The sequence below is a fragment of the Vicugna pacos genome, chromosome 6, assembly GCF_048564905.1.
Source record: "Vicugna pacos chromosome 6, VicPac4, whole genome shotgun sequence".
NCBI lineage: Eukaryota > Metazoa > Chordata > Mammalia > Artiodactyla > Camelidae > Vicugna > Vicugna pacos.
The window spans coordinates 86,026,625-86,139,267 of NC_132992.1; the positions used below are offsets into that span (position 1 = coordinate 86,026,625).

At 50.5% G+C, this 112,643-nt stretch overlaps 1 protein-coding gene across 3 annotated transcripts; it reads right to left on the reverse strand.

Moving 5' to 3' along the window:
• Nucleotides 1–2,956: 2,956 nt before the first annotated feature.
• Nucleotides 2,957–62,394, reverse strand: PRIMA1 (proline rich membrane anchor 1). Of its 3 annotated transcripts, XM_072963628.1 has the most exons (5): nt 62,203–62,394; nt 61,262–61,385; nt 54,167–54,302; nt 18,454–18,583; nt 13,749–13,824 (listed from the first exon to the last, which is right to left on the reverse strand). In XM_072963628.1, exons 2-5 carry the CDS (start codon nt 61,352–61,354, stop codon nt 13,749–13,751), a joined length of 435 nt encoding a protein of 144 aa, XP_072819729.1. In that variant the 5' UTR covers nt 61,355–61,385; nt 62,203–62,394. The 3 variants fall into 3 exon arrangements, 1 of the variants encoding a protein (XP_072819729.1); XR_012073806.1 differs by lacking the exons at nt 13,749–13,824; nt 54,167–54,302; nt 61,262–61,385; nt 62,203–62,394 and adding exons at nt 2,957–6,088; nt 50,891–51,072; XR_012073807.1 differs by lacking the exons at nt 13,749–13,824; nt 54,167–54,302; nt 61,262–61,385; nt 62,203–62,394 and adding exons at nt 2,957–9,489; nt 50,891–51,072.
• Between the last annotated feature and the right edge of the window lie 50,249 nt (nt 62,395–112,643).

Consider the following 112,643-nt stretch of genomic DNA (forward strand, 5'->3'; position numbering starts at 1 on the left):
GTTGGATGTGCCGGATCAGGGCAGTTACAGTGATGCTGGGCTGGTGGCACTGATTGTGCCAGGGACGGAAAGAGGAGACAGAGCATCAAAACGATGTCAAGGACAAATGCTGGAGAGGCTGTGGAGAAAAGGGAACCCTCCTACACAGCTCGTGGGAATGCAGTTTGGTGCAGCCACTGTGGAAAACAGGATGGAGATTCCTCAAAAGACTAGGAATAGACTTCCTATGACCTAGGAATCCCACTCCTGGGCACATATCCGGAAGGAACCCTACTTCAGGATGACACCTGCACCCCAATGTTCATAGCAGCACTATTTACAATAGCCAAGACATGGAAACAGCCTAAATGTCCACCAACAGATGATTGGATAAAGAAGATGTGGTATATTTATACAATGGAATACTATTCAGCCATAAAAATGACAACATAACGCCGTTTGCAGCAACATGAATGTCCCTGGAGAATGTCATTCTAAGTGAAGTAAGCCAGAAAGAGAAAGAAAAATATATGAGATCGCTCATATGTGGAATCTAAGAAAAAACCAAAAACATAAATACAAAACAGAAACAGATTCATAGGCATAGAATACAAACTTGTGGTTGCCAAGGGGGCGGGAGGAGGGAAGGGACAGACTGGGAGTTCAAAATTTGTAGATACTGACAGGCATATGTAGAACAGATAAACAAGATTATACTGTATAGCACAGCGAAATATGTACAAGGTCTTGTGGTAGCTCATACTGAAAAAAAATGTGACAATGAATATATGTATGTTCATGTACAACTGAAAAATTGTGCTCTACACTGGAATTTGACACAACATTGTAAAATGACTATTACTCAATAAAAAATGTTTAAAAAAACAAAACAAAACAAAAGCGACATCAAGGAATTTGTCAGATGCTTTCCTGAGAGCTAACTTCGGAAGAGGGAGGAGGGAGCTTAAAGGCACTTCGTCCCTGGTCGGGGTGGGGTGGGCAGGGGAAGGTGCTGGAGAGGAAGTGGGTGTCCAGTAGGCTGGTCACTAGCCAGGCGGTGGGTGAGTGTGCTTACAGATGAAGCCACAGTGAGGCCACCACTTGGAATCAAGTGCCGCTGCTCACTCCACCTCCCAGGCCCACCTCCCGTGCTGCCCCGAAGTGGTGTCTCAGCACGGTGTTTCAGGGAAGGAAGGCGGGGGCGCCTCTCTGCCGCTGCCCACTGGTCGGGGCAGTAATCCCTGCACACCCGCGTCGCCCCTGTGGGTCCCCCTGTGTCTCACACCTGCGCGGTGGTAGCAGGACCCAGAGCCGGAGGTGGGAGGCTCACCGGGTGGGCACAAGGCAGGCAGGTGGCCGGAGCACACGCTGTTGTTTGCTGGCTTGGTCCCCAGAGCTCGAACAAGTGGCCAAAAGCCCCAGGGTGCCAGGTAGAGATGACAATGGCCCCGGGAGGGGTCTGCAGCTGTGTTGTCAGCTCCCCAGCACCTGTCCCCCCTCGACCCCCTTCCTCCCAGGACGGCCCTGGTTCCCGCCCCTGGGGCACCTGCAGGAGTCGCAGAGCCTCCCCCACATGCCTGGTGCTCCCTGCCTCATGCCCTGCTGGCCTTGGGGTTTGCTGCTGGGAGTGCGGCCAGCTCGGGGTGCACGGAGCAAGTACAAGGCCTGAGGTGACCGAGTCTCTCCAGCCTCCAAGGGAGGACCCGCATAGGCGGCCGACGGGTGGGGGAGCTCTCACTCTGGCCTGGATGGCAGCCTTTTATTAATGACAGCAATGACAATGACAGCACTGACGGCCACCACTCACGCTGTGCCTACTAGCTGGAACACGTGTCAAGTTCCAGCACATGGCAGCTCGTGGGATCCCAGGTGGTGGCAGGGGTGCTACTGAGATGAATGCCTCCTGGCTCTCAGGGAGGCTTGCACAGCTCCCCTCCGCTGCCCTGACGCCAGATGCCTGGTGCGGGCACGCAGAGCCCTCCCGATTGCCTCCACTGAGCTGACTCTGAAGCCGTGGGGAGCCCAGGTAGGGGTGACAGCCCAGCAGCACCCCAACCTTGGGGAGACAGCATGGGTTGGGGTCCTCCTCCATTGTGTCCAGTGGCTGCATGCTGAAGACACCCAAGTCTAGGTGCAAACCCCAGCCCCACCCGTTTCCTGATGTCTGTGTGACCTTGGCAGCCACACTTGTCTCCAAACCGTTTCCTCACTCCTCGGATAAAAACGATGGTGCTGCAGGAGCCACTGTTTCCTCTTTCTCCATCCCTCCCAGCCCATCAGTGGGAACCTCTTTCCTCCAAAAGCACTGGTAAGGAGGGTTGCTCCTGGTAGGACTGGAGCGGGCCGTGCTCTCTGGGACTCCTGTGCTCGGGGGCGCAGGACAGGCCACTCTGCCTGCTCTGAGCAGTGATGGAGGAGGCGCAGCCGACTGACACTGGGGGGCCGGGGTCTAGACCTGAGGGTGGACATAGTAGGAGCCCGTCACTGGCCACAGGCCTGACCTGTCCCCCCTGCAGTGTGGCCCGTTGATTCTGCCCCCTTGATTCCTACGAACACTTGTCAAATTAGGGTGACTGGCTTGTCCAGTCTGCCAGGTCTTTTCCGGTTTTAAGTCTGAATGTTCCACGTTTTAAGAAAACACCCTAGTCCCAGGCGAGCTAAGATGGTTGGCCACCTTCTTCTCAATTGAGTCAAGGATCAAGGCAGCCAGCTCGGGGATGAGGGAAAAGATTGGTACCTTAGAATCTTCACCCATGCTGGCCTCAGGGGTTTATTGCAAAAACATACAGAAACAAGGCACACCCAGGTACCTGGGTTTCTAGCAGGGCCTCAAGGAAGGACCCCCAGCCTACACCATCCCCCCAGCACACACTCAGTCTGCTCTCTCCTTCCCACCTGGCCCAGGCCAGGCCAGGCCCCGCCACAAAGGACAACTAACAGCCATCTTTATAAGTGTATTTTTATTGAAAATAAAAAAGGCATGGTGCTTTCTTCCCAGTAATTAGCATACAGCCCACCCCCAACGCTGCAGGTCCTGCCTCCTGTGCAACATGTCAGCACGAAGTCGACATCAGTGGCTTGTTGGTGGGCAAGACGGCACCGAAGTGTCTATTTGTCCGTTGAGATGGAGCTCCTGGGAGCATGAGCCACCTTCCCGTGTGCGCGCAGCACACTGTCAGGAAGGCAGGTCTCAGGATATTCACGTTCATTCATGCATTAGGTGCCTCACACTACCTGGGCTGCTTAAATCATACTTTGTACAGATTCAGAGAGTACAGTTCATGTATATATATAGGTATCTCTTTAAATATATATAACTATGTATAATATATATGTCTATATTTTTACAGCTATTAGTCTTTCTTTCAAAACTTGCTTTGGAAGCGTCTAAGGAACACCTGAAAACTGCGAGAGCCTATGCGCCATTCTAAAGTTGGTCTTGACTAGGAGACGGCTGAAAAATATCTATTTGAGGAAATGCAGAGAAGGAATGTGCATTTTGTTCTGGACCTGGGAGTTCAGACTAGTCTGAGGATTGGTACTCGTTCAGGGGCTGCAAATAGATACATTCCTTAAATAAGCTCTAAGCTCAGATACCAGGCTGGAGCAGCTTTATGGATGCTTCTGTGGCTTAAGCTGAAAATCCAGCAGGGCTCCTTCACTGCACCCGTGAGAACTGGCTTCTAACTGGATGGTTCTGGGTTCGTTCCCAAGTGAATCCTCTTCGCAAAGCTGGGCTCTTCGCTTGGTTTTCACTAACTGGGTGAGAAGAGATTTGACACACCCAATTCGGGGGAATTCACGAGCAAACGTTAGCTTTTCCCGGAGCCCTGGCTGTGTGTTTCCAGGGAAGGAGATACCGGCCCCAGCGTGTGAGGGATGGATGGTTCACTGGGGTGCCTCATGCGGAGCTTCGCCAGGGTTGGAGGATTAGGCTAATTGCAAAATCTGGGCCTCCTAGGTTTAAGCCTGGGTTGGAGAAGGTGGGACCAGTGGGTTTGCACAAAGCTGGGCTGTGCCCTGCCTCCATCAATGTCCCCCTAGCCTGGCTGCACAGCACTCCATGACCCCTTAGCCAGAATCCTTCCCTCTGGCCCAAGGTGCACTCTCATCACTTTTGAGCCCAGGATGGCTGTGCTTAGGGCGGGGTGTCTGCTCAGGGAACAGGTGGGGGACACAGCAGGTGACTGTGGGCACTGGGGGAAAGTGCACTGCAGTAGGAGGTGGGGGTCTGCCCTGTTAGGGACTCACAGCCTCTGGCCTGCTTGTCCCCCAGCCCTGCCTCCCTTGGGAAATGGAGGGCGTCAACCAAGAGTACTGTACAGTGCTCACTGGCGGCGGAGGGGGATGAAGGCCACAAGTGGCCCCATGCTAAGGTGCACAGGGACAGCAAAATGCAATCCAAAGCAAAACCAAGTCCTCACACAGGAGGGAAACTGAAAAGAATGAAAAACCTTTTCCGGAAGGGTCTGCCCTGGGCCTGCCCTCAGCCTGTACCCACCGACCTGGGGGCAGGACCTGGGTTAGGGTCACAGTGCACTCACCTTCTCCCCCTGCTCTCGGCACACAGACAAGTCCACGGGCACTAGGGCTCCGGGACGATGGATGATTCAAGGTTCAGCCAAATGGGGACTGGTTTTCTGTCTGTCGGTCTCACCTGTGGCCTAAACACCCTCTGGGGAACAACACTGGTGGTTTAAGAGGCAGATGGGGTCCACCTAGTCCCTACAAAGCCAGACAGTGGAACCGCTGGCTGTGTCTGGTTCCTTCTGAGCAAGTGTGTGGGTGGAGAGAGAACCACGGGGCTGGGAGTGCTCTCCCCATCCCCCAGGGGATGCGAGACAGGGCGGCCGCCTGGGAAACAGGCGGGTAGATGGGAGTTACCAGGCCTGAAGGGTCCCTCTCCTCCCATCTTCTTTCCTCCCCTTCATCCACCAACCACTCCAGAGGGTTCGGCACTTTTAGAACACAAGACCTCAGAAAGAGACATTCAAAGGGAGCCACACGAAGGACACTGCCTCCTTCTGGATAAAGGGAGTCCAGGGGGCTCTCAGGAGAGGGTCAGAGTACCTGGTCAGGCCTCAGGGGAGTGTCAGGGCGACCCAGCACCAGGCCGGGTGGGCCCAGCCCAGAGCGACTGTGGTGGGTTTGGCACAAGTGGTGGCCTCTGCCAGGGGAAGGCAGGGCCTGGCTCACAAGGAAATGTCGGTCCTTACAAGGGTCAGGTGAGAGAACGAGTCTGAGAACAGGTGTGGTGGCCCCTGTCCTTCCCAGGCCGTTGGCCTAGGATTCAGTGAGTGGTTCCACCCTGGAAGGCCAGACACGACCCCGGAGTGTGAATGGGCCCCCTAGCTCAGTCAGGAGGGGTCTCTGCAGGCTGGGCTTCACAGCCCACAGGGGCAGGGAGGCCAGAGCTGGGGCCCCAGGTGTCGGTGGGGACAGGAGGGAGAAGGCGGGCTCTGCAGACTGAAGACAATTGCAGACGGGGCAGTGGATAGATGTATGGGAAGCACCTTTGAAAGGGGACTTCTGATGGCTGTGCCCATGGCTTTGGTTGGAAACAGCATAGTCAAGGAAGAAGCAGGCGGGCTTCCTGGGGAAGAGGAGAAGTTTTCTGGACCACTTTTCTTTTCGTTAAAGGGGGATGCCTCCCTGCCCCAGCAGACAGGCTCCCTGCCTTCTCAGAGCGTGTGCTTTAGACAGCAGCCGGGAGACAGTCAGCAGACCAAACACAGGATGCGGATGAGACCTGGGGAGGCTCGGGCGTGGTGCTGCCCGGGTGCCGCGTGCAGGTGAGCCGGGCTCAGCCTGGAGTCCGCTGCCCCTGTCCACGGGCTGACCAGGGGCAAGGCTGGGAAGAGGATGGTTTCTCCTTCGGGAGGTTCGAGGCCTGCAAGGCAATGAGGTCCCGGACAAGCCCAGGGTCAGCTCGTGTCCACCTGCTCTCCCGCATCCACTAGTGCCACCAAGGTGCCCCTCTGGCCAGCGGGTCCTGGGCCTGCAGCCTCACACCACGGCGCTGTTCACGTCCACCCCTTTGCTGCTCTGTGAGGAAGTCATGGGATACTCAGCGACACCGGTGCCATTCTCCTCCTTTCTCAGGGGTTTCCTGGGAGCGGGTGGAGGGGCGGGGAAGGCAGGGGATGGGGAGGCAGGGACATCCATTAGTTTTCAATAACTGGCAGGGGAGTCTCATGTCCTCCCAGTTACCCCACCGGGCTTTGTTTTGGGTTAGCTTCCTTGGGGGTCCATCAGAAGCTGGACCACAGCCTTAACTAGGGTGACCATGTAATGTGTCAAGCAAACCAGGGCAGAGTTGAGTGAAAGAGGGAGCTATGAATAATGCAGCAGGGGCAACGGGCATGATTTGGAACTGTTCTGCACACACCAGGATGCACACTCCGCCCAGTATGATGTATGGTCAGGCTTTATCTCTTTGATGATGAGCAAAGAGACATGAAGATGAGTATTTAGGGTGCAGACAGTTAAAAGCAGAGGTGTTCATGGTTGGATTCTGCAGTCTTATCTGTGTGGTCAAAGGCGAGTGGAAAATGTGATGAAGTGGATGGTGGTCATGGCAGTGGAGGTGGTAATTGAGGTGATGACAGTAGTGCTGCCATGGATGGTACAGGAGGTGGTGATGGTGGGTGGAGGTGGTGGTAATAGTAATAGGGGTGGAAGTGGTGGTGGAGATGGTAATGGTGGTGGTGATGATGGTGATAGTGGTAATAGTGATGGTGGTGTAGGTAGTGATGGTGGTGTCGTTGATGGTAGGGCAATGATGATGGAGGCAGAAATGGTGGTATTGGTGGTGATGATGATGGTATATGTCCAAACTAGCTTAGTGCACACTAGTGGTTCTCAAATCCTTCATGCTGAGCCATTTGAAGCTCATTCCAGAGGCCCTTTAACCCCAAGAGCCATTCCTCCTATGCACACAGGGCATCAGGGGAGCTGGGAGGGAGGCTTTGAGAAGGCTCTTGCCCACTTGCTAAGACTCTGAATTCACAGTGCTATTTTCTGGCCTGGCTCAAAGCCCACTTTCTCTTTTGAGTGGTTGAGGAGGGCTTCCACCCCCAGCTCCAGACCTGAGCGGCCACAGCCTCCTGACAGGTCCGCGCCGCACATGCTGTGTAGCCCCATCCTGTGTCACAACACTGCTGTCTCTCGGGGGGATCTGAGGCCCCTGAGGTGGTTGCTCAGACACCTCCTGTATCCCCAGTAATGCTGGGGCTGAGCCTGAATTGGCCTTTATAGTGTGTTGTCTAACTTGAATATTTATGCGCATCGTTGAAAACCCAGGGACTGATTGCTTCTGCCTTCTCAAATGTCCCTGGAGCCTCCCCAAACCCAGCATAAGGACTGGTCCATGGTGACTAGTGTGATGCCTATGGAATCAAGCCCAATGTGATTAGTTTAGGGAAGGGAGGGTCTGGGAGGTGGTTATCAGTTATTTCATGAGTGTTCAGAGACAACACTATCATCAGCCACACGTTCTCTTTTCCCGCCGCACAATGGTCCCCTGAAGAATCTAGGCCTGAAGTTATGAGAGTCAGATCATGGGGAAACTGAGGCTTATAGAGCTGTGGCTTGCCCAAGGACCCCCAGCTAGTTTGTGCTGGGGCCTAGACCACCACCCACTACTACCATGCCCTGGCCCAGGTATCCTTCTGCTAAATCAGAATTCTGCCGCTGCCGGTGATAAAGCAGGCGTTCCCCACACCCCAAAATGGGCTCTGTGGGCCAGTCAGCTTGGGAGGGCCCTCCTCGCCCCTCCTTCTGGAGATTCCCCAAAGTTCTCAGAAGTCCTCCAAGAAGCCTGTTTCATTTTGCATTCACCCAGCACTTGCCATGTTCTAGGGTCCAAAACCCCCTTTATGCAGGTGCTCACAGACACCTCCCGGAACTCAGAAAGGGCTCAGGTGAGTTGCCTTGTTTGTGAAGAGCTCGTGGAAATGACAGACAGACTCTGGGCGGACCTCTGCCTTGGCCCCTTCTCCCTCTGTCTCCCTTACCCTTCCTCCTGTCCCACCCACCCCTTTCCAGGGGCTTCAAGCGGCTCTGACCTTGCTGAGCGGGCTTGATTTCTGATGCACTGAGGTTGCCTGGCCTGGAAAATTGGGGGTGGGGGTGCATCTTCTTACAGTGAGTTCCTATGTCGCCCCCAACATGAGGCCACCAATGGACTTAAGTGAGATTCCCAAATTTATCATCAGTATACAAGGGGGAGGGGGAGAATGGACATTGGAATCAGGATTCCAGAAAATTTTCAGAGGCAAAAATCTCTGGGCCCAAACCCACACTGCTTTTCTCCCTAAAAAATATTCAGTCTTGGGCTAGGTCTGAAAAATTAACTGCAGTGGGTCCAGGTCAGGGGAGATGAGTCTTAAGGCCTTCAAAAGTGGATAATGAAGAGATGGAAGGGGTCTGGAATTCACATGGAAGGGCAAAACCTGGAGGGCACAGAGTTCCTGCCCTTTTTAGGGAGAGGGGAGGAAATGAGAAGGATTCCTTCTGCCAGGAGAAGAGGTGAGATCTCTAAATCCAGGCCGCTGGCTGGAGACTCCTCTGCCTTCCCGGGGCCTGAGGGGAAGCGGTGGCTCAGAGGGGCTGGCTGGAGGGACATGGGGTCAGGGCAGGGAGACGGCTCCAGGGCCTTCGCCACAGCTCAGCCAGCTTCCCAGACAGGAAAGGGGCGTCTGGGCAGGGCCTCCACCCAGCAAAGAAGCAGCTTTTGGCTGGCACTGCACTGCCTCGGGAGCCTTCCAAGAGCCCGGGCATGGTGAGGGGAGACAGTGGCTGTCCCAGGGGCTCTCCTGAGAAGTAAACTTGGTCTGCCCCCATCTTCCCTGGAGCTGAGCCCCCAACCATCCTGCTCCCTGGGCTACTCCCCCAGCCCACTCCCAAAACCCTTCTGGGGATCACTGGAGCCCAGTGGAAGCCCATCTCTACAGCAAGAGATGGTCTGCCTTGAACCCCTTCTCCATCCTTCCTCTATGCCCGGCTCTTGAGGGTGAGGCTGCGAATGTGCCAGGAGGCAGATGTCAAACTCAGTAATCCCCGGCTGCACCACTTTCCGGCTGTGTGACTTTGGGCAAGCCAGTTAACCTCGCTATGCCTCAGTTTCCTGGTCTATAAAATGGGCGCAATAATGCTGTCCATTTCATAAGTTTGTTGGGAGGATTAAATATGTTAATTTGTGTTAAGCCCCTAGATGAGCATCTGGCATACAGTAAGTGCTCTATAAGTGTTCGTTAGCTCTCAGTACAGCTGCTGGAAAGGTGTCAGTGGGGAGCTGCTCCTGTCAGCAGCAGCCAGTGTTCTCAGTCCGCACAGACTTCCCACCTAATGTGCACCACGCAGGGCTCCAGAAATACTAGGGAGGTTTGAGGGGACCCAGCCTGGCCCCGCTCTGAGCCAGCCAGCGAGGTTCTGCTAAATCAAAGAAAGGCCTTTCCACCCTGGCGCAGGAGGAGATGGGCACAAACGGCTGCCTACATGGCCTGGTTCCTAAAACCAAGAGAAAGGGAAGTGAGCTTTTCCTTGGCCATGTGCCCGCCTGTCGGAGGGCAGGCTCTCCCACCCCGAGACACCCCCCAGCCCACCCCACCCCTGGCCCGGGCCTGGTGTGCAGCAGGCACCCACGTTCTCTGCTTGGAGTGAGGGGCTGACAGCTCGCTGACAGCTGGTCCGGCCTGGGCAGGGAGGGCCAGGACCCAGGCGTCCCTCTTGGTTCCTGCCAGCAACGATGTGACAGGTCCCACCCTCAGCCCGCTGCTCTGCTGGGCAAGCTGGAGGCAGAGCCGCTCTGCGGCCTGAGGAGGGGGGCTGCGGGCCCGCTTCTCATCTCACACACCCCGTGAGGGTCTGTTCTCAGTGAAGTGAGGTTAAAGGCCTTAGACTCCCTCTTCCAAAGGCATCCATCCCTCCCACTGCCCACCCCTGATACACACACAAACACAACACACACAACACACACACACACACACACACACACACACAGACACACAAACAACACACACGAGTTCCACAATGAGACGTCTCTGTAGATGGCAGACTTCTCCGAACCTGGGCCAAGAAGCCAAAAAAGCCTTTCTGGGCCATGGAGGGTGTGCCCGACGGCGAGAAGCGGCGGCCCCACTTGCACCCATCGCCTCTCCCATCACCCGGGGAGGGCGGGTCCGGCACGCAGCTGATGAAAGCCTCATGCTCCAGCTGGGACCCTGTTCTGACTGGCTCCCTGGCGCGTCCTCGCTCAGCCACCTCTGCCGAGCAAGTCGAAGGATGGCGCCTGGGCGGCTGGGGCTCGCGTCCTCCCCAGGGCCCGGCTGGCAGGACAAGGCATCTGGGTCTCACTCTGAGAGCAGTGGGAGCCATCTGAGGACCCCTTGTATCAGGTGTTCCTGTCTTCCCCTCTTCCTGCCCCAAGACCTTGACCCAGCACGTCTGGAGAGATGAGTTCAGAGAGGATGGAGCTTCTTGGTGAGAAAACAAAGGCCCAAGAAGCAGGGACCCATCCGGTCTCCCATCTGCCGGCACGGGCTCCACAGCTCCACTGCACCGAGGCCACTGGGCAGACAGAACAATCCGTCCCTGTCACCTGCCTCCTACTGCCAGGACGGGATGTCATCATCCACCACAGCATATGGGCCCCTTGGAGGGGAAGGAACTCAAATAAACCCCAATAAATATCTCAGCCCAAGGCAGGTCCGGACACCCCATGCCCCAGCCCCTTCTAAGCCCAGTCTCTTCTTGGAGGGAGGAGTGTGTCATGATGAAAATAATGAAAGATACTGTGGCATCTGGGACTCAGAAGACACCTGTGTGTTGATTCCACCACTGGGCTAAACCAAACCCTAGACAGCCGGGAGGATGGCAGTGTGGCCCAGCCAAAAGAGCGCTGGCCCAGGAGGTAGAAGACTGAGTTTGGATCTGGAACAAAGTACAGAAACCAGCTTCCTGAATCCAGCCAGGTACTGAAGGAAGTATGAGGGTCTCTGAGCAGCCAAGACCATGTATCTGTGCTCCAAAAGGGTGCCTCCTCAGAGCATACTAACTCTGAGTTAATTCGCAGTACAGCCAGATATGGTCTTGATTTCCAGCTAGAGAGGTTGAATTTGGGGGCCTGTCGGGGCTGACATTGCTATACAAGTGATGTATGGGAAAGGCTGGGTCTCCAGCATTCAATCACTGCATTAGGCCCCCACCTGGCCCAAGAGGTGTTGGCACATAAAATAACCCCAGTCTCAAGATCCAGGGATCCAAGATGCATCCAAGGTGAATTTCTTGCTCCTGGAAGTTCATGGTGAGCTGAGGCTGGATGAAGAGGCTCCACTCCTGTCCTGAATCCCTGGACCCAGCCCAGCTGTCTTCTTCCTGCCCCTGCCCTGACCCTGACTGTGACTCACCGGCCCAGCAGAGGCCAGGGGGAGAGAAGGCTGGGCTGTTGGGTATGTCCTGTTGAGAGGAAGGGGAGCCAGCAGATCGTGGGGGCCCACCTCCGAAGAAGTCACAGCCTGGGAGTGTGTCACACATGGGTGGGACGGGGTCGGGCCACTCGGGCCTGGAGAGGGGGCTGCTGAGTCAGAGTACATGCACTGGAACTTGTGTATCAGGAAGAGGCTGAAGAAGAGGGGCTTGGAGGGAGGGGTACAGAGATGGCAGAGGGTCAGGAAACCCACACTGGTGAAGGGGTGGGGCCAGGCATTAAAATGGTGTGCACATTATTTACTCTAAATGCAGAATCTAATTCACCCACCCAAAGGGAGAGGAAAAAAACAACTGAATTTACTGCAATCCTAAATGGAGTCTGTTAATATTAAATGTTGAATCTGGCAAGTCTACGCAAACAAGCCTCCACTGAAGCCACAGAAAGTCATGGAAGAATTACTAGATGCCAGGAGCTGTGGGAGAGAGATGAGTAAGACGAGATGACTGCTCCCTCCCCTCTAGTGTGCATGTGTGTGCGTGTGTGGACAGCCACTCATACACTCGGGCACAAGCGCGTGTAAACACCAACGCTAATCGGCCTAGAGCAGAAAGCAGAAACATAAATCCAGGGAGAGCTACAACTCTGCACTTGGCGGGGAAGAAAACTCTACACCCGCCCAGGACACTAGGTCAGAGGAGTGTTGAGCTGGGTCTTGAGTGAGCGGTAAGGACTCGGCTGGAAGAAGGGACAGCAGGTCCCTGAGTGTTCAAAGAATGTGAGAGGAGGGCTGGAAATCTCTGTGAACTCAGTTTCCCCCTCGGACCACAGAGGCATGTTCCGGCTCAGACAGCACAGGAATCTCATTTGCCTCCTCCATGGCATCCCAGCTCCCCGGGACCCGGTCTTGTGGACTTGCTACCCACTCAGTAAGAGCTAACCCTATTCTGGGTCACCCCAAAGCTCCAAAAAGAATGTCAATTCTAAAAAAAAACTAACTTCACTGATTTGCCATTGAGTCTAGGATTCACGAAAGATCTTGGAAAAATTCCATGATAGAGTCAAGTTAAAGAAATAAAAGACTGGAGTGGGAGAAGAGAGGGAGAGAGCTGAGTGCAGCAAGTTCCCAGGAGGAGCTTGGAAGGCTGTTAGAGAAGACAGTCATAGTCCGATGGCGGTGCTTCATGCTCAGAGAGCTACCATCCACCTGGAGAGGACAGAGTCTCCAAGACAACATGGAACTGACAGATTGATCACTGGAGGTATACGACCGTACTGAGCAGAGGCATTGCTAAGTCCAGGAAAGGAAACAAATCATGGTACACTACGTGACTCAGCTGTGAACAATATTTACGTTATCATACTGAGGTGGACACGGGCTAGTCATTGATCCCCTCCTAGGAGATACCTACAGGAAGTGGATGGGAAGAGGGGAAGTATTTTGTACATATGTGGGTAGTGTTAGGGTCCTGAACCTCGTATCTTCTATAGTAAAAAGTCAACTGACAATATTTAAAGTTAAAAGAAAATATAGAGTACCCACAACACTTAGAACGTGGAGGAGCAACCAGAAGAAACCGCTAACACTCAAAGGTGGCTGCCTCTCATGAATGAGATCTGGAGAGAAAGAGGGCCAGAGGGCTGCTGGTTGTAATAGGCTGTGACTCATTTGACATTTTGAAACTACATTTTAAACTACCTTGTTATGGTCATGTAAATATTGTTCACAGCTGAGTCACGTAGTGCAATGGGCATGTATTGCTTTAATAAAAATAAAAATTAACATATAAGGTGGCAATGAATGTTCAAAGTCCTAATCATATTTTCTCACCATAAAGCCCCCACCAAAGGGATGCACAGCACTCCTGACTCTCTGGGTGGTGGATGCAACCCCTCTCCCGCCCCCTTCTCTTCCTCTCCCTCATTAGGCTGAGGTTCTCTTTTTCCCTCTTCACAGCTCTCATAGTCTTTCAAAGCACCTCATCTAGGAATTTGCTGGTGTGTGTATGTTTGATCGGCTTCCCCCACTAGAAGGGGGCGAGAAGGGCCTCAGTCTTGTTTATCTCTACATCCTGGAAGCCTAGTCTAGTCCCCAGCACACAGTAGGTGCTCAATAAATACATACGGACCAGCACTGACTCACTGAGAAGCTTGTGCCAGCCAATGGTTTGTTTCTAAGGCCCATCAAGGAGACTTGGGAGCGCAAAAGTGCCTGTTCAGCTGGAAGCAACTCAACCAAGAAAAGCTGATGCACACGGGAGCCCAGCAGTAATGCGCGTGCCCAGGCACACTCAGGCACGTGGCGCACACCACAGCTGCTCCCAGGGAGCAGCATGCATGCTTACTGTCTGCAATTAGTGGTCTGCAGGATCAGCCAAACTGTTCTGCAGCCTTTTGTCGGTCTTTCAGCCAATACTCTGTAAATTAGAAGGAAATGGCTGTCAAGGGGCTTAATGGCAAATCAATGGCAGAGGGAGAAGGGCTATGCCACGTGCAGCCGAAGGAGGCGGGACGCTCTTCCTGTGCCGGGGAGTGGGCGTGGCTCAAGGGCGAGGCGTGGTGGGGTGGCTCTCTGCCACACAGGCCTCTTTCTGCAAAAAGGGTGTGGTTGTTAGAGAACCTGCAAACCCACCTATTAGACGGGCCTCACTTTTGAGGGTCCACAGACCTGCGGGGTGCCCCCTGGACCGCCCCCCTGGTGCTGGGCACCCTACACCTTGGAGCTTGATCTCCATGCCTCTCACTGACTCTGGCTTGTTTGAGGTCCTTATCTGCCCTAGATTAAGAGGTTCTGTCCCTGCTCACAGAGTATCTTCCCTTCAGATACTCCTCTCCCATTGTAATACCTGGTCCGCAGTGAGGCTGTCTAATTAAAGCCCGCTTCTCCCCACAGCGGGTGTGGACAGTGAGGGCCGGGCTGTGCCGGAACCACCCATCACCAAAGCGGCCCAGCCAAGCACAGCCCCAGCACCCGGCCCGGTATTTACAGGTCTGGGAGGTGGTAGTAGTCCTCCTGCCATCCCAGGGCAGGGAAACAAAGGCTCAGGGAGCTGGACAGAGGCTTGGGAACCCTCACTTTACAGATGAGGGTAGTGATACCCACTAAGCTGGGCTGGGGCTAGGAAGGGAATGTGGGGGTCTTGACTGGGTTCTTTTAACAGCTCCAGGCTGTCCTGCTGTCTGATGACAGATGCCCACCAGGCCTGAATGGAGCGTGAGGTCCAGAATACCCAAGGGCTCTGGGGCCTGACCATCCTGGGCCTGTGGATAAGGAAGATACTCACAGCCAGCTCAGGGCAATGAGCCGCTGAAATGCAAGCTGCGTGGGCTCCCCACGGCTGGGAACCTCCCAGAATTTGGGTTATCGACAGGGGACTGGGGGCCACTGTACATGTTAGTCCCACTGACTGACCCCTGGTTAATGCCTATCCCTTTCCAAGAAACCTCTCAGGGCCCCAGGTCTGGGTGAGGTCCCCTCATCTGAGTTCCCCCAACCTGGATGCCTCCTGAGCACCTTATCACCCAGCACAAAGTTAGGACCTTGGGAACATTTGTTGAGTCACAGGATGAAGTTTCATTCACTGAGTCTGTGTGTAGAAAGTGCTGGTTAGAGCCCACCTCCCATCAAGGTCAAAGTGAGGGCACTGCAGGGTGCTCCTTCCACATCTGCTCCCCAGTCTCCTCCCGTCCCCGTGGTTGCACCCCACATGCCAAGCCAAGCTGGCATCCCCAGAATCACCTCCTTCCCGCCCCAGCTGATTCTAAAACCATCTTCTCAACAATCTGGCTCCGAACAGGCTGTGTTGTGGCCATTCATAAAGATCTCTGGGAAATCCTCCCCTAGGACTCCAGGCTGTGAGAGGGTTTTTTTTTGTTGTTGCTGTGTTTGTTTGTTTTGTTTCAAAGCAGGGTTTATCATTGAATTTTCCTTTTGATGATTTTACAGCGACATGCAGTGCTTTTGTTTCCTGAGAGAAAAGGCATGTTTCAGATGAATTATTAACCAAGAAGAATTGACTGTGAGCAAGGCATTCTCCATTCACTCTGGAGAGAAACGCAGACAGACAGCTGCTTGCTCCAGACTATCTCTTACAGCCCCCGGCGGAGGTTAGCCCGGGGAGCCGCGAGGGGGCATTGCTCTGCTGCTCCGGGTGTAACCTCCGCTACCTCCTTCCCCTCAAAGCCTGCAAGGGGTTGATCAACCTTCCCTTCCAGGAGGGTTCTGGGAGAGCTGGCCTCTATTTCTGCCTCCACTTGGCCCTGAGCAGCACCCACTCCTGTCCTTGATTATCGGTCCTCGTGCACCGGAGACGCCCTCTCCGGATTGTGAGGCTCTGGACACAGAGGGCTGGGTCTCAGCCCTGAGGAGGATGAAGATCACAGCGCTGGGGCAGAAAAGGGGCTGTGCTCCATTTCCTGCGTGGGCCCCAGAGGCCGACGCCTATGCCCGTATCTCCTGGGCTCCCCTGTTTCTTGGGATTGGCCAATGGGAGGCCCCTTCAGGAGATCTGGAGCGTGAAGAGAGGTTGGGGAGCCTTCACCTCCAACTTGCTGTTTCGGAGCTGCATCTCCAGCAGTTCCAACCACAGCTCCTGCTGACTGGACCCTCTTTTGAGTCTCTGGGCTCTCCGGGTTTCCCTGGCAGTATTTCCCCGGCACTATTTCCCCTGTCCTAGGGGAGCTAACAACTCCCATGGCCTTTAGTCAGCCTTTAGTCCAGAAGTGCTTCACCAATCTTATTGCTCCGGACCTGCCCCACCCACACCTCTGGAGGGAGCCCTGCCCATGCCCCTGGAGGGAGCCCCCTCCACACTCCTGGAAAGGAGTCCCATTCACACCAAGCAAGGGGTCCACTGAGCCATCTGAGGTGAGTTCTCTGTCCTTCCAGACCCAGGAACCAAGAGCCCAGAGACCACATAAGGAGACAAAGGAGGCCTCTCTGGTTGGTCTGAGGGGCGATGAGGGTGGTGCCTCTACACCCTTTCTGGGAGCCCCCAGCCCCGCTGAAACAAAGCCCACACACCACGCCTGGCCCACACGCCACGCCTGGCCCACACGCCACAGCGCAGAGATATGAAGGCGAGCTTGTCCTCTGCTAAGTCCAGTCCACCGCGCCCCGCTGCTGTTGGAGCAGGCAGCCCATTTCTTTGGGAGATGTTGGGCAGGGAGGGAGGCAGAAGTGACTCTGCAACTTTTGGAAGAGCCTGAGCTTATTAAAAAGATGATGCAGCCTGTCTCTGAGGGGAAGGGGGTCCTTGAGGGGACTAGGCCCCACTCTCTGGCAGAGCCCCAGGTGGACTTTGCACATTGAAAGTCTTCTTCAAAAACCTTCACTAGCTCCCTGTGCCTCCTGAGTCATGGGGAAGCTGCCCAGCCTCAGTCAGAGGCCTCCTGGGGCAGGTGCAGGGCTCCCTCCAGCCTCACCTCCCACGTCACTGGGGCTTCCTGGTGCCGGCTGCTTTTGCTCACACAGGTGCCGTGGCCTGGAACGCCTCCCCTGCTCTGCTTCTGAAAGTCCTCCTCCTGCTGCAGCAGGATCTCAGCATCAACGCTGTGTCATCCCCATCAGAGCTAACAGGACTCCTGCCTCTTCCGCTGGGTCCCCAGGACACTCCCAGGTTGTTGGCCTGACCTGGTCCTTCACCCTCTGTGCCTGACCGGGCACACGTTTTAAGACTTCTAACTTGATATTTTACTCTTTCTGCTTTTGAATTATCAAAGTGAAATCATATAGAACAACTGATTAGAAGGGTAAAGTTAGATAATTTTGGTATTATAATTGCTCAATATCGAGCCTCTGATTTTGGGCCTTACGGAATTTTTAAAAACGTTCTTAAAAATGTACTAACAATCCCCATTATCCTCTGGTGTTTTGCAGCATTATTGTTTGTCATTTGATTCTGTCTTCCCCCAGTGTCCCCCAAGGCTAGTGGGGGCCACTTTTTGGAGGAGGCTAAGAATTGGAAATCAAAGGACCTAGCCAGAACTGCTGTGTTGTAACTTCAGGGCATGTCACATTGTGACTACTCTGCCATATTTAGGGACACACCTCAAACCTCCTCAAGTTCCAAAGTAACCACACTGAGCCACAGACCCCAACTCAACAAGGGGATGGTGCCCGATAACTTTTTTTGAAAGGCAAAGTGAGATGGTAGTTAATAGAAATGACAGCGAGTGTTATTGAAAGATAATTTGATGTTTGGATCATTTATGACCCTGCTGGAAAACTCCAATTCATCCTTCAAAACCCAGCTTAGGTGGCACATTCACAGAGAACCTTCTGTGAAGCAACTCTACCTCTCCTTCTCCCAAGAGAACATCGCTCCCTCCTCTGGCAGCCTTCTTCCTCTGTCTTTGACTGTTGAAATACTGAAAGCTGGTGCAGTACCTGGTGAGCATGCACTGTACGTCAGGCTCTGCAGAGTTTACATACTGTGCATATCTTTCACAGGAGGCATCTCACCACTCCCCCGAGTGAGACGTACTCTTTACCCCCATTTTTCCAATGGGGAAACTGAGGGCCAGAGAGGTGATCTCCTCCTGATCACACAGCTTGAATTGGAGTCTGAATTTAGCTCTGACTCCAAACCCCAGTTCCTTTTCCAAACTGGCATGATGCCTCCCTCCAGCGGCTCCATCACCCACCCTGCAAGGATTATTTCTGTACTCTCAGGCCTGGAGTGAGCCCCCGACAGTGGCGCCTGTGACTTACAGGAGAGCTTTATACTGCATTGAGCCTGACTTATAGTTGGTGCTCCTCAAATGCTTGTTGAACCCCCGAAAATGACCAGGGCATAGAGATCAACTTTACAATATTTCAGCAAAGAAAAAGATACAAGGGAAAGGAAAGAGATGGAGTAAATATTAGCTAAATCTTGGTAACTGTTGAATCAGGGTGAAGGTAGATGGGCATTCATTGTACATTCTTTCTGCTTATTAGATGCTCAATAATTTTTATAATTAAAAGAAACCAGAATGGGGGTGGGCAGAGGAGCCCTGAGCCCAGCTGGGGTGCTCTCTGGGCTCAGAGCTGGATGAGCACTCACCTTTTTATGGCTTTGTAGCAAATGATGACAAGCACAGTGAGGAACACGAGGGAGGCACAACATACCGCGATGATGATCACCAGCCCTGACCACCAGCTTTCCTCAGTGGGACACGAGGTAGCATTGGGAGCTGAAAGAGACAGGAGCAGCCTGAGTGTCCCCTGGATGTGTGGGTCCCGGTTGGCGTCAAAAGTGAACTGTTGTGGGTGACACCAAGGCTGGCCTCACTGCCATCTGTCACCCAGATGAAGGCTCTCCAATCTGTCCTGCTGTACCCACCCCACCCCCACCCAGTGGCTGGTGACATCATGGCTGGCCCCCAGCCAGATGACGTGCTCCTCACAAGGGTTCAGCGCCCCACCCTGGGCTATCCATCCTCCCTTGGCATGAGCTAACTGACAGCAGGGTCAGGTTTAATTTCCCATGAAAAATAACAGAGCATCTCATCTCTCAGTTGCGGCATTAAATCCGCTTCCTCTGAAGGTGGGGGTGGGAAGCAGGGCTCACAGGGCACACTGGAGGCGGGCGGGGGGAGGAGAGAAAAGGAGGCCTGTCAGCCTCAGTTTCTTAAGCTAATTTCTGGCAAGAGGCAAGCTTTCTCCCACCCTGGATTTGGCCCATGCGGTGGGAACCCGCAGCGGTCTCAGCATGTGCCAGGTGGCCACAATTTGGAAAAGTCACTGATGAAGCATCTGACGTGGGTGCAGCAGGGTCCCCTTGTCATTACTCAGTCCATGGGGTCCTTGGGGTGAATCCGTCCTCCCCCTTGGCCCAGGCTGCGTGGGTGGACCCGAAGCACAGGTGTAGACAAGGCTCAAAGCAAAGCTGGTTCGCTCTGCTCTGAGAATAGCAGAAAGGCCTTATCCCAGAGACTCTAGAAGACCCAGACCCAACTGCAAAGAATCGCCTGGACTTGCAAAAGGAACGGGAGTGACAGAAAGAGAGAGAAAAAGGGAGCGGGGAGGGATGGAGGGAAAGAGACGAGGGGTGATGAGGGAGCAGGGAAGGGACGGACGGATGGGCAGACACTGACATTACTCGTTTTGAGCAGCTCTTTGAGACTTCTGAAAGAATCAAAACTACGCCCCAGACATAACAGTAGGCACCCTGAGGGGTGCAACAGTACCTGGGGAGAAGCGAATGACTTCCCCCAGGACACCACGGGCGGCCTCATTACTGTATTACTATTACTGATGGTGCTGTTGCTATAGCCATCAAGGTGTAATGTCCATGTAATGAAATGCACCCATCTGAAGTGTACCGTCGGATCAGCTGTGACACTAGGGTAAGCCACACCGTTACCATGACAGAATATTTCCACCACCCCAGAAGCCTTCCCTGTGCCTTCTTCTAGTCATTCTCCACCCTGGAGGCAACCACTATTCTGCTTTCTAAAGTCACAGATTGGAGTTTTTTGGTTTTTGAAATTCACATAAATGGAATCATGCAGTGTGGATTTTTTTTTTGCTTCTTTTATTTAGCAGTGTTTTTGAGATTCACCCACATTGCTGTATATTTCAGTAGTTCCTTCCTTTTTATAAGAGTAGTATTCGTTGAATGTGTATACCACAGTTTGTTGATCCTGTTCACCTGTTGATGGACACCTAGGCTGTTTCCAGGTTTTGACTTTTGTGAACAAACTGCTGTAAACATTTGTGAACATGGTATAGGCATGCTGTCTTGGTATAGACATTCCGTCATCTTTCTGTCAGATAAACAGTAGGAGTGGGACCGCTGGGTCCTATGGTGTGTGTATGATTAACTTTATAAGCAGTTGCCATACTGTTTTCCCCAAGGGCTTGTACTCCTGTTCGGAACAAGGAGAGATGGAGAGAAGGGAGTTACCCGTTACTGAACTGTTGTCAGATTGTGGCATTGTAGCAGCTGGATCAGGAGAGCCAGGAAGCCTTCATGTGCTTCCCAGGGAAGAGGTACTAAAGCCCCCTTCACAGGTGCAAGGTCCCCAGAGGTGGAGCTCAGATCCTCACAGAGACCAAGCAGATTAGAATGCTCCCTTAGAAATGGTTGGGACAAGGATGTCACCGAGCCACATGGCTGTTCTCAGCCAGGATGAGAAGAGGCCTTTAGAAATGCCAACACTGAAAAGAGAGAATACAGAATTCAGAAGAAGAATATACTCTAAAATAAGGGAAAGGCCATTCGAAAGGATTCTCATTTTCCCCACGATGAACTTAGGTGCTTTTTCTATGAAATATCAAACACAAGATCCTTCCCCCAGGTTGTCCATCTTGGTATGTCCCTGGCTCGGCTGAGTCTCCCCAGCGTGACTTAGGCACACGTCTTACCTGCAGCAGTGGTCACTGTGGAAGAGTCAGGAGGGCAACCAGACACACAGGACCCTGACAAAATTTTGCATTTTCACTGCAAAGGGAAGTGATTTTGGTTTTTGTCACTTCTCCCTTGGGCTGTCACACCTGTGGGCAAGTCTCCAGGGCCAAGCCTGTAGCCCCTGGGGACCCTCACACCAGTGGCCCACGGGTTATCTGAAGACTCCGATGGCCATGGCCGGGGCACTCATGTGCCAGTGTGTGGTCTCGGCCAGGGCCTGCACATCTCCAGGGGGCACTTGGAAATCTGTCTTTGCCACAAGCTATGAATGTTAACAACAACCACCTGGATATTCCCACACAAGGTAGAACTGTCCCTCTAAAATGCCACCAGGGCCCCTGTTGAGAAATTCCATCAACCTGAAACCGCAGGCTCCATGGTAAACCTCACTCAGAATTTGACGCTAAATTTCAGAGCCTCCCTTGATGGTCTTTACTTTACAATCGCTGTAATGAGGTGGGGATTTCCTTCTTGCTGACTTTTTTTTTTTTTTTTCCAAACACAACTGATCCTGAAAGCAGGGATATCAGTTTGAGAGGGTCCTTCTGCAGGGGGTCCCCTCTGATATTCGGCCGCGTACTGCTCCCCACGTGCCTGTGAGGAAACCACCCCAGGCAGAAAAACGCTACCACATATGAAAAGAAGGAGGCATTTTTGTGAAACAGCCCGAGGCATAAATCTCAGAGTTTGCCAAGAAAATGGCTATTGTGTTTGAAGAATGCAGCCTTATGTATCCTTGCCTGATTCATTCTTTTTACATTAGAAAAGATCAGGCGATGTTGGAGCTGGAGGAAGCCAGGGAGGTGTCAGGTCAGGAAAGAGAATAAATACTGAGGCTCAGGAACAAGAAGCAGCTTCGCCAGATCCCGGGGTCAGGACCCTGATTCGGGGGCTGCAGGCCAGGCCTGCCTCTGCCTGAACTTCCTTCCCGCTGGGCGTGGCCAGTACTGCTTTCCAGATGTGATAAGACCGTTTTCCACGTGGGCAGACTGGTGGTTCATATTTGAGAAGAGAGAATCGTGAAGGTTCTCATTCTCTCACTCACTCACTCATCCACCAAACATTTACTAAGCACCTCTGGGCCTGTCATTATGCCGGGAGCTGGGAGGACACAGACGAATCAGATGTAAACTGCGCCCTTCCTGGGTCTGGTGCCAGCTGCCCAAGATGTGATCACCTCGCCCAAGGAGCCAGCAGGCTCCAAGAGGAGAAGAGACACACCAACTGCTCATGTGCAAGGTGAAGGTCATTTGTGGCCAAGGAAAGGCAGCCACTCGGCGCCAAGTTTCGAGAGGGAGGGTGATGCCTTGTGAGAGGCAGCGATCAGACGGAGGAGACAGAGGCTACCAGAGTGTTAAGTCCAGGACCTGAGCTTATCGGAGAGCTGTCTCCTCTGTCACCCCGCCCCCCTGCTCTTAGCCACGATTCTGCAAACACAACAAAGGCAGGAGCTGTCATGATATCTCAGGGGTCACAACACCCTCTCTCCTAGGACTCAATGAGGCTTTGTCTGTTCTATTCAACAAACACTCCTGATGCTTGTAAAGAGAATGGGACTGGCAACCAGAGAGCAATTTAGAACGACATGGGCTCTGTTTTGCTTTATCAAAGGAGCTGCTGTGTGGTGGCAGAATCCGTTTGAGGTTCCTAGACCCTCTGGATGAAGGAGAACCTGGAGGCGGGGAGGAGGGGTTGGGCAGACCTGGGCCCCAGGTCCCCCAGCCCCGTTTTCTGTGCTTCCCTCAAGGACCGCGAAGGGCGTGGGTTCTCAGAAGTTCCTTCATGGGCTGATGGCCCTTCCCCTTCACTGCCTCAGTGTCCCCAACTTCACCTCTGTTGGGATGCTTGATACAGACCCCAAGTCCACCAAGGAGGAAGGGGCTGGGGGCTGGGCCATGGCCCCTCCCTCTCACACCCTGCCCCCACACAGAGCCCATTGTCTCCAGAACACAAGGGACCATCTCAGGCTGCTCTCCATTCATGGGCTCCGGGCATCCACGGGGAGGCCTGTGCCAGGGGCGTCCACCCTCCCGCGTGGGCCAGCTCGGGGATGGGGCGCGCAAGCATCTCCCGCCCGAAGATGCCGGAGTGTGTGGCCGGACTTTAAACCACAAATACAAGATCCGACCTTGGCCATTTACACAAAGCTCTGAAATCAGTCCTCATTTCTAGAGAGAAAGGAGAAGTCTCCTTTGAGTTGTGGGGAAGCAGTGCTGTGCCTGGTCGTCTCTCGCCCAGCACCTCTCCCACCGTCCTACTGCGGGTCTCCACTGCCTCCCCAACCCGGCCACGAAGCCCCCTCCTGCTCCTGCCGGCCGGGCTACAGTGGGCTCTGCAGCTGAGGATTCCCAACTTCCATCCACTGTGGACAGACTATCGGTCTGTGGAAGCACGGGAGGGCTCGGCCAGCCTCCGGAGAGGGGTCCTGCCTGAGGACAGACCTCCGTGTGCCCCCAGGACTCCAGAGGGGCTGGAACCACAAGGGCTGGCCAGGCTGGACACCTCGCTGGGCTTCACAGGGAGGGCTGCCCAGGGCCCCTGGTCCTGCCCCCACTGCTGTACCGGTGGCCTCCCCCAAACATCCTCTCTGACTTCGGCTTCTTCTCAACCACTGCCACGTGGGTACAGCCCCTCCCAAATCCCCACCTTCTGTGTTGGGAGCGTCCATCAGTGAGTGACCCCCTCCCTGCCCTGCCTTCCTCGCAGGAGCAGTGCCCTCCTCCCAGGCTCAGGTCCCAGCCTGGGGATCAGCACGCCCTCTGCTCCACAGCCAGGCCGTCAGCTGCCCGTGTAGCTGCACCCTCTGACCTCCTCTCCACCTGCCTTTCCCTGACTCCAGGGAAGTCTTGCCTGGTTATCACCGTCACCTGTCCCCTCTTCCTGGGGGGACCTTCCCCAGTTCAGCACAGTGGCTATCTGCATTGGCTTTTCAAAGGGCCTGGGAGGATTTGGGGTTAAATTCCAGATTCTGACCCTGGGAAAATCATTACATCTTTTAGATTTAATCTCAGTTTCTCCAGCTAAAACTTGAGGGGAAGCAACAGCACCTCCTGGTGCGAGGATTAATGAGAGACGCGATCAGAGTTGGCAGCAGAGACCCCAGGTTGCCCACCGCATCCTTCCCCTTCTCCCTAGCAGAACCCCAGTTCTCCTCCTGAGTCCCCACCCACACAGGGCCCAGGCTTTGGGGAAGCGGGTCCAGCCCAGGAGGAGGGTTTTCGGTGGTCTCAGCCAGGCCTGGTTGTTCCAGCCCTTCTGCCTCCCATTGGGTCAGAGGTGGGCACGTCATGCCGCTCTGGCCAATGACAGGAGGCGACTGTCCGCTGGGCACTTCCTGGCTGTTAAAGGAGAGGCATGGAAACAGGCAGGCCGCTCTTCCTCGTGGACATTCCAGGTCCTTCTCCCTACCCCCCTACAGAGCAGCTTTGGCAGGTGCTAAGGGTGCCGGGGCACAGGATGGGTGGATAGCAATGTGAAGTGGGGCAGCCAGGGTCAGCTCCCAGGCCCTGAGTTCAGGGCAGGCCTGGCGTGCCCGAGAAGGAGCAAGCAGGCCAATGTGGCCAGTATGATGTGGCCAAGGGGCGGATAAAACGAGAGGAGGATTCTAAGATGGGAGATGGCTGTGTGCTGGTGGAGAGGGGGCGGCTCGGGCACAGGTGGGGAGAGCTGCGCTGTCAGGTTGGGGGAGGGGGGAAGGCGGGGAAGGGATGTGGGCGGGCGACAGGTGGGAGTCAGTGGAAGCTGCCTTCAGATGGTGTCAAGTGTTTCAGCGAAGAGGAAGCCAGGTCAGCAGGTGAGAGTGGCGAGGGGCATTCGAGAGGAGCAGAAAAGGTGTGCGCTGCTTTTCTAGGAGGGCAGGTGAGTGACTGGACTGGGAAAGGGAGGAATTTGAAGGGCTAGTGAAGTGGAATCAAGTCTAGTTCAAGGCTGGCCATTCTGCCCAGCCGCCTTCAGCCGCCATGGGGCAGCTGACTTTGCTCAGCGGGTGTGGTGAGGGGAGGGCAGGGTGAGGGGGCTGGGGCGCACCTGGGAGTGAAGACAGTGCTGGACCAGAGGCAGAGACTGAGGCACACGGACGTCATGTGAAGGCGCCCAAAATCACTTGGGTGGGCTGTGGAGCTGGGATTTGAACCTGGATATCTGGCTCCAGGGCCACCTGTAACCCCTACATAGACCAAAAACAAGTGAGCAAGCAAATCCAGAGTGAAAAATGCCACGTACGGGAAGGGGAAATCGGTGTCACCTTGGGCTTTGGGGAAGCCTCTCTGAGGAGGTGACATTCTGGCTGAGCCCTGCAGGGTGGGGGAAAGGAGACAGCCCTATGGGACTCTCATATCTGGGCCGGCCTAGGCTAGCAAGGGAAGGAATGGGGAATGGGCGGCTGGCGCCTCAAGCCTCTGCTTCTCCCGCTGGTGCTGGGACCTCCCTGCTAACGCCCTGGTGAGGGGCTCCAGGCCCTTCCATCTGTGAGTCCCAGCCGGGTGCCTGAGCTCCACGGAACACTCACTCCTCTGATTTATTTATTTCTGCCCGATGTCCCGGGCATGGAGCCCAACGTGGTGGCAGTGTGGCTGTGTATCACAAAGGACACAGTTCTCAGCCTCGGCTCCTGAGGGGGTAGCTTTAAAAAGCCCAATACATTATTAATAATTGTCTCCAGCATTCCCATGCCTAATTAGGAAAGGAAAATCATGAATTGGGTTTGAGTCTGTATGGTGGGGGCAGCCGAAGCTCTTCCCGATGCCAGGGAGAGGTCTGGGTGGAGGCCGGGGCGGGAGCCGAGAACAGCAGGCCGCTGCCTGGTGCAATTAATTATGCTTCTGGTGGCGACTGCAGAACACGTCCCCCTTGTTCTTCGTCCAAACAGTCCTCTCTGTGAGGCTCCTCAAGGCCAGGACTTGTGCTCAGCAGCACTGCTCTTTTAGGAGCTGCAGGCCACCCTTTCTCTGTGCCCTGCCCTGGGGACCTCCCCCTACCCCCAGATCTGCTTTCAGTTCTCAGCCAGGACTGCAGATGTGCAGCTGCCCAGAAGGGCTGCGTTCACCGGCTTGAGAACGGCGCAGCGCTGTCCAGAGGGGAGGAGACGCTGCCGCAGGAGGGAAGTGCTGGGGGCTCCTTGAGCCCAGCTCCTTGCCTTGGCTCCTCAGCCTTTGAGCGCAGATCCACTCACCCGCTCAACACCTATCTGCTAAGAGTCTCCTACGGCCCTGCAGTGTGCTCGGTGCTGGGAACATGAAGGTGGGTTAAAACAGACAGGGACCCTGCCCTTGTGACAGTCTGCTGGAGAACGGACCCTAATTCGGTAATCACCAGCTAAAGGCATACTGTGATTCCTGCCTCCCCGAGGTACTTAACTATGTGTGTGCCTTACGTACAAACATCAGGAGACTACAGAACAAAATATAAGAATTCCCTGAACACAAAGAGCCAACATAGGTTGACTGAGAACAATGAGTTCATCTCTGTGAGAAGCTCATGGCTTTGGGACAGGAAAATGCTGACGGTTTATGTTAACTGTGTGGCAGAGCCCCAGTACCTCGCTGACACTCAGTACCTGCTGGTTCACTTATTCCCCTTCCAGAGGGCACTCAGACGATGGGGTCTCATGACTCCATCAGGCAGACTCTGCTCTGTCTAAACAGCTGCAATCATTGTGAAGAGGGGTTCAGGATCAACTCAGACCAGTGGTTGACAAACCCTGGCCCCCAAGGCCAAATCCGGCCCACCTCCTGTTTTTGTAAATAAAGCTTTATTGAAACACACACACACCTATTTGTTTACATCTTTTCATGGCTGCTTTCTTGCTGCGTCAGCAGAGTTGAGTAGCTGCAACAGGGACTGCATGGCCTGCAAAGCCTACGCTACTGATTCTCTGGCTCTTTACAGAAAAAGTGGGTCTACCCTCCCTGACTTCGAGGGGTCTCCACCTGAGATTCTTACACAAGCTTAGAAAACTGATCTGAGAGTCCCCTGAAATTACACCCTAAATTTGCATTTTACCAGTAAACATTCCACTCCTTCCATTTTAGTTTTTAGAAGAGCCCTTTGCTCCAAATGTCACACCAATGTCCTGGTGGGAGGTGTCTAGACAGGTGACATGGGGGCAGTGTTCTGTCTGGGAGTTTTAACAGGGGCAGTCTTGGCTTGGCTACACCACACCTGCTAAGGGACCAGCTGCTGGGGTGTCGACGTTCCCTGGAAGCTTGGTGGGGAGGATAGATGGTAACTTGCCAAGTATCTTCCAGGGCCCTGCTGCAGAGGCAAAAAAAGGAGGGGAGGCAGGGCAACTACCATAACATGTTTGGTGGTTCTCCAAAAGCAGGTCTAGGGCTTGTGAGCTGAGGGATTGGGGCAGGTTTGGCACTGACATCTCCAGGAGCTGCCTACACTAACTGTGCTTTAGTGGCACAGGCTGGTGCCTAAGGCTGGGACAGCTTACCACGTTGGTGTCAGGCTCCTTCTGGCTCCCAATCTGATGAAAGGCTGAGCCTCGGCTTTGCAGTGGCACAGGCAGCTCTGTTCCATTTCTCATCTGATGGCTTTAAGCACACATGAGAGCCGCTGGCCCCTCCTCCCTCCCACTGGCCACTCTGGGCACTCTTGGGGTCTTTTTGTTTGCTGGGCATGCAGACGTCAGCTGCTGCAGCCGCCCGGCCCAGTCTTGGCCCTGAAGACTTTTACTAGCCGTATTATAAGTGCTTCAGTGTGATACAAGGCAGAAGCTGCTTCTCACCTGCGCGGGGGTGCAGGGGACAAGCAGCTACACTGACTTCCCTTGGCACCTATAGCCCTTCCTTGGAAGACTGCCCTAGGGCTGCTGGAGTGCTGAACACAGTCGGAGAGCCCGGGAATTTACTCTCCCATAGCCCAGATTCCTCAACCAGGGACAGGTGTCGAGTGGGACAGTCCACCCCTGCCACCAGCTGGGGATGTAATAGAAAAGCACAAATCTGACTCCATATTAGATCTGTTTCTGTGCTTTGTTTCTGGGGCTGGCTCTGCACCTTTTGTAAAAGAATGTTGCCTAGAGTCTGAAATAGACGGAAGAGCCTATTCTCAAGGCTCTGACCTCTACGGGTATTAACACTTTCCCATTCATATGAAAAGAAAACGTTGCAGAATAGAAAAGAACATTTGTCTTGTTGGAGGTTTACAGGGACACCATGACCTGACCCACGAGGACAGCTGCAAGAACCAAGGATTCAGACACCAAAAAGTTTGCAACAACCAACCAGACCCCCTCCCCTTCTTAGTATAAAAGGAGCCTGAATTCTGACTGGGGGAAGATGGTTCTCCAGGACATTAGTCTTCCATCTTCTCAGTCTGCCAGCTTTCTGAATAAAGTTGCTATTCCTTGCACCAACACTTCATTTCCCAATTTAATGGCCTGTTGTGCGGCGAGCAGAATGAATTTGGACCTCGTAACGGACAATGGGAAAGCATCATAACCCTGCAGAGCCCCCTGCGGGATCAGGCTCAGGCCTCTGGACTCTTGCTTGGCTTTCTCCCCCTCTCCCATCTCCTCTGGTACCTTCCTGTCTCCCCCGGGAACCCCTCCCTTAAGAACCCTTGTCTCCAGCCCTGAGGGCAGGGGCCACATCAGGAACCTCCGACATGAGGTCTCCGAGGTGCTGAAAGATCCTGGCCTGCCTTCCACAGCTTCCAATAGATGAAATTACATCCCAGCGAGATTCATGTGCGCTCACTCTGTTCTAGATGATTCCTCCCCAGAAGGGAGAAAGTTCTAGTTCTCTGGACTAAGCCTAAGTCCTGTTAAAAGGTCCTCGTCGGGTTAAGCTAAGATTGGTTTTTGTCTGGGTTGTGACTACAAAGAGACACAGCTGAGAAAGATCAATGCTGCTCAGCTGGTCTTTGCTGAAAAAGGAAGAAACCTGCAATGTCTGTGACTCTGGAACAAAAACAGAGTATTAAGGAGAAGGGAAACTCATACTGATGGCCCGTGGCTGTGCTCTGATACAGTAGCCACTAGCCACATGTGACTACCTAAATTTAATATAATTAAACTAAATTTAAAATCCAGTTCCTCACCTGTGCTAGCCATATTTTAAGTGCTTAACAGCCACACGCTAATGGCTAATGGCTGCCAGATTAGACAGCGCAGATACAGATCATTTACATCATCTCAAAAAGTTTATTGGGTGACTCTGGTCCAGGGTGATGAGAGGTGAGGTGCTCTCGTTTGCTTTCCGAAAAGGCAGCCAAGAGTAGTTTTCATACCTCATGGAAAGCAAAATAAGATAGCCACATATATACTGACAGTGCTATTTTCAAAACACCTTTTTCTTTAGATTCTTTTATTTTATTCTCATGTCCCCTCCCATACAAATAGGCCAAGGCAGGAATTATGAGCAGCATTTCATAGGTCAGGCAACTAATGATTCCTAAGGACCAAAGAGGTGAAGCCACAGAGCTCCTGGTAAAGCGACAAGAGTCGGAGCTTCTGAGCTATAACGCTTCTGTAGCCGCTGCTGGGACGTTCCAGGACAAGGAGGGCAGGGGAGGCCCCACAATCCAGTTCTCTGGTGAGCCATAACTGTGCCGGGCATATCCCACCACCACACCTGACAGGCACACTCTTCACAGCCCCGTGGCCCCGTGAGTGGAACACTTGTCACCTAAATAGTGGCCACTAAGTTTTTGAGATACTAAAGCAGAAGGCTGCGCAGTGGCTCCGTTCTCCGTGATGAGCAACTGTGCAGTGTTTCACTGCAGAGAAAAGGGGCCGGGCCCAAGGCCCGAGAGAACCCCACCACCACACTATCTGTGCACTACTTCTGTGACGCTGGTCTGTCTGAAGGATGGGGCATGCTGACATTGGGTGGAAGGTCTCATCTTGGCAACCGGCTCCTGCCTGCAAACTCTGTTCTCTTTCTGGACCAGCAACTCATTTAAAATTTCAAGGCCACACAACCTGGTGGCGTTGCCTAGAAACCCCTGGAACTTTTGAAAGTCGTGATCAGTCTGGACTTCACACTTCCCATCTGCCAGACTGGAGTGGTGACCTTGGCCTAGAGCAGGGTCCCTCCACCTCAACACTGCTGACCTGCTGGGCCGGCTCCTTCTTTGCTCTGGGGCTGTCCTGTGTTCTGGGCACCCTGGATGCTGGCCTCTAGCCACTAGATGCCAGTAGCACCCCTCTCCCAGCTGTGACGGCCACATGTTCCCTGCGGAACACAATCTCCGGGTTGAAAACCAGGGGACTGGAAGGCCTCCAGCACTCTTCCCTGGCTCCCACACCCGGCGCAGAGACCCATGCCTCCGGCGCGGGAACGGCCGACAGCGCGGCCCTGACTCGCCTCCCAGAGCGCAGCCCCAGCCGGCGGAAGGAGTTAGGCCTGACGGCCTTCCAGCTGGAACCTAAGATTCCGAGCCAGTCGCCTCCACGATGACCCCCAGCCACTGAGAGGCTGCGCAGCGGAACTGCCCGTAACAGTGTCCAAGAAGAGGCGAAGGCATTCTTTTCCAAAGCATCCATAATTCTCTCTGCCAAGGCAGGAGACAATGCGCCTTTGCCACCCACAGTCCAGTTCATTCTAAATCTGAGAACAAGGAGCCCATTCACTCTCTGGAGGGGCAGGGGGCAGGCCGACGTCTCTTCCAGGAAGCAGTGGCCTTTGGCCTTCTCTGATTGCTGGCAAGGGTGACACAGAAACGGGAGCTGGGAGTAGGCACTGCTCATATTGTCTTGTGTTTCTTTGGTGGAGGAAGGAGACAGAAACTAATGGACATTCCTCCCTGACCCACCAGGCAGGACATCGTCATCTTTCCCAGAGGGGCAGGGAGGGGGGAGGCCCAACAATAGCCGTTTTTCTCAAAAGCTACTGGAGACCGTCCCTTGCCTAACTGGAAAGATAGTGCAGCCCTCTTTTCAAACAGGACTCCCTTGATGAGTGGAAGGCGTGGTGGGCAGGGCTTCTCTGTCCCGTCCCAGGCAGAGCAGCTCAGAGTCGAGTGCGGGAGGCCAAAGCCCAGGAAGCATTAAATCCCACAAGGTGACTAGGGACAACTTGCCCATCGTACAAAGGTGCTATGATCACCATGTACACAAAGTCATGGCCATGATCACCTACGTCCACACACAATGTCAGACCTCTAGGCTGTGCCTGCTAGGCTGTGTCTGAGCCTTCACCGGTGTTTCCTATTTGTCATCTGCTGGCAGATGAACAAATGTCCAAGGTTTCAGAAAATGTTATGGAAGAATACTTTTATATCTTAAAAATACTTCAAGGAGCTTAATAAAACATAATAATAATAGCAGCCTTCTCCCAAACCCACTAAGTACTTGTTAAGCCATACTGTGTGCATGCTTATCATCTGATTGAGGTCCCCTGATCCAGCAGGAGACGTGAGTGTCACGGTCCCCAATTACAGAAGCTCTGTGAGGAGAGGTCAACGGAGAAGCCAGGATTTCAGGACAATCTGATGTCAAGGTCCATCTTTTTTCTACCACATCCTGTTGCCAATCAGGCAAAGACCACTGTTACTGGGTTTTATCGGCAGGGCACCTTGGGCCGGCTGGAGGAACGGACTGAACACTGCCTGGGGAGGCCTCCACCCGAGACGAGGGGTTTCTGTGAGGAGTGTCGCTGGCCACGCTCCTGGCCTTCTCCAGCCCTTTACTTACTCCTCTTAAGGGTGAAAGGCAGGACTTACTCAACTGGAATCTGCAAAGTGCACCAGAACTGGAAACACAGTTTGCTTCCTGTCCACCCTGGACTCCAGGGGTGATGGAAAAAAGAAAGAAAATTCTCAGCACGGGAGAGATCAGAGAGTAACTCTCTTTAATCCCTTACTGCCACAAGCTCCCTGGACACACTGTTTCAAAATCCAACGGACATTGAGCATCTCAAGAACCCAGCCACGGCCACCTGTTCTTTAATTTTTGTGACAGCTCGCCACACAGGTCACCATATCCACTGTCCCTTCATCTGCCCTTGACAGGGACATTAATGGGGCCTCAAGGTGAGGACTGCCTCATACAGACAGGGTGACACTTCAGGAATCAGCTGCATTCGCCTGCTTTGCAAAACCAAAGTTATCACAAACAAACGCCATGGCAGCCAAGGCCCTGGGCAGACGCCCGCTCTGCCTGGGAATGAGGTGGTATCTCTAAAGCTCTCCCGAAGCAGACATTCCCCAATTCTAGGGAACCTCTTGAAATGTAAAATATGATCAGTAACCCTGAAGGTTCCCGAGACATCCAGACGCTGGTCAGTGAAAGGAGATGGAGGCCTGCGGATTAGCCCCGGTATCCAGTTCCCCCCACCCCCAATTTCTTACGTACCCCTTGAGACAGCAGGTCTGTCGTATTTATATCGATTCTAAGTGAGAGCACTCTTTATGGACAGCATGTTTGCGTGTCTCCCAAATTCACAGTGGGATCCTAACCCCCAAGGTGCTGGTGTTAGGAGGTGCGGTCTCTGAGAGGTGATTAGGTCATGAGGGTGGAGCCCTCACGAGTGGGATTAGTGCCCTTAGAAAAGAACTCCTACAGGGATCTCTCATGCCTTCTGCCGTGTGAGGACAGAGGAAGAGGGCACCTTTGAAGAACCAGGAAAGGGGCTCTCACCAAACACCAAATCTACCACAACTTGATCTTGGACTTCCAGCCCCCGGAACTGTGAGAATTAAATGCCTGTTGTTTATAAACCACCAGTCTTCGATGGACCATGATTTATTCAACCAGTTCAAGAGAGGCTGCTTTTCAAATGCAGGACCTCAACTCCTTGTCATTTGTTGCCGAAACTAATTTAGTAGCAAAACCTGAGCTGCAGGGAACTGGGTTTCATTATGGTCATGATTCATCTCAGTGTGAATACTCACCTTTCACTGCAGAAACGTCCTGGCTGCTGGGCGCCCCGGGGGTGTTACTTAACCCACAGTCTGCTTTCCTAAAATCCAAAGCGTTCTAATTTCCCACCCAGCCTCAAGTTTCAGATAAGGGATGTGGAGCCTTTCCAGCACTTCTGTTAGATGGAGGCCTGGTAAACCAGAAGCGATGGGCTCCTGTGGCCTTGACTCCTGTCCCAAGTCCACCCTGAGGCCAACTCAGCATCTCTCCTACCCATGCCTCCCTCCTCGAGCCAATCCCCAGGCAGCAATGAGGAACAAGCACTTACTGAAGATTTCCTAGAGAGGCAGGAAGGCCTCACCAAGCTTGCCAGAGAACAGAGGCTCACTCCCGTCCCTCCAGGCCACCCTGAACCCGACCCCAAGGTCCCTCCTGCCACGTGCAGCTACTTCCTCTCTCTTTTCCTCCCCTCCTGACCCTGCACTGCCTCAAACTTCCCTTGTCACCCCAAGGACTCCACTCTGGGCCTGGGTCACGCCTCCCAAAATGCTGATTTTTAAGAGGATACAGAAATCAGGATTTTTTAAATGTGGAGTATATTTGATTGTTACATCTTGTTTCCTTCTTTCTCTTTTTAAACAGTGAGTATGGCCTGTGAGGCCCATTAGTGTGGCATCTGAAGGTGGCATATTAAGGTCATCCCCGTCCTTTTGGGGCTGGTGACCCGGGCAATGGTCTCAGTGATAGATCAGCTTTAATCTATGTCTGGGAGTAAAGGAGGGAAAGGAAGCTGTCATTTTGAAAAATGGACAGAAAAGTGACTACAGCGTTCTCCAGTCCTGGGCTGGGCCGGCCTCTTCCTGGCCAGCCGGGGCTTCTTACCCAGTCTGTCTGCACTCCCTCCCCAGCAAACCTCTCCAGCCTCAGGGTTCAGACACCAGCCACATGCCAGCAATTCTTACATTTACACTTTAGCCCCAGCATCTTCTGCAAGCTCCTGACTCAGTATCTCCACTTGGATGGTCCACAGGCCAGTGCACACTGTCCACGTCCCAAACTGAACTCGTCATTTTCACCCCTCGACCTCTTCCTCCCCTAATCGTCCATTCACCCAGCTGCTTAATTCAGACACGTGGGGCTCTTTCCTGAACCCCCCACCCCATGCCTTCCATTCAACCCAACAGCAAGTCTCATCAGTTGTTCCTTCGAGTTTGGCCTCTGTCCCTTCCACCCTCACCTGCCCTCTTTATAGGAGCCTCCTAATGGTCTCTCCCTTCCCCCATCCATTCTCCACACTGAGGCCAGAACTGTCCTTGTAAGATGTAAATCACACCCTATTACTCTTCTGTTCAATGCCCTTCTAAGGTTTCCTACCCAATGCAGAATAAGAACCCATTTTTTATCACCATCTTTGCTAAATTTTGCTCCCCATTTTGGCCACACAGGTTCAAACCCTTGTAGGGAAGAATCAAGAAACTTTCCGGGCAGTGACAGAACCGCCAGGGCCAGCACATAGTGGGATAACTTCCAAGGTGGGGAGGATGGATAAGTTGTGGGATGTGCATTAAAAAAAAAAAACAAGCAAGCGAGAAAGGAATTAGCCGTATTACTTAATGGCTGCACCTCAGAGACAGCAGCACTTAACCGTCAGCGGCCGCCACCATCTCCCGCTCACACTTCTGTGGCCTCTCTTGGAACCAGGAGCCGTTTGGTGGAAACGGCAGAGCCCATAATCCCACAAGGCTTTAAGGGGCCCGCAGAAAGCATCTTAGAGTTGAATAAGGAGATAAACTGCTCTGCTGGCTATAAGGCCCAGAATGTTCTCAGAGATGAGACAAAAATCCTTTGTGTATTTCTGACTGTGAAGGAAGGCAGGGTTCTGGCCGGGGGGCGGGCCTGATGGACTGGGGCCCTGTGGTTTAGGGCTGATCCCCGCCGCGTGTGCAAGCCCCACAGGCCCCCCAAGTCTTCGACGTGAGCTGGGTGCTTCAGGGAGCTGGGCTCCATCTTGATGGGAACAGAAGACCAGTGAAAATGGGGGACAAAGGGAATGAAAGGAGCAAAAGTGGGGAGATGCTGAGGGAAATATTTAAAAATCTCAAAGGTAGTAAGCCAAAATTGGGTAAGTCTTTATAGAAATGGATTCTGCCAGATTTGGGCCAAGAAACTGGGGGCACATTGTGCGGTACCTGGCTTGATGAAGATGCTCCTGGCTTCTAAAGAGGACTGGAGGGGATGCTGTTGGGCTCCCCTACAGATCACTGGAGCAGTTGGTGGTCAATGACTCACTGATTTGGAGGTAGAAAAGGCTGCCCTCCACCTCGCCCACTTCACAGCTTCCTTGCGGGAGCGGTTCACATCCCGAGCTCTCAGCGGGTTCCCCTGAAAGCATGCCCTGGATCGGCTCCCTCCCTTTCTGGTCCTGCTTCCCTCTGTTCCGTCCTACTTCCTCCTGAGCATCTCCTTCAATGATAACACACCCTGGAATCCCGCTGGAGCTCTGTCTCTAGGGTATCTGATGTAAGACAAGAAGATCAACGAAAGTCAAGAAAAACATGATGCCCATAAAGACAGCCTAGTACAAGCACTTGGCCACATAAGTCCAAGTCAAAGTTCAGGTTTATATATCAGCACTGATGATGCAGAGGAGAACGAGAGCCCCAGAGGTGGACACAGAGAGCCCTGTCCTCCCGCCAACCAGAATGTCCCCAGCCACAACCAGCGTCCCGGGGCCAGTCCAACATGCATAGAGCCGCTGAGTGTCTGTGACAGGGCGCTGTGTAGCGGGCTCTGTGGGGCAGACACAGGGGTGAAGGGGACCCATCCGCTGTCTTCCGGGGGACTGTGAGTTGGTGGGGTCACCAAAGAGCACTAGAGTCACTCAGCAATGTTCTTGCCTGTCCCGCGTCTCTCCGTTGTGGGCAAGGTGTTTTGGAAATGGCTGATAAATGTGGACTAGCCTCGAGCTATCATACAAAGTGGAACAGAATCTTCGAAAGAGACAGTAACTGCCTTCCACCCTAGCAGTGCGGGTCACTGAGTTTTCCAAAAATGGAAAGAATTAACTCTCCTCAGGACACCGGGTTAGGGCTTGCAATCTGGCTGCTTCAAAACAAGGCTTGGTGGCCAAGCACTTTCTCAGCAGGGTCCCTATTAGTATTATGGGGAGGGGCTTTGTTGTGTAAATTGTCCCCAGCAAGACATTTATCATTCCTGGCCCCTGACCATCAAATGCCAGTAAGCACTCACCCCACCCCAAGTCACTGTGGCAACCGAAACTTGAAGACCTCCATGTCCTCTAAATGGACTCTAGGGGGCTGATTTTACCACCTCCACCCTCCCATTGAGAATCAGAGGTAAGATCAAAGTTAGCTCTAGGTGACAGAGGAAAAGCACTGCCTCTGAGTGAGTGAGTGTGTGTGTGTGTGTGTGTGTGTTTGTGTGTGTGTGTGTGTGTTGGGTGAAGGAGATTCATCTGAACTTGAAAAAGTATGAACTTGGAATATGAGGGAAAGGGTTTGAAAGGGAGGGGAGGGGAAAGAGAAGAAGTGCCTGTTACAAAGAATCAAAATACTCTGAGTATTCAAGGTAATTTTGCATTTCCAGCATAATCTGAGTTTAGTATCTCTTAAGTCCAGCAATTCTCCTGGCAGAGTGAGAAAGGAAAAACAGCTCTGCCCTCGGCAGCCCAACAAGCCAGCTGGAGCAACCCATCTGTAATCCCAACTTCCAGACCTGGAGGACAGGAGGCCTTCCTGGAAGAGGAGTGACCAAGAAAAAGGACTTGTCACCACCAGCTCTGGGTGTTAGCAGAAGCCCCAGTGTAAACATCACGGTCTGGAGGTTTCCCAGACAGGCTGGTCCAAGACACCTTGAACCGATGCTGGGTTCCTTTCCCAGGGGCCAAAGGGCAGCACAGAGGCCGACCAAGGCTGGTTCCCAGCCAGTCTCGACAAACTGAAGGAAGGCTCGCTGCAGGACTAACAGACACCATCCCCATTTGCAACCTAACCATATTTAGAGAGAGGAATGGTATGGAGAGGCAGCATAAATCAAGTCCCCATAAACTGGGCTGTGAAGGGGAACAAAACAAAGCCAACATCTTGGCACAATCTTAGAAAGAGACGATTGTCACGGCCAGGAACCGAATGCAGACACACAAATGTGCAGTGGACTTGGCCTCCGTCCTTCTCTGTGAGATTAATAGTCTTCCAGCACCACCAGATTAGTTTAATATAGCTACTCAAAAGCTTTAGCTCTTCCAGAATCACATCCAAACTCCTCAGCCTGACCATCCTGAGACAGCTCCCTCTCCCATCATCCTTCCCTGGTATCCAACACTCCCAAATGGGACCACACCCAGGCTCCCAAAAGGCCTTGGGACTCCTGATTCCCTACCTTTCTTATGCCATTTCTTTCACTTGGAGCCCCTCTTCCATCAACCCTCATACCCCTCCCCACGTCTGCTCTTCAAAATCCTAACTGCTTCCTGAGTCGCAGTTCAATGCCACCTCCTCCAAGCAGACACCCAAGGCTCAGAGCACCTGCCTCTGTGCTCTGCAGCACTCTAAATCCATTGCACTCTGTGTTGGATGATAGTTTCTCATTCCTCCTCCCACAGCCGGTGAGCTTGACCCAGCACCCAGAAAGTGCATAGGAGGTGTTCGGTACACATTAGCTGAGTGAATCAGCATCCTTACTCAGCAGATGATCCCAGGGCCACCAGACTCTTGGCAGATACTGGTTGGCATCAACTTCTTGGCTTTGAATCTCCTCCCTTAGACTCCTTCCTTTCCTTCCCCATGCTCTTTCACCCCATCCTGCTGGCTCTCTCTCCAAACTGCATCTGAGACCTATCTGTCCCCTTCTCCTTCCCCTTGGCTGCTGCCCCAGTCCAGGCCACCATCTTCCATCACCAGGACGACAGCCATAGCTTCCTGACTGGTCTTCCCTTGCCCCTCCAGCCCACTCTCCCCTTGGCTGCCAATGATTGTCTTCTAAAGTAAATCTATTATATAAAAAAAAGAGGACACAAATGAACTACTTATATTTTATAACTAAGATCACTGATTTCTTGACTATGCGTAAGCACATTTGTCCTTTATGATTGGATTATGGCATTCTGTTGATTTTTATTTTGTAGTTGGCTTTATTCCTTTGATAACTATGTATGTTTAAAAAGCTAAAGCTCTAATCTGTTCTTAGAAACAATGATCACTACATATATGTAAACTAGAAAAAATGTGCAGTATACTGTATATATGTATTTACATGCAATATAATGTGTATGTGCAGTTGAACTGTAATCATTCTACCTAATAAAACTGAAAAAGGAAAAAAAAAAAGTAAATCTGTTAGTGTCACCTCCATGGTCCAAACTTCTTTAATGGCTTCCCATAGCACTTTGGAAAAAAAAAATCCAACTCTGTAGTATGTAAACTATGGTTTATGAGGCCCTGTGTAATTTGGTACTAACTCCCTAATGTCATTTTAAACAACTCTCCCCCTTGGTCACCATGCCCAGCACAACCCCGACAGTTGTTCCCACCACAGGGCCTTTGTACATGCTGTTCCCTCTGCTTGAAATGTTTTCTGCTAGTCTTCACAAGGCTAGTTCCTTCTCCTTCACATATCAGACAGCTCGGAGAGACCTACCCTGGCCACTCTCATCAAGGTAGGCGGTTCTCCCTGTAGCCTCCATTTCTGCCCTGTAATCACCACTATATCCCCAGCTCCTGCCACAGTATCCAGCCCAGAGCAAGAGCTCGGCAGATGTTTGCTGAATGAGTGAGTGAACAGACCTCTTGAATATCTGCAATGATCTCCCACTGGGCATCTGGGTTTAGTTTTATTTGGTTTTGACTAATAAAGTTGGAAGAGTTTTGGGTTGTCAGGTTTTTTTGTTTGTTTTTTGTTTTTTTAGCACAAATCGAGAATGGCTTCTTGATGGTGGTTTCTCAAAAAACTATAAACAGAACTATCATTTGACCCAGCAATCCCACTCCTGGACATATATCTGAAAAAAACAAAGACATTAAATCAAAAAAGCTACATGCACCCCAATGTTCATAGCAGCATTGTTTACAATAGCCAAGATATGGAAACAACCCATGTCCATCAACAGATGATTGGACAAAGAAGATGTGTTATATATACAATGGACTACTACTCAGCCATAACACAGAACGAAATTTTGCCATTTGCAGCAACATGGATGAACTTGGCGGGCATTATGCTAAGTGAAATATGTCAGAGAAAGACAAATACTGTATATCACTTATATTTGGAATCGAAAAAATATAACAAACTAGTGAATATAACAAAAAAGCCGACTCACAGATATAGAGAACAAATGAGTGGTTGCCAGTGGGGAGAGGGAAGGGGGGAGAGGCAAGATAGGGGTCTGGGATTAAGAAGTACAAATTATTATATAAAATAAGCTACAAGGATCTATTGTGCAACACGGGGAATATAGCCAATATTTTATAGTAACTATAAATGGAGTACAACTTTTAAAAATTGTGAATCCCTATACTGTATGTAAATTATGTAATTTACATAATATTGTACATCAACTAGACTTCAGTTAAAAAAAAAGTGGCTTCTTGCTTCTGAGTATATTTAGCCTCTTTACTGTTATTTTTCATTTGTTGGCACTGAGTTCAACTCTCTTCCTGTATCCACAGAAAAGACCTCCCATGATGATTCTTCCACCATAGGCCTCTGCTCTGGGCCAGGCTGGGCTCCAGGACGGTGGCCCAAGAGGCAGCTCTGGGAATGCCAGTCCCAGGGCCCTGGGAGGATGCTGGTGGGGTGGACCCAGGATGCACAGCCAATCCCAGTGCTATGATAGTGATGAAGGACTCTGGCTTCACCCCTGGAAGATGCATAAATCATTTCCCCCTTTAAATTACACCAATATCGGCCCACTTTCAAAGCCCTTCATCTTAGCTTTGTTCAATTGGGAACCATCACTGAGGGGCTGGCTAGGACCTGAAACCAATGGCTCGTTCTGTCCTGATTCCAGAACAGCCCGGCCCCACCTTCTCTAGGGCTGTTTTGGGGCAGATCCCACTGGTGCAAGGGGCCCTCATCTTGGAGCAACTGCAGGGTCCAACTGCCCCTCTCTGCTTCCTGTCCGGGTCCCCTAGAACACTGGCTTAATAAGAAATGTCTCTTCTGGAATCTGACCATTTTCCTCATCCTGCTGGTGCCACCTGGTCCCAGTGGTCCTCACCTCCTGCCTAGATTACTGCAACAGCCTCCTAACTGCCTGCTTCCGCCCTGACCCCCATGGCCTGGTCTAATTTCAATACAGCAACCAGATTGATGCTATCAGCCGTGAGTCATCAGCCCTAAGTACTGCACAGGCCCCCCCTGGACAGCAAGTACAGGTGATGCCCTCAGAGGGTGTGTCATGCCCCCTGGGTCTGCCTCTCCCCATTCTCAGCCCCTACCGCCCACCCCCAACTCCGCTCCAGCCACACTGGCCCCTGGCTGCTCCTCAGCCACCCCAGGCCTCAGCCCGGCTGTCCTCTCGACCAGGGACAGTCTCCCCAGGTACCAGCCAGCCTCGCTCCCTCCCCGCCAAGTCTTTGCTCCAACGCCATCTTCCCTTCGCTGCCACGCGGCCCGACCCCAGCTCACTCCCGTTCACTTTCCCCCTCAGCACTCCCATTTCTAGCACACTCTACCGCTCACAGGTTTGTCAGGTGTAGCGTCTTCTGGTCTCCCTCCCCTGCCAGAATGTCAGCTCTGCATCTACTTTGTTCCAAGCCGTAGCCCAAGCTCCTGGAACATAGAAATACTCAGGAAATGTTTGAATGAATAAAGATCTCCTGGCCGTTCCATCGCTTCCCCTGGCCTCAGCTCCCAGCGTCCCTGGGACTCTGCCCCTGAACCCCCTTCAGTGCACAGGCCCATGACAACGCTGACCAGATCTTCCACTGGGGGCCCCTGGTTGCTCCCAGATATGCCCACACGAGCTCCCCTACCTTGCTTATGCCCTTTCCTACTCTGCAAGGCCAGCTAAACCTTCCTGAGGCCAATGGCACCTTCCAGGAGCTCACCTCCTCCCTGAAGCCTCCCCAGATTAGACTAGCTTTATCACCAACTGACTCCCAGTGGTCCCTAAGTGGGAGCCATGCATTTGTTTCAATTCTTAAGTTTCCTCCTCCTTCATTCTTCTCCAGTCTGGAGGGGCAGATAAATGGATACAGGAGAGTGGATGCCAGTGTCCGGTTACAAATCCTGTGAGCTCTCCCCAGCCCTCAGCTCCTCACCTCCTCCCAGTTCACCTCTCCTGGTTTTTCTCCTTCCCCTCTGGCTGCCCTTTTTCAGTCTCCTCTTCCTCCCAAACCCCAGGCTCATCCTCCCCACACTCTCCCTGGGTGACTGGTCTCCAGTGGCTTTGGCCCCACTGCCACTGATGCTCCCACCCCGTCCTTAGGGCCAGCTCAGGCCTCTGCCCTCAACTCCAAAACCTCCAGCTGACTGTCTCCCCCACTGTCCTGTGCCACCTCCAATGCCATGTGACAGAGCCTGGAGCTCCTGAGGCCATCCCTCTCCTGCCATGCCCTGTCTGCACAAGGGGGATCTGGTCAGACACCATCACAAGGAGTCCTCCTTTCCCCTCTTGCCCACAGCCATTGCCTGGCCCAGGCCACCACCTCCTCCCTGCCTGCTGCCTTCAGCCTCCCACTTTGCTCCCAGCCAGGGCTGTCTAAAGGCAGCTAAATAAAAACAGACATATGGATCAATGGAACAGAATAGAGAGCCCAGAAATAAACCCACAGACCTATGGTCAATTAATCTTCGACAAAGGAGGCAAGAATATACAATGGAGAAAAGACAGTCTCTTCAGCAAGTGGTGTTGGGAAAACTGGAGAGCAGCATGTAAATCGATGAAGTTAGAACACTCCCTCACACCATGCACAAAAATAAACTCAAAATGGCTTAAAGACTTAAATATAAGACAAGACACGACAAACTTCCTAGAACAAAACATAGGCAAAACATCCTCTGACATAAATCTTAGCAATGTTCTCCTGGGGCGGTCTACCCAAGCAATAGAAATAAAAGCAAAAATTAACAAATGGGACCTAGTTAAACTTATAAGCTTTTGCATAGCAAAGGAAACCATAAGCAAAACAAAACAACAACCTACAGAATGGGAGAAAATACTTGCAAATGTTGTGACTGACAAAAGCTTAATTTCGAGAATATATAAACAGCTCTTACAACTTAACAACAACAACAAAAAACCAAATAACCAAATCCAAAAATGGGCAGAAGACTTAAACAAGCAAATCTCCAATGAACACATACAAATGGCCAACAGGCACATGAAAAAATGCTCAATATCATTAATTATCAGAGAAATGCAAATCAAAACTACAATGAGGTATCACTTCACACCAGTCAGATGGCCACCATTCAAAAGTCCACAAACAATAAATGCTGGAGTGGATGTGGAGAAAAGGGAACCCTCCTACACTGTTGGTGGAATGTAGTTTGGTGCAGCCATTGTGGAAAATGGTATGGAGATTCCTCAAAAAACTAAAAAGAGACTTACCATATGATCCAGCAATCCCACTCCTGCATATATATCCAGAGGGAACTCTAATTCAAAAAGATACATGCACCCTAATGTTCATAGCAGCACTATATACAATAGCCAAGACATGGAAGCAACCTAAATGTCCATCAACAGATGACTGGATAAAGAAGTTGTGGTATATTTATACAATGAAATACTACTCAGCCATAAAAAAGAATAAAACAATGCCACTTGCAGGAACATGGATGGACCTAGAGATTGTCATTCTAAGTGAAGTAAGCCAGAAAAGTAAAAATAATTTATGATATCACTCATATGTGGAATCTAAAAAAAAAAAAAAGGACACTATGAATTCATCTACAAAATGGAAACAGACTCTCACACATGGTAAACAATCAAATGGTTACCAGGGAAACGGAGTAGGAAGGGATAAATTCAGGAATTTGAGATTTGCAAATGTTAGCCACTATATATAAAAATAGATTTAAAAAAAATAAATTTCTTCTGTTTAACACAAGGAACTATATTCAGTATCTTGTAATAACCTTTAATGAAAAAGAATATAAAGATGAATATATGCATGTATATGCATGACTGGGACATTGTGCTGTACACCAGAAATGTACACATTGTAACTGACTGTACTGCAATTAAATAAATAAATAAAGAAAGTAAGTAAGTAAGTAAGTAAGTAAGTAAGTAAATAAAGGCAGCTTAGGTGGTAACTCTCCACTTAGATCCTCCAGGGCTCCACACTGTCCGGAAGTGAGTCCAGGGTTCCCTGCACACTGTCAGGGTTTGCCACGCCCTCACTCCTCTCTCACCATGCCACCCATCACTTACAATCCTGGGTGGGACTGGATCTCTGTGGCCTCCTGTCCTTTGCCTCTGTGGTTCCCTCTGCACAGAGCACGCCCCCTTGCCCCACCTCCACTCCCAGCCCTCACCTGGAGAATCGTCCCTCTCTCAGCTCAGCCAGCGCCTCCTGCAGGACACCTGCTCTATGATAGACCCTCTCCTCTCAGCTGATGTCTGGGGACTCTTGCTGCTCTGTTTAGCCGACAATTCCTGTGTGTTCTGCCTCCCTTGGCTGTCCACAGGCATCCCAAACTCCATGTGAGAAAAAACAGAACCTGATCTTCCCCCACTGAACCTTCCCTGGGTTTGCCCTGTCTTATCCACTGCGTCATCCTCAGTCTGTGACCTCAGTGGAGAGCTCTCCACATATCTGTTGACTGAGTAAATGTCTATGAGTGAGGTACTGCTCTTTAAACATATAAATGAGGTATCCTTATGAATTGAGAACACTCGCTTGAACACTGATGTGCTTTCCTTAGTGGTAAAGAGAGGTCTGGACTCCTAGCTAGAAAGGCAAGATCCATCTGGGGGATCTGACCAGGGGCGTGGTCACTCAGGCAGTCACAGTGGAAGATGACCAGATGTGACTGGTGTCCTTCCTTGGCTCGCTGGCTGGGCTCCCAACTGCCAGGGCTACATCTCTGCCTTGGGGGGGCTGACCCCCAACCCCCCAGCATTGAGCCCCAAATAAGACATGGTCCCAGATGCTCCCTGGCAAATGGCAGACTCTTTAAAAATGTCAGTCCCCTCTGTACCCCCTTCTCCTGGACAGTTTATCTTCTGTCTTCATCATTAGTCATGCATGCATTACTATATCCAAATGTTCAATGTACACTTTCCATGTCAAGCTCTGAGCTATCTCTGGGGACAAAGACAAATCAACAGTCCCCAATCTCAGGGATTGGATCAGAAATTTAATGGGTCAGGCTGACTGCTTTGACCCGGACATAGGTGGGACATCCTAGGTGAATTCTGCAATAATTATGAAATCACTAACACTGACAGGGTGATCACCCTGGGCTGGCACTTTTTTAAGCACTGTCACCTTCAAACTCATGGGACCTCTCAACAGCCTTATGAGGAAGATAAGGTCCACACGAGGTCAGAGTTCCAGGGTGTCAGAACCAGCCCTCGATCCCAATGCAACAGGGGGGCCCTTTAGCCAGGATCATGCCCCCCACCTAGCAGGATCCCCTTCCATTATGGGGACCACAGCCACTGCCCTGTGTCAGATGGTGGACAGACCCTACCCATGGCCGCCTGAATCCCGCCTCACAATAACACTGAGGAAGGAGGCCACATCCCCACTGGGAAACGAGGAAACTGAGGTTCATAGTGCCCAGGTATACAGCCAATCCATAGAGATGGGAAGTAGATTAGCGGTTGCCAAGGACTGGGGGAGATGGCTGTACTGGGAGGTATGGGGTTTCTTTTTGCAGTGACAAAAATGCTCAGGAACTAGAGGGTGGTAATGGTTTAGTATATTGTGAATATACTAAAAACTAAAAACCACTTATACTTAAAAAAATACTTCAAAATGGTTAAAATGGTGAATTTTATGTCATGTGAATTTAGAGCATCAGGAGGCACAAGTCAGCACGGATGTGCGCTCTGGCCGAGATGTGTTTCCCTATTTCCACCTCAGGGTTGAATCCAGACTCCTCACGAGATTCTGAATTCCTGGAGGGTAGGAGCCAGTTGGCCCCAATTCTGGGATCATTCCAGAGCCCGTGGAGGTCACACACTATGTACATCTCACCAGCCTTTTCGCCCCAAGTTTCATCACAAACCTCACCTCTGCCTCTCTTTTGGCACAGATCCCTTCCTGTCTGGTGACTCTGGTGACAGCTGAGTGTCTCAACCTTGACTCAGGCAAGAACACCTCCCTTGAGGGTGGACCGGGGCATCAGTCGTTTCCAAAGCTCCCAGGTGATACCGACAGGCAGCCGAGCTCAGACATCCAGCCAGAGGCAGGCTCCCCGAGGGCAGGGCAGTGCACAGCTCATCTCTGCAGCCCCAGGACCTGCCACCGCACAGCCTTTGGCAAACGTTTGTTCCATAAATCAACAAATATAGGTTTGTTGAGTAAACTGAAGTCCACTTCAACTTGTAATCTTTTATTTGCTGGATACGAGCAAATAAATGAAAGACACACAATTCCATGTATGGGATTGGAGAAGGAAAACCCGGTACTTAAAAAAATAAAATCACTTTTGAAAAAGAGCCGGCAGTGATGAAAGCTGTCCTGGATATCAGACACTCAAGCCCGGGCACAGAAATCATGCTCACAAGTGCGTGGTGCTCAGTGTCCAGGGGAACACAGGCCAGAGCCAGCCCTTTCTATGGGTGGGGGCGGTGAGACTGGATAAGGAAGTTGCTCAAGCAAGGATTATATTGACAAGAGGGCCCATTTACTGGGAGTGGGAATGTAGTGGGTGCTGGATGAGGCCCACATATTATTCATACTCCTACAACCCCCTTGGGAGGACGGCATCATGATCCCCCTTCTGCAGATGTGGACATGGAAGCTCAGAGAGCTTGAGGCACCGGCACATGGCTGGAAAGAGCCAGCGTCGGGCCCAGCCTCCAGGTCCTCCTACTTGCAGACCATGCAAGTGGCTCAAAGATAACAGAACAGAAACCCTGCCTCCCGCCAAGGATGAATATCCAACACTCCAAGGTCCAAAACAGCTTGGCAGCAACACGGCTTATGAAACAAGAAACGTTTCAAGTGACACGGCCCATGTTTGATGCCCAGAGTCCCTCATCACATGCTCATCCCTTCCCGGCCCCGCACGAGTCTGCTTCGTTATCCCACTGGGGAGACTGACAAACAGATGAGAGGACCAAGAACAGGAGCACTGTGAGTGACGTCCTGAGGCTCCCTCCGCTCATTCATCTCTCAAAACCTAACAGCATCCTTGCCTCCCCTCCCTCCTGACAACCACAGCCATCGTGGAGTCTGATCACACCTGCCTCCAGGACCATCTTAAATCAGACCAGGGTTTGACACCACCGCCCCTGCCCTGGCCCGCATCCAGGCCACCACACCGGCTCCCCCACCACTATCTCTCACCTGGCCCCGAGTGACAGCCTCCTCACCGGGAGCTGGTGTCTGTAAAGTATAAATGCGGCCACACCACCCCCCTGCTCAAAATCCTCTAGAAGCTTCTGGTTACACTTAAGACAAAACCCCACCCCCTCCCCCAGCATCCAGGCCCTCCCTCTGGGCCTTGCCTCCTTCAGTCTTGCTTTGCCCAGCAGCCAGCAGCCAGCAGCCAGCAGCCAGCAGCCACGCCGGCCCTTCGCGCACCCGAGGCCTGTGAGGAGCTCGCACGCACGGCTGTTCCCTCTGCTGAGAATGCTCTTCCCCCGGATCTTCCTCACCCATGACTTCCCTTCAATTGGCTCTCAGCTGAAATGTCATCTCCTGTCCCCAGACCACGCAACCTAAGTGACCGCCCAGTTGCTCCCTATCAGACCTTGCGGTTTTAATTATCTTCTATTTTAATCATCATCTATTTTTCTGGTGATATTTTTGGCTTGTTTATTCTGTGTCCCAGCACCTCTGCCCTGTCCCACCTGCACATACACACAGGGACCCTTCTGTCCTGTTCACCACTGCATTCTCAGAACCTAGCACAGTGCCTGGCATAGAGTAGAGCATAAAAATCTTCACAAAAGAAATGAATTAGTAGCTACTGAGGACCTGTGATGTGCCAGTTATGTGCTAAGGAGCTGAGGCTACAAGTGGACATAGCAGACTGATGGCAATGATCTATACCCAGCAAAGCCTCAGGCATCAGTCAAGTAATGAATTAGACATTTAAAGGGTGGGGTGACAGCTATAAAGGAAAAAGAAAAGTTCAAAGAGTGTGTACGTGTATGTGTGTGGTTTTAAAATGTACCCAAGTTCTCTGACACTCCTCTACCATGAGGCAGAATTTCATTCCCTACTCCTCGACCGTGGGCAGCCTTTTCCACTTGATTCCGAGGAACGGAATGCAGCGAAAGCAATGCTATGTGACTTCCTCAGCTGCGTCAGCAAAAGGGGTACAGCTTCCACCTGCTTCTCACCACCTGCTTCTCAAGCCTGGAACCCAGCCGCCATGGCAAGAGGAAGCCCAGGTCATAAGGAAGCATCATATAGGTACCCCGGTGAGCAGGACCAGCTGAGGACCAATAGCCAGCACCAACCACCAGACATGAGCCAGGAAGCCTTCTAGATGGCTCTAGCCCGACAGCTGATTACAAACATGCGACAGACCCCAAGTGAGGCCCTCCTGGTGGAGCCCCAACCCCTCTCATAGCTGTGAGATGAAAGGACAGTACATTTGTGTTGTTTTTAAAACCACTAACTTTCAGGGTGACTGATTCCCTAGCCTCAGAGAGCCTTACAGGGAACAGGGTGACCTCTGTGGAAGTCGGGGAAGGCTCTCCTGGAGGACATTGGCGCTGAGATCTGCATGGGTTGAGGTGAAGTACTTTGAGGAGACGCCCGGCGGGCACAAGGACTAGTCTACACGAGAGGCTCCGAGACAGGAAGAAGCAAAGCCCATTCAAGGAAAGGAAGGGGGACCCTGAAGCTGACCCTCCGTGACGGACGGGGACAGTTAGGCAGCAGGTGCATTAATCAAATGGCCTGGAATTATTTCCCCTCCTTACCAGCCAGGGGACAAGGCACCCTCTCTGAGCCCCAGGCTCCTCATAGACATTGGGGCTGATACAACCTCCTACAAAGGAGTGTGTGAGGATTAAATGGGATGAGGAACAGACAGCTTCCACCTCAGCACCGGGAACAGAGTGTCGGTTTCCTCCTAGTGTTCTGAGTGAGTTAAAAAAAGCATTCTAGGACTTCCACAGTCCCCTTTGTTTCTCTCCGTTAAAACATGACCCCTGGCACATAGGAGGGGAGCCGGGCCACTCCATTCCCAGCTCCACCACTGCTGAGTGACCTTTGGGAGTCAACCTTTCCTCTGAGTTTTCTAAGAATAAAATAAATGCAAAAGAATCAAATCAATCTCAGTGCTCTGAGCGCCTTAAAGATCGGCACTATGTGAATGCAGGCTCACGCCTCTGTTCTGCCATAGCTATTTTTGGCCCCATCAGCCTAAGAAGCAGGTCTCGCAGAGGGGGTGTACGTGCTCTTCCTTGAGGGCTGGCACACGTCTCCTTCCATGGCCTCAGCCGTCTGAGTCACATGTGGGGACGAGTGGGCCATCGCTGACATTTACAAAGTCGGCCGGGTCCTGAACCCCGGCGGCTGCCGTGGGATTTTCGGCCAAGCCCTCGAGCACGCCTTTTCCTTTGCTTTGCCAGGGTTCAGTCCTGCCCACGCCTTCCAGAAATACCTTCCCCCGGGGACTCCGGCTGACGCTGGGATCACAAGCCTGGCGCGGGCTGCCCCTGATGGGGCGTGGGTGGAACTCTCGGGAAACCTTCTCTTTTCTGTTCAATAACTAGGGGTGTCTACACATCCTTAAAGCACCCAGTTCCTTCTCAAGTTTCCAATCGGTGCTCCTTTCTCAGCAGAGAGGTGCCAGAACCATGTTTAAGCAACTCCCAACCTGAAGGTTGGTGCCCTACTATTATTAATTATTATTATTACTACTATTATTATCATTAGTACTACTTATTAGCTGTCATTTATTGAATGTTTCTTGGATTCCAGGCTCTGCATTGTGTCAATTTTACAGCAAAAAATTCTCACAACTACCCATATGTGTGTGTGTGTGGGGGTAGTCATTTGTCCCATTTTACAGATGTGGAAACTGAGGCCCCAAGCAGTCAAGGATACATGACCCAAATCACTTAGCTCATGAACAAGGGTGGACCCAGGTCTTGAGGGCAGGAAAGCCAGGCTGTGAACCACTGTGCTGTAACACCACTTTTAAGCGTGTAGTTTCTGCCAAGTACAGGTTGTATAATTTCCAGTCTTCACTGCAATCTCTCCCCAGGTAAGAGTCATGAACTCCAGTTTACAGATGAGGAAACTAAAGCTGAGAGGGATGTGATGTGTCCGGGGTCCCAGAGCTAGGAATGGAAGAGCTGTATCTGACCCCAAAGTTCCCTGACCTGATTACCATTCTCTGGGATGTTGGCTCTCAAAGTGTGCGCCCTGGGCCGGCAGCATCAGCATCGCCTGAGAATGCATCAGAGACACAAATCCCCGGGCCCCACCCCAGGAATTCCACGGATGGGCTCCAACAATCTGTGTTTAAACAAGCGCTCTGGGGAACCCTGACCACACTCACATTTGAGAATCCCTGGTCTAGTGCTTCCCACAGTTTGCAGAAGTTTACAAAGTGCAGCTGCCCTAGGCTGTCACCACCTTCAGTTTGAAGCGTCACAGGCAGAGCTTGGGAAACGAAGGGCGATGGTGGAGACGCTGGGCTGGCCGGGGATCTTCCACATCACAAGATCCACATCCTTCCCATGCTCGTTCTCGACAGCAGGCAGGACTCAGGGCAGGGCTGCCTCAGTAGACTTCCCAGGGCTGCCAGGAGGGGTGACCCAGCTGGGACCTCATGGAGGAATGTGGCGCTGAGCTGTCCTCACGATTGGTAAGTTCTCAAAAGGGGTTGGGGGAGCCAGTACTCTTGAAAGTTTCATGGTAAAACAAAACAAAACAAGCACACCAAAAACAACAAAAAATAATAGAAAAACCATGCTGTCGCTGTCAAAAGCACAGCCTGGCAGTAGGTGACCAACCATCACGGTTTGCCCAGGACTAAACGGTTTCCTGTGAGGCAGGGCTTTCAAGACTAAAGCCAGGAGAGTCCCGGAGAACCTGGGACACGCTGGTCACCTGAGCAGCAGGGCAGCAGCAGGTGCTGTTTCGCTGAGGAGGGAGGCCTGCCTGGCCACGGGAGGACACCCAACAACTCCGGCAAACGTTTCTGGCCCTTCCTGCCACGGGAGACTTTACTGGTCTGCGTGAGTAGGTGCAGAGGTTTCCCTGTGTCCTTTCTCCCTCTACCCCACACACATGCACCAAAGCCCACACCCCTGCAGGAGGACATTCCTTCAGCAGGGTGCCTCCTGCCTGACCCTCGGGCTCCTAACTCTGGGCCATTGCTTCAGCCACTCCAGGGACTGTCCGGCCTCCCTCTGCTCCTGCCTACCCGAGGTCTACCTGGGAATTCTCCCACGTTGTCCCAGATCCTCTCTTCTTGCCCCTTTGGAATTAAGTATCCTTCCCCCAAGCACCTCTGAATTCCTCAAGCCCAACACTCAGGCTGCTCTTTATCAGAATGACTTTCGCAGAATGATTAGCAGCAACAGATAACTGCCCAGTTTTCAAAAGTACTTGCCACTTACGGGAATCCTCCTGTCAACCCGGTGGTGGAGGGGATATCCTCACACCTAAAACTCACAGTTAAGTTAACCAGGCCTCTTAAAACTGTGCAGAGGAGGTGGCAGGGCTAGCACGCCAGCCTAGACTCAGGGCCTCAGCCTCTTATGCTGTGTCAGTCTTTTCATTCCCCGAGCCCTGCCAGTGAGGACAAGTCCCTGTGCACCTCGGTGGGCCTCCAGTGTGGCCATCACAGGGCTGGACAGAGAGCAGATGCTCGGCGAACGTTCGCCAGGTGAAGGAGAGGCCCTTGTGAGCGGCAGGGATGCAGACACATCTGATGACCAAAGGAGCAAGGGCTGGCATGTGCCTGGAGCCAGCATACCCAGAAAGATGCCAGCACCTGGGGACCTTTGTGCACACCTGCTGAGTGACCACAGAGGCTTCACAGCACCGGAGCCCTGTGCTCTGTGGGAGAGGCTAATTCCTTGAGGATTACCGAACAGGCAGAAGTTGTGGAAGTGGCCACGGCCACACTCTGTCTGGCATACTGGGCACTACTCACGTGTGGGATTCTGGGCTGAGCTCAGTGAGGACCAAGAGAAGTACACAAGATATTCTCTGTCACTGGTCTAATCTGCCAGGCATGCCATGGCTGTGAGGTACTCTGCTGTCCTCTTGCCCAGAGTCCATGTCTGCATCCTCGGGTTGTAACCCCTCTACCTGGATTTTCCTCTGAGAAGCCACCACCCCTACTTAACCTCCATCCATACACCTCAACTGCCAAGGGTGGTCACATGGCCCAGTCCTGACCAATCAGCACATTCCATCCCATAGACCACCATGATTGGTCCAAAGATGGACATGTGACCCAAGCTGGTCCAGTGAAAGTCAGCCCCAGGACTTCAGTTGAATGATTGAGGAAGAGAAGTTCTCCTTGTAGGGAGATTACCAACTGTAAGGTGGATGGAATTCTGGACCCTGGAGCCACAGGGACCAGGCCAGCCTGAGAGAAAAGGCAACCAAGGAGAAACCAGAAGGGAGAGATGAAGGCAGAAATCCACTACCATCATCACATAAGACCTGCTGCTGGAATATCCTGATACTTGAGCCAAAAAACAAACATCTCTCTCTCTAGTTTTGGTATCACTTAAGCCACTTCAAGATGGGTTTCTGCCACTTGTAACTGAAAAAGTCCTGCCATATCAAACCACACCTGCTGTCCTCGCACCCAGAAGTGCCTTCAGGCCCCAAGCTCAACATGAGGCCTCTGTCCCCTCACACCAGGCAGCCCCCACCCACCTCCCCTTCTCTGCAGCCCTCACCCGCCTCCCCCTGGTCTGGCTTCAGCCCCTTGCGGGTGGTCTGGGCCTGAAGTATCTCAAAGGTCCTCACTTGACCCCAGTCTGGCAGCTTACCCCAGTCCACTCTCCACGGTGTCAGGAAAGCTGACCTTTCTGAAGCAGGCCATGCGGGGATTGTGTTCCTTCCCTGCCCAACACCTACATGGGCTCATCGCTGCCCAGAGCAGGGTTTCCTAAAGGATGGGGTGCCTGTCCCTGCAGTTAAGGGAGCTGGCTCTAGACGGCGCATGGACCTGGCCTCAGACCCACGGAAACAGAGAACAAGAAACTAAGCCCGCTTCTGATTCTCTCACAAACTTCCTAATTTCATTCCAGAGAAGAACCTCTGCACAGTGTTACCACAGCTCTGACGCCTCTCTGCCACCTGCTCTCTCCCTTTTTGCCAGAGAGAAGGCCTCCTGCTCAGAACCTTCCACGGCAGGCTAGAATGTTAAAACATTGGTTTGTTTTCATGGCATTTGTTTTTAGGGTCACCTTCTATTTATGCAAGTGATTCTCCTTTTTTATTAATAGCACTTATATAAAGTTTTCTTTGAAAATTAATTTGTATAAACTCAAAAGTGAGTCTATTTAAAGAAAAAAATAAGGCAAACGACAAGGAGGCATTTGGATATGGTGAATGTTTGGCAACAATGATTCACAGGTTGATATGTGATCTACTCAGCCAGGCACACAAGGCCCTTCTCACTTCGCCCCTCGACCAATCCTTCAAACCCACTGAGGCTCTTGCAACTCTCCAGATCAGTCTGTCAGAGTCAGAGCTCCAAGCCTTCACCCCGTCGTTCCTTCTGCCTGGATGCCCTTTTCCCACAACCCCTTTATCAACTGAGAACAATTCCATTTATTATTTAAGGGTCCCAGTCAGTGTTACTGCTGCCTGTGGTTGCAGTTTGGCCCAGCTACTCAAGGATTTCCAGCGCACCGGGAAACCAGTGTCTGAGCTCTCTCGGGCCACTTTTTGAGGGTTGCTGGCAGAAGGGCCTTCCTTGAGGCTGAGAGATCCCGGAGACCAGAATGAACTTTCAGGTCTGTGTCTGGCACAGATGCTCAGTGAACACAGGATGAATGGAACAGACTGTAACGAGAGCCTGTGGAGTCATCCGGTACAAGCGCACCTGGAGCCCAAATAGCGAAGGGAGAGGAATTCGAAAGGAAGGGAAGGGCGTGATCTCCAGGGTCAGGGGCCTAAGGTCAGACCCCACAGTACCGCCCGGGGATTCCTTCAGGAGAGAGGAGAAGGGTGAGCACCTGGCTTGGAAGGATGCTGCAGAGGCCTGGAGCAGAGGACCTGGCAGGCTGAGGTTCTTGATTTCGACTTGCATTTGAATCACCTCAGAACTTGCTTTGATGCCAGTTCCTAAGCCCCACCCTCAAGGCTCTGACTCGGTGTTTGAAGTGGGCCTGCGAACCTGCACTTTAAAATGAATGCTTTGGGGGGTGGGGAATGGCTCAGTGGTAAAGTGTGTGCTTAGCAAGCGTGAGGTCCTGGACTCAATCCCCAGTACCTCCATTTTTTAAAAAAAGTATCTATAAATTTAGAAAAAAATTTTCTTTTAAAAAAAGAATGCTTCAGGTGAGGCTGAAGGCCACACTCTGAGAAGAACTGGGCCACAGGAGTCAGATGAGAATGGAGACAGGTAGGGGCCTGGCAGACAAAACACAGAAATGCCCCCGAACTGCAAAAATTTCCCCAGAACACTGCATTCCCTGCCTGGACACTGAGAGTCTGAAATCACAGCTTCCCAGAGAACAAGCCTCGTCAAGGTTATTTAAAATATGCCCCAAATAACTCAGCAGAGATGTGTTTAATGAGGTAGATCCACATATAAGCTCGGGCATTCTCCAGGCCGCAATTTGAGTGATCAATCCCAGATACAGAATCTCTTGTTAGCGACCTTATCAACTAGCAATTGTAAGCAGGGAACTTGACCCCCATGGGTCAGAACTGAGGCTATTTCTGGCTAAAGAAACCCTCCTTTGTTTGCAATCAAATTGTTCACAGATGAAATCAAAGCCAACAAGTGAAGGGAGGGGGCTTTCGCAGAATTCGCTGCAATGGCTGAAAGGCATCTGTGTAACTTTGCTCCCAGAGCTGCCACTTCAGCTCTGTACTAATTGCTTCCTTACGTGTGAATGAAAAGCAAAAATGAAACCACTCTCAGGGGAGGGGTATTGAAGACCAGTGCCCAGGGCTGCCTCCCTGAGAGGTCTGGCCCGCCGAACAATCCAGGCCGAGTCACTTATCAAATGGAGATTGACTTTTATCTGATTAACCAATGGAGAAACATCCTTCTCCATCTCCCAGAAACCTTCTGTGGGAAAGGCGTTTTGCAGACTGCAGGGAAAAGTTGGGCCTTGGCTTCCCTCCTGCTCGGCCAGTGGAAAATTACAAAGGAAGCAAGGCTGCCCTCTGCTACACTCACAGGGCCCCAGAAAACACAGAGAGAAACCCAGGATTGGAGCCAGCCTTCACTTACCTGGGGCAGAGAGGAGTCTGGGGGGCGGCGGGGGTGGGGGTGGCGGGGGCAGCGGGGGAGGGGGCCGGCACTGGCAGATGTGTTGACAGCTGTCGGTCACCTTGGAGCAGGACTTCTGGGGCTCACCGTGTGTCACCTGCAGAAATGGGACAGGCGCCCAAGAGAAGACAGTTAGTCACCTGGGAGCTGAAATGGGACCCCCTCCCATCTGCCCCTCAGACCTAGGCAGGAAGAAGAGACAGAAGCCGGGTTGGCTCAAACGGAACAACGTCATGGGAGGCTGGCCTGGTAGGACCGGAGACCAAGTTTTATTTCCAGCTCTGCCAGGAGCCAGCTATGGGAACGTGGTAGTCGGCCTGGGCATTAGTAAGAGGCCGACGAGAACTTGAAGGTTAACTCCTACAATCTCCTCGTCGAACGCATGAGGAAAGTGAGGCCCAGGCCGGAGACGTGACTGCCCCAGGTTCTCACAGTCGGACGGTGACAGGATACTGATTTTACCTCCTCAGTAACCTGACCCAACCACTCCTCCAGTCTTCCCTGCGGCAGGGCAGGACCAAGCCCTTGCCTCCTCTCTGGTCACAGCTCCTGACAGCCTGCCTGTGCCCACTCTGGGCCAAGGTCCCCCCACCCTGGGGGAGCAACCTTACCCAGCTGGGCCTCTGCTCTGGTGGCCCATGAGGCCAAGGGGAGTAGAACAACCTCCCCAACATTATCCAAGAGGCCCCTGAGTGGTCCTGTGGGGAAAAAACCGCCCGCACCTGCCACGGCCCCCAGATGCCCGCTCACAGCTCGGGATCACGAGGCCACAGGGCCCCACTAGGAGGCCCCCAGCAATGCCTCCAGCCCCAGCTCCCTCATTCTCTCATCCTCTGCTCTGCCCTCGAGGCCTTCCTTCCAGTCCCTGACCCCTGGCCACGCTCTCTCCCTTTGAGAATGCTGCTCCAATGGCCTGGAATGTTCTCCCACACGTTTTCCCTGCTGCGATGCCAGTTACTCAGCTTGGCTGTCCCCTCCTCAGGGAAGCATCTCCAACCCACCCCTGACCAGGTCACATCTCCATTTTACAGGTTCTCTTGGGATCACGGGCAGCAAATCTCCACTGCGCTGTTTACCTGGTTCAACCCCCTATTTACCATTGGACTATAAAGTCCATAGGGCCAGGGGTCAGGCCTTTTATTTTTTTCTCTCTTGCCATCATAACACCTAAAGGCGTGCCTGGAATTCCCCAGAATCCATGCCTCCTGAATCCTGGTCTGGTGTTCTTTTGACATCAGTCCCAGTTTCCCCATCTGTAAACTAACAAGGGGAGCAAAGTGGGTTGTGCTCAACCAGCGGTTCCCAGCCCTGACTGCACATCAGAATCTCCCAGGCAGCTTTAAAAAATGCTCACGCTGAGCCTTTCCCACACCAGTTAAGTCAGAGTTTCTGCAGGTGGAGCTGGGCGTGTGTATGTTGTCTAAACACCCTAGGTTAAACTTCTAATGTACAGCCAGTGAGAAAATGGCTGGTTTAGACCAACTGCCAGCATCCCTCCCTATGACAGTGTGCCATAAATCCTTGCGTCTAGCATTTTCTGCCTGTCCCAGGGAACAGCTGGTTTAAAGGCAGAAAGGAAAGAGTTGGTGGTCACCCTCTACCTCAGTGATGCCTCGTCTCCAGTGAGGAGACACCTAACCCCAATTTCCCCGCAAACAGCCACGTGTGGCTGCCTTCAGAGGCTAATGTAGACCCTTTGCTGCATGCGTCCCAGCCCCGCAGAGAGAGCCGGCAGGGCTCGACTGCTCCCTCCCCACTTGGCAGATGTGAACAGGAGGGATCTAGCCACCCGGATGGCAGTAGGAGGTGGATTGATTTATAGCCCTGACTTCACATCTACGAGGCCAAGAAGCTCCGCCTCACCACCTTCTAGTGTTTTTAAAGGACCATGGACTGCATTTCAAACTCTGGAAGGCAATCTTATCTCCCACCGGGAAAAGCCTATCCTCAAGATAGTAAACTTTTCCTCAATTATTTTACAGAGAAGAGTAATTCCTTAGAGGTCATGGCTAATCCACTGCCTTCTCCTCCGGTGCAGTTGTCAGCCCTCCCATCCCCATCATCGAGACGGTCCTCTGGATTTCAGATCTTCTAAGACCATGGGGAATGCTCGAAAGCTCCCTTCTCCCAGCGGCTGGCCTCTGAGATCGCTTCTCCACCGAACTCTACCGAGTTTGTGCGAACTTCGAGCAATGCCATTGCCAAAGCAATTACTTTCCCACTCTCCAAAGTGCAATTTATGCGAGAGAGTTCAAGAGGAGCACATTTGCTTAACCTGGCCCAACACAATGACCTATTTTTGTGAGAGGATTTGAGGGCTCAGATGTATAAGAGCGCTCAATGTGATGAAATTACAGGCAGGGAAATCGGGCCAAGTTTCAAGGCTGAAGGGGTGGGGGGAGAAGGCGCACACTGCATTCTACAGATCTGTGGTCTCTCACGTAACAGTCTCACTGAAATGGGAGAGGGCACCACTGCTTAACCAACCATCACCACACAGGTACCCAGCCTGGGCTGGCTGTCCTTCTCCCCGAGGTGCGGGCCCCTCACCGGCGTTTGGTCCAGTGCAAGCCTATGGCCGCTGAGCCTCCCTTGACTGACAGTTGGTTACTCAGGCCCTTTATCCACTTGCCAACTTCTCTTCATCCTTTAAACCTAGCTCTTGCATAGTCTTCCCAGGCAAGCCATCCTGAACCCATCCCGTGGCCCCCCGCATTAGACCCACCTGCCCAGTGCTGCCTCTTCACCTTGTAAATCCTCCTTTTGGGGGCACTTTCCTCGCTGTTCCATAATGTCTGTCACCCCACACCAAGTTGTGAGCATCTTGGAGCAGAAAGGTAGGTGGGTTTGTGCTTTACAAATCCTGACCAAGTGTGACTCCCTGAGCCCTACTGTGTGTCAGTCATGGGAAACAGGTGCTCACTTCACTACGAGGATGATGGAGCGAGGTAGCTATTATTACACACGTACAGGCTGGGAGGGCCGGCTCGGCAAGGCTAAGTTACGCGCCAAAGTTGCACAGGGCCTGGCATTCAGTTGGTGCTCAGTGAAAACATTTCTTGGGGATGCCCAGCAGCAGAGAAACATGGGATCTGCCCCGTTCCCCAGCACTGTGTCCACTTTGAGGTTCTGCAGATCAGTGAGGTTGTGTTTAGACCAGCAGATAGGAAACCTCAGTACCATGAGCTGGTCCCAACACCTGGCTTGGTTGGCTTATATCCTGGGGAGTCTCACAAGGAGAAGAAACTTGCCCCTGAAGTCACCTGAGCTTGGCTGGACTTGACTATGGAGCAGAGGACCTGAAAGGTCAATGAACTGCCTAAAGCTGGTATCATGACTGCCTGTAACCACTTTTTATTACAGTCTGTCCGTCGCCTGCCTTCCTACCCCACTTTGTAGCATTCTCTGGGGGCCAGAATCCTGAGGCACAGGTAGGTCCTGAAGTGGCCTGGATTTGGTTCCAGTCACGATGGTCTGGGGGACATGGTGCTCCGTGGCAGCCAGTTCCCACTCCTGGCCAGTCGGTGCAGCTCTCTGGTCTGGTCTGGTCCTCCTAAATAGTCCTTGAATCCATCCCTTCCCACTACTACAGCCCTAAACCAGGACACCATCACAGCTCCCCTGTGTAGCCCTTGACCCTCACCGCGGGTTGCCAGATAAAATACGGGATACCCTGTAAAGTATCTTATCTGAAAATTTAACTGGACAGCCTGTATTTTTATTTGCTAAATCCGGCAACCCCACCTCACCCCACCAGCCTCCTTCCCTCTTGCCTCGCCTTCTCCCTGAATCCAAACCTTGAACTGGAGCTGGACTGAGATTTCTAAAATGCCAGTCTGAGATTGTATCACTCCTTTGTTAAAACCTTCCACCGTCCCCAGAGGCCTCAGGATGAAGTCCAAACTGCAAGACATGATGTTAGTGGCCTATCACAGAGGCCTCAAATGCAGCTGCCCTCCCCGGGGTTCCTCCAGTGCTCTGTCCTCTCCTCCGGCCTTGGGGCTGTTCCCTTTGCCCGGACTCTTAACTCACACTTGCATCCTGACTCCTGACTTCTCCTTGTTTGTGTCTCAGCTGAAGCACTACATCTGCGAGGCTTCTAAGGCTCTTGTACCAGGTCTCATCCCCAACTATTCGCTCCTGCTGAGCACTCTTGCCTATAGTGACGTGTTCAGCGATCTCTCCCATGCTAGACTGTCAATGCCACGAGAGCAGAGATCCCCCAGGTCCCTTGCACTTAACATAGGGCCTGGCAAACAGCAGATGTCCAAAAAGTGCTGCTGACTAAATCCACAAAGCTGTGATGACCGACCACGGGGCAGGGGTCAGCACTGCTGGGATCTGGGACGGCTCCTCACCAGCACACAGAGACCCACAGGCCTGGATCAGAGCCTGCCTCTGGGACGAATGCTTCAGGAGGGCATCCACAAGGATGATGGCTTCTGGTGTCTTTTATGGAGACAGGCCAGCACCACAGTAACTTGATGAGATACACTCCTGTCACACCTAATAAATTCGCCAGCCTGTCATCCTCTTCACTTGCAAAAAAAAAAAAAAAAATCATCTGGAAGTGAACTTGGAAGAATCCTAAATCACAAAACCTCAAAATCACAATTCCAGACACATTAAGGAAAAAAGGAAAGAGGCTAAGGAGTGCCCCCACCAACCTTGTGGCTGTTTAACATCATCTGACTTTAATAATTAAGTTTCTTATCATCTAGGCAGCAGCTGGAGGCTTGGGGCTGATCTCAAGGTTGGGACCTGGGACTTTGAGGGACCACAAATCTCTTGCTTCACCAATTATCCTATTAATTACAGGACTTTATGTCAGTTTCACCCTCCCAAATGTTTACGACTTAGGGGGATTCTTCTGGCAAAAAGCTCATGAAAGCACAGATAGATTTCTCTATATTCAAGAAACTCCTATGACGTGACAAATTATATATACAATCTCTCTACTTAAAGGAAAACACAAGCTTTGAGCACTTGGACTTTTCCTCTTCCCCTCTTCTCTTCTGGATTCAGCTCTTTTGCTCAAAAACCAGGTCCATTCATTTCAAAGCCCCCTTTTTCTTGGCTTCTCAGTCCTTGTCATTTGTAGGTTAATTTTTCCAGCACCTTCAGCCAAGATTTTACCCATCCTACTTGTCTGGAGCATTTCTTTTCTCATTGATTTTCACAAAAATTGATTTGTATTGAGTAGCAGCACCTGAACTACACAAACACACACTCACAAACACACAAATCTGCTTGTTAAATACTGCCTGGCTGAAGGATGCTGTTAAAAAAAAAAAAAAAGAAAACACACACAAAACAGAGCTACTTCACCCAGTTACTTCTTTTGGCAGGGGTAGGGGGGTGGTCTGCTGTCCCTATCCTGCTAGTTCCCACAGCAGATCTAGTTCCTGGAGACTGACAACATCACCATGTTGCTCTCTGTAATAGCTGAGAAAGTCTCAGAGAAGAGGGAAGACTGTAAACAAATGAATAGAAAAACGAAGTGAGCTGAACATCTGAGGTTCAGCTCAAAGTTGAACAAGAAAATCTGGTCCCAAACCGCCCACGTGTTTAGAAGTGACAAAATTCTGAATCGCAAGGAGGCACAGCTGAGTTTAATAACTGCTGTTTCACACTCTAGACAAAGCTGTCAATTCCGAACAGAAAACAATTGTGAGTGAGACTGAGGCAAGCCGGAGAAAAGAGCAGAAGACAGCCTGATGCTGGGGGTGGAGGGTGTACCCCTCCCCTACTCTAGCAGACCCATCCACTCAAGCTCCCCACCCAGCTGGCTGGTTCTGGCATGAGAGCCCCGGGTTCTCTGATCACCCAGGCTACCATCCAAGTGGGGCTGACCTAGTTGGTTCCAGCAGGACCCCATCACTTGGGACAGTTCATGAACCTCAGCATCCCTTCTTCAGGCTGCACCTCCTACTCAGGGCAACTATCTGAATAATCCCCAATCCCCAAAATGCCACCAGGAGAACATGAAGTGACACCTACCCCAGAGTAGGTATTTCAATGACTGAAATGGAAAAATGTCCTTCAGAGCCTGCCAAACAATTAGCAACTCAAAAATGTTGATCAGACTATGTAGTGATCAACAGGGTACCTGACTAGACAGATAGAAGAGTGACATTACTATTACTAATATCAACGGTGGCAGCAGCAGCTACCATTTACTGTTTACTATGGTCCAGGCACTGTGCTAAGTAATCTTTATCTCATCAAGTACTTACAATAGCACAATGAGGAAGAAGAAAGCAGGGATCAGAGAGGTTAAGTGCATTGCCTAAAGTTCCCCAGCCTGTAAGGGGCAGAGCTGGGGCTCAAAATTCAGAGCTGGCTTCAAAGCTCACCTCTCTACCATTCCACTCACCATACCCCTGACTGTGTATGTTTTGGGAGGGACTAGGGACTATCCCATCTAACCATCTCTCTCACCCAAACAAAGGTCACTTGAGTTGGTGACTACCTGGCCCCTGCCTGGGGGCTGGGGGGCTCAGGGTGAGGACTCCATCACCAGGTAATCCTCACAGATGGACAGCTCCTTCTTACGTACCCCCACTAGTGGCCACCGCACAAAATCTGTCCACATCCCCAATTCCACTACCTACAAGAAGTACAACCCCTTCTTGTGTCGAAGTCCAATTTAAGAAGGCTCATATGAAGTTTACTAGCGGCTCTGGTGGGAAATAAAGAATGGATAGTCTTGGGATCATTTTTAAGTTTGTCAAGCTCTAGGGTTTCTTTGTCTGCATTTCTGCAATAGAACAGCATCATGAAGAAAGCATCCCCTAAGCCCTTTCTGTTCCAAGGACCTGTCCTGCAGGCCTCAGCAGGCCAGGACTGACGCCTCCTTCAGGAGTTTCTTATATTTTCAGGGCCAGAGTATGGGGAGCCCTAGCGTCTTTTCTTTTCCTAAACTCTTCCCTGGACCAATCAAAGGGGCGACTGCAAGAAGTCAGGATCGTGGGAGTGAAGTGACAACTACCCCTACCCCGTACCCGGTCCTGCCCAGGAGGTCCTGCAGCCCGCGCCGCCCGCGCCACGGCTCACCTGCACGAAGCCCCAGAGCGGGTGGAGCGCGCAGTGCAGCAGCAGTGAGGGCCAGCAGCAGCCACGGCGCAGCACCAGGTCCCGGAGGAGCATCTTGGCTCGCGGCACCCGCTCCCGGGGCGAACTGTCAGGGGAGCAAAGCTTGGGTCAGGCGGGCGCCGCTGGCATCATCCCGGTCGCGCACCCGCACACGTAGCAGTCCGGGTTGGGCTGACACGGCTCACACCCTGGGGTACCCTCGCAAACCAAGCCTGGCCCTTCACTCCAGCTTGCACACTCGCTGACTCTTCATGGACAATCACAGAGGCCGGCATCCTAGAACTCACACTCCGTCGTGGTGCACACCCCCAGAATCCTGCGTGCATATTGTAGCCCCAGGCACACCTCCAGAAACAACCAAGCACACTTACCGAGCCCCGTGCACCTCCCCGGAAACGGCCATGCAAACTCTATTCCACTGTGAGCACACTTCAAACCCGGCGGGCACCACTCACCCTAAGTGCACATCCACAGAAACAGCCATGCACACCCACGGACTCCTGTCCGCACACTCGCTGACCCTGCATGCCCAGCACCATGAAATCACACGCTGCGTGCACCCTCTCTGCCCCGCCGGCCCTCACTGCGCACACTGCAACATATGCACCTCCGTGCGCACCCCGTTTGCCCTCGCGCGCACCCCGCTTGCCCTCGCGCGCTCTGCCGAGCCCTGGCCTCTTGCCTGAGGGCGCGAGCTTTCCCTACGTCTCCATCTCCGCCCGCACCCCTCCAGTGCCTCACGCCACCTTGCTTAGTGGCGGCCCCAGCCGATTCTCGGTGCGGGGAAAGGAGGTCCTCACTCCCCCCGCGGCAGAATCTGTTCCCGAGTCGCCAGACGGCCCCCATTTAAAGCCAACCGCCTCCCCAGTCCCCCGCCCTCTAGGCGGAGCCTCGGTCCTCACCCAGGCGACTGCGCGGGCGCCCGGAGGCTTCACATGCCGGGGAGGAGCGCCGGGCACTGAAGCAAAAGTTTGCGCGCGGCTTGGGCCTCCGGGGCGGCTGAGCCGGGGCCCCGAGCAGGGCGCGCTCGCACGGGGCGCAGGGCACGGTGGCGCCGGCTTCGCCCGGCCGCGCGCGGGGCGGGAGGGGCGGCACCCCGCGCCCAGGGCCGGGGCGGGCGGCCGTGGCGGAGGCGGAGGGCGGGGAAAGTCTCCTCCGAGCCGCCTGGAGCCGGCAGCGCGTGCCCTCCCCAGGTCCCCGCCCTTCCCGGTGGCGCCGCGCGGCTGCCCGGGGCGCGGGGGTGCCCGAGCTCTCCCCGCCCGTCACGCCGGCCCGCGGGAAGCAGCGGCTAGAGTCGCTGGCCAGGAGCGCCCGCTCGGGCCTCAGGGTCGCGGGCGGAGGCGAAATAAATAATGCACGAAAAAGGAAAACAGACGTGAGCGGAGCCAGAGCCTCGCCCGCCTCCCGCCCGGAGCTGCGCTCCCGCCCGCGCTCCCCGCCGCCGCCGTCAGCGCCGCTGCAGTGATTCCTCGTCTCCATCTAGCGAGGCTATTGTGTATTGGGCGCTTAATAATTTATTTATCCACCCGCGAGGTAAAGGACTCCTAGCTCCCGAGGGCCTTGCTCCTTGCCTGCCCTCCCCCCTCGCCAAGTTTCTCCGAGGCGGCGGGAAGTGGGTAAGGACTGACTTGTGGAGACCCCCTTTGCACCCTGTCCCTGCAGACTCTCTCCCCGCCCCCGCCCCGTTCGGAGGGGGCGAAGATGCCCCGGTTGTCTCGGCTCCAGGTCCAGGCCGCCCCTCCCAGAGCCGAGTGCTGTGTTCTCCCTTCAGTAGTCCGAGAGGGAGGTACCTCTCCAGCCACCGGCCTGCATCTTGGAAGGACTTGCCAAGGACCTGGGGAGGACCTCTCCACCACTGCTTTCCCCCAGTCATCTAAACTCCTCTGTTTGAGGCGAGATTATCAACAAGTCGGTGGGGAAGTAGCTCCTTAACGTTTCTCTCAAGCAAGCTCCCCCGCCCCAGGCCACAGCACAGGTATGCGCAGTCGCTCTGATAATTCCGTGGAAGTGCTTGGGAAGCGCTTTGGTTAATAGGGTGACCTTCCATAGGGCCCCCCTCCCCCCAGGCATGGAGAATCCTATTTTTAGATTGGGTGAAGGAACCAGCAGCTCAAGACAGAGAGCGGAGAATCAGACACATTAGCTCATTCTTGGAGGAAACATTCACTCAGTTCCTTTCCCTAGTCTCTCTTGGCACCCTTAAGTCACCCCACATAAACACACACTCTGAGTATAAACTGCTCTGCAAACCAGCTTTCAGACCAATTTCCTAGTGACCTCTTTCATGCAGAATGCTGACCCAGGGCTTTTCTCCGTATCAACTGTATAGAACCATATCTGAACCAGCGAGATTCTTGGACATCAACATGAATGAGGCCCTGTCCCTTCCTCTAAGAGCTTGGGGTCTGATCTGGGAGACAGATAATAAAACTAGCCATTCCACTGTCCGCTGGCATTCCACTGTCAGCTGTGGTGTGACAAAAGGACCTCAACTGAAGGGGACAACAGAGCCATGAAGACTGGAGGGACCCTCCGTCAGTAAATGCTTCCATGATTGGGTGGCCTGCCGGGAGTTGGGGAGTATCTCAAGCATGGGACCTCCTTGGGCAAAAAAGTGGAGATACTTGTTCATTTGTTCTTTCATTCCATACATAGTGTCAGAGAACACCTGCTAAGTGCCAGATAGAGCATTTGATGCTGGGTGTACAACAGTGAGCGATCAGATCTTGTTGCTGCCCTTAATGGATTCACCATGGAGCCAGAAGGGATGGAAGGAAACGTTGGTATTGGTGGGGAGGGGGTTCCTAGATGACTTTCTTTCACTAGTGGTTTGAATGAGGCCCAGAATGATCCCCATTGGTCAGCTGAGGTCAAAACAACACTGAGTATTTTGACACCTTTCTACTTGAGCCAGCCAGGGTATCTTGTTCAGTACATGACTTCAGTCTGTAGATATGACATCAGCCCCTGAGGTTTATACATGGAGCTCATTGCTACTTAAAAATGTTCTTAAATCACATTTTAATTCATTTCTCACAGCTCTGTGAAGTAAATATAATTGGTCCATTTGACAACTTCAGAGACATGACTTCCCCAGGATCACCCAGCTGTTCACCTGCGATTCAGAAGTACTGACCCTCAACCAGAGGTTCAATATTTCGGGAGAACCTGGGCAGGTTATGCATGTTGGAAAGCCTGCATTATTCCCCCTGGTCTTCAGTATTCCTATACTGGATCCAGTCTGTGTACCTCTTGAGTGTCACCTGGCTCCACATCCTCCTGGTCCTCCTAACACCATGGAATGTCACAACCTTCTCTAGGGTGAAGACATGCTCTGTCAAGGCCCTCTTGTGCTATAGCAGAAGCCAGGGAGGCTCTGGCTCCTCTCACCCCTCTGGACTCATATGACAACGCACACCATGGTACCTGGGATCTGCCTACTGGAGCCAGGTAACTCTACTCAGACAAGTGGGGAGTTAAACCCTGGAGCAAATTTTGACCAATGAAAGACAAGAGATGGGAGGGACCCAGCATGTGGATTGTAGTTGTTCCATTTAGCCTGTCAGGAGATGTCCAGTGGGCATGACTGAATAACTGGCAAGGTTTTCTTCCAAAGATGCAACCAGCTAGATAACACACAACCTTGTATTTCTGCCCTCCTTCCTTCCTTCACTTCCTTTTTCCCTTTATTTGTCTTGCCCTAGGATTATAGTCCTCAATTATGTGTTAACAAGCAAGCACTTCTTTATGCTCTGTCTCCTAAGGAACCAGGGACAATTGGTGCCACAAGTGACCCAGAAAGCAAATCTCCAGGATGGGATGTTGGAGCTGGATTTCCCATCTACCTGGTAGCAACAGGAGCCCCATTACTGAAGGTAAGCAGGTTGTATCAGGCATATAGTTTTAAAGGAGTGAAGTAGGATTGGCCCCACTGAGCCCAGCTGTCGGTGAGAGACCTGCAGACTCTGTGCCTCTTGTTCCTGCGAATGTAGACTCTGAAGGGTTAGTGGTCTCGGCTCCTAGAAGGTGAAGCTCCCACCAATGTACACAGTAAGGGCTGCTCTAGGCTGGAAGCTGTAACTACTACCTGGGCACCTTGGGTTTCTCTTGCCAGTGGACCAGCAGTCAGAAGGAGGAGTTTGTATGCCAGCGGGGTGATCGTCCCTGATTACCATGGGGAGCTGGGCTTTCTGTTAGATGGTAGGCACAGGGAAGAGCATGTCTGGTGCTGTGGACTGAATTGTGTCCCCCCACGCCATTCATATGTTGCAGCCACAGCTCCCCAATATGACTTTATTTGGAGAAATGGTCTTTAGGAGGAAATGAAGGTGAAATGAAGTCATAAAGGTAGGACCTTAATCCAGTAGGATTGGTGTCCTTATAAAAAGAGGTAGAGAGATGAGGGTGCTCCTCTCTGTGTGCGCTCAGAGGAAAGTCCGTGTGAGACAAGACAGCCATCTGCAAGCCAGGAAGAGAGCTCGCACCAGAACCCGGCTCTGCCGGACCTTTGTCTGGGACTCCACCCTGCAGCACTGGGAGAAAATGAATTTCTGTTGTTCAAGCCACCCAGCCTATGGTATTTGGTTATGACAGCTCGAGCTGATACTCTGGGATTCACTGGGGCTTCTCTGCTCAGAGGTAACATGAATGGGCAATTATGACATCCAAAGACCCTCCAGGTAAGAACCCCAGACCAGTTGAAGAGCTGGCCTTAGAAACCTAGGATGGGAGGTGTGGGCAGGGGAAGATGATGGATGTCACTTATGGCCTGAGGACCAGCTGCGGCAGCGGGGCTATGGAGCTTGACTTCCTAATGCTTTTGCGTCTTGTTAGGGAGTTACAAAACTTGGCCACTTCAAAAATTGGACTCGTACCTTCACTCTCAAGTTAATGGTAGCTTTTCCTAAGTTAGATACAAATATCATGTGAGGATGTGAAGAGTTCTGAATAATGCAAGGGGTGGACTGTGCTGGACCCCATTTATGCACCTAGATTTGTTTGGCTCCACCTACCTCCTCCCTTTGCTCAGTGGAGAGGGCAGACGTCACCATCATCGTCCCATCTCCTAACACTGAGGCTGTCTTAGCCTCAGCTTCCCCCAGGGCAGAGCTGAGCTTCAGTGTGGCCTCCATCATGCCCACTGCGGGAGGGGCCCCAGCGGCAATGGTGCCAAGGCCAGCCTGACCAGACTCATGGAGCCACACGCTGTGGTAGGTGGGATCTGACTCCCAGCAGCTGTCCATAGGGACCAAGAAACCCGACCTGAAAGTGTAGAGAGTTAACTCCCTGTAATATGAACTTTGATCAAGGAGAGACAAGGGTCTGAAAGATCTGGTAGATGGTCATTCTCCCCTTTTCCATCCGTGGTTCCACAGGCCTATTGGAATCTGTCTTGTGTGACTGAGCAGTTGGCTGTGGTCCCTGGCAAAGCTCAGTGACCTGAGCCCCACATTTCTTTTGCTTTCCTTTCCCTGCCTCTCTGCCTGTTCCCCTCAATCTTTCTGACCTGGAAATTCACCCGTCCCAGACACAAAAATGTGTTATTACTTCTGCTTTTCTTCCAGTTCCCTTTCCTGGGGAATTTAGGCTTAGACAAGTTCTTGGAGGCTTCATGGGCTCTAGAGGCTGTGTCCAGATGTGAAAAATGAAGTGGGATACCGCAGCAACCAGGATGTTTCATATCTGCAACATCTGCAGGACTGCAGCCATTTGAAAGGGGTGGTTCCTTAAGCATCCAGATGTCCCTCCTCAGGCCTCCACTCCTGTGCATCCAGGCAGGTTCCAGGTGGGAAGAGTGTCTCATGTGTCAAGAACACCAGCTCTTGGGCCAAACTGCTTAATTATCGTGATCTCATGAGTTGTGGAATCTTTGGGGAATTTCCTAACCTTTAAAGCTGGCCTCCTTTCCTTTGTCTATCAAGAATTATGAGTATTTAGATAGAGTTAGATCACAGAGATCTTAGAAGGATTAACTGAGATCATTCATATATAAACACTTAGCCTGGCACACAGTAACTGCTTTTTAAAAAAAAATAGGCATCTCTTATTATTTTGAAGGATAGAGGGGCAAAAATGCTCCTCTTTTGCAAGAGTACTAATTGGCATCAGGGATCTTTTTGAACAAAACACAGGCAAACAATGGAAACGCTTTATGACCAGGAAAGGAACATTCAACATTGCATCATGAAATGATGCAGGCTCATTATGTTTTGAAATGCCACAAATAAACATATAGTTATCGAAAAAGACATTGGTATTATCCAAATTGTCTATTACCTCAGCTTGAATTAAATATGTGATTGTCAGTGTCACATTTTATAGGTCAGCTGTGACCCTGCCCAGAAAGGACGTGTTCCTGATTGAGCCCATATGGAGGAGGGGAAACCCAAGGGTCTTCCAGACTTTGTCCCAGACCTCACTTGTCTTTCTGAAGTTGGCCCTACACTCTGACCGGTAACCTAAGAGGTGAGCAGGATCCATTACAAGGGTTGTGTGGGCAGATCCGCCTTGCCTCCAGCTCTGAGATAGCTCTTTCCCCAAGAACATTTTATTCCAAATCCCTTGAAGCCAGATGTTTGGATAGGGAGGAGAGCCAGGAGGAAGCCCAGATTTTAAACTTTTATTTAAAACCACCTATTCCTTCCCTTCTTTGTCATCCTTTCTGAAATCCTAAAAGGACCAAAACTTTGGGAAAAATTTTCAGGACTGGGCATGCTGGGTGGCACATTTTCCTACATCACGGGAGAGTCCAAACTGATATGACCCAAGAGAACATTTGATTGGAATTACTTGGTGGGCCACCCTTCTGGCCTGGCCAGTCAATTCCAAACGTGAGCCCAGCCAGGACAGCCAGCTCCGTCTCTTTACTTCCACGCGCTGAGCCAAGCAGAAGCCAACAGGATGAAAGAGAGGGCTCCTTCTCTCCACGATCTCACATTCTAGTTGAGGGAAGAGAAACGCACGTGATCCCTAAGCTGCAAATAGGGCCATTTCTCTTCTCTGCTTTAAACTCCCCAGAAGATGCTCTCCCACAGCGCCCAGACACCCGACCCATGCCGCCCTCCCCACCATTCACCCCGTTTGTACTTGGTGCTTCTGCTGCTCCTGCTGTTTCACATCTCCCTGCCCTGCTCATGCCGTCTCCTGCACTGAGAATCCCTTCTCCTCTTGTCGGCTCGGCTAATTCCCATACAGTCATCCCTGTCTCCCTGCTCTCGGTCTCACACATTTCTTCATCATGGCACTCTAATTATTGGGATGTGTGCAGTCAGGGATGCGGCACGGCATGGACTTCATGGAAAGAACTTTGGTTTTGGCGTCATTTGAATGTGGGTGGAATCTGCTAAGTTCCCTTCACTGCTCTGAGCCTCAGCTTCCCTGACTACAAGACAAGGATGCTGGTACTCACTTTGCTGGGCTGCAGTGGAGAAGAGTGGGGAAATAATACCTGCAGAGCTTTGATCCCACTGCCTTCACCGCGCAGGTCCACAAGAAGCCCTGTCCGTTTTGCCTAACTGCATGTTTGTCTCCTCTCCCTGGGGGCAGGGGCTCTGATTTATTCATCTTTGAGTTCAGGCACCTGGCAGCACCCCACATCTAACAGGAGCTCTGTAAATATGTGAGAGTGACTGTACAAACCAAGTGCCCCAGACCTCTGTGAAAGGGTCCCCTTCACCTCTCCAACGTCCCCTGTCAGTATCTCCCAGTACCCCTCGTCCAGCCTCCTTGCCGTTTAAACACTCAGGCCCAAGACTGTCTCAGGGCCTCGGCCTGGCTGTTCCCTCTGCCTGGAACGCCCTTCCCACGTATCAGCAGGGCCCACTTCCTCACGTCTTTCAAGTCTTTGCTCGAGTGTCACTTTTCTAACCAGACCCATTGTGACCACCCTATTTAAAATGATAATCCGTGCCTGCTGGCGCTCCCCATTCTCCTGAATTCTCTTATTTTTCTCGCTTATTGCTTTCTAATACACAATTTTAAAACTTGCTTCCTGTGGTTAGTATGTGTCTTCTCTCACTGGAATGTAAGCTCCATGAGGGTGGAGGGTTTGGGCTCCTGTTATAGCCCAGAGGGACACTTCTTGTGTCCTGAACCACATCCCCTCAACCCATCTCTGATTTCAGCACAGCTGTGTTGGACAGCTCCTCTGCACCCCGGGGTCCTCTCACTCCTCACCTCCCTACCAAGTTACATCTCTCTGCTTTGCTGCCTGAGAGCCAAGGAAAGTCCAATGAGCAGGAAAAAACCAAAGTGCAGAGAGTGAGGCCTTCAGAAGGCCCTGAACAATGGGGCGAGGTTGTGACACGTGCCCCAGCCTCCCTTTCTTTAAAAACTTCTGAGGCTCATTCTTATGGTTCCTTGGGGGCCTCCAATGGACTGAGGCCCTTTTGCCTGCTAGGGTAATTGTCGCCATTAACACAGCCTTAATCGGCTCCTCCCTCCTCCTTCTGGGCTCCTCCCGATAGATCACCTGCATGAGTCCTAGTCTCATGCTCTGCTTTTGGGAGAACTCAAACCAAGAGACCACCATACTCCAAGCCTAGAGTTTGACCTACGATGGTCCAGTAAATATTTGTTGAAGGAATGAATGGAAAGAGAGACAGTTTACAGAGTTTTACATTTTGTGTCTTGCTTTTTGATGAAATATTTGGGTGACTTTTTTTTTTTTTAATCATTGGGAGAACTTGCTAAACCTTGTTTCTTCTTGTTTACACTAGGATTTTCATGGAATAACTTTTGTCCGGGAAACCATCTGTCTCTGAGCTTTGTAGATTTTTCAGGGAATGAGAATTTTGCCATTTACTTTAGTCAGAAATGTCAGAAGCATCCAGGAGCTTGAAGATCTCCCGCTAAGATCCACGTTGACCAGTGCAGCACTCAGGTATTTGTCAGAACTTTTCAAAGAGCATGCCTCTCTCGGAGTATAATGAGAGGGATTACTTTGGTATATTTGTCCCTGAAATAATTGAGATAATCCGTGCTTATTTAGGCATTCAACATTTATAGAATACAGATTACATGCCAGACTTGGGCCCTGGGGATGAGAATTGCCTGAGACAGGATCCCTGCCCTCCCTCCAGGAACTCCTAGCTGGTGGGGGAGACAGAGAAGAGAAGAAATGATTATAAATATGGTGTGAGAAGGGCTGTGATAGAGGTGAGCACAGGCTGCAGACTTGCGGGAAGAACCGAGTGCTTTCAGCATCTCGGCACAGTTGTATTTTCTGCTTTAGATTAACCAAATTGTGATTTTTCTGCACACTTTTGCTGTTTACAACTCCCTGCTTTTGCATGGACAGTTTTCTCTACCTGGAATGCTTCCCCTCTGTCTTCCTGGCAAAATCCTAGTCATCCTTCAGAGCTTAGCTTACATCACTTTGCCCAAGAAACATTCCCGCCCTTGCCCCAACACCCCACTGAGCTCATCCCATCTTGTGCTGACTGTAGCCTGCCTCTTAGGAGCTTGTATAGCTGTCCTTTTTACCCTCTTGTGTGAGTAATTAGTAATTGATGGGATTGGGGGAGGGGCTCATGATTTGTGAGAAAAACATATTGAGTCCGATACCGAACAGAGCTGGGTTTGCATCTCAGTACTGCTGCTTCCTGGCTATGTGTTCTTGGGCAGGGCTGGAGGAGACAGTGGGAAAGCACAAGGAATGAGGCTGCAGGAGGGAAAAACTTGACCATGGTGGGCCTCGTGAGCTATGTTAAGACATTTGGAATTCATTCGGGGAACAGTGGGGAAGCACTGACCGGTTTTAAGCAAGAGAACGGCATTGTACATTTGTGGTTTATAAAGACTGTGCTGGCAGTGTGAGGAAGAGGGATTTGGGTGAGGGAGTGGGCAGATGGAAGGTGGGCAAGCGTAGTACTGGCTGAGAGCCTGAACTTAGAGTCACCAGTCTACGTTTGAATAGTAGCCTTTACCTAGCTGTGTGGGAATCATTTACACTCTCTGAGCCTCAGTTGTCTCATCTGTAAAACGGGAATAGTTATATTACTTTCTTTGCCTGGGAAAATCATAAGAGAACATACATGGGAATGAGTTTTGTCAACTCTAAAATATTGTGCAAATATTAGACACGATCAGTTATCAGAAGGGGCTTTAAACATGGGAGGAGTTTATTTCTGGCAAAAGGAAGCCTGGTGCTAATATGGTGCTCCACAGTGCAATGTCCAGGCTTTTTCTAGTTTGTTGATCAGTTATTCTTAGTACATAAGTTTCTTTTCACCTCATGGTCCAAGATGGCTGCTTGAACTCCAGACATCAGATCCACATTCCAACCAGCAGGAAAAAGGAAGAGGAAAAGAAGGGTGTGTTCCTCTCTTTAAGAGCACTTTCTGGAAGGTCAAATGACATTTCTGCTTACATCCTACAGACCTGGGCACAATCACATGACAACATCTAGCTGTGAGGGAAGCTGAGAAAAACACTTCAGAGCAGCTATGTGCCCAGCTTAAAATCGTAGATGCCATTATCAGCGAATAAGAGAGATTTTGATAGTGGGGGACAACTAGAAAACCAACAATTTCTTTCACATCTTTTTAATGATTTGCATTATGGAGCTTAATATGCTGAATTTCTTAAAAATGAAATGTTTGTCACCTATAGGACATTGGATAATAAACAGCAACCTCAGAGGCAGTGTTGCAGGAAAGGTGCTTAATTATGTTACATAAGAGGTTCAAAGGTATCCTTTTTCCCCCAGTAATGGGGACCCTTTTTGGAGGTCATACTCCAAGCAGAAAGTGACACCTATCTGCTTAGGGGAGGCTTGAGCAGCCTGTTGTGTTGATGCAACCATAGTGAGCAGGACAGAGAACATCCTCATGGAGCTCAGGTCAGAGGGGCAGGGGGCTGAGGGCCCCACGGCAGCACTGGCTGGGTGGACCATTGAGAGGGAGGCAAAGTTTTGAGCTTTGGGAGAGTGAAAGAGAGCTCTAAACGAGAGGCAGCCAGGCCATGCTGATCGCACTGGACCACACAACCTGAAACGCCCAGAGCTGTCCCCCTGGAAGCCCAGATTCCCTCTCCCAGCCTCTGTGCACTTCCTTAATGGGTGGAGCAGGAGGCCGAGAGCAGGAGGCTGGCACCCATGGTCCGTACCTAACTGAGCATAGCGAAATCTTTAGAAGAGCCCCAGAGTGAATAACTCTTTCTAGGTGCTTTTGTCTTTCGATCTTTAGCATGCATAGATCGTACCAAGCGATTTGAATTAAGATGCTGGTAACCAGAGTAGGTAAACTGGGCAGTAAGAATGACAAACATTTCCTGGCTGTTTACTAAATGCCAGGCTCTGTTCCAAAGATATTACAGTGTTAACTCCTTACATCCTCGCGGCAACCTTATAAAGTAGCTACTATACTTGTCACCATTTTATAGGTAAGGAAACAGGCAAAGATTGGTGAGTCTGCATCAGCAGTTCCAGAGTGTGCCCCTTGCTGCATCCACCCCCATGCCATATGACTTAGTACTGCCCTCCCACTGACTCTGGGCTTCTGTGACCTGCTTTGGACCCACAGGATGCTGGAGAGTGTGATGCAAGCGGAGGCTTGGAGGGGGCGGTGTAACTAGGTTTTCCTCCTTTGCTTCTCTTCCCATGGCCACATGGTGCCCTGGCCAGCCTGCCAGAGGGTGAAAGACACGTGGAACAGAGTCAGGCTTCTCCCAGCTAAGGCCACCCTCGATCAGTCAATAGCCAACCGAACCTCAGACCTGTGGATGAGCCCAGCCGAGAACAGCAAAGCCGCTTAGCCAGTCTGCAAGTGACTCCAGGTGGATGAGGAAACCCACGCAGATCAGCAGCGCCCACCCAGGTGAAGAGCGGCCCGCAGATCCAGGGGCTAAGCTGGTATTCTTGTTGTGCACCACTGAGGCTGAGCAGCATTAGGGTGACACTAAGTGGCTGGTACAGGAGATTATGTCACTTCCCAGATGATCATTGGTGCATCCAGGAGTTGAACCCAGGTAGTTAGTTTGCCTGCAGATCCCACACTCTCAGATGCTCTTCTGTTCTGGTTGTTGGCAAACTATGGCTTGCAGGCCAAATCCATTCCGACGCCTTTCTTTGTACAGCGCAGGAGCTGAGAATGGTTATTACAGATGGATCTTGTCAGTCTATTTGACGATCAAGAACACTAACTTCAAACCTCAACTAAACAAATGCTCTCCCATAAGAAATTCCATTCTTCTTGTTAGTAGACTTATATTACAAACTTTGTATTTAATTATTATGGTTTGAATTTCGTCCATAGTAACTGGCGGAAATTTGTTCTTATGATGTAAGTATCCTTGATTTTTGCCTCTTGGCCTGCAAAGCCTAAAATCCTTACTCTCTGGCTCTTTACAGAACAAGTTTGCCCACTCCTGTTCAATAGGATAGTTTGATTGAGACGTTTGGTCTTTGAATTTGGTCCTCGGGCCAAGAAATGGAAAGGATCAGACTGTCAAGAGCTTGAAAAGGCCTCAGAGGTCTTCTCATCCTACCTCAGAAGCAGAATAAGAGCCCAGGTCTCTGGTCTTGTAGCCCAGAGCTCTTCAACCTGTTAGCTAGAGGGGCTGATAAATGGTGGTTGGATTTGTTTAAAGGCCTCCAAATCTCCAACTAGAATGTTCTTGGTACCCCAGGCCTCCTCCTTCTGTCCTCCACTCTGGCTCGCACCCACCCACGTGAGCATGGATGATCTACTGTTTCTTCCTCTGGCTCCACCCCAAGCTCGCTAACATGGATTTGTGCTGTGTGCCTCTGTGATCATTTAAAAATGTGAACATTTAAGAATGACTTTTACTGGAGACAGTAGAGACATTCTCTCCTGAAGAGTTTTGTGATCTGGCCTCATTAGAAAGGAGAAATGGAATGGGAGAATTAAAGAGAAAACTCATTTCTTCCCCGAGTGTGTTAACGAGCTAAGCCACAGGAGGCCATGTGTAAGTCGGGCTGCAAGCGGCTGTAAATTAAATTTATTACGCGCCAAGCGATTCTAATAAACATTACTTAAAAATAGCAACAGACAGTCATTTGTATTATGTCACGTGACCTGGTTATGGCGACACATTTGTGCCTCTGCTATTAATCAAAGTTACTTTGAAAGGCAGTTGGTAAATTCTTTTAGAGCTGCTGGCACCTTCCACTTAATTAAGATTGTTCTGGAAAAAAGGCAGGGAAAGTCAAAAATAGTCATGTGTACAGCACTGCACCCTGGAGGCCCTTGCTGCTCATTAGGCGATGCTTATTACACTTTCCAAGAGGGATAAACCTGAAGAAAAAGCCACTTTCCTTAATAAAATCCCAGACTTTAGGAGGTTAGTATTGGAGGGCAATTTCCTGAGGGGGAGGGACGGCTGAGCTTTGCTGGAAGAAAGTCACCTTTGCTTGGGAGGAGGATTCATCACTGCTGCCACCCGACTCTAGCCTCACAGGGGTGCTGCTGGCCCTGCACCCCTCTGGGCCCAGTATGGACAGGAAACTTTCTCTCATCCTCTGGAACATGGAAGAGAATGTTCTAACAATGCCCAGAGTTATCTTCGGAAAATAGCCAAATGTGACCTTGCTACTCCCCTCATTAAACTCTCTGTGAGCTAGCCCCTGCCTACCCTGCCAGCTCCGTCCCCACCACTCTCCACACACACCTCTGATCGTAGAAGCAGGTCATTCCTAGAGCCAAGGCCTTGGCATCTGGAATCAGACTGACCTACGTCTAAATCATGGTTCTGCCACTTACATTTGGTGGCTAGCCAGGGGCAAATTATTTAACTCTGACCTCTGTTTTGTCATCTACAAAGTGGGGGTAATTATGCACAAAATTGTCACGAGGATTACAGGACATCATCCATCTGGGCACTTGGGAGAGCTCTCCGGAAGTGTTAAAAAAAACAACAGAGAGCCTTAGCAGCAGTTCCTTGACAATCTTGTTTCCTTTTATTTCCCTTGGCCCAGACCAACCTCACCCCGCACTTTGTCTCATTAACAACTTTCCATCCTTTGTACCTCTCAGCTCAAGCGTCATTTACCTTGAGAAGACTTCCAGACCCCTGTCTGATTTAGAGACCCCTCTCCTGGGCTCCTTCCACATCCTGGTCCTTGCCCTCATCCATATGCTCTAATAGTCCATGTCTCGTCTAGGTCTGCCCGGGTGAGGCTGAGGTCTTCGAGGACTGAGATCATGTCTGGTACCTTTGCATCCCAGTGTCTGGCGTAGATCAAGTGCTCAAAAAGCGTCTGCTGAATAAAAGGACCATCAGAGAATATTATGAATTTAGGAAACAGGGCCCACAAAGAACACAAGTTGAAGTGTTCTTAGTTTGGGTCCCCTTGGTTTGGGTGAAGGGAGTTTATTCTGAAGGGGAGAGAACAGGGGAGGGACAAGCAATAATGCGTGCTGTATTGCACTGGTGTGGGTAACTGGAGCTCAGTTCCCCTGGGGACCTGCAGGGAACTCAATAAAATGAGCCTCAGAATTGTTTCTGGGAAGGGAAGGGAGACGGGGGCTTGTATGCACTGACTCCCAAGCCCTGTTGGTCGGGGTTGTTGACCTCTCTGCCTCTCTGGGCTGCTCTGTGTGGGCGCCAGGCAAGTACCAGGCAGAGGGGCAAATGTGACTGGTACTGTGCAGATGGGACTCTGCAGTGTGCCCAGAACTGCCCATCTCGGCTACAGCTGGCATCAGAGGTGACTGAGGGGATGTAGGGCAGGCACCAAAAGCGTCGGTGACATTTACTCATTTCCAGTTTGGATTCTACTCCAGGGGCTTTTAGTCTCCTCCTCAGTCTTATTTCATGTGGTAGACAGCATTGTGGCCCCCCGCTGTAGGACAGCATGGCTAGGTAGCTTGACACCTCTGAATGTAGACCCCAAGGAGGAATGTGGCATCTTCTCTTTGGCCCCCAATTCCATTTCCACCTGGGGGACCTGCTTCTTTCTTGGGAATGACGTTTATAGCAGCCAGCCTCCAAGATGGTCCCAATGATTATGGCTCCTGGTATTTGTGCACGCAGAGACTTTTTCTCCACTGAGTCCTGGCTAGCCTGTGTCACCTGTAGAATGTGGTGAAACACTCAGGACACAGCTTGAGTGATCCTGGAGTCAGCGGTTGTACACAAGAAGAAATGCATGAAGCAAGAAGAGTGATCCTATCATGCTTCTCAAGCTTAGGATGATGAACAGAAATCTTGCCAGTGTTGAAGAATTAAAGGAAATTGACGTTGAAGTGGGAAAGAAATTGAGGACATTGCTCAGTTTGCTGCAGCCGATCCCAAACCGCCGTTAGAAGAATTCACCTATCACATCTACTGCAACAATTCACCTTTTAAAGTCTGTGATGTAAACCAGTGGATCCAGTTTAATTCCATCAGTTAATGGTTACAACTTCAATGGGTTATTTGGCAGCAACAATAAGGAGTGCTTTTGTGTTCTTGACTTTCCTAAGGAGGGAAAACTCATAGAAAGAAAGTGTGTAGGTTAAGATAGTAACTGCCTGTGGTTTGTACAGTGTTGCATTAAAAGGTGTTATTGCACACACACAAAAAAGCGTGTGACTTCTAAGACTAGGTCGTAAAAGGTATTGCAGCTTCCATCTTGGCCTCTTGGATATCTCACTCTGGAGGAAGCCAGCTGCCATGCCATGAGAGCACTCAGGCAGCATCATGGAGAGGCCAATGTGGAGAGAAACAGAGGCTCCCAGCCAACAGCCAGTGCTGACTTGCCATCCAGGTGCCAGTCACCTAGAAGTAGCTCCTCCAGCCCCAGTCGAGCCTTCAGATGACTGCAGCCTGAATCAGCATCTGACTGCAACTTCATTAGAGACTCCAAGCAAGAACTGCCTAGCTGAGCCCTACTCAAATTCCTGGCACACGGAATCCATGAGCAAAGCAAGGTGTTGTTTTATGCCACTATGCTTCGATTTGCAGCTATAGTAACTGGAACACCATCCTCTCCATGGATGACTTTGCTCCAGAAGGGGGTAGGTTTTCTCTCTTGTGGCTTTAACAAGACAATCATGTCACTATGTGGACTTTTTCAACCTCAACAAGAGTCACACTCATGATGTTTCCATACAGTTCTGCCTTTTATAAAGGCTGACAGGATGATGAGAGGAAAAGAATTAGGGAGGCAGCTCAGGACGGTGGCAGTTACCAAGCCAATTAAAGTAGGTAGTTAATCATTTATTGGGTGGACTTGGTCACTGTGGGTGGTCAAGTGGAGAATTCACGTCCTAAACTTGGTGGACTTGGCCACGAGGCAGGCTGGGAACTCAGGCATGACTTGGGGAAGGGGAGGAAGCCAAAGTTGCACTGGGCCCAACGGCATATCCCTCAACCCACATCCAGCATCGACGTATTAGAATGCACCTGGACCCGATGTGGGCTAGTCCAATGCCCAAGAGAATTCAGTCTGGTGGGTGGACCTGGCAAATCAGCAGCCTCTGTTCTGGAAGTTGGTTGAATGAAGTCCCAGGTATTCTGTCCATGATGGTTACCTGACAAGGAGGTCTCAGGGCCTCCACCAAGTGGACCCTAGTTGTCCAGAGTAGTGCAGGGATCTAGTCACATGAAATGATGTTTACCTGTGTAAAGTGTTCAGGACAGTGCCTGACATATTGTAAGTCCTTACTAAGAGTGAGCAATGATGGTGGTGGTGGTGATGATTACACAAGAGAGGAGAAAGAGGAGACCTGACCAATGAAATGAGGCTGAGGGAGGAAGCCCGGGGGGCCCCCAGGTCCATGGCACAGGCCTGGAGCACACAATTCACAACTTGGACAAGAAAGCAGTCATAGCCCCCACCTGCTGGTGGGTGTGCCTCTGTCAGGGCTGGCTGAGGATCTAGTGGGTGCAGCGCCCTTTTATGGACAAGTGAGTGTTTGGGCAGTGGTAGCAGGCCCGCCCTTGGGCTGCACTGTAGGCGGTGGGGCATCCATCGTTAGAACGGATTAGACAGAAACAAAGGAGCCTGGAATTTACATCTGAGAAAGGGCTGCCTCAGGATGGTAGAGGCTGTGGGCATGGAGGATGGACAGAGAGTAAGGCCTGGACCAAAATGAAGGTTTCCCAGTGGAGGAAGCCAGAGGAGGGAGCTTTCAAACAAACAAACAAACAAACAAACAAACAAACAAACAAAAATATAAAAAAAAAAAAGAGGAAGGAGCTTGCTTAGATGACCAGTGAAGGTCAATTAACAAATCCAGTCTTAAAACTCTGTTCTTTTCAGAAGAGGAGGGTCAGCATTTTATGTTGGAGAGCTCCAGAAAAATTGGAGAGAGTTCCCTTACCCTCTGCTAGCCCTGCAAAGGACAGATCTTGGACCCCTTATTCCCAAGATGTTTTTGGCAGTGGTCTCAGGCTGGCGCTAGAGGTGGCTGCATGACCTGGGGCCTCTGTGAGCTCTGTGGCAGACAGCGCAGCTCCCAGGGTGTGTGCCTGCCTCTGCTGATGGGTCAGGATCAAGGCTGCTGCCTGGAGGTCGAGGCACGTCAGCAACAGGTGTACGGGAAGCATCCCAGATGGGTGGGCGATGGAGGCCACGTGTGGATGTCGGGGATAGAAGGAATCATACCCCTGGCTCTGTGAACGCATAGCTGTAGGTAGCCATTCATTCCTTAATTTTAGCCTGCCATGTGCCTGGCATTATTATGTTGAGCAATAGGGACAACAAAAGGAACAGCATTTATTTGAGCCCCTACTAGGTGCCAGGGGCTGTGCCAAGAACTTTGTGTTTAGTAACTCACTTAAACTCATGGAGCCAAGTAAGATATGAGTTGCTCACAGTTTAGATTTCAGGGCAGAAAATGGGCAAGAACAGTGCAGCGTGTGAAGCTTCATGATGAGGTGAAGAGCAGGGTTGCTATGGGGCCAGGAGAGCCCCGACCCAGCCTGGGGAAGCTGCAGGCCAAGAAGGTGACATCTCAACCCAACCAAATGGTGACCAGGGGTGAAGGAGGCAGAGGATGGACACAGACCTGGAGATAGGGGAGAGTGGGCCCACTGGGGCACTGCAAGTTACTGCATCTCTCCAAGCCTCAGTTCCATCATCTGTGAAATGGGAATAATAGTTACCCTACAGGATTGTTGTGAGGACTGAAGAGAGAGAATGTAAGTCAGTTGCCCAATGTGTGCTCTGGCTCCAATGGGTCCTCAGCAAGTGACATCTGTCATCACAATTGTTGTACGGACCAGCCCTCACCCTTTCCAGATCTCCTAGGCACCCCATGCACCTTATTCATCACAGATAGTCACATCCCTTTTAAAAACACCATTGCCTAGACCTTTCAGGGCCATGAGCATCTTGGTGTGACTGGTGGGGTTGGGCGTATGCACCTGTCCATGGAGTCAGGAATTGCTGAGCACCATGAACAGTCAGCAGAAAAGGGCACGGGACAAAGAGTCAGCAAGATTGGACTTTCTCTTACTATTCACATGACCTTGGGCAAGTCATCATCTTCCTAAGCCTCCAGAGTCCCCCTACGTTAAATGAGAATAGTGCCATCCATCTCTCAGAGCTGATAAGGATTGAGCGGGATAACACGCACAGTGCCTGGAACATGGTGATCCCTCAGCTCATCGGCTTCAGTCTTCATCATCCTGCTCATCCTCCTCCTCCTCATCACCGATACCTGCCTCGCAAGTTTACTGGAAAGAACAATGATCCAGGAATCAGGTGTCTGAGTTAGAGGGGTGGGAGAGGATTGGGAACAATTTCAGATATGAGAGTGTCACGTGGGGAGAAAAGCCTAATGCATGTACCAGGGACTTACGGTCTCGTGGCAGAAGCAGTGAGTAATAATGAGACATTGACGCTACAAAAATGAAATGTCAGTAGCATATTAGAAGCAAAGAGCAACTGCACTTCCATGAGGCCTAATACGAGCAATGCCTAATGCAGCGTGAGTTTCAATTATAGTTTTACAGAGCTGAAGGCACAGGGGACCCCAGGTTTGCTGGCCCAAGGGGAGTCCCTGAACCACTGCAACTCTTTACCATGTTATAGACTGTAATAAATTGTGCTGCCTGTGAAACTGCTCCTGGCTTCTCAGAGAAGAGCTACTTTGGATGGGTGGAACAAATGTGCATTGGGGACCGACTGTGATCCAGGGACACAGAGCTGACTGAATACAACCTGTCCCTATTGTGGAAGGATCATAGTCTAGCAGAAGAGATGGGGGTGAGCAGATGGTACAATAATGTGCAGTTGAGAGGTAAACCCAAGATACTGAGGGGCACAGAGAAGGGGCAACCAAGTCCAGATGGAGTTATCAGAAGGAGCTTCTTGAGGGAGAGATGTCTCACGAGACTAATCTTGAAGGCTGATAATCTCAATCTTTCATTAAATACTGTGTGCCAGTCTCTTCACATACATTATCTTGTTTGATCTTTTGATGATCCTGCAGAACAACTGCTATTATTCCTAGTAGATAGAAGGGGAAATACTTCAAGAGATGTTAATCTTCCCAAAGTCACACAGGTAAAAAGTAGAGGAGATAGGATTTGCACCCTCATGCGTCCAATAATTAAGAAAAAAGAAGTCAGGAGGAACAGATCCAGAGATGACCCAGATGTTAGAATTAGCATACAAGAACATTAAAGAAGCTCCTATAAGTATTTTCAAGGACTTAAAGGAAAATATATTCTGATTGAGTAAACAGAGGGGGAATCTCAGAGAGAAATGGAAACAAAAGAACCATATGGATGTTTTAGAACTGGAAAATACAATATGAAGTGAAATGAAACATTCACTGGATGGGTTTAACATCAGACTGGAGAATCTATGAGTTTGAAGACAGTTCACAGAAATCCTATCTAAAGAACAGAGAAGGGGAAAAAAAGATTTAAAAAAAAAAGCACAGTGCCTCAGTGACCTCTGAGTACCACAAATGTATTTAAAGTCCCAGAAGACATGGAGAGAGAAAGTAGGGTGGAAAAGTATTTGAAGAAATAATGATTAAAAATTCCCAAATTTGATGAAAATCACCAATCAATGGCCCAAGAAGCTCAGCAAACATTAGAAAAGCACACCTAGAAACATCATAGTCAAAACTCTGAGAACCAAAGATAAGGACAAAAGTCTTAAAAGCAGCCATGCAAAAATGACATATCACATACAGGGGAACAACATATCAAGCCTGACTACTCATCAGAAACATTAGAGACCCAAAGGAAAATGGAATAAGACCTTAAAAGCACAGGGGGAAAAAAAAGCTGTTAACATAGAATTGTATTTCTTTAAAAAATAAGAATGAACTCAAAGGATTTGAAAGCAGGCACCCAAACACATACATGTGTGCTAATGTTCCTAACAGCATTATTTACAATTGCTGAAAGGTGCATGTAGCCCAAGTATCTAACAACAGATGAATGGATAAACAAAATGTGGTATATCCATACAATGGAATATTATTCAGCCTTAAAAAGGAATGAGGTACTGACACATTTACAACATGGATGAAATTTAAAAATATACGCTAAGTGAAATAAGGCATAGGCAAAAGGCCAAATACCGTATGATTCCACTTATGTGTGGTAATTAAAAGGGCAAATTCATAGAGACAGAAAATAGATTGAAGGGGCTGGGGGTGGGGTGGGGGATGGGGAGTTATTGCTTAATAAGTATATTTTCTGTTTGAAGTGATGAAAATGATTTGGAAATAGTGGAGACAGTCACACAAATTGTGAATGTGATTAATGCCACTATGGTTAACATGGTAAATTCTATATTATATATATTTTATCACAATTTTTTAAAAAAACCAATAATGTAATATACCGAAATCTGTTGAATTATACACTTTAAATAGGTGAACCATGTGGTATGTGAATTACATCTCAATAAATCTGTTTAAAAATGAGGATAAAATAAAGATCTTTTCAGGTAAATAAAAAGCTGAGAAAATTCATTACCACCAGTCCTGTGCTGCAATAAATACTAAAGGAAATTTTTCTGGCTAAATGGGAATGAATCTAGAGGGAAATTCAGATATGAAGGTAGGAATGATGTGCACCAGAAATGATAGAGATGTGGGTAAATATAATGTATTAGCTTTTACTTTCTTCTCTTAATTTCTTTAAAAAACAAATCACGGCTAAAGTAAAAGCAATAACATTGTAATGTTAGGTTTATCATATATGTAGAAGTGAAATAGATGACAATAATATCACAAACAATAAGATAAACGTAAATGTATTCTTGTAATGTTCTTAAATTTGAGAGATGTGAAGAAATCGAATTTATCGATTCTAAATGGACACAACAAGTTAAGGATGTATATCAGAACCCCCAGAACAAGCAGTAAAAATAATGAAAAGAAGTATCACTAAAAATGCAATAGAGGGTATAGAATGGCAAACTTGAAAAAAAATCAATTAAGGCAAAAGAAAGCAGCACAAAAGAAACAGAAAAACAAAAAAGCTGAGACAAATAGAATAAAAACAGCAAGGCTGTAGGCTCAGACCCAACCATAACAATAATTATACTAAGTGTAAATGGTTGAACACTCTCATTAAAAAGCAGAGATTGTCAGACTGGATAAAACAGTGAGACCTAGCTATATGCTGCCTTCAAAAGATGTCCTTTAACTATAAAAACATAGGTTTAAAGTAAAAGGATGGAAATAGATGTACCACGTGTATGCTAACCAAAGAAAAGTTGATATTGACTGTCTTAATATTTGACAAAGTAGACTTCGGAACAAAGCTGATTATTAGGGAGAAAGAGTGACATTTCATAATAATAAAAGGGTCTATGCAACACAAAGACATAACAATCATAAATGTGTTGGCACATAATAGCTTCAAAACGTGTGAAACAAAAACAGACAGAACTTAATGGAGACGTGGACACAGCCACAGTCAGAGCTGGTGATGGTAATGCTTGCTTTTCAGTAACTGGCACCACAACTAGACACCAGTCTGCGGGCTGGGGACCTGGAGAATGCTCAGATGCTGCCCCTGAGGTTGAACAGGGAATGAATAAACTATTATTGTGACACAGCTGTGTGCAGACGCTGTGCCAGGGCTAGCCATTTAATTCTCACTGTGGTCCTGCTTTATTTCATTTGCTCCCACCTCAGCTAAAGGTGTCCTGTTTTCCACTTGAGGAAACTGAGCCTCACTGATGCAAGGCATCTTGTTTTTGCACAGCCAGCCAGTGATGGAGACCAGACAGGAACTGTGAACTGTCCTCTGTCTCCTGTTCTTTCCGCCCCCACGAAGCCCTGGGGACCCTGGGGTAGCACTCACTTCTCTTCAAAGCTCTAACAATAGCCCCCAGCAGTCCCTGGGCAGGGATTTATTATTAAGATTTTATAGGCTGAAGCACAGACACATTAACGAACAACCACAGTACAAGGGTGTTCAAATTGGCCACCATAACCATTTCCCTCTTATCCTCAGACTGAGCCCCAAGCCCCTCCTCCAAAGGGTTCAGACTAGAAACCCTGCTGATGAGATTTATGGCCTGGTTGGTCTTCCTTTTTAAAGGAACTTCTCCTTTTCTGTATCTTTTATATTCTTCAGTGATTTGTCCCAGTAACTGTTATGTGCCAGGCAGTAAGAAGCCCCGCTTGGGGAATCAGGGCAAGTTTCCTGGGGGAAGTGACATGTCGTATCTTTTCCCATCATTCTCCTGCCCTCCCTGCTCCTTCCTGCTCCCCAAGGCACAGGGTTTGTTTTTGTTTTTTGTTTTTTGTTTTTTGTTTTACAATTCCCACTGTCCCAAATCTGTTTTTATTAAGCATGATCTATACAGATGACAAAGACAGACTTGCTCCCACCAATAGAGACCAAAGAAATGGCAACAATCTGCAGAATGTAGTCACAGAGAAATTCCTTCCCACTCATTCCTGCCCAGATACAGCCCTCCACTCGTGTGCTCACACAACATGCTCAACATACACTCATATGCACAATCACTTGCACACTTATTCGACTAGGCTTCCCGACTCACTGGCATGTGCTCAGGCACACTCACAAACACCCACATTCACAGATACTTGGAAATACAGTCGGGGTTTATTCCAGCTTCAGGAAGACCAGGGGTTGGCTTGACGAGTTTTTGATGATGGATACCTTCACTAGCAGGAAAATCATGAATAATTTATCGAATTATTCAATAATTAATAAAAGTCATCACAAAAAGCTCAGCCAAGATAGAACTCTGTAAATAATTCCTCACGATTATCAGCATAAGTGTGTGTATGTTTGTGTTTATGTAAGAAAGAAAGAGAAGGAGAGAGGTGACAATTTAAATGAATTTTCGTATTTTAAATTAGCTTTAAATGTGCTGCTTATGGCCCTGACTCAGTTTACAGGCTTTTTGTTTTTTTTTTTTAATACCTTTGCAACTCTCAGGAAAATAGCCACAAAATCCCTCCCTGCTTCGCTTCTGATGGGCTGTGTAGCCATCATTTCACTGAGATTTACCTCGGGGACTCTTTAAATATGCCATAAAAGGGCAATCTGCAGTAGGAGAAAAGACAAATAGCTAGTAAGCTTATGAAAAAAATGTTTCACTCCAACATGAATCAAAGAAATGGAAAAGCTGTACACACAACAATGAAATACTCCTCTTTGCTATCCAATTAGGAGGCATTTCAAAAAAATAATAACATGACAGCATTCTGGTGATGGTGCGGCGGAGACCAGAAGCCTCTCTCGGAAGTCACTGGGGTGCCAGAAGCCGGAACAACCTGACAATATGCTTCCAGTATCTGTCACAAGTCTGTAAAATGTTCATATGCCTTAACCCACAGCCACTTCGAGGACTTCATTCTGAGAAAACAGTGCACAGTATAGAAACGGCTTGATATGCAAAGATGTTCACCGCAGTGTTATTTATAGGAAGATGGCTGTGATTACACTGCGGCCTGCGGTCCGCACACCCGAGCCCCTGGGTGTCTCTACCCTGCCCCCAGTCCTCCCATACTCCTCCTTGCTCTCTAAGTTGGCAACACCACATTTCTCCCTCTCTCTCTGGTGGACTTGCCTCCGCCGGGAACCTAGGGGACAGGGATTCCCTCCTTGTCTTGCCCTCGAGGCAACCAGTGGGTACACTGCGTGCCCAAACCCTTCGCCTGCCCTCCCAGTACAACCAAGAGAAGATCTCTGTCCTGTGCTGGGTCCCCTCCCCTCTCACCCATCAAGGACTCCGTGATGATCCACGATCTCCTAAATCGGAAATTCTTCCCTCACTGTTGGAGCCTTCCCAGAAGCACATGAATGTTTTCTAGCATCTCCGAGCTTCAAAATGTTCTTTCTTGACTGCACATCCCCCTGCAGGGGTCACCCCTGTTTCTCTGCTACCCTTCAAGGCAAAAAATCCTGAAAAGCCTAGGTGAGTTTTTTTTCAGTCTCTGTTCGCCATCTTAGTACTCACAGCTTTAAGAGCCATAAGTCAGTGACACCCAAATGGATGCTTCTACCCGTCTGGATCCCAGAGCTCCAGGCTGGCATTTTCAGAATGGACATTAACTGGGCATCTCAAACTTACTGCAGCCGAAGGCGCCCTTTTGATTATCACCCCCTCCCCAAATCCACCTGTTTACTTAAGCAAAGCACCTAGAATTGGAGACTATGTCCATTCCCCTTTGCCCCTTGTCTCTTTCATCAGGAGCAGCCATTGAGTTCACCTCCAAAATGCAGTGTGTCTCCAATGTGATGGTGTCCTCCATCTCCTCACTCACCACCCTGGTCCTCTTCCCTCACCTGGACCATAGCCATGGCCCCTATTCTGAGCTCACAGCTTCTACTCCTGCCCTCTGCAGTTCAGTCCTCCTCACACAGCAAACAGTGTGAGCTTGAAACAGCGGATGTCAAATACATCAGCTCCCTCTAAACCTCCCCCAGAACTTGGACCAGAATCCAGACCCCTCACCCAGCCCAGGAAACCCTCATGATGTGCCCTGCCCACCCCTTCAACCTCAGCACGTAGACTCTTTCTCTCACTCTTACAGGAACATGTCAAATGGTTCTGACCTCAGGACCTTTGCACTGGCCTTTCCCTTGCTCTGGAATGGTCAGACAGCTGCTGTCTCACCATCTCTCAGCTTATCTGTCCCCTCCCCAGGAGAGCGTCCCTGATCCAACTACCTCATCTGAAGTAATCACCTAGTCACTGTTTATCACTTCACCCTATTTTTGTTACTTCACACTATTTTAACATTGTGCGGTACTGAATTTCAGGTTTATTTTTACCTTTTATTTTTCTTATTTATTTTCTACTCACCACATTCTGTATCTCTCTCTTTCTCTTTCTCTTTCCATTATCCACCTGTCATTTATTTTTGAATGTCAGCTCTGTGAGGGCATTGTCTGTTTTGTTCACAGCTACACCTAGAATAATGCTTCATTGGCATGCAGTAGGTGCTTAATAATATTGAGTGAGTGCCACTTCTTTCAAATTATTATTATTCCGTATTATTTTACATATATTACATACAATCACCTTTATGTACTTTACATCTCTGTTTTACTTTACAGCTAAAAAAAGACAATTAAAAATCTACATTGTAGAAACATTTTTCTGAGTATACATTTTCTTTCCATTCCAAATATTAGACACAAAATACAGCAACTTAGAGACAGGGCAACATCATGTCATGGCTTAAAAGCATGAGCCCTGTACTTATAATCAAGTTCCTCTGCTGCCCTTATCAGCTGTGTGACCTTGGGTAAGTTACTTAGCTTCTCTGGGCCTTGGTCTCTTCTTCTATAAATTAAGCCAAACAATAGGACTTGCTTTAAATCATTGTTACAAAGACTTAAAAGTGTAATCCTGGAACCCCCTTAGCACAGAACCTGTCATATCACAGGGCTCCATAAATGTCAGCTACTAGTGGTGAATTTAGGTAACTTTTCAAGGCAGTTGACCAGAGTGGTTTTTCCGAAACTAAAGTCACAAGCCACTCAGATGCGTGTTCTAGAAAACGGAAAGTCAGAGGAACTGGACATTGATTCATGAGTCATTGATTCATTCCACAAACCTCTGTGGTGTGCCTAATGCATGCCAGCCCCTGGGTAATTCACTGACCCAGCCCTGCCTTTGCAGAACTTGCAGATTTCACAACCTACTTCACCTGTCTTAGGAAGACAGAGACCCCTGTCCCCCTGGAGCTTTGTTGAGGCTGTGCTCGCCACGTGGAAAGCCCTTGCCCATCTCCTGATTCAAATCCTATCCCCAAAGCCCAGCTGCTCAGTTCTTCCCTGACCTCCATCTCCCCTCTTCCCCCGCCCTGGAAACCTGAATTGTAGTTTCCTTCCTCCACATACTCACTGTTTTTTACCTGCTTCTCTTTCACAGCAGCATCACATGGTGTATTTGAACGATTTATGTGTGTCTGAGCTCCCCAGATAGACTCTTTTTTGAGACCAGGAATCCCACCTCATTCACCTCCACAGCCTCAATGCAGTGGTGCTGCAGCTGGTGAAAACCTTGCACATAATAGGTGCTCAACAAATATTAAAATGACTTACGGGGCATAGAACAGCCATGGACCTGCCTCTGGGGAACAGGAAGTTTAACAGATGGTGCCTTTTCCCTCCCCTTGAGCAATAATAAAGCAGTTTTTCACTTTGTCCCTCTGTCTCTGCTGTGAATTCCTTCTAATTTGCATATCTCTCTATCTAACAGAAGTACCATAATGGGGATTTGAACCCACATGGCATCCAGCCTCCCCCGGGGAATCTCTGAGCCTGGCCCCCTTGTACCTGCCCGGTGGGCCTGAAGTACTGAGCTTTCTTGAATGTGCTCTGAGGGCAAGGACACCTCTCAGCCCTGGCCCCAGGTGTGAGGGTTCCGGCTCCTCTCTTCCTGGGCCTCCCTGGTCTCTGCACATGGCTTTCCCCTGCCCTTCCCCCTCTCAGAAAGGCCTCTGCTCTCTTGGTAGCCCTGGCCCCATGGGACCCTCCCTCCTGGTGCCCCTGTCTGCCCTCTGGGGCTCTCATCTATCTGACCCAAACCTTTCATGCTGCTTTTTCTTTGAGAGTCCTACCTCCAGCCGGATGGGAACCCCCTACTGGGGCCATAGGTAGGAAGAGCCAAGAGGGAAGGCTCTCAGTGACCCGCAGGTGGGACCCACAGCTTGGGGTGGGCGTGCGCTGCTGGATGTGGCTGAGGCATTGGGACGGAGCAGCGGCTGGGTCCCCAAAAGCAGAGGAACAGATGAGGAGGGGCTTGGACTTGGTGTCAGAGCGCTGTGGGTTCCGGTCCAGACTTTGCTCATCACCAGCTGTGTGATCATGACAGAGCGGTTTTGCCTCACTGAGCCTCAGTTTCCTCATTTATTAAAGCAAGATCTCCTTTGCCACTGCACTGGGCTGTTCCGGGGGACTAAGTGAGGCCATAGTGACCGCTGTCCTGCATGTGCTGGGCACCCTTCGCTGCCCTTTCCGTCCGTCAGTGCCTCTAGTCCTCCTGCTGGCCTAGGTCGTGACTGATTACTCAGTCTCGCTCATGGGGAAACTGAGGCACGGAGTAGTCCTGGGGAAGGCTGACTGACCATGCACTGCTGGACTCCAAGGCAGGCTTCTTGACCACTGCCCTGGCACACAGTAGGCCTCCCAGGGCGCTCCAGAGCTCCCGAAGCAGAAGAGAGCGCCTGGGGCAGAGTGCATGAGGGTGGCGCAGTGACACTCAGGGGCAGTGCGTGGGGCGGCGGTCGCCTCCCCCTGCCCACCACCAGCGCCTGCCATGGGCAGGTCTGCGGGCGGCGGTGACAGTCAGGCAGCTCCTGGCTCAGCCACCTGGCGGCGGGGCCTGCGTGGGAACTCCCTGGGGGGCCTCGCGACCCACTGGTCGGGGTGCCCGCGGGGGCGGGGCTGTCACGCGGCTGCTTCCTGAGCGCGCTGCGGTGCCGGGATGTGGGCGAGGCCTCCGCCTGGGAGCTCTCAGGGCTGCCATCCCAGCAGGAGCTTGTCGGCAGTGGGGGTGGTTGCACTTTGTGGGGTCTGAAAAACAGCTTTTTGGATGCAGACTCAAGAACGAACAGACCCTCCTCAGTCATCTCAGTGAGTGGTTTCTGCTGCTTCTTGCATACCTCTTGGGACAGGAGTCTCACCACTTGTTCCGCTTAAGGTCAGCCCTGGCTTTTAGTTCTTGGATTGAGACAGCGGCTTCGTCTCTGTGACATCTCCACATCAGATTAGGTCCTGCCCTGGGGAGCCACCAGCCTTTTGTTTTACTGTGGTATTTTCTACCTGCAAGGAGGCAGAGATTAGGACAGATCTGCTTTCAAATCCCAGCCCCCTTCCTTACCAGTACTCTAACTTCGGGCAAGAGGCCTTACATCTGAGCGTTCGCTTTGTCACCTATAAAATGGCAATTAATACAACCCCTCCTGTGTTTGCTGTGAGGACTGAATGAGGTGATAGCCCCCAGTGCAAGACTTGACATACAGTAGGCACTCAATGAGCAGCGACCACTGTTCAAAGAAATTCTAATTTCTTTCCCACCTAACAATCCTTTAAAGTACTTACAGTTCTCAAGTGCCCCCCACCCCTGATCTCCATCCCAGGCTAAATACCTTCCCCCGAGCTCCCTGGTTTCCAGAGCCTCCCCGTGGGGTGCCTGTGTGTGCACACGTGTGTGTGCGCGCTCAAGTGTAGGCGACTCAGTCACGACTCCCAGTGCTCCGCCCCCACGAGGTTCCCTGGCAGTTCCTTCCCGCCCGCCTCGCCCGAGCCTGCTTCTTTTGGGTTTGCTTTATTTTGTCATTAGCATGGCCTCAAGCTTTGAAAGCAAATTCCATTATAAAAATGACAGCTGGCAGCCCTCGTGAGTGCCTTTTTACTCTAAAATAGATGATACAGAACTCTGACTAAGAGGGACTCTATTAGCCTCTGAAAGGCAGTCCAGGCTCGGGGGCGAATTGTCCCCTCGTGGGCTTGGGTACTGGAACACCGTGCTGGGGGGTTAATTCTAAGCCCTAATAGTGTTCCTAACTTCCTGGCTGACACTGGACTGTTGTCACTCTGGGAGTAAACTGGAAAATGCTATTTAGGATTTTAATTATGTCCTGATACCGAGTCAAGTCCCCCGAAGGCCTGGTGAGGGGAGCAGTCAGTCAAGGAATTGAGTTTTCCTCCCTGCTGACATTTGCAAAGTCTATCACCTTTTCTATTCGGTTCACCCTCCAGTGTCTCTATTTTCCTGGCTGGGAAAGGGGACATCTAATGCTAGTTCCCAGTCAGGATCTTCCAAGGGCTCAGCAGAGGGAAGAGCGTGAAGTCATGTCTTGCTGCAAAGGATATGCAGGTCCTGCCGTTACCTCTGCCCTGGGGCAGGTCCTCTGGGGCTGAGGGTCTGGAGCAGCGATGTCCCACCTGAGGGGCAGGCCCGCTGGAGCAAGGCTTCCCACAGGGAGGATTTTTCAGGTGATTATCTGAGACCTGTCATCACGACCTGCAGCAGAGCTTCACTGCATTCATTCAGGAGCCCCAGAGCAGTGATTACTAATAACAAAGGTTCCTGGTGGGTTTCAGCAGCCCCCTCCGTCCTGGCAGGTGGGTTTATTCCCCATCAGATGGCACTCTGAGTTTTCTCCCTCTGACTGGTCGGTGGTGCTTCCCTGGCCTCAGTCTTTGGTTGGTCACTCAACAGAGATGGATTTCAGGGACCAGGAAGTATTGATTAGATCACATCTCTAAATTACTCTTTTGTCTTCCCCAAAAGACTGATGATGGTTTTCTGCAAAGGCCCTCGCTAACAGACAGCTTTTCACTTCCAAGACCAGGCTCCATTCCTCTTTGTTTAACTCAGGGGCTTGCTCATAGTGGTGCTCAGGAAATTCTACTGGATGGGTAGATAGAGGGATATGGAGGGAGGTGGGGGAGGAAGATGATGAAGGATGGAGAGATGAAGGAAGGGAGGAAGGTGGGGGGAAGTGATGGATGAATGGACAGCTGGAGGGAGGGAGGAGGGATGGATGGATGGATGGAGATGCAATTCACAGAAGAGGCCATGCTTTCTTTTCCTTTGCTCTTCAAGAGGAGGCATCGCCCTTTTATTCGTGCAGTCATTAACTTAACAAATGTTTATTGAGCATCTACTCTGTGCTGGGTAATTGGAACACAGCGGAAAAAGAGACACAATTTCTGCCTTCAAGGAGCTTCTCCCCTTCCATGGAGAAGAGGTCTGTTAAGTTCAAGAATAGAGGAGGATACACTGTACTCAGTACCTGGGTTGCTCCATGGAGGCACCCAGTACAGCTGGAGGGGATTCAGAGAAGGCTTCCTGGAGGAGGGGAATCAACTGAACCTTGGGCAGGGAGTGCACACTGAAGGGCCTTCCTTCACAAATGGTCTTGGCTCAGCTCTAAACCTCTACATTTCCTGTTGATTATATTTCTTATCGGGCTCTTGATCTTTTTTGTTTGTTTCTATGAGTTTTATAAAGACTTTTAAAATGATGTGTTATGATACCCTGGGCTTCCCTAGGGAATCAATTCTGCTTTCTTTGACTCCCTTCCACCCCCTACTCTGCAGGGGAGCACGCTGACCAGGGAGCTGAGAAGCTTGCTTTGAGTCCCAGCTCTGCCACTGCCCTGCCTTGTAACCCAGAGCAGGAGGCTCTCCCTGCCTAGACCTCAGTTTCTTCATCTGTAAAAATGACCCATGGAACCCTAAAGTCTTTTCCTCTCCAAGGGTCAAGCGCTGCATTGTGGAGCTGACCCCGATCACAAGGTCTGCCCCAGAGCTGCTTTTCGTCTCTGTCTCCAGCAGAGCCTCTCTCCGAGTCACACTGGGCCTTTCCAATCACACAGTCATTGCAGCACCTCACACGGCCTCAGGCTTGTGGCACTGTGGAGGCTGGGCCAAGCTAGGGTGACAGAGGGTCCATTTCTTCCCATTACCTTCAGGCTGTGCTCAGATGTTAAAATCCTACAGTGCAGGGAAGAACACTAGAGTCCCCAAGTATGGATTCTTCTGCTAACTGTGCTGCTAACTCTGCTTTGACCCTCCAGAAAACTCCTACACATTCCTCACACCCAGACCAGACATCACCTCTTCTGGGAAGCCTTCCAGGATCACTTTTTGTCCACCCACCTCACCACCCCCAGCAGGGCCTTTGGTGCCTTCTCTGCTTCCTCTCACCTGAGGCTGACCTCCAGACTGGCACTTGTCACTCCCTATGGACTCAACCTTGTGGGGGATAGGCCATTTCTTCCTCAGTTCTGGGTTCCCAAAGTCTGGCAAGAGGTTTAGAATCTAACAGGGGTTTAGTAAGGTTGTTCAATAACTGAAAGAACAAATGACCAAGTAATTGGTTGAATTAAATGAGGACTCCCGTGATCGCTAACTGGAAATCCACCCCACCCCTTCTCTGAGCTGCCGTGTGTGTAAAGGTTTGGACTGGGTGATCTGAGGTCTCTTTTAGTTCCAACTTTCTAATTTGATTTAAATTCATCAACCTGGGGTATCATTAGCCCCTGGGCTTCCTTTAAACACATGCACATTCTCTCTCTCTCTCTCTCTCTCTCTCTCTCACTCACACACACACACACACACACACAAACACACACACACACACACACACACATCCCAAAGCTGCCCAGCACTTGGCCTCTCTGGCCTGTCAGGTTTGGTGGGTAACTCTGTGTGACCATGTCCTTTATGTGACAGATGGCAGTGTGGTTGTGGGCTTCTGGGGAAGCCATCAGCTCTCCCTGGGGAGGGACTGCCTTTTCTCTTCCTTGGCTCTGTGTGTTACACCCTAGGCCTTGGGATGGGTTCTGGTATAAGTGAAGGCTGATGAAGATTGTGAGGGGGGCAGTCACAAACAGTTCAGAAGAATAAATCAGGACAGGCTTCCTGAAGGAGGCAGCATTTTCAATTGGCCTTGAGGCAGAGACACCTTGGAAACAACAGTGAGGAATGCGCAGGTAGTTTTTAGCCACAGCAGATGTTTTAAGCTAGGGAGTGACTTGACCAGAGCTGCAGTCTGGAAAGATAAATCTGATAGCGTGTTCAGGGGTAAACTGGACAGAGAGTGAGTCTGGAGATGGAGGAAATAGCAGCTAGGGGCTATCGTGGGGGAGTCCAAGGCAGAAGCCATGAGTGATGAGCTAGATTTTTTTCCTTCACTGTTTCTTTAAGCAAACCTGGTCTGGACCTGTTAACTTAGTACCTCCTGCTGAACTGAGGGCCGACAGGTGGACACTGGGCTTGTAGCCCTCTCCTCAATCTGCAAAGGCACAGCCTGTATAAGCAGAAAGGCCGTCAGTGCCATGGGCCTGGGAACACTGGCCAACTGCCAAGGCCAGTGGCTGCCAGGCTGCAGAGTGTGCCTTCTGGACCAAAGATCCCATTTCAATGGGCTGCGTCATGACCCCAGAGCGCAGAGCCCAGGCACCAGGCTGGCACTTCATCCCCACTCCCATCTCTCTCTGCTTGTCATCTATGAGGAAACAGAATGATTCTAGGATCCTCATGCTGTGTTGGCTGTAGGTGGTGGGAGTGGGGCTCCAGGAACCAGGGCTGTCACCAGGCAGCCCTTGGCCAGAGGAAGCCCAAGTCTTCATCCACCAGCCTTTCCCGCACTGAGAGAAGAAACCCACACCTCAGCTCTTTCAGCCAATAAGCCTCTCGGGGCTTTGGGAAAATTAGAGGGACGGGAGAAGAATCCTGGAGGCAAAGAACAACTTAACCTCCCGCCCTGGCAGTCATTTTTTAGAGACATCGCTCACAGGACACTTCCCAAAGGCGCCCTGGTGACGCTCCCATCTGGCAGCCTGAACTTCAAGGTCCTGCCTGCCTCTCCTTTTCTCCTTTCCAAATAACTTATTTCTCATTTTCCACTCCTTCCCTATTTAACACTGAGATTTGCTTGCCCCGCTGCTGCCCACGGCGGCCTGTGCTGGAGCCTGCCCGGCAGTGACACGTAGGATCCTTGTGCAGCCAGCCCAGGAGACAGATGAGGAGGCTGAGGCTTGGAGCGGTGACGTGACCGCCTGTGGGGCTGGTGCCCATAAACAGGAGAGCTGCGGCTTGAACCTCTTGCCATTATGTTTCTGCTATTTTCTTTCCCTTTGATGGTCCAGGCACTAATGTTGAACAGCTGACCCCTTTTTGTGGAGGAATTGAAACACTAATTGTTTAATAAAATTTAGAAATTTTTTTGGAGTAATCACTCTCCTGCTCCAGCACCTTCCATGGCTCCCTATTGCTTTCATGATTAAGTGTGAAGTCCTCAGCATGGCATTTTGGAGCCTCCAGAAAAGGTGCACCCTGCCCATAAACATGCCTGGGTTCCAGCCCCACCAGCTGTGCCCTGTCTCCCTGTCACAGATGGGTACAAATGCCCCTCCCTCCACGAAGCCTTCGAAACTGGTCCTGACAAAGTGACTCCCTTCAGTGAATCCTTAGTGAATACCATTCTCAGACTCCTGAGAACAAAGGACTCGCTAAGCACACATTACAGCCTTCCACATAATTCCTCTGAGACAGATGGGACACAGAGAGCCAGGCAGAGAGTGAAGATGATTAGCCAGAACTGAGCCATCTTTGCCCCAGACATCTCAGGACTGAGCACCACAGTGCCAGCCCCTGCCCTGCTGGCCTTCCGGCTCTCATCCTACTCCGCTGGACGTTGCCTCATGACTTGACTATCCCATCTGGCCTCTGCCTTGCCTGGGCACTTATACTGTACCAGCCACTGTACTTTCTTTGTACAGAGTCATTTCATGTTCACAACACCCCTGGGGAGGTAGGTGTTCCCAGTCCCATTTTATAGATGAAGAAACTGAGGCCAAGACAGTCCATTTGACTTGTCCAAAGTGACTTGACCAAAATCTCATAGCTAGAAAGATAGAACAAAGTTTCATTCATTTATTCATTCAACTGCTGAGTGCCTAATGTGTGCTGAACAAGATGGATTTGGTCCCCTGCTCTTCTGAAACTGTTACAGAGCCTGGGCTTGGACCCCTCCAAGAGAGCACAGGGGTCTGCCCTGAGGCTGGAGGATGCAGGAATCACGTGCCTCCTTGGATCTGACTGTCTTCTTCCAGTGAAATATGGAGATTCATGTTTTCTTTCCGTGTTTCAGGCACTCAATCCATCACACTCTCTGGCATTCAGGGCTGCCAGCGGTCTGGGCAGAAATCCGATGGAGTCATCCTTCCTCCCATTTAATCTTTAAAATGAGAGTCGAAGGGCAGTTGATCACTTTCATGAGCTGCTAGAGATGATGGCAGCCTGATGGGGCTGTAATTTCCCAAGCCCTGTCTTCTCTCCCGTCCTACAAATTGATAGGTCAGGGCTGTTTACCTTCAGGGAGGGACCATACTCTGTCATCCCAGCCACGTGTCTTCTGTTGCCTCCTATTACAGTCTCTCTCAGCCTCTCAGATCGGAGCCTGTGAGGTTAGGAGCAGAGTTGAGAGACATCTCCGGGTCCAGTGAGGAAGCCAGCCTGGTGCCGACAGCTGGGCCAGTGGCGTCCATTTGTGTGGCACCACTATAGCTGGAGGTGGGGGGTCAGAGAGGAGCTCGCTGGGCCAAGTTTTCTGGAGGTTAATGCCTGGAGTAGGGGAGGGGGAGTTGGGGAAATCACTGTGTCCAGAATCTGCTCCCAGGCTTTTTAGGAGGTGGGAAGAGAAATCAAGAAACAACTGTCAGGAATTTATTGTGAGTCACACCTTGTGCTAGAAACCTTTACTGGCACTATCTCATTCAACCCCCACAATGGTTGAATGGAAGAAATATTCTCGACTTAATTTTACAGACAAGGAAACTGAGATTCACAGAGGCCAAGCACCTTGCCAAGGTCATACGGTGGCAGAGCTGGGATTTAAACCCAGAGCTGAGATTCAGCGCATGACTCTTCGCTGTGCTGCTCAGGCGGTGCAGAAACTTTGGGCTTAAGGGATTCACACGTATTAAGTCGTAAGAGACTGTTGTACAAACCAGAAAGTGGGGTTACTGGTTTACAGCATTGATATAACTTCTCCAGGGTCTGGAATGCTCCCGGCCAAGACTGCTGAAATTGTCAGCCATGGGTTTTCAGTGAGCGCAAAGACTGAGGAATCACAGTTACTCATTCTTAGCCACAGAAAAGCCCGATTAACTCTCCTGTCCCATGCGTGAGGCTCTTCTAGTTGGGGGGGGGGCTTCCACCAGCTGCTGGAGGAACACTGATAAACCTTCTTTCTTTGGCTTGCTTTTCTCCCCCCCTAAATTCCTTCTAGACCACCGTCCTGGATATGTGTTGCTGTGTAACAAGATGACCCATCATCTTGTTGTGTGCACAGATTCTGTGGGTCAGAAATCTGGACAGGGCACAGAGGGGATGGCCTGTCTCCACGATGTCTGGGGCCTCAGCTGAGATGTCCCCAAGGCTAGAGAAGAACTCACATGTCTGGGAGCTGGGACCGTCTGGAAGCTTCTTCACTCACACACCTGTTACCTGGGCTGAGATGCCTGTTTGACTCTCTCTGTGTGGTCTCCATCTGGTCACACCACTGCAGCTTGAGGTGTCAAGATAGTCGACTCCTAACTGGTGGTGGCTCAGGGAGTCAAGAGCAGAAGCTCCAGCAAGCAAGGCAGAAGCCATATGGCTCCACGGCTCAGCCAGCGGTCACACGCCATCACTTCTGCTCTACTCTGTTGATGAAAGCAGTTCCCAGTCCCCTCAGATTCAAGAGGAGAGAACATAGGCTCATGCCTTGAGAGGAGGAATGTGGAAGAACTTGCAGCTATGTTTCAACACCACCATAATCCTCTGCATTTTTGGCACATTCTTTCTTCAGAAAAAAACACAGCCGAATTAATCCATATGCGGCTTTCCTTTTCAAGATCTAGCCTCACCCTCCCAAGACAATATTGCATGACAAAAGAAGCAATTACTAAGCATTACTTTGGGCTGCACTAACTACTCCATGTGACAAATGTCCTATCATGTTACCTTTTTATAGATTGGAAACTAAGCCATCTAGAGAGCCAGGAGGTTACCCCATCACCCAGCAAGGAGGCATCACAGGAAAGAGCTACACCTAGAGCTCCTTGTTTCCAGAGCCCACGCCCTTAACGCCCTGAACCGCACGACACTGCCTGTGAGTCCACTTGGCTCAGTTCTATTGGCAGGACTGCGCTGTTTCCCGTAAGACTGTGATATCGCTCACATTCTCTGCATTCATCACAAGGGAGTTCCTCCTGCTCTCACTCCCAGAAGGAAATCTTATCTCCACATTCCAGGGACACCTGGTTCTCCTCTAGTTCTGGCCACAACTGGTGTACGTTTGGCAGCTGCTGGATGGTTTCACTATTAAAAATGCCTTATGAAACCACAATAATTAAAATTGGGAACAACTCAATTTTATTTTCAGCTGGGAAATGGCTAAACAAACTGTAATACATCCATACAATGAAATATTACCCAACAATAAGAGGAAATGAGCTACTGATAGTTGCAACAACATGGCTGGATCTCAGATGCCTTCTGCTGAGTGATAGAAGACTGCAAACTGTAGGGTTCCATTTATATGACATTCTAGAAGAGGCCAAACTGTAGAGACAGAAGACCGAGGGGTGGGGTGGGGGAGGAGTTCACCACAAAGGACTTGGTAGATTGCATGGAACGCTATTCAACCATAGAAAGCAGAGAATTCTGACACTTGCTACAACACAGATCAACCTTGGGGTCATTATGTAAAGTAAAATACACCAGTCACAAAAGGACAAATACTGTGTGATCTCATATGAGGTATCTAAACTAGTCAGATTTATAGAAACAGGAAGCATGATGGGAGCCAGGGGCTGGAGGGAGGGGGAATGGGGCGTTGTTTCATCGGTGCAGAGTTACAGTTTTGCAAGTTGTAAAAATCCTGACAATCCAGTGCATAACAATGTAAGTATAATTAGCACTACTGAACTGGACACTTAAAAATGGTTAAGATTGCATGTCATGTGATTTTTTTTTTACCACAATTTAAAATTTTAAAAATTAATTAAATAAAGGCATGATAAAGTTTTTTTTTTTTTCCTGAGGGGATGGAATTATTCTATATCTTGACTCTGATGGTCACTCCCCAACTCTGTGTGTTTGTCCAACTCATTAAACTGGACACTAAAAGGGGAGAATTTTACTGTATGTAAATTGATGCTCAACAAACCTGACTTAAAAAAAGGCAAAAAAAAAAAAACAAAAACCCATGATTCTGGCACAGAAATAGTCCGTTCAATCATTCAACATGTATTTCCTGAGTACTTAGTTTGTGATAGGCACCATGCTAGCCACTGATGGTACCAAGCTGACTCTCATGGAGTTTACATTTTTGTGAGAGTTTAGTAAAAATGTAATGATCAGAGAGTCTAATGGAATAAAAGAGATAGTCCAGAAGTAGATACAGAGATGTATAGATACAGATACATATGCATTTAATAAAAGGATAAAGATTCCAAATTATAGTGGAAAATTGGACTATTCAATAATTTTTAGCATTACATTGTATCCCCAAATAAATTCCATATAAAGGATAAAATGTAAAAAAAAAATTAATGTTAAAAATATAGGAACCATCAAGAATAAAGAAAATAAAAATATTTATGTAATCTTGGCCTGAAGAGGAGCTTTCTAAGCGTGAAACCTAAGGCGAATCCATAAAACAAAAGATTAATAGGTTTGACCACAAGTAAATTGAAAAGCCTGCCATCAAAAACACTATAAATAAAGCTAAATGTCAAACCACAATGAGAAAATATTATTTGCAGCATGTATCAAAGAGTAAGGATTAATATCCTTAATGCATAAAGTAGTGTTATGAATTGATAAGAAAAAGGTGAATATTGTAGTAAAAATGAGTAAAAGACATAAAATTCAACATTTTAAGTATTTTAGGTTTGTATTTCAACTAGTCACAAAACAAGTAATAAACATTATGGCCAAAAACATAAGAAATATATTCAGCATCACTAAAAATAAAAGAAATACAAAAGAAGACAAGATAAAATTTTTCCTGTCTAATTGAGAACCAAGTTTTAAACATTAATGTTCAGTGTTATTGAGCTTTGGGCACTAGATATTTCCATGCCCTGCTAGTAGTTTAAGTCGGTACACCATTTCTGGAAGACAGTGGAATAATGCATATCAGAAGTCTTTAAGACAGTTAATTTACTGCCTCTCATCTCCATTCCCTACTCCCCTCATTTCTGCTCTGTGATGCTAGGGCTGGAAGTCTGCAAACTCCATTTTCCAGACTCCTTGTTGGCTTCTAGTTGGCCAATGGGAGGCAATGGCTGAAACAGGAAGGTGAGAGGAGGGGAGAGAGGACTGTCTTTTGGCTTCCAGTTGAGGTCTGTACCCCACCAGCAGCCTCAGGCCATTTGTACCCTCTGTAGTAGCACCACCCAGCAGTCAGCATCAGACACACGGTGCTCCCTCAGAGCTCAGTTGTGGGCCCTCCTCTCAGAGCCTGAGCACCAGTTATGGGCGCTCCCTTGAGAGTTCCAAGTGTTGACCTTGCAGTGTCTCCCGCAGGAGTCTGAGCATGAGTCTTAGTGGGGCTCCCTCTCCACACTTCTGAGTTCTAGTAACTTCACCTCTTCCCTTTGGTCTCCAAAGTCCTGGGGATGGTAGCTGCTTCCTGCAGTTATTAATCTCTGAGTTATCTCAGCATCTTTTTGCCTTTCATCTTCTCAACACCTACATAATCAATTCCCTCTATTAAATCCACTCTGTTTGAAATATCTCTGCTTTCTCTTTTCCTGACCCAACTTTGACTGATAGAGTCCTTATCCAAGGAACTCCACTTGGAGGAATCTACTTTAAGAAAATAATCACAGATGTGTTGAAAAATTTGAGGAATTATTAATAGCAAAAAAAAAAAAAAGAAAGAAAGAAAAAAGAAAGAAAAGAAAAGAAAAGAAGTGTAAAGCAAACAAGCTAAAAGCCAACCAATGTGATCGATTTGTATATCTTAAAAAGATATATTAATGTTCTAACTCTTCGACCTGCAGTTTATGAACTTGTTTGGAATTAGAGTCAGTGTAGATGTAATTAGTTAAGCTGGTATTGGAGCAGTATAGATCCTTAATGCCATATGACTGGTGTCCTTCCCAGAAAAGGAGAAGAGACAGAGAGACACACAGGGAAGAAAGCCACGTGAAGGCAGAGGCAGAGGCTGGAGTTACGCTGTCACAAGCCAAAGAATCCCAAGGAATGCCTGCAACCACCAGACTCTAGAAGAGAGGCATGCATGGAACAGATGCTCCCTTTGAATCCCCAACAAGGAATCAACCCTCCACTTCAGACTTCTGGCCTCCAAAACTGTGAGAAAATACATATGTGTTGTTTTAAGCCACCATGTTTGTGGCCCTTTTTCACGGCAGCCCTCGGAAACGAATACAGTGAGACTGGTTAAGTTAGTTATGGTATAGCACATAAGGGGAAAGGTAGCAGTGATTAAGATGTAAAATAATATTGTGGAAGAATTTGTAACGATATGAAAAGGTGTTCCCCATGCGTGAAGTTAAAAATGAAAGTGTTACATAATTTGAGCCTATTTTTGTAAACTAACAACAGCAGAAAAACCCATGTGCACAGTAAACATCAGCCTGTGAGGTAATACACTAAAATCATACTAGTTCTATGCGGGCGTGGTATGGTGAGCGGGTTTTGTTTCCTTTATCTTGATTGTCTTGCTTTCTAAATATTCTACAATGAGCATGTCTCACTTAGAAACAAGAAAATAAAGACTTTCAAAAAAGTGGTTTCAGAACCAGTATTTCTTCTGATCCTTGCAAGGATCCTATCGAGGGGTTAAAGCAGGTACCCTGTGCTTTCTTGGGGGAAATTGAGGCTCACAGTGGGGTGGGGGGCCAAGGAGAGGCAACCCACCATCAGAAGTTGCAAGAGCATTTATTCAAGTGGGAATAGGGGGATATTTCTTTCTCTCCTTGAAACCAAGCTCCATCCAGGACACCTAGAGAGCAAATGGGTTAAATGTGAGCATTGATGATAAATTATCAAAGATGTCATGTGGAGAAGCCAAATAAATCCCTCTGCTATTTTTAGCACTCTTTGTTTCCGTTGACTAACTCCACAGGATGAATTCTTAGCTTGGCTGGGAAGCTCTTTTGTTATTTATTTAGAAATTTATGTTTAATTTATTTTTAATTTTTATTGTGGAATTTCCAAACATTCTCAAGGAGAGAGGACGGCGAGCCGCCATGAGCCCAGCCCTTAGTTTCAACAACCATCACAACTTTGCCACAGTAGGTTTATTCCTACCCCGCCCGCATCTTTCCCTGGAGTATTTTAAAGCTGGTTGCAAACATCATGCCACTTCACTCATAAATACTCCCACTTGCATCACAGAAAAGAGGAGTGTGTGGATATTTTCTTACATAACTTCAGTGTTCTCATTTAATAACATGAACCGCATGTAATTCATCAATATGGTCAGGTATTCAGTTTGTAGTCACACTGTGGAATTAAATTTAAAAAGATAATCTGTGGAATTAAATTTAAAAAGATAATCTTTGCCTTTCTGATATCCCTAGACCTCTGTCAGCCAGGAGCAGGCAAAACCCTTTCAGGGTATCTCCTTCCTGTGAGCTTAGGGACGCAGGGGAGACGGGGTAGTGGGTAGGCCAGGGAGGGCGTGGCTTCATCATAGCCACGGGTCATGAGGACAGTGGCCTTTCCCAGCCAGTCTGTGGTGGAGCCAGGCCAGGCTCATTCTGAGGTACTGGGTTTTAGGATTTAACAGGTGAATTTTGTGGGTACATGGGTCAAACCATAACACAGAACGTGAAGCCAGCACAGAAGAAAGATGCAGAGTTTGTTGAGAACATGGGAGATGCTGGCCTCAGAGTATATAAGAGAAGAGGAGGGCAGGGAAGAATTCTGCATAAATGTCTCCCCAGGGCTGAAGGGTGATCAGGTGGACAGTGTGGCAAATGGGAGCCATGGAAGGCATCTGAGCAGGAGAGAAGCCCCCTCATATTTGTGCTTAGGAAAGATCTCGTGAGAAGAAGGAGGTGGCTGTGTGACCACCATGAACCATCACCCCAGGGCAGCAGACTTCGGGTATGTCTTGCCTGGAGTACAAATTGAGACAGGTGAGGCTGCCAGGGACAAAGGCACAAATAGATCTGCCGTGGTGGGGACTTGAGAGTTGCTGCAGAAATCCCCTAGGACTGCTCTTCGTCACAACAGGCACGAATTCAAGAGATTAAAAGAGCTGGTGTCCTGTTGGGTTGAGTCGGCATTAACACCCGTGAAATACAGTCTCCCAAGTCGCCGGGTCCATCTTTCATCTGTAAGCTCTTGCAAACCCATAAAACGAACGGCAAATCATTTAAAATCAGTTCAGTTAACTCTCGGAGCTTTATTTCAGCCTTGCCCTCCGGAAGCCAAGCCGGAGCTGCAGTGGGAACTATTGATGTATTGTCTTAGAAACAGGGACCAGGCAAACACAGGGCTCCTGTGGCCTTCCGTCTGCTGTGAGGTTGATGTCTTTTTCAGGTCTTCTTCGTAGGGGTTACTGAATTTGTTTTGTTGCAGGTTAAGTGTCTTTCCCCAGGGAGTTTGTCCTCCAGGTCTGGCAGACTCTGTTGCCCGCTGAGAGAGGAGGGATGTCTGGGCCAGCTGCAGGAGGAGCCGGACCTGCTGGGCTCTGCTTTTCAGAACAAGCAAGAGCTCCACTGGGTTTAAATTCAGGGTGGCCCTGCCCGTCACCTCTCCCTCTTTGGTTCCTGTCTTTCGTTTACTATTCCTCTGTCTCTGCTTCTGCCCCTCTCTTTCTGCTTCTTCCTTCACGTTTGTCTTGGGGCTGCCCCTCTCTTTGCATTGAAATCCGAATCACTGTGTGTGGGTTTCTCTGTCTCTGTCTCTCGCTGGGTCCCAGCTCTCTGTATGTCTGTCTCTCTGAGTCCTTCTGTCTGTCTGCCTGTCCGTCTGTCTCTAAGCCTCCATCCCACTGTGTCCATGTTTTCTTCTGAATCTCAGTGTCAGCATATCTCGCAGTGCCAGGCTTTGGTCATAACTGTCCCTGGTGGTGATGGTGACATTCATTGGGAAACCCTAGGGCCCCCTCCTGGAGATTCACAATAGCCACGTTAGCACATCAGAAGCTCAGTCCTGCCCTGAAGGAGACAACCCTTTCCTGCTCCTGTTTTACCCTGTGCTTTCCAACCAGACTTGTTTGACAACAGAAATGTCCCCCTGCCACCCAAATGCCTATTAACATCCCGCAGAGTAATTCCTGCTCTGTGAACTGGCCCTGCTCGGTATTTCTGCCTTTCCACTTCTCTCTCTTCCTTTCTGCATCTCTGTCTCTGTTTCTTTCTTTCTCTAGTACCTGCCCCTCCCTCCCTCACCTCTCCCCTGTCTCTCTGTCTCTGTCTTTGTCTGTCTCTCTCTCTCTGTCTTTCTGTCTCTCTCTCTGTCTCATATCCTCTATTCTTAGGACAGCCTTGGCCTGAGGCCCAGGGTGGGGTGGGGGTCCCTTGGCTCCCCCGGGACCCGGGGTGCCGGGAGGGTGAGGTGGTGAGCTCTATGGCTCAGAGTGATGCGGCGTGGAGGGGACTTCCCGCCAGAGGATGAAGGGAGCCAGGGGATCACGATGCTGCAGCCACTGTGTGTGCTTCCAAGTCCTGGGCGGCAAGTGCGGTTGGAGGGCGGCGGGGCCAGCCTGCCTGCTGCAGGACTAGGAAAGTGCCTGAGCGCTGCTGGCTTCCACAGACACTGCCAGAGCTCAGCCCAGGCCACGTGGGCCAAGGATTAACATGAACATTAAAAAAAAGGCAGGGGGAGGAGCGTGGAAATGGAATCTGGAAAACACTTGGCTGTTTCTTCTTGTCCACACTCTGTCCTTCCCCCTCTCCTAGAACTCACCCTGTAACTCCTGTCCTTATCTTCTGCCCGAGGCCCTGTTTCCTTTCCCTTGGTCTTTTGCAAGCTGTCAACCTAGTTCTGCCCTTCGAGAGTGTCCTAGCAGGAAGGCCTGGCATCTGTCTGATGCTTTAGACTTTAAATGTCACCACGAACTTTTACACACACTGCTGCAACAACCCAGTGAAAGAGCAGCCCTGCTCCCATTTCATGAGTGAGAAAACCAAGACCCAGAGAGGGTGAGTGACTTGCCCAACATCACACAGTAAACAAGGGACGCTCAAGTCAGCCAACCTTGACCACCTTTCCTTGTCCACACACCCATGGCCAGCTTCCTCTGGGGAGGAGCCTTTTCTTCCAGGAGAAACTTGTCATTTCTCTTGCCCTCCTCCTGGCCTCGGTCCTCCTTGCTGGGTGACTGGACAGGATGACTCCTCAGGTGACTCCAGACCCCACTGTGCTGAGCCAGGCCTGGGCCTCGGGGATGGGAGTCTGCATCCTGGCCCTGGCAGGTCCTTTGCTGATCCGTCTTCTTTCCCTCCAGCCTCGGCTCCATTATGCCAGGAGAAGCTGGGGGGAGGAGCTGGCCCCAATACAGATCTTTCGGGAGCCTGGAACACTGACCATCAGCAACTTTGGCAGTAGGTGAATTTCCAGTCCCGTCTTACATAAGGAAACACGAAGTTCGGATTTCCAAACATCCCAGAAAACCGTTTCTCAGCTGTGACCTGCCATCAATAGGGGCAAGTTGAGGACAAGTGGGTGGAGCAGGACAGGCCAGGAAGGAAGGGGTCTCAGGATGGAGCTAAGCCAGCCTTCCGACAGGCAGCCGGAGAAGGCGGATGGTGGTGAGCAGCTGTAACAAGCTGGCCCCGTGCAGGACGTGGGGGGTGTTTCATCTACTTTAACCCTCACCACAGCCCTGGAGGCAGGGGTTGCTCTCCCCTTATCTTTAGAAGAGGGATCTGAGGCTGAGACCCCAAGTCCCTGTGGCCCCCAAACCAAGCCCATCTGGATGCAAGCCCTGTTCTGCCCTGCAGTGATAACGACTTTTCCTAGGGAGGTGGTGAGAGCTTCGTTCCCCGACTGTGGAAGCAGTGACTTGTTAGCTGTATAAATGCTAACAAACCTCAGATGAGGGTTGAACTAAATACCTTTGGTCTCAGCACTTGAAGATTCTGACCATCCTCAGACCACCAGTGTGACCAGAACCCAGGGGTCTGCTGTACATGGGGGCTGGAGGGAGACCGGAGGTTACCTGAGGCTCCAGCACGGGCCTGGAAGGTGTTCACCTGGGAAAGGATGTCATACGATTTAAACGTGGCACTGCCACTTTGTTTGTCAGAGTGAAGACTTGTGGAAAGCTTAAACGCTCGTCAAAAAGAGTCTACATAAATAAACAGTAGATCAGCAACTACAAAGTCCTGCAGAACTCAGACTGAGGAGGAGAGAAGTCCAAGATGTATCATTTTTGTGATGAAAGCAAGTTGCAGAATAAGGTGTAAAATGAGATGTCATTTATGTTAAAAGATACATAAAACTTTCTGTTTCCGTATGTAGTTATAAATGTGTCAGCGCACAGCAAGAGGTCTGGAAGGAGACACCCTAAACTAACAATGGGGTCCCTCTAAGGAAAGGACTAGAATGAAGGGGGGCACAGGGTAATGGTTGTGGGGTGAGAACAAGGGGGAACTGGGATTTCTCTGTGGGGTTCAATTGCTTACAGCAAAAATATAATCACGTGCTTCTTGAGTAATTAAAAATAAATGCATTAGAAAATTACAAGAAAATGGCAAACCTACTTGGTGGATAATAAAATACATGGGGTGGCAGCTTGATTTGGTTGATTGATCCACTCACTCAGCCAGTAAACATTAAGGAGTGTGTGTCCTCTGGGAGAGGCCCTGTGCTAGGGGCTGGAGCTGCAGAGATGAAACATGGAGTTTAGGATCCAATGAGGAAGGTAAATGGCAAATCCAGAATGACAGTCCAGGGTGATAGAGTCATGCCAGGAGATGCGACAGCCCAGGGAATCACATAACCTGGCTGGCCTGCAAAGACCCTGGAATTTTTGTCAAGAAGGTGACATTTAGGTGGGACTCTGCAGGATAAGGAGGAACGCAACTAGGGGACAGGGAGAGGGGTCCTGGGAGAGGTAACAGTGTGAGCAAGCGCTGCAGGGCGGTGGAGCCCAGTGTCCAGGGGGCTGGAACCTGCTTTCCTATCCAGCCCCCTTCCTCCCGGAGCCAACACATCTGGGGACAGTGTCCGCTAAGACACCTGCACGAAGACACTCAATTCCAGTCTGGCTCTGCCCTCTCAGCCACGTAATCGCTCTGAAGTTGTCTCTCGTCTGGAAAAGAGTGGAGGGTGGGGGTGGGGGCTCATTCCTGCCAGGTTTCCAGGATCATCACGAAGACCAAGTGGAATAATGGTGGGAAGTATTTTATAAAACACAAGTATTATTTAGGTTCCAGTCTTGTTTCTAGAAGCTGAGGCAGTTGCCTAAACAGAAAAATTAAATTTAAAAAGAGAATCTGAATTTGCCCTCGGATATCCCTAGACCTCTGTCAGCCAGGAGCAGGCAAAACCCTTTCAGGGCATCTCCTTCCTGCGAGCTTAGGGACGCAGGGGAGACGGGGTAGTGGGTAGGCCAGGGAGGGCGTGGCTTCATCATAGCCACGGGCCATGAGGACAGTGGCCCTTCCCAGCCAGTCTGTGGTGGGGCCAGGCCAGGCTTGGACCCAGCTATGAAGTCACCAGGATTTTCTTGGCTCTCAGATTTGGCTGTTTTACTTTTTTTTTTTTTTTTAAACATCTTGCCAAGGAAACCAGCTCTCAGAAGATTCTGCACTCTCTCCATCCTGCAGAGGGGAGTTCTGGCCTTCCTTCTGGGGTGCCCAAGCGCCCCCGTGCTGGCATGGCACTCTATGGCTTGGAATGTAAGCGGAAGTGCCTCTCAGAGTCCTCAGGGGCCTTTCACTCTTTCAGGGATCAGAGCTGTGAGGAGAGGGAGGCAGCCCAGTCAGCAGGGAGCAGACGGGGGTGGTATTTCGTGGGGACGGTGGAGGGGGTCCCCAAGGCTCTGCTGAGCCTGTGCAGCCTGGCTCGTTGCAGATTCCCATCCAGAATCTAAGACCGAGGAGCAGTCTGTGAAAGCTGTCCGAGGAGCTGTTACCCCAGAATGAAATCCACAATGCTTGAGGGTGCCTGCCCCTCATGTACAACGCTGGCCTGAGAAACCCAGGCTTATCATTTGTCAAGCAAAAAGCAGAAGGCAGTTTAGGGGAAATGTGTGGTGAGCTAGAGGCTTGCCGGTTGTATCCTGTGCAAGGTGCGACGGAGCAGCATGGTTGGTAGGAAACTGGGATGAAGGTCTGGATGCCTGGGATCACAGCTCCTGTGCTGGGAATGTGGGGTGGGCTACAGACAGGTAACAAAGCAGGATGGGTGCTGTGGGGCAGATACGTTCAAGAGTCCCCAAGGCCACATTCAGGTGTAGGATTGGGGCTCACGTGACTCAGAGAGCTATTTTCTTCATGGTTATGGTTAATAACAGTGAAAGGATACAGATTAGAATCAGCAAGGGGTTAAGGAGCAGAGGGTGGGGTCCAGGGCAGACCAGCCACAAGCTCCCGTTTGTCCTCTCCCAGCAGAGCCTTAGAGAAAGGCCCCCACCGTAAGTCACATTGTTTGTCTAGACTACCTGGAGTGGCCCAAAGACACTCTTATCAGGAAAATACTTCAAGGATGAGGAGCTCGTCTCTTAGGAGCTGATCCAGGGCCAGACCTCTCTTTAGAACGTGCAGGGTATGGACAACCCAGACCTGCACGAGTCGGCCCTTCACCAGCCCAACACAGAGCCCGATTTCTTTCCCCTCCTGGGTAAGACGGTGGGGAGGGGGGCAGGAGAGAAGCTGGCCCTGCTGGGTCACGGCTGGCAGGAGAAAGTTGCTTACCCAGAGCCCAGACTGCATTAAACTGAGGGATGATTGAGACCAGAAAAGCACCTGGGAGGGCCCAAGTGCCTCCGCTCAAGGAGGAGTGATCAACTGGGTCAAATGCTGTTATAAAGATGCCGCATAAGATGAGGGCAACCAGGAAGGGGCTGAGGTGGATGGCACGACCCCTGTTTCATGTGAGCTGAAATTCAACCCAAAGACAAATCAGTCTGGGGCAGTTCTTCAAACAACTAAGAGGGACTGTAGGAACTGGGTGTTCAGTGAAGGAGCAAGAAGGAAATTCTTGTTTTTAGTGTCTCTTCCTCTTGTCTCTAAGGCCATGACTCTGAAATTAAAATAAGAGCTTGTCACATCCTGAGATGGGAGATGGCAGTGGGGAAGGCATGGCACCCTCTGAAGAAATCTGGGGCCCTGCTACTTAGGGGAAAAAGGAAAGAAAGATGTGGTGGACCACATCTGTTGATTCTAGCAGGCTATGGCAGAGGGAGCTGACTGGCTGAGCTGGTCTCCAGAAGACAGAATCAAAACAAAGGAGAAAATCAGGAGGGAGGTTTGGGCCCAGGTACGAAAGAATTTGCTAACAATCAGAACTTCCAAAGGTAGGCAGGACTGCCTTGGCTGGGGGTGAGCTCCCTGTCACTGGAGTACGCAAGCAGGGGCTGGGTGACCACCTGTCAGTGATGCTGTGGTAGGAATCCTTGCTCTGGGAGGAAGAACGAACTAAGATGAACCGCTCCTCCTACTCTTTCCCCAGGTGACTGCATCCAGGCTGAGGCATTCATTTTTATACCTTTGAAATTCCCCAATTTTAAATTCTAGCCAGACCATTCTCCTTAGCTTCAGCACCAAATCAGGTTTTTCTCACTGAATGTTCAGTATCTACAACACGTCTGGTACACAGTGGGTGTTTAGTAAATATTTTTGAACAGCTGGGTGATCACAATCATCTCTCTCCCTGCTGTTGTCGTTTCCCTTGATTTTGTACATCATCACTTTAGACAAGCAGACCTTCTCCTGGGAACCAGGGCCCATGAGCCTTATACCAGATCCATCCCTTCATCCTTCTCCACTCCTTCCCTCCACCCAACCTCTAGTACTCCCAGGGACATGGACCAGTCCATGTTGCTTGCCCTGTCCAGTGCCCTGTCACTGCGCATGCTCTACCTGGTTGTGTCTGCCTCCTCCTGAGACTGTGAGTCTCTGGAAGGAGCGACTGTATCTGATTCGTCATTATATATACAGTGGCCTGTCCCAACACTGGCACAGAGCAGGTGCTCAGAACCCTAGTGTCGCACCACATGGGGGCATTCCCAGCTGTGATCTTAGCCCAGGTGAGCTGGGCTGGCTGCCCCTCCCCGTGACTTCTGCCAGGAGAGCATGTATTAAATTAATGAACTAGCTCTTCCGGTGCTAGGGAATCTATTTCACTTTAATGAAATCCAATTAGTGCCTTCACTGTGGAGCTCTGGACCCTTTCAGAACAAAGACGCTGAACAAGGGGATGCCTCTTCCTGTAACCCAGATGTGCCTTCCCGCCTCCATCTCCCTTCCAGGAACAGTGCTGCTACAACTATTTTTCAGCTTCTTTTATCCGAAAATACACATTTGTTTCCAGCATTTCCCTGTCTCATGATTCTTCAAGTGTTACTCTGCAGCGTAACACGGGGAGGGCATTCTTTCACCTCTGTACCTGTTCACCCACCTTCCCATTCTTCCTCTTACCCATTCTCCTGTCTACGCACACATTCATCCACTTGCCCACGCTTCTGTCCGAACACTCATTTATTTATCCATCTGTGCTCCCAAAGACACATCCACTGAATCGTCCAACACACCCAGCTGTCTACTCAGCTATCCAGCCATCCATCCGTGCACCCATCCACTTATCCATCCATCCATGCACCCATCCACCCAACCATCTATCCACACAACCATCCACCCATCCATCCATCCATGCACCCATCCACTCATCCATCCATCCATCCATGCACCCATCCACTCATCCATCCATCCATGCACCCATCCACCCATCCATCAACCCATCCACTCACCCATGCAGCCATCCATACATGCAGACACATCCAGTAGACACTTCCTTGAGCACCTGCTTTATGTGAAGTCCTTTGGCCCTGGGGAAACAAGATGAACAAGCTTCAGTTACTCTCCTGGAGAAGCTTCCAGTCTAGCAAGAAAAAAGCAACACACAGCTTTGTGCTCTTGCATTAATGAGCTCTTGCATTAGAAAAATCTGGGATAAAATATCAGCCCAACTACTCAGCAGCCCAAAATGCTTAACTTCTTTGTACCTCCATTTTCTCATTGCAAGCAGTGCCCATCTCATGAGTAACGGTGATGATTAAATGAGATATTCAGGTAAAGTGCTTAGTGGGAATACTGGTATATATTAAATGATCAATAAGTGATCAATAATATTATTCTTTATAATATTGCTATCATGATCATTATTATCTATTTCCTCCTATATTAATGATAAGATTTGATTACTTATACATTTGGTGATCAATTTATACACTCAGTGAGTTTTGCTGAGTAACTAATGCATATCCCAGCCTGTGCTAAGCCCTGTGCTCTTCAGGAGTTTAGCATCTTATTGCACAGACGAGACAGATATAATTGAAATAGTTCCATAGTAATAATAACAGCAAAAATGGTTGTAATAACTTCCAGTTTGTGAGTAGCAGACAGGGTGTTTTAGGATGCAGCCCCTGCTTCTGCCAGGTGAGTGATGAGGTCACCCCAGAAAGAGGGCTCTCTCAGCGGGGCATGACTGAGGTCATCATAATAGCTGAGAGGTGAAAATTCATCTGTCAGTGCACCTGTCACCCTGACTGTCACTGTGAGTGAACAGAGGTCTGCCGGCTACTCTTGGAGACCTGTTTATTGCCTGTGTGAAGAAGATGGCGTCAACTTGGAAGGCGAGGGCAGTGTTTGGCAGATATCTGGCTCAGCAAGGGCACGCACATCGTGGCATTCTGAAATTTGGATCAGCCTGGGTTTGATCAGAGAAGCAAAGTCACTGCTGGGGACACGGGAATTGGGGCTGCAGTGGGGGAGGGGAGGCCTACAGAGAGTGGGGCGGGCTGGGGGCTTGGGGTCCCGGAGAAACGGCCACCAAGCCTGAGCACGAGGCCCTGGCACGAGACGAGGAGGCACACACCTCTAGGCACATGAAGTGGGGGATCCACAGCAGGAGTCCAGGGAGGGTCTGAGAAGCCCTGCGTGGGAGGAAGCATTCAGCCCCAACCCTCATGGCCTTTTGAGAATAACAGCCCCTTCCAATCTCACGGGAGCTTCTCACATGGATGATATCTAGCAGGGAGATGGATTAGTTCCCTGGGCTGTGGTATCAGAGCATCCCAGGCGGGGCGGCATAAACAGCAACGGTGGATTGTCTCATGGTGACAGAGGCCAGGAGTCTGAGATTGAAGTGTGAGCAGAGCTGTGCGGGAGAATCTGCCCCAGGCATCTGCCCTAGCTCCTGGGGGTTTGCTGGTGGTCTCCTGGGTTCCTTGGCTATAGAAGCATCACTAAAATAGAATCTCCACCTTAATCTTCACACGTGCTCTCTCTGTGTGCATGTCTGTGTCCAAACATCTACTTTTCATGAGGCCATGGGTCATATTGGATTAGGGGTTCACCCTAGTCCAGCATGGCCTCATCTTAACTAATTACATCTGGAAGGACTCTATTCCCAAAAAAGGTCACATTCTGAGGTCCTTCCTGGGGGCTAGGACTTCAATATATGAATTTGGGATGGGGGTGGGGAGACAAAACGTAACCCATAACAGAAGGGGATTCTGGAAAACATAGGTTCCGCCTTGGATGTGGTGGTGACAAGATGAAACAGACAACCCCACACAGACCTGGCCACAGTGACTCCCCATTCATCCACTCACCCATTTATGAAACGTTCACTGAGCACCTACTATGTGCTCTGGGTTTGGTGTTGGAGACACAAAGGTGACTTAGGCTTTTTCCCTGCATTTGTCATGGGCACAAGCTGACAAGTAAACCAATAAATTGTAATTTATGACCGTGTGCTCATGGGAGCACAGAGGAGGGACAGCTGGCTTGGAGACCAACAATGGCTGACCTGAGGAGGGGTCTTGCCAGAGAGGAGGTGGAGCCCTGGGGGCAGTGAAGTGAAGGAGGACGTTCTGGAAGGAGCCACCATCCATCCCAGCAGGTCAAGAGAGTAGAGCAGGAGAGAGCAGGGGGCTCCAGAAGGCAAGTGCCTGCCTGGCAGCTGACAGGGCAGAGGCCTGGGGAGGGAGTGGGGACATTTATACCCCACCCCTCTCCTGGACTGCTCTCATCTACCTCCTCTTTTAAACATCAGGTAGCTGAGGTGCCCAACAAGGGCAGATGGCCAGATGAGTAATTCATGCTCCTGCCAGGCTCCAGCTATGCACAAGCACTGCTCCTTCTAGCTGTGGGTTTATTTAGAGCTGGCCACTCTGCCTCTGCTCTGGCACCTGTGACTGTGTCCTGCCACCTGGGAGTCCCTCAAGATTGGGAATTAGCCTCTTCACCATGGTCTCCAGGACCTC

Excerpts from the sequence above, each read along its gene's own strand:
- PRIMA1 (XM_072963628.1), bottom strand. The coding sequence starts at position 61,354 with ATGCTCCTCCGGGACCTGGTGCTGCGCCGTGGCTGCTGCTGGCCCTCA. Across the intron at positions 18,584-54,166 it reads CAGACTCCTCTCTGCCCCAG|CTCCCAATGCTACCTCGTGT; the intron begins GTAAGTGAAGGC and ends TGTCTCTTTCAG. Across the intron at positions 13,825-18,453 it reads TGCTACAAAGCCATAAAAAG|AGTATTGGCTGAAAGACCGA; the intron begins GTGAGTGCTCAT and ends TCTAATTTACAG.